General features: G+C 47.9%; 4 protein-coding genes across 10 annotated transcripts; 1 reads left to right on the top strand and 3 right to left on the bottom strand.

Moving 5' to 3' along the window:
• Positions 1 to 64035: 64035 nt before the first annotated feature.
• On the bottom strand, positions 64036 to 74543 carry CRYGS (crystallin gamma S). Of its 2 annotated transcripts, XM_038415694.2 has the most exons (3): positions 72105 to 74543; positions 68763 to 69005; positions 64036 to 64415 (listed from the first exon to the last, which is right to left on the bottom strand). In XM_038415694.2, the coding sequence occupies exons 1-3, from the start codon at positions 72123 to 72125 to the stop codon at positions 64143 to 64145; spliced, it is 537 nt and encodes a 178-aa protein (XP_038271622.1). In that variant the 5' UTR covers positions 72126 to 74543; the 3' UTR covers positions 64036 to 64142. The 2 variants fall into 2 exon arrangements, 1 of the variants encoding a protein (XP_038271622.1); XR_006274012.1 differs by lacking the exons at positions 68763 to 69005; positions 72105 to 74543 and adding an exon at positions 69620 to 71413 and having other exon boundaries at positions 64276 to 64415.
• A 1115-nt stretch (positions 74544 to 75658) lies between these two features.
• Positions 75659 to 96027, bottom strand: TBCCD1 (TBCC domain containing 1). Of its 6 annotated transcripts, none has more exons than XM_043491702.1 (8): positions 95633 to 96027; positions 94550 to 94939; positions 92223 to 92378; positions 90015 to 90381; positions 88594 to 88780; positions 87939 to 88436; positions 84164 to 84325; positions 75659 to 76280 (listed from the first exon to the last, which is right to left on the bottom strand). In XM_043491702.1, exons 1-7 carry the CDS (start codon positions 95699 to 95701, stop codon positions 84196 to 84198), a joined length of 1797 nt encoding a protein of 598 aa, XP_043347637.1. In that variant the 5' UTR covers positions 95702 to 96027; the 3' UTR covers positions 75659 to 76280; positions 84164 to 84195. The 6 variants fall into 6 exon arrangements, with proteins under 6 accessions (XP_043347637.1, XP_043347638.1, XP_043347639.1 ...); XM_043491703.1 differs by having other exon boundaries at positions 95629 to 96010; XM_043491704.1 differs by having other exon boundaries at positions 95659 to 96010.
• A 253-nt stretch (positions 96028 to 96280) lies between these two features.
• On the top strand, positions 96281 to 116264 carry DNAJB11 (DnaJ heat shock protein family (Hsp40) member B11). The gene is made up of 10 exons (XM_038415693.2): positions 96281 to 96563; positions 97526 to 97682; positions 103095 to 103192; positions 104538 to 104670; positions 106642 to 106784; positions 107353 to 107435; positions 109309 to 109366; positions 110922 to 111033; positions 111430 to 111589; positions 115889 to 116264. The coding sequence occupies exons 1-10, from the start codon at positions 96496 to 96498 to the stop codon at positions 115951 to 115953; spliced, it is 1077 nt and encodes a 358-aa protein (XP_038271621.1). The 5' UTR covers positions 96281 to 96495; the 3' UTR covers positions 115954 to 116264.
• Positions 116265 to 123343: 7079 nt separating this feature from the next.
• Positions 123344 to 128620, bottom strand: PROCR (protein C receptor). The gene is given in 6 exon segments (XM_038416779.2): positions 123344 to 124678; positions 124680 to 124729; positions 124731 to 124831; positions 125117 to 125398; positions 127467 to 127706; positions 128377 to 128620. Coding segments are annotated over 6 exon segments (801 nt in total). The 5' UTR covers positions 128432 to 128620; the 3' UTR covers positions 123344 to 124605.
• Between the last annotated feature and the right edge of the window lie 14389 nt (positions 128621 to 143009).

Genomic DNA, 143009 nt, shown 5'->3' with positions numbered 1-143009 from the left:
GCAAATCCCTCACACCGAGAAAAACTTAGCTCTGTCCCAGATGCTGGCAGCCCCAAATCACCAGGATGCCACCACTGGAGCACTTCTGCTGCATGAGACTTGGCAGAGGCAAAGGGTGATCCTGGGAATTACAGACCAGTGAGCCCTCAGTACCAGGGAAACCAGTGGAAACAACCGTTAAATACAGAATTCAAAATCACCTAGATAATCCTGACTGGGTCGAACCAGCCTGGCTCCTGCAAAGGAATATTGCATCTCGCCCAGCTACCGCATGAGCATTCATGCAGTCTTTCAATCATTCAGCCTCAGCACAAGTCTCACACCTCTGGCAGCCTCGGGGTCCTCCTATTGGCCACATCTCTCCCAGGTGATGTGTAAGCCAGGCTGAGCTATGAGAGCACAGCTGGAGAAGAGTGCATGCAGGAGCTATCGATACTCAAGGACCACTGATCATTTTACTGTCCTACTAGGCCATTGATAGAGCCATTTGGAACCAAATTGTGTGGGGCATCAACCATCCTGGAGCAACATCCTGACATCAGGCTGGGAACCTCAGAGGAAGAGAAGAGAGGTGGGAGAGAGATACCCGGTGTAACTAGACAGCCCCCTCCCCCAGAATCACTCACTGCCTGAGTTAACAAACCCGCTCTCACTCCCATGAGTAGCCACTGTAATCCCACCACTCCCCCAGGGCTGGCACGTTACACTACGGACAATGAGCAGAGCCATGGGACCCAACAAATTCCCCAGCCCTCGCTGCAGCTCTCCTCCAAGCTCACTCTCCAGGTCAAACTTTCCCCAGTAGCAGACCCAGCTCCCCCAGAGGTTCCCTCTCAATGGCCGGACTACTATTTAACCCATTCTTCCGCACTCTCTGCCCACTCAGCCACATAATATACATACCAGGCCACATCTCTGCCAGTGTGAACTGGCTCCACTCTATTCTCTGCTGGGCCAATTACACCTGCTGGGAATTTGGCCCACATGTAAGAGGGCAGAAGAGAGAGGGGTACTAACACAAACAAGTCCAGCCTCCTACCATCTGGAAACCCTGCCCTCAACACCACTCACCACCCCAAATGGACAATCCCCCAAGTTGCTCTGTAAACATCTGCCTTCCCTCTCCACTGATATTACCTTTGAAGATGCTCCCCCCTTTGAGTGCTGACCTTTGATTTCAAAAAGCATCCTCTTCATCCCTAACCCACCCCCTAACTGCCTTCATCCCCACATCCAATGCACATGTAACCCCTTGGGGTTTACAGAGCATGGCCCCTTTAAATCTTTTTCCTAGTGGGGAGGGGGAGCAGTGAGAGAAAGGAGGGAAACTTTGGGGTATGGCTCTGGAGCCCGTGGAGAGAAGGGCTTTGGGCCGGAGGCCCGGACAAAGTGAAGCAGCAGAGAACCTGCCTGAAGCCTGGCAGCCGATCGGGGACACCCCAGGACAGGAGCCAGGAGGAGCACTGTGCCAGGGAGGAATCGCCCAAGAAGGACCCAGTATCACTGCTGCCCAGAGCTGCATGGGGCTGTGAGTACTGGGGCTTGTGACTCTGCACTGGGAATAAGGAGGGAGGCTGCTAGCTAGTTAAGTGGGGAGGTGGTCGCTCTGTGTGGCTTTGCAGAGAGCGGCAGAAGTGGGCACCAGAGGGGTTTGTTGGGGAAAGTTCACTGGCGCGGAAGACGACCAGGAACGCCCAAGACTCACCATTGAATTGGAACTTTGCTCAGGACTCCTGAACTCTGTGTGCAGACGCATTGCTCAGCGCCTGCCCTTTCAGACTGTGCTACCACTGGGCCTGTGGGGCCTTCGTTTGGATGCAGCCCTGTTCTACCGCTCCCCCTATACTTCCCCTTGTTGTTTTTCTCTTCTCATCCCTTTGTAAATAAATATCGCCTACTTGCATCTCTTCGGGCACTTTGTCAAGATCTGTTTCCTTGGAGTGAGTACATCGTGCTACCATGCCCTTCACTTCGTGGTTCTAAATACGGGTGTGGACTTTCATTCTCCCCAGTATTTCAGCTGCATCCAGGCTCTCCTCAATGTCATTTGGTTCCATCTCTTCTGGGAACCCCTCCACCAGTACAGCTTTGGTTATTGGGATTCGTGCTCCTCGGCACAGGTCTTCTAGTAATCCCCTCTCCATTTTTTTTTTAAACTTAGATGAAAGTCACTCAGGAGTTTCTTTGCTCTGTGAAGGAGAGCCTAGGGTGCGCAGCTTAGCTGTGTGTGCATGTATGTACTGCAAAGTCCACATACGGGCCACCAAGTGTAACTTTAGCGCCCTCGTGGCCAAGATGGAGTCTGCTCTGCAGCAGCTCTGGCCAAGAGACTGCGCGTGCAGGAATGCAGCAGGAAAAATTCTTCCCATCCCAGGGGCACCTGTTGCAAACCCCGCAGAATGAACACACACACCCACAGGAAAAGTACAATGGATATAACAAAGGGAGATATTTATTTACAGAGGGACTGAGGGATGGCACAGAAGAGCGAGGCCAAATGACACAGGGAAGGAAAGGCAACTTCCACCCCTTGGGAAGTAGGGAGGTCAGAGGAAAAGAGATGGGGGAGGGGAGCGGGGAAGGTAGGGGATCAGGCAGTCCCACCAACCCCCAGAGTTCAAAAACCTGACATGTACACTCATTTGCCCCTCCCCCCTAGGTCAGGGAGCAGCAGACACACAGTGTGGGGGAGGGGGCATCAGTCTATTTCTCCCACTCCCTCCAGGCAGGGAGCAGTACCCAGTGGAGATGCTGGGGATCAGTCTATTGGTAACTCTTCTGCCAGGTGGAGTCGGTAGCAACAGAGGCCTGGTCCTTGGTGAGCGATGACCCAGCTTCCAGAGGTGCATTCATGGGGTTCACCTCCAAACCAGAAAGGGGGGGAGGCACTGAGCAACATCTCCACCCCTGCCTGTGGCTTGCAGCTGTTTTTCTCTGCCACTGCTAGCTACTGCCTGCCACTTCTGCAATATCACATTCTGAGGTTCCACCATTTAACCCACTTCCCAGTAATTGCACTGGGGAACCCCACTGCTAGTATAGCGTCTGCCCAGCCTTCTACTACTACACTCTTCCAACACAAGGTCTTAGCCCTAGACCACCTTACGAACAACATTAACTCTAAAAAAAAAAAAGTCACTGAGCAGAAACAAGGACTCTCAGATGATTCTAAACATCAGAAGGGGACAGCTCAAATACCAGCTAGATTACCCCCTACTCATAATTAATAAGCTTTGGCATCCCTACCCCCTGCTTTGCAAGCAAGATGCTGTTTAGGGTCCCCCCTCAGTCAGAGCATGCTAAGCACAGTTCTGCTGCCCTTTACTCATACAGTCCGGATAGCAATGTTTCATTACCCCTGCTTTCAACACTAGAGCGATTTGTAACCCAAAACCAGCCACAACTGATCATTTGGGCAAAGCAGCTCGATCTGCTGCACACCTAGGCAGAGTAGGCGTATCTATGCAAACACAGTGAGCTCCTGAAGTCTTTCCCCCCTCCCCCCACTTATCACTAGATGTCAGGGGAGGGCTCATTCAGACACCGATTACATATCTACCCCCTAAGGGCACGGAACGGCACCGAATGGAGAGGGGGCTCAGCCTATCTGCCCCCTCAGGGCAGAGAGCAGAGCACTATGGAGAGGCAGGGTCTCTGTCTAGGGTGACCAGATGTCCCGATTTTATAGGGACAGTCCTGATTTTTGGGTCTTTTTCTTATATAGGCTCCTATTACCCCCCACCGCCTGTACTGATTTTTCACACTTGCTGTCTGGTCACCCTAACTCTGTCTGTCTCCCCTGTCCCCAGGGCAGGGAGCTGTGAGGGGGATAGGTAGCTGTTGCACTGAGTGGGGGAGATGGATTCAGGGAAGGCCTATAGTGTATAAAGAGTTCCATGCTGAGGGCCCAAAACTGGGGATCCGTGAGCACAGTGGGCTGGAACACCTCTCCCTGGTCAGTCATAAGGGACAAGTCTGGATCTTGTTACTTCCCTGCAGCCCTCAATTTGTGATTGAAGGGAGTATGGCATGCTGGGAAATACAGTCCATCGTAGAAGCTATAGTTGTAGTCCTAGCTTTGCAGGTTATATATTACCAGCGCCCTTCTGGAAGAGCCAGGTATGTTTTACTCCTTAATGGTTTCTCTGTATAATGATATTAAGATCACACATCTCTGGGTGGGTTTGCCTGAGGCAGTGGGATAGGTTACCTATTCCAAGGACTTATTCACTGGTCACACTACATCAGGCTGCAACGGCTGGAGTATTTGCTGAGAGACTAACATTTGGGAATAGATGGAATTTAGTTATAACATTTAGGAATTGTGTAAATTCTTCCCTTGGACCAAACATGCACCGATCTCTTACAAGAAGTCTGTAATCCCTGATCAGTTAGTTACAAGAAGAAGCTCTCTGTAAATGCAGGAGAACTGGCATGTTATATGTTTCTTTGGACAAGACCTCTTGTTCTATTTACTATTTGTCCTGGCAAATACACCTTCAGGGTCTGATCCTCCTCCATGAAACTGAGAGCTTTGTCATTGATTTTAGCACGCATAGGATCAGTCCTTAAGAGCCAGAGCCTCAAAGGTATTTAGGCACCTACATCCTATGAAACCAATGGAATTGTGATACCTAAATCGTTTTGAGGGTCTGGGCCTAAATGCTGAAGGATAAAATTTTCAAAAGCCCCTAAGTGACTTAGATGCTTGGGTTCCAGTTATTTCAGTGTGACTTGGGTGTCTAAGTCACTTAGGGGCTTTTGGAAATGTTCCCCTAATTGTCAAACAGACACATTTGAAATATTGGGGTCCTATCTCAAGGATTCATGCGCTTGGTAGCATCTACAGTTAAACCATTTACTGGACCAGCTGTTTGATCTTAATGCTTTGGTTGTTCTGGAATCACCATATCTGTGATAACTTCTGGAGAGCACTGGTGAATCTGACAGGCCCTCTCTTACAATGTTACCAGTGAGGACAACAGCCTAGATAGCTTGCATTCTTCATGGAAAACTGAGTGGGGAACACTCTTCCCATATCCCAGTAGAATTAATATTGGCCATAATATTAAACTATCCTCCACCAATCTATAGTTATGGTCATTAGAGGGGAAAAAACTGTAAAATACAATAGATTCCCACCATATTTATTTAAGGCAAGCATAAAGGAATAACCACTGGTGGTACAGCAAAGCCCCTAATTCGTTGATACATGTGCTCTGGGACTGCCCTACTGAGAATGGTTTCAGAGAGATGTATGTGTTTTTCAATATGGATACCTAGTTAGGGCTGGCAGGGGTAAAAGTAAGCCTTTCCAAGCCTCAGAAACTGTTTCCTCTGTCTGAGTTTGGAGCCAAATGGCTTTCTTTGCCTATGTGGAAGACTTCTTCATTTCTGAAGATCTGAGGCTGGTATAACAACTGCTCAGAAATAGCAGCTCTTGAATGGCTCTTATGCAGACAACAGCAAGAACCTGTAATCGTCTGTGCCATGCAACCTTCATCTGCCCCAGGCACAGATTAACCGTCACCTTTCTTTGTTTGGAATTCACTTCCGACCCCCCAGTCCAAATGTGATCACCTTCAGGCCTTCCCCCAAGACTCATCTGTTCTGCCAGACATTTGAAAATGTGGGGTCATAAAGATGGGGAATTGCTCGGGTGGGAGGGGGTTGTTCCCTCTCCTTCCCCGCACGGCATACTCCAGCAGCCCCATGCCACCAAGCTCCATCCTTCAAGGGAAGCTGCTTTTTCTGCATTGCTGCTGTCCCTGCTCTGGCAGGGATGTGGAGAGGGGGCTGGCATGCGAAGCCAGCCCAGCCCACCCAGTTCTCTCCCTGCTACTGGAGCAGGGCTCTCCTGGTCTGCGAGTGGGGAGCACAGGAATATAGGCAGCTGCTGGCCACTCTGCAAATGCAGCAGCAGCCCCTAGTGGGCAGCAGGGAGATTGTAGTAACTCGGATCCGTTTCCAGCTGCTTATGCTTTGGCAAAGCAGCATGTGGAAATAGGGTTGCTTGCCCCCATCCCAGTGGAGTTCTTATTGGGGATTGCATTCCACTAACAGGATAAATGGAGGGTACAAATGCAAAAACATGATGCCTGGGCTTCACTGCGTGTTTTCAGTTTACTCCTGGTGGTAGCGCAAGATCGTTGCTGTTTATATTATGGGGAGCTGAGACAAAAGTTTACTCCTTATTATTCTGTACCAGTGAAATCGCTCATCTAGTGGCTGCAAGTTGAAGCTTGACAACTTCAAACTGGAAATAAGGTGCAAATTTTAAACACTGAGGATGGAACAACTTTCCCAAAAATGTGATGGATTTCCCAGTGCCTGAAGTCTTTAAATCCGGACTAGATTTTGTTACAGCTCAAGGCCACTGCACCTATATTCTCCCATCCATGGTCCAGACAGGCCACCCATTCTAGGCTCCTGGCTCTCCAGCTGTCACCTCTTTGGAGCAGAGACCTGCGTCTCCCTCCCTCCTGACCAGGGTTTTTCCGGACTGCACAGTTCCCTGCCAACACTGAGTTCCCCAGCACATCAGACTGCCTAAGTAGGCCTGCTTTGCTCCCCCCTCAGAGGTGATACCCAGCCTAATTGCCCACGCTGAGAAGTCATGGCACAACTCTTTCTAGGCAAGCCTATCGGTTCTTAAGGTGAAAGCTTTACAGAGAAAACATATTAAAAATAATAAAAGATCCTACATGCGTGCTAAGATGCTTCCCACGGATCACCTGTCCCAACCCATCTCCACAAGGACTCTGGTTGGTGTCAGTCCTTCCAACCCTTCCCAGAAAGGATTGGGCTGCCCTTGGACAGAAGGGTCTGTCTGTTTACTGGGTCAGAAAGCCAGCCCTGAGTCACTTTAAACTCAGGCTATTTATCCAAAAGTCCTTGCTGTGTTTGATGATGGCTAGAGAATCCAGCTTGAACCAGTATATCTGAGCCTTCCCAGGAGATGGTGCCTCTTTGGAGGGGATACATCTTGAATGAATTTGCACCACTGTTCTTAGCTCCAGGCCTGGGTGGGCTGTGGTCACCCTCCCCCATGGAATTACATACAATCCCTGGCCCACATCCCTGATACATACATTTAATACAGTAAGATCTTCCAAAGACATTGCAGAAAATTGCCATATTTGTCACAGATGTCTTTGTACAAGAAACGCTGCTGCGATGGAGGAGATCAGACTCGACGATCCTAGTGGTCCCGTCTGGCTTAAATCTATGAATCAGAGATTGGGAATCCATGAAAACTGGGGTTTGTCTGATACAGCCGTGCTGGAAATGATTCAGAATTCCTTTCTGAGGATAATTTTGGGAGTGTGGTGTGTAATGGCATCCTCTCTGGTTAGCTCAAAGTGTGGGCAATTAGAGGGTGAAATAGCAATTAGGGTTGTTAATTATCTGAAGACATTGAACAGCATGTCCAATGCCCACTTACTTTTTAAATGGCTGTGAAAGGCAGCTCATAGCAGGGTAAACACTATCACTGTGGATCTTAAACCTGGGCTGGACAGTTCTCAATCAGAGCCCGGATTCTTCCCTTGATCAGACATCGCTGGGGGCAGAAGCAAGCTCTGCCAGGCCTGTCTATCCTGGACTGCTCTCTGCATATCCTCCATGTTGTTACATCCAAACGTTCTTCCTCTAGGAGTACGGTTCAATGAAGAATTCTTTCAGTCAGCCCCAGTTGTGGGTTCCTCCAGCTGACCAATAGCATGCCTGCCATGGCGGATGCTCGGCTTCAGTCTCAGCCCATGTCCCAGATACTTCCATCTTCTTTTCTGGATCATGTCGAAGAGAAGGGGCTGTGGCACTCTCTGGTGAATCTCAGCACTTATTGTCTGTTCGTTCTATTTGATACCTAGCAGTTTTCAGAGGGGGTTGCTTTGGGTGGCATTGAGACGCCCATATGCACCTGTGCTGGGTTTCCAGCTTTCACATCCAGATGTGGAAGTTGACTTTGTTTGAACGTGTTGTAATGAATCATGGGATTATTAACGCATGCTTAAGATCACTTAACCTGGACCTCTGCCAGCCTCAGAATCTAGAGTGTTTCTCTCTGGTGCTTTATTTAACTGTAAAATGGGACTTAGGCCCCTATCTCACTGGTATTTCCAGCTGTAGGTTAAGGCTGGCATCAGCTAGAATGCCATGTCAGTCTCAACAGGCTGCAGTGGGCACTGGGTCAACGCTAGAGGGACTCCTTAATGGACCTGATCCTTCAAGAGGTTTAAGGGCCTGATCTGGTCTGTAGCATCCTCAACCCCCTACCTTGTGCTGTTGGGTCTGAAAGCTGCTCAGCAGGGCCATCCAGGTGGTCTCCCATGATAAATAGGAAGCCCTGCTCTTCACATGCAAGTTCAGGGGCTGGCCTTGCATCACTCACTCTTGCCCAGTGAGTTTCCAGGATTACTTACATGACCGACTGCTACCGCGGGTAGCCAGATCAGGCCCCCAGTAGACACACTGGAAAATGTTTATCAGAACTCACAGCCTCAGCCCTCGGCCTTTGCACGCAGCCAACAACCCCTACCCAGCTCTTTGGTCCAGGCAGGGATGGGGTAGCGTGTCCAATACCCCACCAGCTCTGCGATCAAGGGCTAGGGAGTGGAAGGAGCACACTATGAGCTGCAAGGGGGGAATATGGTGATATGTAACAGGTTGGCGCAACATATTCCCCTCCCCACCACTCTCCACACGCAAACAGGAGCTCCAAGAAATTGTGCCTTACAGGAGGGGATTTTATGAGGCATCGTGCCTTCCTGGGATGGTGCAGTTATGTAATTCATCAAGGGTGACCAGATAGCAAGTGTGAAAAATCGGGATGGGGATTGGGGTGGGGGGTAACAGGCGCCTATATAAGAAAAAGCCCCAAATACTGGGACTGTCCCTATCGAATCGGGACATCTGGTCACCCTAGACTCATCATACTGAGGACCAAGCCACTAGCCCTTGAGCAGCTCTTCTAATTGCAGCAGCTGATCTAGTAGCCCTCAGGAGTCCAGTGCTGCCTGGCCCTTGGCTGCACAGCTAGTGTGTGCATGCCTTCACCCCTTGGAGGTCCACTCCAATGAGCAGGCAGAGCTGCACGGGGCTGCGCTCTCCCTATCAGCAGCCCCATGGGGAGGCAAGAGTACTGGCCCCACAGCAAATCCCTTGGGGTGCTGGGGAAGCTGTGAGGGGCATTCTGGGGCTCTGCCGCTGCCCCGGGCAGTGTGAAGCTGCCCTGCCCCTTATGCTGAGTTCTGAGCCTCCCTTCTTCCTGGGACTCCCTGCTTGTATGAGGGGAGGGGAGCAGTTTGATCACAGAAATGAATCATGCACTAGGCAGAGAAGCACAGAACCTCTCAGCACAGGAATTTCCGCCCCGGCCATGTGCTTTGGATGGCAGAGGACCATTAACAGTTGAGAGAAGAACTGCGACAAGGAAACCCCTGGTGGTGTGCAGCTCTCCGCAAGAGCGAAGGTGGCTTTAGACCTTGACTTCCCATGGTCTCAGGAGACAGGCCATCCCCTCGGGACTCAAGCTGCAGGCAGCTGGTTCCAGTGAGCAATTCTCGGCCAGCAGTGTTCCGCCTCCTGACTAGGCCCAGGGAAGTGAGGCACAGGCCATCCCAGAAACAAGAAATAAAGGGCCTGATTCTGCTCTGACGCTGGTGTAAATCATCATCGTCAGCCGCCGAGACTCATTTTCTAAAACAGGGCAGGACAAACTCAGTGACCGAGGCTCTCACAGACTGGTTCTGTCATTAGGTCAGCCATTATCAGCTGCTTCCAGTGTCTCATCCTGGTTGTTAAGACAGCCAAGGAGAGTCCAGTCTCCTGTTATAACTGCTAGAAGGTAAATAACACAGGATAATAATGACCTGGTTTGAGTACAAGTGTGGATTCCCCTTATGGCCTTAGTGCTCAGCCAAGGGCTCCTACAGGAAATCCCTATTGTGTTTCTCTAAACTCACTGAAGGCTCCTGTTTTCTCTTCTACCCAATCCAAGTGTTTTCTTCCTGAGCCACTGAATCCAAACCTGCTCCATGTAACAGTGGCTTGTGTTTTTCTAGGCCAAACTAACTCCTTGATCAGAACTCAGTCAGGGGCTGAGCTGTTCTCCTGGTACCACATAGACCCATTGTAATGCATCACGTTTGCACGTCAGAAAGGGACGTTTCTTTCCTGTAACCAGATGAGCAGAGAGGTTGCCCGGCTATCTAACACCTACACATCTCTAAAGCGCCACACCAAACACTGCCAAGATTTTCAAAAGTGACTCGTGGGTCAGGGGGGAGGGGCACCATTTTTGGGTGCCCAATCAGAGACAACATAAAGGGGCCTGATTAACAGACAGCGCTGACACCCGCCCTCTGAGAATCAGGACCCGTTAGGGTGTCTCAGTTTGAGCACCCAAAAATAGAGGCACTCACCTCCAGGAACATGTGCTGTCAAAAAGACAGAGGGAAAGGATCTGGAGACAGGAAATACCAGTGTTAAGGTTGAACATGTGTACTTATCTCTGCCATGCGCCACCAGGTTCCCTCCTCCACAACCGCCAGACATCCTCCCTCAGCACCAGCTCCCACACCGACTTCCTGCCCGCAGCCTAGTGGCACTTGAGTTATTATGTGCTTACCAGACCCTGGACACCCTAGTCAGCCCTCAGCAAGGGAGAGAAGCATGCAGCTACCTGGCCCCCAGCCGATGCTCTAATTCTTCTGCATATCCAGCTACTAGAATGTAAGTACATTTTAATTCTACTTTTGTGTTGGAAGATGTTGTCAGGTATGAGCTTGAAATAGACTCTGTTATAGCCACTCCCTTACCAACGTCATATCATCTCATTTACATAGCCACTCCCATATTGGTATCAATAGATCTCATTTACATAGCCTCACCCATAGCAACATTACATCAGCTCATTTACATAAATATGCCCATCCAGCATCAGCTTATTACATGGCCACATGCACACCTTTACCCAAACTCATTTACATACCTACTCCCATGCTAACATTACACCAAGTCATTTACATAGTCACACCCATGCAGGTAACTTGACACTTGATGTACAAGGAACACTCCCACGGCAAATGAACATCTGATTAGTTGGACTATGCATAGATACTCTAGCCTTGTCTCTGCTGAGGATTTGCCCTGGGTACAGCCATCAGTTCCCAGCCGTTTTGCAGTAGTGGAGTTCACCCCTGGTTGAAATCAGGGCAGGCTGCACTGGCGTAGATTGTATTTATAGAGGTTTAGCCCGTCTACATTGGACATTTTCACCATGAAGTTACACTGATGGTCAAAATCTGGGCAAACAAGGCCATGCTGTCTCTGACTCAGTTTCCCATCTGTGAAATGGGGCTAATATACCTTTTTTCCCCTCACACAGTTGTCTCTGTGGTCTTTTCAGACTGTAAGCAATTTGGGGCAAGGACTGTCTCTTGCCATGTGTCTGTACAGTGCCTATCACAATGGGCCCTGGGCTCAGTTGGGGCCTCTAGGCGCTAGTGCAGTACATAATATACTCATAGACTCATAGATATTAAGGTCAGAAGGGACCATTATGATCATCTAGTCTGACCTCCTGCACAATGCAGGCCACCGAATCTCACTCACCCACTCCTGCAATAAACCTCTCACCTATGTCTGAGTTATTGAAGTCCTCAAATCATGAAGTAACACGGCTGCTACTCTGAAACCTACTAATCTAGAAAACCCTAAGCTAGACAGACAGATAGATACATATTCCAAGACTTTCTTCCTCTTGTTTAGTCTTGATTTCCTCACCTTTCTTTTGAATGTAAAAGCAGAAGTGGGCTTGGTGTGCTAACTTTGAGCCTCTACAGTGCATCTTATCATGTCGTGCAATGGGGCCCTAAAAATGTTAATAAAAAGTTTTAAAACACCAAATCTTAAATGAGAACCCAGGCTTGAAATATGGGCCTGTTTGTTTCCCTTTGCTGCTCTGCATGAATATCCCTGCTAATTTTTTTTAATGCTGCTGTAAAGTATAGAAGAATTGCTGATGACACATTTTCTTAACACACACATTACACCAAAAGAGATTATATTTTAGCCTCTTTTAGAGACTATAAAATCAGATTCAACCTAATGAAACAACAAATAAAAAGGGGTTTTCCTTTTCTTTTTCAATCTCTTGGTATTTTCCCTCTTGTGGTTTTATTATTTTTCCTCCCTCCGTCTCTTTCTTATATTATCTGGGGTTCCTGCTCATTTCAACTCAACAACATGTTGCTGGGACAGCTGAGTCTTCTAACCTTCTTAACTCTGCCATTGTTAATGCCTGGCGCGTATTTAGGAGGAGTGTTTTGATTGCTTTTAGAATACACCCGCCCCTTGGAAAGATATTAGAAATGGAGAAGTGGGGAGAGGAATCTTCTATTCTAGAAATATGTGCTATTCAAATCATCTTCTTATTTCCTTGAAACCCATCATTTGTATGCTATAAGTTGCCACTTTAAAAACCCAGTTGTGTGTTCTTGAAAGGACGGCTCTATGTAATGATATCATCCATATTCAGCTGGATTCACTGCAGAGGAATGCTTACGTGTATATGGGAGAAAGTGAGTTGGAGGCTCAGATTCCATTTATGACTTGCAATTTTCCCGAAAAATGTCCCTAATAAAAGAAAAACGGACTACCCTCCCCAATATCTTCTAGGGTTACAAGAACTACTGAGCTAGGTTTACCTACAGAGAGCACAAACATTCCCTATAGATTCATGCCATGCTAAGTTAAAATTGTACTCAGACAGATGTGTGAGCAATCGATGAAATCTATAAATATATTTAAAATATTACAAAATTATCTGGTTTTTGTGACATTTTACGTTTATGCTTTGGTGAAATATAGGGCCAGCTCCTCAGCTGGTATAACGCAGTGCAGCTCCATAAGAGTATAGAAATTACCATATTAGATCAGACCAAGCTCCCATTCAGCCTAGTCTCCTGTCTCTAAGAATTCCAGTCTCAGCTAATTCAGATAAAGAAGGTACAGGAATCCCAGAGGAAGGCAGCTATGGGACCACTGGGAAAAAATTTTAAGATCAATGGACCTATGCTGATTTACACCTGCTGATGTCATTCATTTCAAATATATTTCAAATTAGGGCCATCACATATATTTGATATATAACGAAAGCTGGTCAAGTTTTATCATTACAAACATTTTAAGTTCTGTCACACATATTTGCCACAACTTCACCAAAATATGTCTGTGAGAAGATCTATTGCTTTCCAGGTATGCAGCCGATGCATTTTTGGAATGCAGCCGATGAAGTGAGCTGTAGCTCATGAAAGCTTATGCTCAAATAAATTTGTTAGTCTCTAAGGTGCCACAAGTACTCCTTTTCTTTTTTGCTTTCCAGGTGGGAAGACTTGAATCCACCTCAGAAATTTGAACTATTATGTGGACATGTCGTAAGAGACATCACAGCTTTCCTACACTCTCGAGTTAATGTCAGTGAAATGTGTCAGCTTCATTACAGTTTTACTGTATTAAAAGCCTAATTGTACATGTGTTGTTCATGCAATCTCCAGTTACTTCAATGTCAACTTGATGTCTCCCTGATGTATTTATTGTACCTGGATCAATGCTCTTTCAACAACTAATTGATCTTTTATTAACATATTATAACTCACTTATTAAATCTAAATTAAAGACTTAATTGAGACACTTAATCTAGAGTGTCTCTGTATTTCATCCTCATAAGCATAATGTATCATTTAATTAATTGACAGAGCTGATAATAATAGCATGTCATCTGTCACCATGTTCACTGACCTGGGAGCTGGTTTTCAGCTTGATGGTTGATATCAATATGGGGCTCACATACGAATAAATGCTACCCTCTGTGGGTGTGTTATAATACATAACATACCATGCACATTTATTAAGTTGATTTCCCACACCCTCAGCAATAAATTAACAAGCTGTTTAAATCTCAAATGAATAACAGAGCCTATTTAACAACTTCAAAGTACAAAATAGCTGAAAAACATGCCGTGATAAAGAATCACAGAAAGAGATGCTTTCTACTAACACTGAACAAGGTACTTTATTAGAATAAGGAAACAGCTTCATCATTAAAGTAACTCTGTCTCTCCCTCTCTGTCATTGAAGAATTTTGTAGAGCCTTGCTTGGATCCACTCTTCTCTGACTTCCCATTGCTGATTTAAAGAAACAACATAGGAATCCTCATTATATGTTCCTCCTTTATTTGCCTATCAGGACCTGAGGCCAGACTTCTGTTTCTGTTGCTGTAACTGATGGCATATTCTTAACCAGCATCTAGATAAGTGAATTCATGGTACTGCAGTATGTGTGAGGGATGCCAAACTGTTGCAGGAGAGAAACAAAACAATGAAGCTAGGTCTCGGAAAGTGAAAAAGGTAGTGATAGGTAAACGTCAAAGGTTCCTGGCTTAGTGGAAGCTCACTTAGCCCCAGAAGTCAGAGTGAAAAGCTCAGAAAATCACTCACAAAATGGACAAGGTTTTCTGACTTGATCAGTTTCATAAACATTTGGAACATATTGTGATGTTGCACTCCATATGCTTTATGAAAATATGCTTGGAATGTGAATATAATGTAACTGGAATATGTTTTATGCAAAAGGTCTCTTGTAAGGTATTATTACAAAGCTTATAATCTGCTGAGTGTGGTCATCATATTTGTATGTATGTATCATTTTTGTATCTAAAACTAGAAATATTAAGTTAACTCTGAGGTCCTATTGTAATTATGCAAAGTGTGGGCCATTAATGGTGGTTTAGAATCTTGATGGCACCCGTTGACTAGGACAACTGGCTGTAGATGGTTTATTTACCTGCAAGCCTTCTTGTGGACATGGGGGCCAGCCTGTGGGTAATGAAGAATGAGGTCTTACAGTGATATGTGACCATGTCATCTGATATTGGAATCCATCTTAAACCTGATGCTTTTCCATTTAGAAGGAGGGGTGGGAACCCAGAGAGACAAAGGATCCCAGCCTTGGGGCAAAGCTATAAAAGGGGGTAGAACAGAACAAAGGGGGCTGCGATCATGAGAAATCCTCTAGTTACCATCTGAGCTGGAACTAACAAGAACTGTACCAGGAGAAAGGATTGGGCCCAGACTAGGAAGCAGTCTAATTTGTGAAAGAAGCTTATTGGAACATCTCTGAGGGTGAGATTTACCCGTATTCAGTTTCTTAATGTATTAGGCTTATACTTGCGTGTTTTGTTTTATTTTGCTTGGTAACTTACTTTGTTCTGTCTGTTATTACTTGAAACCACTGTGACAAAGTTCCTGTTCTACCTTGGTGGGTTTTGCGCTTATTGGCGGATTTGCTCGCCTTGGAGCTTCATGGCAGCCCTCAGCTTGGCTGTTTTTCTGAACCCACAGTTCAGGTCGACTCCTCCTGTGTCTGACCAGAAGTTGGGAGGATTTGGGGGGAACCCAGGCCCATCCTTTACTCTGGGTTCCAGCCCAGGGCCCTGTGGAATGCAGCTGTCTAGAGTGCCTCCTGGAACAGCTGTGTGACAGCTACAGCTCCCTGGGCTACTTCCCCATGGCCTCCTCCCAACACCTTCTTTATCCTCACCACAGGACCTTCCTCCTGGTATATGATAATGCTTGTACACCTCAGTCCTCCAATAGTCCGCGTTCTCACTCTCAGCTCCTAGTGCCTCTTGCTCCCAGCTCCTCACACGCACACCACAAACTGAAGTGAGCTCCTTTTTAAAACCCAGGTGCCCTGATTTGCCTTCCTTAATTTATTCTAGCAGCTTGTTGATTGGCTGCAGCCTGTCTTAATTGTCTCCAGAAGGTTCCTGATTGTTCTGGAACCTTCCCTGTTACCTTACCCAGGGAAAAAGGACCTACTTAGCCTGGGGCTAATATATCTGCCTTCTATTACTCTCCTATAGCCGTCTGGCCCGACCATGTCACTCCACTTAAATCCTACTTTTTATTCTTAATAAAATCACTTTTGTTTATTATTAAACCCAGAGTAAGTGATTAATACCTGGGGGAGCAATTCATGAGTTTACCCTGTATAAACTTTATACAGAGTAAAACTGATTTATCTGGGGTTTGGATCCCATTGAGAGCTGGGTGTCTGGGTGATGGAGATAGGAATACCTGCTGAGTGGTTTTCAGTTAAAGTCTGCAGCTTTGGGGGCGTGGCTCAGACCCTGGGTCTGTGTTGCAGTGGAGTAGCGTGTCTGGCTCAACAAGGCAGGGTTCTGGAGTCCCAAGCTGGCAGGGAAAATGGGCTCAGAGGTAATTTCAGCATGTCAGGTGACAGTTCCAAGGGGGTCTCTGTGACCGAACCCGTCACATATAGCATCTCTCAGCTCCAATCAGGCAGCCCTAGGGCTCCCACAGAAAGTGTGGGAGCCTATTTCCCATGGCTAATACCAGCCGCAAGGACTATAGATCAATCCTCCGGTATTGGCTCACCCAGCTGGCCTGCCATCCCATCCCCTCCCACATCCTGATCTGTGTGAGGGGCATCAATGCCTCAGGAGTATAGCCAACTCTGGGCTTTGTCAACAATCACAGTCACATCTACATCTGTTACGCCTGTAGCTTATACAGGGAAAAGTCTGTCCTGTGGCGCTGAAAAGTGGGGTTCAAACCCTGCTGCTAGCCCCTGTGGAAGTCAATAAAAAGTATACACCAAGGTATAAAGTCTACAGGGAGGACCCTGTTGGCAGTGCACTACATTGCCATCCAGTGTATTTAGAAGAGTATTTGGATGTTGTGCTAATATTTGTTGCACTGTTGCATTTTTATTATTTGTATCTGGTTAATGGGATCTGTCCTTTTAAGAACTGGGTGGGAGACTTTGGAAAGGAATTAAAATAAATTAAATTAAGGCCACTTTAAATCTGAATCAGTGTGTCCACACAGGGGTTTAGAGTAGCAGCCGTGTCAGTCTGTATCCGCAAAAAGAAAAGGAATTCTTGTGGCACCTTAGAGATTAACAAATTTATTTGAGCATAAGCTTTCGTGAGCTACAGCTCACTTCATTGGATGCATTCAATGGAAAATACAGTGGGGCGATTTATATACACAGAGAACATGAAACAATGGGTGTTGCCATACACACTGTAACGAGAGTGATCAGGTAAGGTGAGCTATTACCAGCAGGAGAGCGGGGGGGAGGAACCTTTTGTAGTGATAATCAAGGTGGGCCATTTCCAGCAGTTGACAAGAACATTTGAGGAACAATGGGGCGGGAGGAATAAACATGGGGAAATAGTTTTACTTTGTGTAATGACCCATCCACTCCCAGTCTTTATTCAAGCCTAAGTTAATTGTATCCAGTTTGCAAATTAATTCCAATTCAGCAGTCTCTCGTTGGAGTATGTTTTTGACTTTTTTTGTTGAAGAATTGCCACTTTTAGGTCTGTAATCGAGTGACCAGAGAGATTGAAGTGTTCTCCAACTGGTTTTTGAATGTTATAATTCTTGACGTCTGATTTGTGTCCATTTATTCTTTTACGTAGAGACTGGCCAATGTACATGGCAGAGGGGCATTGCTGGCACATGATGGCATATATCACATTGGTAGATGTGCAGGTGAACGAGCCTCTGATAGTGTGGCTGATGTGATTAGGCCCTATGATGGTGTCTCCTGAATAGATATGTGGACACAGTTGGCAACAGGTTTTGTTGCAAGGATAGGTCCCTGGATTAGTGCTTCTGTTGTGTGGTGTGTGGTTCCTGGTGAGTATTTGCTTCAGGTTTGGGGGCTATCTGTAAGCAAGGACTTGCCTGTCTCCCAAGATCTGTGAGAGTGATGGGTCGTCCTTCAGGATAGGTTGTAGATCTTTGATGATGCGTTGGAGAGGTTTTAGTTGGGGACTGAAGGTGATGGCTAGTGGTGTTCTGTTATTTTCTTTGTTGGGCCTGTCCTGTAGTAGGTAACTTCTGGGGACTCTTCTGGCTCTGTCAATCTGTTTCTTCACTTCAGCAGGTGGGTATTGTAGTTGTAAGAACGCTTGATAGAGATCTTGTAGGTGTTTGTCTCTGTCTGAGGGGTTGGAGCAAATAAGATTGTATCGTAGAGCATGGCTGTAGACAATGGATCATGTGGCGTGGTCTGGATGAAAGCTGGAGGCATGTAGGTAAATATAGTGGTCACTAGGTTTCCGGTATAGGGTGGTGTTTATGTGACCATCACTTATTAGCACTGTAGAGACCAGGAAGTGGATCTCTTGTTTGGACTGGTCCAGGCTGAAGTTGATGGTGGGATGGAAATTGTTGAAATCATGGTGGAATTCCTCAAGGGCTTCTTTTCCATGGGTCCAGATGATGAAGATGTCATCAATGTAGCGCAAGTAGAGTAGGGGCATCAGGGGACGAGAGCTGAGGAAGCGTTGTTCTAAGTCAGCCATAAAAATGTTGGCATACTGTGGGGCCATACGGGTACCCATAGCAGTGCCGCTGATTTGAAGGTATACATTGTACCCAAATGTGAAATAGTTATGGGTAAGGACAAAGTCACGAAGTTCAGCCACCAGGTGTGCCGTGACATTATCGGGGATACTGTTCCTGACGGCTTGTAGTCCATCTTTGTGTGGAATGTTGGTGTAGAGGGCTTCTACAGCCAAAGTGGCTAGGATGGTGTTTTCAGGAAGATCACCAACGGAATGTCGTTTCCTCAGGAAGTCAGTGGTGTCTCGAAGATAGCTGGGAGTGATGGTAGTGTTGGGCCTGAGGAGGGAGTCTGCATAGCCAGACAATCCTGCTGTCAGGGTGCCAATGCCTGAGATGATGGAGCATCCAGGTTTTCCAGATTTATGGATCTTGGGTAGCAGATAGAATACCCCAGGTCGGGGTTCGAAGGGTGTGTCTGTGTGGATTTGTTCTTGTGCTTTTTCAGGGAGTTTCTTGGGCAAATGGTGTAGTTTCTTCTGGTAACTCTCAGTGGGATCAGAGGGTAATGGCTTGTAGAAAGTGGTGTTGGAGAGCTGCCTAGCAGCCTCTTAGATTCATAGATTCATAGATACTAAGATCAGAAGGGACCAATATGATTATCCAGTCTGACCTCCTGCACAATGCAGGCCACAGAATCTCACCCACCCACTCCTACGAAAAACCTTACCTATGTCTGAGCTATTGAAGTCCTCAAATCGTGGTTTAAAGACTTCAAGGAGCAGAGAATCCTCCAGCAAGTGACCCATGCCCTATGCTACAGAGGAAGGCGAAAAGCCTCCAGGGCCTCTTCCAATCTGCCCTGGAGGAAAATTCCTTCCCGACCCCAAATATGGCGATCAGCTAAACCCTGAGCATACGGGCAAGATTCACCAGCCAGATACTACAGAAAATTCTTTCCTGGGTAACTCAGATCCCACCCATCTAATATCCCATCACAGGCCAAAAAGCCTATTTACCATGAATATTTAAAGATCAATTAATTACCAAAATCATGTTATTCCATCTTACCATCTCCTCCATAAACTTATCAAGTTTAATCTTAAAGCCACATAGATCTTTTGCCCCAACTGCTTCCCTTGGAAAGCTATTCCAAAAGTTCACTCCTCTGATGGTTAGAAACCTTCATCTAATTTCAAGTTTAAACTTCCCAATGACCAGTTTATATCCATTTGTTCTTGTGTCCACATTGGTACTGAACTTAAATAATTCCTCTTCCTCTCCGGTGTTTATCCCTCCCCTTGGAACGCTATTCCAAAAGTTCACTCCTCTGATGGTTAGAAACCTTCGTCTAATTCCAAGTCTAAACTTCCTAGTGGCCAGTTTATATCCATTTGTTCTTGTGTCCACATTGGTATTGAACTTAAATAATTCCTCTGCCTCTCATATCTCCCTTCAACCTTCTTTTAGTTAGGCTAAACAAGCCAAGCTTCTTGAGTCTCCTTTCATAAGACAAGTTTTCCATTCCTTGGATCATCCTAGTAGCCTTTCTCTGTACCTGTTCCAGTTTGAATTCATCCTTCTTAAACATGGGAGACCAGAACTGCACACAGTATTCCCGGTGAGGTCTCACCAATGCCTTGTATAACGGTACCAAAACCTCCTTATCCCTACTAGAAATACCTCGCCTGATGCATCCCAAGACCGCATTAGCTTTTTTCACAGCCATATCACATTGGCGGCTCATAGTCGTCCTATGATCAACCAATACTCCAAGGTCCTTCTCCTCCTCCGTTACTTCTAATTGATGCGTCCCCAGCTTACAACTACAATTCTTGTTATTAATCCCTAAATGCATAACCTTACACTTCTCACTATTACGTTTCATCCTATTACTATTACTCCAGTTTACAAGGTCATCCAGATCCTCCTGTATGATATCCCGGTCCTTCTCTAAATTGGCAATAACTCCCAGCTTTGTATCATCCGCAAACTTTATTAGCACACTCCCACTTTTTGTGCCAAGGCCAGTAATAAAAAGATTAAATAAGATTGGTCCCAAAACTGATCCTTGAGAAACTCCACTGGTAACCTCCCTCCAGCCTGACAGTTCACCTTTCAGTAGGATCCGCTGTAGTCTCCCTGTTAACCAATTCCTTATCCACCTTTCAATGTTCATATTGATCCCAATCTTTTCCAATTTAACTAATAATTCCCCATGTGGCATGGTATCAAACACCTTACTGAAATCTAGGTAAATTAGATCCACTGCATTTCCTTTGTCTAAAAAATCTGTTACTTTCTCAAAGAAGATCAGGTTGGTTGGGCACAATCTACCTTCTGTAAAACCATGTTGTATTTTGTCCCATTTACCATTGACTTCAATGTCCTTAACTACTTCTCCTTCAAAATTTTTTCCAAGACCTTGCATACTACAGATGTCAAACTAACAGGCCTCTAGTTACTCTTGTTCATATTCCGACCTATTCATGATGACGACAGCACCTCCTTTGTCAGCCTTTTTGATTATGATGTCAGAGTTGTTTCTGAGGCTATGGATGGCATTGTGTTCTGATTATCACTACAAAAGATTCCCTCCCTTCCCCCGCTCTCCTGCTGGTAATAGCTCACCTTACCTGATCACTCTCGTTACAGTGTGTATGGTCACACCCATTGTTTCATGTTCTCTGTGTATATAAATCTCCCCACTGTATTTTCCACTGAATGCATCCGATGAAGTGAGCTGTAGCTCACGAAAGCTTATGCTCAAATAAATTTGTTAGTCTCTAAGGTGCCACAAGTACTCCTTTTCTTTTTATAGGGGTTTAGTGGCTTCACCCCTCCCACTCTACGTCAAAATCTGAGCATCAGGCCAGCAGCCAGGGCTGTCCGCCATCCAGAGCCACAAGCAAAGGTCTAATGTGGTCAGGCAGGGCATACACCATTCCCTCAGCCCCTGCGTAGCCCCCAGCCACAGTTGAGCACTGGGGCATGCCACTGTCAACCTGGCCTCACAGCTGAGCTCAAGGCTCACCTCTGACTACACCCATAAAGCCACATGCTGCGTGGACATGGCACTAAAAGGAGACTACAACCCGGGCCCGAGGCTGCTGGGCCTGACAAAGTGAGATGGACGACCCAGAAAAATGCCCTCCTTGGAAATATGAATGGGGCCCACCCCGGTGCAAGCACCAGCAGCCAATACAAACATGCTGTACCTCAAACTGCACCCATGGCAACCTCACCATGGGACACCCCAGCCCAGCTGCCTTGCAAGGACTCTGAGGGCCAGCTATGTTCCCGCAAGCCAGACAAGCATGGCTGAAGCAGTCTGGCTACACACCAGCCAATCAGGATCTGGGGGGCCTGATCCAAGCCAGCCAGAACCCTGGAGAGAGCCTCAGGGAATGGATGGATGCATGGACCCAGGGGAAATCACAATGTTGCTACCGCCATCTCCAGAGGACACTCAAGGAGGTGTCTGCTTATTCCAGATGGAATTTGTTAGTCTCTAAGGTGCCACAAGTACTCCTTTTCTTTTTTCCAGATGGACAGGAATCTGAGAGAGGGTACAAAGTCTCAAATCCCACACAGGTGCACTAACACGCAAGAGGATTGCTCCTGAAGTGGGACAGAGCAATTGCTCCTGCCTGGCCAGCCTCTACCCTAGCTTGGGCACAGGGTTGGGCAGAAGGTGGATGAATGCATGCATCAGAGTCTGAATGCTGCTTTTGGAGCACTGTCAGCATAAGAATAAATAGTTCAGGTGCAGTAGGTTCAGGATCAGCCAGCGCTGGTCTCATCACGGATTCTGGGAAACAGAATTAAAGGTGGCTTACGGGTTTTGTCTGCTACAATGACCATGAACTGAGTGGAGAACAGTAAGAATGTGTCCATGCCAGAAGGGGAAGGAGCTTCTATTAAACCCACCATCTTTGTTCCCCTGTTCGCACATCAAGGTAACCCATTTGCAAAGGAGAGGAACCTTTCTCATTAACTTCTAAAGCACAGTGCAAAATGCTCCTTTTTGGGGGAGGGGGGTGCAATTACTCTCAGGCTCCCAAATTCCAGAATGCCACATTTGCTCTGTGTACTCCTGTACCCCCTCTGTCTGGCAGCATTACCTGATGGAGTTGTCATAGCTTGCAACCAAAACATTTCTGTTCTTTGTGCACCACCACACAAATACTGTCTCAATAATTTTCCCAACCATCCCTAACTGAGGGGTTTGCATATTTACAGCCCCCTGATTTATACCCTCAGCCTGAAAAACTAGAATCTCATTTAAATTGTCCAGGCCAGAGGACAGAGCAGAATGCAATCCAAGGAAATTATTCTTTCTCTGGATAACAAAAAATATGCAGTGCTGCCTGCCTGCTGTGGTTACAGACTGGCTTTGCTCAGTGCAGGTCTATTCCCAGGCACTGGCCCTGCCCACAGCACAACTGCCGCCGGTCACAGCTCTACACCTCTTCTCAAATTGCAAAGCTGGTTCATTTACTCCAGCTGGTGAGAAATTGTCCTTAACAACCAGTTCTGCGGTTACACGCCATCCAATCTGTCAGTGCTGCTGTAACCTACCAGCCAGCATGAGTTACAGGCTCAGCAGGTCCACATAGAATGTGACTGTTACAGCTCCCAGGTAGAATACCTGGCTTTGTAGTGACTCCTGCTCTCAGCTCTGGAGGTCCCTGTTTCAGTCCCTGCTGTTGGACAAGTCCCTTCTGTGGAATTCCCATCTTCACCGGCCAGGGCTGGTCTAGGTTTACGTGGACCTGCTGCTGCGCAGGGGGCTGGACTGGATGACCTCTTGAAGTCCCTTCCAGCCTTATGTGTCACCAATTCTATAAGATGGTGACAGTTCCACTTCCAAGCCCCATTGTTCCTTATTTTGGCTGTTTGTCACCCAGTGGAGAGGTAGCCGATGAAGATAAGAGCTGGACACCAAGGAGGGCGCCTCTGGGAGTACTCCCCAGCAGTCTGTCCCATGGGAGGGCAGGTGCAGTGGGGGGTTGTTGCTTTGGCTGCAGGGGAACAGCCTGGATGCTCTGCAGCCAGCAGGGGAGCCCCTGACACTGAAGGGTCTCCAGCAGTCTCTGCTTCTGTGACCAGCACATGGTCTGCTTCCCTCTCCCATGCCCCAGTGGGAGGGAGCCAGCCTGTTGGCTCCAGTTTCAGTCGTCCACCTTTTCTCTCCTCCTTCCACAACCTGCTGTTGTGATCCAGGTGCTTGCTCCACCCAAAGTGGCCTGACCTGGCAGCTCCTGAACCCCACTGGTCTCTGCCCATACTTCAGCATGGCATGTGGGCTGTAACATCCATCCTATGCTCACCCACCCCACAATTCACAGCCATAGGGTTCTGTCCTATGTAGCCAGGTGGTGGAGCAAGGTGAGCTATTCCCAGGGTGTTTAACCGCTCCGGGTCCCACGAGCTGGGGTAAATCTAAGCACCCTTGCTTGGCTGCTGCCCTTCTGTTTATGGTGGTGCTGTTAAAGTGGCAGGAGATTTCACTCAGTGGCTCCGTGCATGCCACTCACGGGCTAATTGAGGGTGTCAGTAAGCAGCTCCAGCAGCTCAGATGTCCACAGGGCTACTGGCAGCCTGACTCTGATCTGAAAGGATGATCAGAAGGAAAGAAAAATGCAATGTACGGGCCCGTCAGTGAACAGTGTGCTGTGTCCCCCATCTTGGTAATTGGGGGTGGTGATGCAGGGGATTGGACTGAGGTGGCATGTTTTAATGGCTTTGGGTCAAAGTCGGCCAGTCAGGTCCTGACAGACAGCTTAGTGAGGTTGGTTCCTGGAACAGATTGGGTGGCCCTTGCTACCTCCAGCTTGCCATTTGCATCACTGTTGGCCTATGCTCAGAAGACAGGCTGGGGCAGCCCCTGGCAGCAGCAATTATTCTTTGTTTCCCCAGAGCTGCCTATTACTTCTGTGCTAGCTAAAGTTCTGACCCAGGTGCCGTTCTCCCCACCCCCAGTGCCTGCATCCCCTCCCCCTCCCCCTTGCAGTCCTGCAGCAATAAAGAATTACGTTTTAAAAATGGAAAGATTTAATTTAAAAATATAAAATGGCAAAGGGAGGGTTTTTGAAATAAAAAAAAGTAAAAGTAATGGCAAAAAGATGTTTGGAACAAAATGTTCTAGAGGAAATCTGTTTCCTTGGGGTTTCTTTTCTTTAAGCTTTGCATATTACAATTTGAAATTTTTGTAAAGAGTTCCCCATTTGATATTCTCACTGGTTGCCTGAATTTAAATATCTCTCTCACCTGAGATTAATACAGGCTTCACCCTGAATTACTTTCTACCTCTGAAGTACAGCTCAACGCTCTACAAATTCACTTCTCTTTTAGAGGCATAAAAGCTTATGAAATATATAAAATATTAAAATCACATGTGTGCCCGTGTGGAGAGTGGGGAGATTGGGTTTGGGGGATTTTTCTTTGAGATGAAAACATACTTTTCCTTAAATGCAATCACACATCTGTTAGCACAGGACAAGGAGACCCATTAAAGTCCATAAGCAGATTTCAGCCTGAAAAACTAGAATCTCATTTAAATTGTCCAGGCCAGAGGACAGAGCAGAATGCAATCCAAAGAAATTATTCTTTCTCTGGATAACAGAAAATATCAAATTTCTCAGGAGCAAAACAAAGTATCCACAGTAAATTAGGTTATAAACGAAGATGAGAATGCTAGCTCCTTATTATGCTAAATCAGCATTAGCCAAATCCACCTGCTGGGGGAAAAGCACCTTGTTTTGCATCTTGAGGACCCATTAGTTAATTGCTATTTAAACCCAGCCCTTTTTATGTAAGTCCCGTTTAACCCTTTAAAAGCCATCACATTTTTTAAAAACAAGTAATTAAGTCCACAATGACTGCTCTCCTTTTGCTCATACAGAGAGTTGAAATTGAGGCAATAGGGTTTCTTGGCATTTGGTGCAGAAGAACAGGAATAGCTGACCTCTTTCAGGATGAATGGCTTCCTTTTTTGTTTATTCTTGGGTCTGCTTTTAGCTAGGAGGAGCCATATTGCCATGAGGACTACTCTGGGCTCACTGTCAATGTTTGTTTTAATTCCATCTTGCCTATAAAGAGAATTAAGCCTCCATGAAATGTAAGTTGTTTACTTTAGACTGATAGTGCGTAGAGACCCTGGGAGAAGCTCACAGTTATGGTGGCCATTGCACTAACACTTATAGCCCCACTCCCAGTCCTGCTTCACTTCCTGCTCCTTTCTTCTCTCTTGGGCCACCTAGCTTTTCTTTTTCCATTTCCCCCACTTTGATCTCTGTTTATTCCTTCTATATGCACATTCTATCACTGTTCTAAGGGCTGTAGAAAGAGTCCAGACCTCAAATAGACAAGATAAACAAAGGAAGGAAGCAACTTGCACAAAATCTCACAGCAAGCATGAAGAGCTAGGACTAGAACCAATGTCCTTTGAGTCCTGGGCCCTTTGTCACTAGATCACACCTTGTGTTCTTTGGAGTTTGCACCAGTTCTAACCAGGGTCAGATTGAAGGAATATGGGAAATGGCATCTGTGTGTGCATATTCAGGAAAACTACATGAAATCTATGATGAAGAGGATTTCTGAATACAGTAGGCCAAAATGAGACAAATGGAGGAGGGGGTGTTAGCTGCTTGGTCTTCCATAGCAAATTCCAAAAAAGATTGCCTGATTTCAAGGTAACTCTGCAAGTGGGCTCTTTTAATATCAACTTTTCCTTTATGAGAATTCTCAATGTTTTCTGGAACCAACTGCTTTTTTTTGCCTTGGTGTATAGACTACCAATGAGTTATTAGTACTAGTCTAAGAACTGAGTTTGAAGGAGCTCAGATCCTTCTTTGATCAAGCAATTACATTTGTTTCACGACTCAATGAAATTTGGTTCAAGTAGAATTTATAGAAAGGTTAGGTCATCCAATCAGGGAATAGACACAATACCATGTGAATTAGCTGACCAATCACACCACTCAAACTGAAAATTCTGAAATATCAAATACTTGAATTAATATTTGTGACAGTTTGTGAAAAACTCAAAATGCTGGCATTGGTTTGTACAAACTAGTCAAACAATTCTGAATAAAATAGTTGTAGTGGCCACAGTCATCTGAGGATGACTAAATTATGAAGGCTCCCAAATGGTGTTGCTCTTTAAGATGTATAGAGATTTGAAATTACAGTAATCCTTGGATTTTACACTCATTTTACATTTAGAATGTAAGCTCCAATTTTAGCACATTTGGGCTGACTGAATTTTCTATAAGATTCTACTGATTAAAAACGTAATAATTTTGCAAAAGAAACATTTTTGAATAACTCCCTTTTTTTAATGGATTCAGCCTGCGATTATAACCGTTCAGGGGACCTTCTAGCTATCTATCCAAAATTCCTAGAGCCAAAAATTCTCTCTCACATACATTTTCATTGCTACTTGTAAATAAGCTACTTTTGAAGAAATGAGATTTGTAATTAAGCAAAATTAATAGTGATCTTTGCATCTCATTGATCTGACCATAATCAGAGTCGGGACATTCTGAAGCATTGTAGTGTCTTAGTGACATTAATGGTAATTCAACCAACCATCTCCGTTCTTCTTCAGTTGAATGGTGTGCTGCAATTCTAAAGATTGAAATGTGTGAGTGGAGCAAAGGAGACCATCTACGGCTCAAGACTTTCTCATTGTTAGAGGACTTGTACACAAACAGAACAGTGGGATGAACAGCTTGCACGGGGGGCTGAGTCAGCAGGCTTCACCATCCTCTTGGCTTCAGCCATGTTCCAGTGATGTCCTCCTCTCAGAGACTGCAGAACGTGGAGGCTGTAGTAGTACTTCAAAGGCAGAGTCTTCCATCAACCTCACCTCTGTAAGCCCCACTGCAATGTGCCACCACGCGTACAGGGGAATTGTGAGGAGCTGGCACAGGCAGCTGGACTGTCATCCCCGGGCCCCAGGGATCCACGTCACCTTCCAGTTATCCTGTGTTCCCAGGATTCCCTTCTGCTCAGAGCGCCTACACTCTGCACTTTCCTCTGGTCCTACCAGGTCCTGCAGTCCTTCTGGGGCCATGGTACACTGCCCCCTAGCTCCTCCAGTTCCAGACCTTCATTCCAGCTCCTCTCTTCCCAGCAGACTTTTTAAATACTTCAACTATAAAAACATACTTCATTATGAAAAGAAAGTCAATACAATTTATACTGAGAATTTGGCCTAGACAAACTAAGGTCATGCTTTAGATTAAGTTCCATTTATACATAGTTTAAACAGGTTAATAGATTTTATAAGCATGTTGCAGATATGGATAGCATGTGTTATAATTATATGCACATCAGTCAAAAGGTGTTTCAGATGGTTGTAAACCCTAACTACCAACAACCTGTTGGACTCTAGGACAACCTAGAACAATTGACTAATCATTTATGAAAACATCTATTAATAAAATAACCCTTTTAAACCATTTAAAAATGGAACCTTAATATAAATTGTGACCCATTCAAAGATGAAAAGAACAGGTCTATATAGCCCATCCCCTTCCTTCAGGCACGTAACGGTCACTTTCCCACCAGCATAGCAGAAGGCTTTACTGAAGTAGGCCCAGTTCCTCAAAAGGTATTTAGGCACATTTGAGGAGCTGGGCCATTGTTCTAAGTAGTGGTGGGGAAATCAGAAATGTTGCTTTTGGGAGATGGGGGAGTTTGATATGCCTAGTTTAAAAGAATTCATATCATGTACCACTTGATCTTCCATAGGATGCTACACTATACAGTAGGTAGAACCTCCACAGTGCATACGAGTGGTTAATGAAATATGCCATTCCTCTAGAGATTAATCTATTAGGTTGAATTCATCCTTGATGTCAGTCTAATGAAATCAGTGGAGTTACATCTGGGATAATTTCTCCATTGCCTCCTAGTCTTCCAGCCTGTCCCAGCCTAGTTAGTTGGAAGTCAGGTCTAGGTTCTGGATCTCCCTGTTGCAGTGCTATTTCAGACTCACCAGCCAAGCAAAGTCATATCTCATTGTGGTTTTTATTTTTCACATGCTTTGTTGGACTCGTGGTTGGTAGAATTAACTGGATAGTCATGTCTTGTAATATTTAGTTTATGATCAATGCAGGACTTGGTCACGGTCCTTTTCTTTTTGCAATTGTATTTTATGTGCAAAATTTTGTATATATATTTTGTTTAAAAATTATCCACTGCTGGGAAAGAAGGACTTCTGTTTAGCTTCTCAATTCTGCTAGCTGCAATAAATTTCTCTGCTAGCAATGCTCGTCTGAATCGAATATAGTTTATTTCGTTTTAAGAAGTCTTTTTTTTTTCATTTCAGGAAAATGAATGTTAGCGCCAGATAAGAAACTATAGTCTACTTTCAAGAAGGTTACAAGAAAACTGCATCTTGCATTACTAATCCTTTATCTTTCATGTTAACAAAAAGATTACTGCCATATTTTTGAATGAAAGAAAATAAAATAGCAAATGCATCTAAAGAACTGTGTAACTTTCATGCAACACACAAATCAGTTGTTAAACGTGGAGAAAAAAAGGAGAGGAATGAAGGGAAAATTCATACTACATTTCCTTTGTAAAGTGAGCAAACCAACTTTCTGCAATAAAAGAAACTACTGCAGGACTAGAAGATGCCCCCTTCATAGACTAAGAACAATTATATTTTTAACTAAAAACCCAATTCTGACTGCTTGTGAGTTCAGGATAAGACCTGACAGCAATACAATTTCTTGGGGCAAGATTTTGCACAAATCTGTATGAATATTCCAGTGGGAGATGGCAGAAGAAACCAGCAGGCACAATGCTGACTACATAAAGCTAAAGCAAGTGGGCCTGATTCTCCATTGCCATTAACCTCTGGGATCATTGATTTCAGAGAGGCTATTCCTGTACTTAAGTGCTTTGCTGGATCCTGGCCAGACTGCTCAGCACCTTGAAGGAGCAATTAGAGCGAAGGTACCAACATAAAAAGGTCTGTTTCAGATAGTGGAGTGTCATGAGCATTAAAATTAGTGCAAGACAGACTGAAGGAGTGTAAAATATTACAAGACGGGCTAAGGTGGGTAGAAGACAATGGTATGATGTAAACTGTACTATTTGAGAAATATACGTGATCATGTAATTAGAGTAAACCATAATCAAGACCTTAACTTAGGCATTTCCTGACTTTTATGCACAATCTTAATAGTCTGTTAATGTAGTTTTTTAAATAATGAATATGTATCACCTCCAGGAACAAATGGGAATGCAACAGAAATTCCACCTCCGAAGGTCACGCAATTCAAATTCTTACACCATAACAACATTACCCAGGCCACATTGCACATCCTCCATATTGTGTATACCAGCACAGAGTGAATGGTGATGTGGTGTATTAACATATGAATAGGGCTAATACAGGTGTGCAACAGGGCAGAGTTACCTGATGGGTCTGAACTACTAGGTTTCTTAAAGCCACCTTTTACTCCCTGTGTTCTGAGGCAGCCAAGGACCTAGCCAGCCCCCAGCATAAGAAGAGCTAATATACTGTGTCTCCACATCCTCTCAGCTCTGGGACTGTCCTAGCAGCATGGCAGAGCTGCGAGTGCGGGGAATTACAAGGGAACGGAGGTATTTTCGTTCAAGACTTTCCTCCCCACATAACAAAAGGCGAAGATGTGGAGGCAGAGGGTCTGTTCCTGGTTCTGCCTCACTCCGGCTGTTGGACCTTGAACAAGTCATAGAATCATAGAAGATTAGGGTTGGAAGAGACCACAGAAGGTCATCTAGTCCAACCCCCTGCTCAAAGCAGGACCAACATCAACTAAATCATCCCAGCCAGGGCTTTGTCAAGCCAGGCCTTAAAAACCTCTAAGGATGGAGATTCTACCACCTCCCTAGGTAACCCATTCCAGTGCTTCACCACCCTCCTAGTGAAATAGTGTTTCCTAATATCCAACCTAGACCTCCCCAACTGCAACTTGAGACCATTGCTCCTTGTTCTGTCATCTGCCACAACTGAGAACAGCTGAGCTCCATCCTCTTTGGAACCTCCCTTCAGATAGGGGAAGGCTGCTCTCTAATCTCCCCTCACTCTTCTCTTCTGCAGACTAAACAAGCCCAGTTCCCTCAGCCTCTCCTCATAAGTCATGTGCTCTAGCCTCCTAATCATTTTTGTTGCCCTCCATTGGACTATCTCCAATTTGTCCACATCCTTTCTGTAGTGGGGGGCCCAAAACTAGACGCAATACTCCAGATGTGGCCTCACCAGTGCTGAATAGAGGGGAATAATCACTTCCTTCGATCTGCTCCTACTAATGCAGCCTAAAATGCCGTTAGCCTCTTGACAACAAGGACACACAACTGGCTCATATCCAGCTTCTCATCCACTGTAATCCCCAGGTCCTTTTCTGCAGAACTGCTGCTTAGCCAGTTGGTCCCCAGCCTGTAGCGGTACATGGGATTCTTCCTTCCTAAGTGCAGGATTCTGCAGTTGTCCATGTTGAATCTCATCAGATTTCTTTTGGCCCAATCCTCCAATTCACCTCCCAGTCACCTCACCTCTGTGCCTGCATCCCCTCCTGCCCCATATACCTATAGACTGTGAGCTCTTTACAGTAGTGTAGATTGGCCCTGGTGGCTTCTGCTGTTAATTAAACCTACTGTATTCAGGAGGGTACAATTCAAGCCTTTTCCCCCTCAGGGACTCTGTGATCTCAGCCCACATGCTCTCTTTGACTGTTTGTATTATGATTGTGACTGGGTGCCCCAGCTGAATGCAGGGCCTCACTGCACTGGGAACTGTACCAGCACCTCAAGAGACAGCTGCTTGGTGGAGGATTTGACACACAGGTAATCAAGACTGACATGATACAGGACGCTACAACTACTTTTCCAACAATGTTCGCCACATACAACTGAACACCACTAAGAACAGGTGTATGTAAGCAGAAATCACCTGCCGTGGCCCTGTCTCTACCTTAGGCTGACACTCGTGAGGTAGCTCTAACCAGAAATATATATAAGGCTACATGTCTCGCCAAGATCAGGCCCTCTCTCTCCCAAACAGTATGTGGCTCCGTGCTTCTTGAGGGCCACATTCTGTTTGGGATGCTCTCTCCCTGGGCTTAGCTCTTTACACCTCCCTAGAAACTACAGGCACGATCCGCTGCTCTGTTTTTTCCATTAGAAAATATGCCCAACAGCTCGGGCATACACCAGTTCGTTAGGAAATCCACATTTGAATTCCCTAACCATTCCATTCTTAAACCCCTTTGATCGAGAATTAGTTAATTACACTGAACCCAGTCTATTCCTCGTTATGAATTTTGCCATGTCCCCCAGATATACAATTGCAGGCTCTATGCATATTGTGTCCTTTGAAATGCATTTATGAGTCTTTGAAGCTCTCCCCCCTTAATGACGCATTGTTCGTTAATAAGTTGCCTGTAACGGTTCCCCATTAGGAACTAGCTGACCGTGCCGCTCCATGGGTTGGATAAGTAATAATAATCCAAATGTAATTGATAGTGTTATAGAATAAATGGGAATGTGGGCTGCATTAAGAGCACATTTCCCTTTGCTCCCTTTCATTCCATTATTCCCTTCCCTCCAGAGCACCCTTAATGATCCATCTGCTTCCTTGGCGCTCACCTCCGCCCCCGTGCCCAGCAGATCGTTGTCATGTGGCCTGCACTCAGCGGTTAACCAGGCCAAAGATATTTTTGTTCTTTTCCTTTTCCCCCTCAATGAGTCCCACCAGCCCCTTCATCTTCTCTGAACTGCTCCCTCCAATTTCCTGGCGTAGAGGGGCCTGAAACAGAATGCAATCCCAAAGGGTACATTGAAAGGGCCCTGTCCCATGTTGTGAGGTCTTCATACAGAGTCCAGAACTGCACTGGCCATTTTTACTGTCCCCTGCCCCATACACTATTGAACACTCATATTAATGTGATCCTTGGATGCATAAACAAGGGAATCTTGAGTAGGACTAGAGAGGTTATTTTACCTCTATGTTTGGCCCTGATGCTACAAGTGCTGGAGTCCTGTGTCCAGTTCTGGTGCCCACAGTTCAGGCAGGATGCTGATAAATGGGAGTGGGTTCAGAGGAGAGCCAGGAGAATGGCTAAAGGATGAGAATACATGCCTTCTAGTGATAAGGCTCAAAGAGCGCAATCCATTCAGCTGAATAAAGAGAAGGTCAAGGAGTGACGTTATTATAGTCTATCAGGGGAACAAATGTTTGATAATGGGCCCTTCAAGCTAGCAAAAAAGGGTGTAAGATCCAATGGCTGGAAGGTGAAGTTAGACAGATTTGACTGGAGAAAAGGTGTACATTTTTAACGGTGACAGTAATTAACCATTGGAATAATTTACCTAGGGTCACAAGGGGCGGGGGAGGAAGATTCTCTATCACTGGCAATTTGTAAATCCTGATCAGGTGTTTTTCTAAGAGAGCTGCTCTAGTTCAAAAGAGAAGAAAGGAGACTCACGAGGGGTCTCTGCTCACCCAGCATCCCTGCGGTGACGCTGGAGACAGCCTGCAGTGCTAGATTCAGGGTAAGAGCAGACAGGGGCGTCTGTTACAGACATCAGGCTGTCGGGGCACACTTACAAGGCCTAAGCCAGCTTCTGGATAGAACGATCCAGCTCATGACCAGACTGTTGATGTGCCCCTCTTAACTCTTCTAAGGCCTGCACAGCCTGTAGCAGGTCATGGTCCTTTTCCTAGTCATGCCCCTCCATGCGCTCCTCTTGTCCTCCCCTCCCCTGCAACCTCCTTGCCTCCGTCTGTCATACTCCCTCCATGCCCTCCTGCTCACTTGCACCCCATCCCACGTCCCCCTCAGGGCTTAGCCTCCACCACTCTCCAGTGGTCACCCTGCCATCACAGGATTTGCTCCTACCTGCCGGGAAGGATTTGCACTGCCTGGGAAGGGAGTGGCAATGTGCTCTCCAGGGGGATGATGGCACACAGGTAAGGTCAGCCGACAGCTCCATCCCCAGGGCAGGGACTCTGAAGATTCCGCAAGGTGGGACAGTGGCCCCAGTGTTACTGCCACTGTCCTGATGCTCTCCCTGGGCAAGGTGATTTTGGCCCTGACTCCATGGCTCGCTGAAAGACACTGTGAGGGGGCAGGATGGTGGCTGGGGGTGCGTCCTGAGAATCCATAGCTAGGAAAGGTGCAGTGAAAGACAGACAGACAGACAGAAATTAACTGCCAGCTGCAAGCACTGGGAATCCTGCACACTGGCCCCTGGCATTTGCAGTAAGCATGGCGGGGTGGGGACAGTTAAGGGGGCATTCCAGCGTACACTTTGGGGGTGCACTGCTAGCTGTGTGCTTTGCAAAATGGGCAGATTGGTGTCAGTTTGTTAGTGTGTTTTGACTTACTTCGCCATCCGGCTGCTCAGCTGCACTTTGTCCAGCCCTCCTTCAGCTTACAACGGGTGGGTCTGGACACACTACTTATCTCCACAAGTATGTTCCTAAGCTAAGGGTCACCGCACAGCATGCCCTGCCAGTACCAGTGTACACCAACCCACCCGCTACCCAGCCTCCATAGTGACCCAGCCAAACTCCCAGTTCTTGGAAATCCATCTGACTTTGAGATATGTTGTTTTTAAGCTATAGCTAGCAGAGATGAGCAAGAGAGAACTCTTAGGAAGTCTCCAACAGGAAGCAGCCAGTAATCGCTGTTTTCAGTAGAAAAGAAAGATGCAGTTTGTCTCTAGGGAAGGTGCACAGAGAAAAGGAGCATCTGGAGCTGGCTGTAGGAAAGAGTAAAGAAGAGGACAAGAGTCCAGAGATGGGGAGAGAGCAGGGTGGTAATGTCGACAGGGGTGGCTCTTACAGGGATGCCCTCTGGACCCAGATCCTCAGCTGCTGGAAATCTGGAGATCCATGGACTTCAGCAGAGATGGTCTCTGTGGTTTCAGTGCAGAAGTGCTGATCTCTGACTACTGGAACTGAGCCCAGGGCTGGAGGTAAGGGTGAGGGTCCAAGTCTGACTCTGAAGACTGGCTGTGGAGACAGTAGATGGGACTTTCCCTGATGTTAGTTGGCATTAAATGGGAGCACCTGTCCCCTGTACCCCCATGTCTTCATCCCTGCTCTTCCTCTGCAATCTGTCTACACCTCCCTCATACTCCCCATGTGCCACCCCCGAGCCTCCTCCAAACATGCCCTTCCACACTCTGGACTCCATCCTGGTCACATCCAGCTTGTCCCCCGCAGTGCTTACCCTCTGCGCCACATCCACTCCTCTCCATCCCCTCGTTGTCGTTTCTAAGGAGGTAGCAGTGTTTGATGGGAGAGCAACAGGGCAGGGGACTGTGGAATAAGGGAGCCAGCACAGGCAACAGGGCTGAGGAGTGCAAGGGTCGAGACACCACAGAGATCTGGTCTCTAGAGAACCTGCTGCACCCATGAGGCAGGATGTCAAAGGCCTAGGACGCAGGTGGACTCATTGTAGGTCCTTAAATGTCCCACTAGCCCTCTGACTCCGCCCCCCGCTCCCCTTCCTCCCATTCAACATGGAAAGTCAGATCCATCCTCAGCCGGTGTAAGTTCATGTATCTCCTTTGACTTCAGTGGGGTCAGGCTCATCTATCTCTATGTATACTTATTAGATACAACCACTTTTACACATATTCATTGGATGGATTCTACAACTTAATGGATTCTAAAACTACAGCATCAACTCAGGAAAGAGATCTGAGCATCTCAATGAAAACTTCTGTGTAATGCAACAAACAAAGAGAGGAGGCTGCATAAAGCATGGGCTAGACAATAGCCCTGACATTATAGAAATAAATGGTACTCCCTCGTCTGGAATACTGTCTTCAATTCTAGTTGCCTCCATCTCCAAATGGGTCTAGCAGAAAGAGCAGAGGTCCTGAAAAAATCCAATAAAATGATCCAAGGCATGGGAAGACCCCCTTCCAGAAGGAGAGATGAAGATTAGGACCCTTCAGTTTATAAAGGAGATGTATAAAATAAAGAATGGTTTAGAGAACATAACTGTTTACGCTTTCTCAGAAAACCAAAGGGAGACAATCAATTAAACTGAAAGGTGATGCCATTGAAACTGATAAAAGGAAATAGTTCTTCCACAATCCATAGCTAGCCAGAGAAATGTATTGCCACATGACATTACTGTGGCCAAGAGCTCGTTTGGATTTGACATTTATATAAATCACTGATCATTACATTAGATGAGATAAAACATTTATAAAGGATGTAAACCTTCATGCTTCAGGGCATAAATCAACTAACAACTGCCTGGACTTAGGAGAACCTTCCCCACTGGGTGGGTTATTCTAGCATTGTCCAGTACTGGGTTTCTTTCATCTCCTTCTGAAGTATCCGGTATTAGCCACTGTCTGAGCTATGCTACTGCACTAGAGGGACCTCAGGTCTGACCCTGTCTGCAATCCCTGTGCATTTTCTGATGGAGAGTCATACAAATTGCTGTAATGAAGAACTCTGTTAGTGAAATGATGTTCCAAAAGAAAGAATGGAAAAAAAAATTAAAAGGATATTTTGGTATAGATTCCATAGGAAATAGTGTTCTTAAAAAACAACAGACATGACAGTAATGATATAAAGTGGGTGTCCCCCCACACCAAAAAAGGGAAAAAAATATACACACATTTAATTGCATAAAAAGCTGTATTAATTTGCACTTCTGCTGCTTAGACTTGGTGAAGGATCTGTAGGAATATCTAAGGCCTTGTCTTCTCTGGGGCTTTCAGCCACTGATTCTCTGCCATTGGTGTGGCTAAACCAGTGCTACCACCTAGTGTAGACAGGAATAGGTACCAGTAGCACTTAGCCTTGCTTCACACCAAGCCATATTGCATAAGTGCTAATCACAGCTCATGTCAGATTTACTTGTCTACTCTGGGGGTGTCTCCAGGCACAGCGAGTCCAAAGGCTGGCTGCCAACGGTTGCAACCAGAGCATCTCCCCAGTGTGAAGCTGCTAGGCATGAGTCAGCTGTGGAGAACCTGGCAAGTGGAAAGGATGACACAGGCGACCGAATGCTCTGTGGAGATCTGCCATGTGAGACAGGAATTCAATTGCCAGATGTCAATACAGCATCTCACTACCACCTACCTGCCAAACTTCACTGGAAACCCGCACTAGTTGGTCCTCATGCCTACCCTGGCACTATCTCCACCAGCGCGCCCAAGCTTTGCCAATCCAGGCAAGAAGAGGGTTTTAAATCTAAGTGATTCAATATTATTCAAACTAATGTTCACACAGATTTAATTATTGCCCATAAGTTAGCTTTACTGTTCTCCTAACATATGACCAGTTCTGGCTGCATCTTTGCCAGGGAGAAGAAGGGCAGCAGTGCCACCAAGTGGAGCCCTGCTGAATAACACCATGACATACAACTACAGCCCGGCAGGATGCAACTCAGCAGCCAAAAAATGGTCCTTCTGTAGAGCTGCAACAAAACCAAAGTGCCTGGCTGGTCCTTCCTTCTGACTTTCCCTCACTGTTTCCTGGTTCACCCCTGACTGATTTATTACAGGATAGTTTCTCCAAGTTGCTCCATCACCTGTTCTTTTGGTAATTGCCTGATAACACCTCAGTTTTACTCCCTGTAAAGGATAACTCTGGAGAAATATATCTCCATCATCTTCTGGGCTGTTGAGCCATTCCATGGCCCAGAGCTCGCCATGGAAAAGCAGGCAAGCAGGGGACCTGAGGAGATGAATTTAAAAGACAAATGGTGATTCACTGATCGTGCCGTGCCGTGGAAATCTTCAAAAGCCAAAGGCCTTTTTGATTATTTTAAGCCATTTGGAATTCCATGTAAAGACAGAGTAAGAGCCTGCCTGGAATTTATTTGGATTCCTGGACTGAAATTCAAACACTGATCAATATTGAATTATGTTTGATTAAGATCCCATCAAACTCACCCCTCTCCATCTCTCCCCACTGCAGCCCTTAGCCCCTGCATGGGGCTTAATAGGCAGCTTTACAGCCATGTGGCCGCACAGGTTACAGGGAACCTGGGTGGGGACTCAGATCCGTAGCCATTGCTCACAGCCTCACACTGGGCTACAGGGAAACCCCAGAAGCTGCTAGTCTCAAAAAACCCCAAGACTCATCCAACCAATTGCAGATTAACCACAGATCACACAGAAATCTTCATCTGAGTCCTGACTGGAGGGGGCCAGGTGTCCATAAGAACCTGGACCTACAGATTCAGTGGCAGATAGAACAGCAATTGAAGAAGGAGGAGGACCAGGAGAGGCAGGAACGGCAATTGAAATAGGAGTTGGAGCCCAATCAACCTAGCTGCCCACAGAGTCTCATCTTTGAATGGAGCATACTACTGTGCTAGACTTTATGAAGTGGGATCTGAGCCAGTGTGACATAGGGCTACTCACAAACCCTAGTCGAATGTGGTGGCAAATGTGATAAAAGGTAGCAGGACATGTGAAATGCAGTCGCTAGGAGCAATTTCAACCTCTCGTGCAGGGTCTTCCTTTGCAAGCTTCGCTTTAAAAAACAGTAGTGAAAGAATGAATGGAATAGAAGAGGAGAGAGACTCTTCTTTCACTGCTGCACAAAAGGACAGCAAGCAAAGAGTAACTACCCGTGGAACAGCCCACTTTCTGCTACAGAAGGTGGAAAGGTTTGCTGTGGTGTATTGAAAACTGTGTTGTCACTTTAAACTTCAAGGAGGCTTCCTGGTTCTGTCTGCAGGCTGAGCTCTTTGTAGGCAATCGTGCAATAACTAGAGTTGCCAAATCTCCAGGATTGTCCTGGAGTCTCCAGGAATGAAAGATTAATCATTAATTAAAGATTATATCATGTAATGAAACCTCCAGGAATACATCAAGGAAAATGGGCAAGCCTTGTAATAAGGGCCTACCAGCAGTCTTCAGAGAGCCAGCCTACAGTCAGGTGGAGTGAGTGGTGCCTCTGTCTTAGGGAGCTTAGTCTGCTTTGTCTCCCTCTGTTTTGGGGATCTTGTGTGTTATCATTCTGAATTCTAGAAATGAAAGTAGCATTACAGTGCAAACTTTTAGCTAGAGTATTTATGTTTTTATCTAACTCCCGGGTGTACTCCAGGAAACACAGCATTTACCAAAGCACAAACTTAAACCCTCTTCACCCTAATGCTCCCCCTAATTTAGCTACTTCAGCAATTCTGGGCAAGCGGCGACATTCTTGAAGGGAAAGTTGGGTTTTGCCTGTTTTTCCCTGCTTGCATGAGTCACTTCTATACCCTATTCCTGTCTTAGCTCTTTCTCTGAGTCGAAACGGTTCAAGCAAGATATGTGTTTTAATACAGCTAAATATACATGTGTACATCTAGGAACAAAAGTACTTTACAGGCTGGGGGACTATCTTGGGAAGCAGTGACTGGCAAAGATTTGGAGGTTGCGATGGATTGTGACAGGGTGGCACTCACCTTAAGTGCCTCCTAACAGCTGGGTGTGGTATTCCAATCTTTTTCCTTCTCCTGGCACCTCCTGTAGGTTGCCAGCCTCACTAGGCAGGTCTTCAGTAGCTCAGCCCTCCGGACAGGTCACTCAGTCAATATGGACCCCTGCCAGAGTAGCAAAGAGATCACCAAATTGTCTGCCCTCACCAGGGTCTTCAGCCCCAGCTCTGGGTCCTTTAAATCCAGGCCTTCTCTTGGACTTCTAAAGGAGCCTTGTTGCCTTCTCAGGGCTAAGGCAAAGCTTTTGATAAAATCTCCCACACTATTCTTGCCAGCAAGTTAAAGAAGTTTGGATTGGATGAATGGACTATAAGGCATAGGCATCAACTTCCCCTCTTTCCCATGGATGCTTGACCCCCCATCTGCCCCTGGCCCCACCCCCACTCCACCCCTTCCATGAGGCCCCGCCCCTGCCCCACCTCTTCCTACTCCTTCCCCGTCTCCATTCCAACCTCTTCCCCAAAGTTCCCACCCCAACTCCGCCCCTCCCTGCCAATATTCCAACCCCTTCCCCAAATCCCTGCCCTGGCCCTGCCTCTTCCCCGCCTCCTCCCCTGAGCATGCTAATGCTGCCAAACAGCTGTTTGGTGGTGGCTGGGCGAGAAATGCTGGGAGGTAGGTGGAGGAACGGGAATGCGGTGCGCTCAGGGGAGAAGGAGATGGGGTAGGAGGGGAGGGGAGCTTGGCTGCTGGCGGGTGCAGAACACCCACTAATTTTTCCCCATGGGTGCTCCAGCCCCAGAGGACCCACAGAGTAGGTGCCTATGCTAAAAGATGGACAGAAAGCTGGCTAGGTCATTGGGCTCAACAGGTAGTGATCAACAACTCAATGTCTAGTTGGCAGCCGGTATCAAGCAGAGTGCCCCAGGGGTTGGTCCTGGGGCCAGCTTTGTTCAACATCTTCATTTATGATCTGGATGATGAGATGGATTGCACCCTCAGCAAATTTGTGGATGACATTAAGCTGTGGGGAAGAGATAAATAAGCTGGAGGGTAGGGATAGGGTCCAGAGTGATCAAGACAAATTGGAGGATTGGGCCAAAAGAAATCTGATGAGATTCAACATGGACAACTGCAGAGTCCTGCACTTAGGACAAAGAATCCCATGCACTGCTACAGGCTGGGGACCGACTGACTAAGTGGCAGTCTGCAGAAACGGACCTGGGGCTTACAATGGTTGAGAAGCTGGATAAGAGTCAACAGTGTGCCCTTGTTGCCAAGAAGGCTAACATTAGATTGGGCTGCATTAGTAGGAGCATTTTCAGCAGATTGAGGGAAGTGATTATTCCCCTCTATTCAGCCACACCTGGAGTATTCTGTCCAGTTTTGGTCCCCCCACTACAGAAAGGATATGGACAAATTGGAGAGAAACCAGGGGAGGACAACAAAAATTATTAGGGGCTGGGGCACATGACTTATGAGGAGAGGCTGAGGGAATTGGGATTATTTAGTCTGCAGAAGAGAAGAGTGAGGGGGGTTTGATAGCAGCCTTCAACTACCTGAAGGAGGGTTCCAAAGAGGAGGGAGTTAAGCTGTTCTCAGTGGTGGCAGATGACAGAACAAGAAGCAATGGTCTCAAGTTTCAGTGGGAGAGATCTAGGTTGGATATTAGGAAAAACTATTTCACTAGGAGGGTGGTGAAGCACTGAAATGGGTTATCTAGGGAGGTGGTGGAATCTCCATCCTTAGAGGTTTTTAAAGCCCAGTTTGACAAAGCCCTGGCTGGGGTGATTTAGTTTGGGTTGGTTCTGCTTTGAGCAGGGGGTTGGACTACATGACCTCCTGAGGTCTCTTCCAACCCTAATCTTCTATGATTCTATGAAGAGGCAGAGCAGGGCAGGGCCTTGGGGGAAGAGGCAGAGCAGGGGGAGCTTCCAGTGCTCCTGCTATAGTATCCGGATCTCAGAAAGTAGGAAGTTGGCAACCCTCTTTTAGCATAATGCTCTGGCTTGCTCTGTCAGAGGTATCCAGGCAACCATTGTGAATGTTTCAGTCCTGTGAAGCGGCCATAACTTTAACTGCAGTACCCCAAGGGTTCCTTAGGATCTGCCCTGGCTGTAGGAAAGAGACTCTGACTTCAGGCCATCACACTGTGAGATGTGAAGCATCTCCCTCTCTCTCTCCTTGCTAGGACTTTGTCACTTCTTAGACATAAAGCATTGGCTCAGCATTGATATGGCCCTTTTTAGCTCTTGTATACATCTAAACACATACATGGTGTAAATCTCAAGGTAATGCCGGGTACTCACAAAAGCAGCTTCCCCCAGATGCCTCAGCCCCAAACTGGTGCCTAACTGACTGGTCACCAGGGTAGCCAGTGTCCCCCCACAATAACTGCCACTCTCTGTGCCAGCTGAGTGGCCTGGTGATGCAGTGGCAGGGTGAAGTCCCTGCAGAGGTACAGAAGCATCTCCTTCCTGGCTCTGGACTGAACAATCGACGCCGAACTCTCGCCGAGCATGGTTCATCAGCGGATCTCACCATGCTTCGCAAAGGAGGGCAGCACCATTAGCCTCGGTTCACACGTGCACAGAAAGAGATGTGACTTGCCCAAGGTGACCCAGCAGCCTGGAGAATGATTCGGTCCCACCACCGTGGGATCACAGGTCTGGGCCCAATGCAGTTCTCCACCTAGTGAACCAGGTGCCGAAGTACAGCATGGATCTGGCACTCCTGGGTCTGCAAAGGCGTTTGACCATTGGAACAAGAAACCTTTTTGCTCTCAGTCTCTGGCTCCTCACTGACTATGCCAAAATACCCTCCTTTGTCCCCTGCATTAGCATCAGATGCAGCTGCTTTTCCAAAGCACCAGCAGTAACCGTGCCAACAGGGAACAAGAGTTGAACAGTCCCCCTGGCCTCCATGTTGAGCAAAGGACTGGGAATGATGCCCATCCCATCCAGAGTTTTATGGTAATTTTGACCTCTTCTCCCAAAAGCCCCCTGGGCTCCCAGAAGGCCTTTTGAAATGTCCCCAAGACATGGCTTCAGGGAGGGGTGCCACATTCCATGGGCTAGTTACTCAGAGGGTAGTGAAATGGCAGCTGTGCCGTACAGCACAAGTGTGGGCCTGGGATAAAAGTGCCTGGCTAGTAGTGACACACTGCACCTTTGGCAGTCCCACAAGGTCCACTACCAGCATCTCAGAGCCCTCATGTAGATGAGGCAGAGCATTATCGTATAGGTTATAGAGAGCTGTGCTCCTGTATGGTGTAGACAGTATTGATGGTTGGAGATTTGCGGGTAAGGCTGTTAGTTTGGGTTGGTTGGTTGTCGTTAAGTAATGCTTTATATGCCTCCTTTGGACTTTCAAAACATCAGGAATATCAAATCTAGTCTCCTTGGATTTTGCTGGAAGACTTGTTGGGGGCCTCAGATAAGATCTAGACAGGCCCGTCACTGCTGCATTGAAAGTACTGAATGTTTACCAAAGACTTTCTTTCTCCCATTTATTTATTAAGCATTGGAGTTAAATAGTGTAGCATTGGCGAATCTGAGTGGGGGAAGTGATACCACATTGTCTTCAATCCAAACAGCTTTTAATCCAATCCGCAAAGCTGCCAAGTTTTGCATCATTTCTGATACTGTCTGCTTAACAACATAGGCCACAGTTCCCCAGGGCTCTGCACTGGCTCTCACTGAAAAGGGAGTCATAGTTAAGGTCTAATTCTCCATGGGACTGGCCCAAGCTGCTGGAGAGATCATCCCCTCCCTGCCCGCCCCCCTCCCCCCACCCAGTGGCCAGGACCTTCCACACCAACTGAAGCTACACAGGAACAATTAACCTGATGACCAGTAGGGGGAGACTCTTACACATTGGAGAAAGAACTTTATCAGCCGCTTTGCATTCCCACCAAAGTGTTGGTGGATTTCATAGCAAAGCACTGAACTTCCCCTGACAAAGGCAGGGGGCAGAGAGAGAGACTCTGCCAGTTTGTCCGTCCTAATACATTTTAAATGCTCAGATCGCCTGGTGATAGACAGATAGACAGATGCAAACAGCTCAATCTGGCCATGTGCACTCATCATAACTGAGCTACGTGCTACAAGAGCAGGGATACGAAGCTTGGGTCAGCGAACTGCTTGCTGCACTTGCAGCCCTATATGCGTGGTAGATAGTCCTTGCTCCTGTGTCTTGGGGACCAATGCCAGGAAAGGTGGGTTTCAAGAAGAAGCCCGCCTGCTCACCCACCCCAGCACATTTCCACTGGGAGTCGGACATTCAAATGCCGCATTATGTGGCACCACTTAACAGCACAACACATAAAAGAAAGAGACCAAAGGGTCCATTACAGACAATGCCCCTACTTCACAACATGCATTTCCAGGTTTCAGAAGGCCAACACCTGAAAACATACCCCTGAAAAATGGGCTTTGGAGTCAATGCCATACCAAGATAGCTCTTTATTCAGTATCTGGGCTAGCAGCGAATTAGAACTCATTCACACACACAGAGGTGCATCTGCCAGGGGAGAATAATAAAGATATGTTTGTCTTCAGTGCCCTCTGCTGATAACTTGAAAAGTATGGGCTGATTATTCTAGAGCTCTTCCAGAGGACAAGCAGAGGGACTTTTTGCATGGGCTTTGGAGGACAGGATTAAAATTCAATATGATCTGGACAAACTGGAGAAATGGTCTGAAGTAAATAGGATGAAATTCCATCAGGACAAATGCAAAGTACTCCATTTAGGATGGAACAGTCAGTTGCACACACACAAAATGGGAAATGACTGCCTAGGAAGGAGTACTGAGGAAAGGGATCTGTGAGGCATAGTAGATCACAAGCGAAATATGAGTCAACAATGTAACTGTTGGGAAAAAAACAAACATCATTCTGGGATGTATTAGCCCAGTGTTGTAAGCAAGATACGAGAAGTAATTCTTCTGCTCTACTCCATGCTGATTAGGTCTCAACTGTGTCCAGTTCTGGTGCCACATTTCAGGAAAGATGTGGACAGCCCAGTAACAACCAGACTTTTAATGGCCCAATCAGGAGTGCTGACCAGAGCTACCAGGGTCCTTTTTCAACCAGGCGTTCCAGTCGAAAATCAGACACCAGCAAACCTAATGGTCGCATCAGTAATGGGGATGAGAAACAGCTTTTTTTTAACTGTGCTGTCAGTGTGCTATAGAAGAAAGTATAACCCTGAAAATTACAAATTCTCCAGGCACCTGTTAGCCCTAATTCTTAATTTCTTGAATACTTCCAGGTCTTGATCTTGTGCATGGCCCTGGCACCCTCCTTGCACTGAGGCCATGGGACAAATACTCGGATTTTCTCACCCACCCAATGGTGATCTGAGGAGCCCTGCTGGAGCTGGGGGCTCCCTTCAAACTAGAAGATGGCGGGGGGCAGGGGTATGGAATCCTGAAATTCTCAGCACTAGCAAAGCCCAGGAAATATGTGCACTACTATCCCAAATCCTTTACCACTGCCTCCCTAATCTACCTCTCTGCCTGATGTCTCCACATCTGTGCAGACTCGCATCTGGCAAGCACCTGCTTTCTAGGACATTTTCTCTGGCTTTTCAGTCACCTGCCTCACAACCTTCCAGTCTGTCCAAAATGCACCCCACAAGGCAAACTTACCTTCCTTGCCTGCTGCTCTGACCACATCACAACCTTTTCCAAGTCCCTTCACTAACTCTGCATCTGAATCTGCATTGACTAGGGGTATATCTACACAGCAGAGAAAAAAAACCCACAACAGGCCTGTGCCAACAGACTTGGGCTCGCAGGGCTTGGGCTCCAGGGCTGTTTCAGTGCTGTGTAGACTTCTGGGCTCGGGGTGGAGCCTGGGCTCTGGGACCCTAGCGGGAGCTGTGGCAAGCAACCAGGGAGCTTGCTATCTGCCTTAATCTCTTCTTAGAGTCAGTTCTCAAGGCAGTGTGTGAGTGGAGATGTCAGGGACAGGGGCTTACCTGCATGCTGCTTGTGACCACCTCTGTTCAAGGACTGGTGGGTACAGTGACAAATATACAAGTTGCACAAAGTAAATATCCAGATTCCACATCAATGATTTCTTCTCCAACAAGACACCAACCTGCAAGGCCCTGACATCTGCAACTGCCCGGTGGAGGGAGACAATAGAACAGCAAACCTAACTATGCTATCGCTAACAGCATGCACCCTGAAAGGGTAAGAAGGGAAAACAGGTTGAGAAAGGCCTCTGCTTGCTGGTGCCATGAAGGAACTGAGCGGTCCTGTCCAGCTGTCCAGGGGAAGATTGAGGACAGACCCCTAAAAGGGAGAGTTTTGTACCTCATCACCCTAAACAGCTGTAGTCTCAAGGAGCCTAACTATGCCTTAGCTGTGGAAAGATTCCCCCTCCCCGGATATTTCAGAGGAATCTAATTAATAGGGCAACCAACTCCAGGGGTCAGAGAGCTGTCCAGGGAGCACACAATCCAGCCACTCACCCCCATGAGCGTGCCCATGTTCTGGCACTGTTGGCCATGTGCTTACCTGTACCACACGGTGTTGGCCAGGCGCTCAAATCATTCTCACGAGCACTACACTACTGACCGGTGCCATCTGGTAGCTGCCCCATTGTGCAGGCAGGCAGCTAAGGACCTGATAGCCGTTTAACGATTCTAAAGGAAAAAGAAATTGTAAATGTCCCACTGGGGCCATGAAGCAATATCTAAGAGTCCAGGCAGAAACCCAGAGCTATGATGCTCTGGCTCAGAGATAACCATGCCCCTTGCTGAGCTGCCACCAGCCATGAGAAGTAACAAATTGACAACATTCATAGGAATATTCTTCATTTCCAACCGTATCACTCATACCCTCTGGCATAAAGCGTCTGCTGTCTTATTAACATCTTTTGCAGTTTTTTAGTGCTGAATCCAAGGTGAGACAGGGGTGGGGGAAGAGGAGTGAGTGGAGACTAGTTTATTTTAGGAACTGGGAGAACATAATGGCAACGATTTATTGTAGTCTCAGAAACAGGATTTCTTTGCTTCATTATTTTTATTTTACAGAGGTAATCACAAGGGCTGATCATACCATCCCATTTCCTCCTGCATGGGCTCCACATGTTACAGGAAAACCCATTCACAAGGGTTCTAACAAAAATAGGTTGTGACAATGTTTGGGATCACCTGGCATTATAATTCCAGGAGCTTTTGGCCCCGAATCCTACAAGCTGTTCTGTATAGGCAGAACCCTGTGTGGCATGGAGGCCCATGGATGTCAGTGAGGCTCTGCATGGTATAGGGTTCTGCCCACAGGAAGTAGCTTGTAGAATCAGGGTCTTACTTACCATGAGTCCAACCGCAAAGGGCTTAGAGGGAGCCATAAAAACCACTACAGCTGATGTCCAAGAGTGCTTATATGCATAACAATGTCACAGTATAAATGGGAATAGCAGGATGTACTGTGGGTTCCATGAGGAAGCTGGGACTCTCCCCAGCCCAGCTGACATTTCTAAATCTGACAGGTCACCACTGAGATTCATAGTTGTTCAGGCTAGAACTACTCCAGTGACCTAGTTTGACCTCCTGCTGACCACAAATCTGTCCCTGATCCAGGACTGAATATTGCCCATGCTGGGACTCAGATCAATGTGTGCTTTATAGAGAAATTCCAGATTTGGGAGCAAAAAGGAATTATTTTGTGAGACTACTTTGTTTAAACGGCAGCTCTTTGTGGCTGTTGAGATATTTAAAAGGTGATCCGTAGTCCCGGTAGAGGCAGATTAGCGGGCAGGGCAGATGAGGTGGCCAGAAGTCCAAATGCTCATTTATCCCATGGCACTGCAGTTTGACACATGAATGCCACCTCTGTATTTATAACCACGAGAAGGGGAGGTGCAGGACAAGTGCTTTGTCCTGAGTCTGGGACTAGCCAGGTTCTCAGTTAAGCTAATTGTGCCAAATGAGAATCCATCACACTTCTACTCCTCGCTCCCAACACCCTATACGCTGTATGTACTGTCTGTGGTGCACAAAAAAATCCACAGGGTTTTGGAGTTTTTAAAAGCATTATTAAGACTATTTTTTGTATCTCACCACCTGTATAGTCAGGCTCCCTTCGTTACAATGAGTCCAACTGCACAGGGCTAAGACGGAGCTATAACAATATCTGAGAGTGATGTAAAATAGCTTTTCTCTGTTCTGAAAATGTCACAATTCTAAGGGCTGCTGTCTCTGACCTTTCAGAGCTAGAAGTAACACTATGTTTTCCAGGGGGAGATGGGAATCTGCTCTTTATGGCAGTATAAATTTCACACACACACACACATTACATTGTCCTAAGATTTAGGACAGGCAATAGTCAGTCCTGGAGCAGTGACAGGTTTCAAGGCTGGGATCTGACAATGAGGACTAGAAACGGGACCTGGGAAAGCAGGAGCCCCCGGCATCCCTTTTAATGGTAAAAACATGTTTGTAACCCTGCTTGATTAAAAGACATCACAGTGTTCTTAGGACCATAGGAGTTGCCATAATGGACCGGACCTGAGGTTTATCTAACCCAGTTTCTCATCTCTGAGAATGGCCAGGACCAGATGCGTCCAAGGAAGGTGTAGGAACCCTGCGATGGCACAAATGGGACAGTATTCCTCCCACATTAGGTCCCATCCTGATCTCGAATAGCCAGAGAAATTGACTTAAGCCGTGAAGCCGAGGGTTAGGCAGCTTGTGTACACAACAGCTATGTCAGGCTATTTGCAATGTAATTATAGTTGCTCCTTTTGGAGAACAGAGCAATTGGGTATTAAGGTAATCTGACCTTACAGATGGAGAAATGAGAAGTACCGGTATGCTATTCCATGTGAAGGTCATAATGGCCCATTATGACTATCCAGCCTGACTTCCTGCATAGCACACAGCAGAGAACTTCATCCAGAGGTGGCTGCAATGACAGGAATTATTCTTCTCTGCCATGTAAATGAAGCAGTTTTAGAAAGAGGGCCAGTCTCAATTTAAGAATCCCCATCACATCAAATGTACTGTAAAATGCCTGGCCTGGACAGAATGGCAGGATAATGGGGCAGGGCGGAATGGTTTTACTGACACTTATTTCACAAGATTTGATTGCATGACTTTTGTCACTCATACATAGGTAATGCAATTAATCCTGATCATGACATGAAAACCTTCCCCGCTGCCAAGGGTAAGGCATATTACTGGCAGACAGATGTGTACTTGACAAGTCTGTTATTGTTCTCCTAAATATTAGAGGGCCAGGTTCAGGTTGTGCTTTGGTATGTGCTGCTGAGAAACCGAAAGTGTGCATTGTGCTGAATTGTCCAGTGGACTGACTACCTTTGCTTTCACAAAGGTTAGGCAGCTATCAAAATAACCAATTTAGTCACTGACCAGGGCACACCTACACTGCAATGTAAACCCAGTTTTTGAACACAGGTTCAAGCCTAATCTACCTTCCATCTACACACAAATCACTCTAACCCAGGGCTTGGACCCAGGGTCCCAGGACTCCACAAGGGTCCAAGTCTGAGTCAAGCCAGGACCTAGGGTTCAAGCCCTATTGCTTTGCAGTGTAGACGCAACCCCACTGGACTCATACTCTGGGAGTCCACCAAAAGTATCCCACAATCCCGCAGGCCGACTTTCTTTCTCCGCTGGACAGTTCAGTTTGGTGGTTAGTTAAGCTTTCCCACACTGCATCATGAACAAAGGGCTAAAATAGCCACTTTTTGGGAGGGTGGTAGGAAGTCTGGGATATGTGTAGTTGGACTCCCACATAATGCAGTGTAGATGCTGGAGCCCCAGGTTGGGACCCAGGGCTCAACAAATCAGAGCGATGGAAACAAAGTCTACTCTCACTTCTCAAAGTTCTCTGCCCTCCAAGGGGATATTGAGTGACAACTCACGCAGCTAATGGCACGCAAGATCAAACCATCGGAACAAGTTTCACTGGATGATCAGTGATCCCGAAGACAAGATGTTGTATCCTAGCAACTCCTGAGATCAACTTAACCCTTTATGGATGTGATGGTGTAGCTGGAGATCATCAACATCCTAGTGTGAATTTTAGCTGTAGTAATGTGCACACTGCACACACACACGCGCACTGCATGGAGACTCCATGAAATGTCTTGGTTTGTTCTGGTATCTGGCTATTGCACATATGTATAGCCCTGGGGGGGGCGGAGGGGGGCATTCCAAGGGGAAAAGATTTGATGCCTGTAGCTGACATATACATGACCTAAGCCAATGAGAATTATCATTTAAGAACACACAGGAATAATAACAATTTAAACCAAACAGAGGCAGCAAAGATGTGTTATGATTTCTGCCAGGCTATCAGAATGTCTTGCATGCCCAGTGGATTAAGGATGATGGAAGAGAGAAATGCCTCACGCCAATTAATTCCGGAAGTGTAATTAACATGTGGGCCAGTTCTGGATGATCCCAAGCTAATGAACCATGGCACCACTTTAAATTTCTGCAATGCCCCACCATCTTATTATTAAAGCCAAGAGTGGGTGCTGTCAAAAATATCCCTTAAAGGGAAAAAAGGGAAAAAGAGAGAGAAACGGGGAAGGAGTCATCTCAATGAAATATGCTAGATTAGAGTTTGCAGGATAAAGATAGTAGGAGAGGGGGGAGGGTATGAAATGTGAAATGTGTGTGTGTGTGTATGCACACACACACACATATATATATATATATATATATATATATATATATATATATATATATATATATTCTCTTTTGAAATGACCTCCTTATGCCCCATCCATCAGCCTGGGGTTGGCTTATTCTAACTAGCAGATTCCTTTCTTCTGTATAACAGGCCCGTCAGACACAATCTGCATGCCAATTATTGGAACAGACCCCCTGATACTGAAAAATGGAAATTAGCTGTCAAGTGAAGGCATCAGCAGCCCGGGTTTGGATTGCCTGCTCACTTTCTTTCCCTCGGTCTGTGGCTCATATACATATGCACTCCGTTCTGTGGGCAGCCTTGACAAGGGAGCCCCCAGTGGAAAAAGTAATCTAAAATAAAATAATAACCAAAAAAAATGTGAGCACGTTTTATTGTTCTTGGTATGAGTTGCCAACATTTGGGGCACAATGCAAAATTCACCAGAGGGCAAGAGCCATTCAGGAGAGGGGAAAAAAAGGCATTCTGACAATTGCATTTTGGTGGTGGGTAGACCAAGTGCTCCAATAAAAGAAAATGTTAACGTAAGGGCAAATGGATCAAGCAAGCAAATGGTTTGCACACTGGAATCAGACTCACCACATTCCCACTCAGCCATGCGAGAATATCAGATCGTTTGGCGTGCGTGGCAGGGAGCAGCTCTTGGGTGTTACAGGGGTGGCTTGTCGGCTGCCGCGAGCTTGTTGGAACAGATTGCCACAGACCTGGCTGCTCTGCCCTGATCAGCAGAACCATGGAGTGGCTCAAGCTGACTTGTTTGCAGTGTAGAGCAACGCCCTTGGAACGTTCTCTCTCTTGAGCGTGGGGTTCCATCTAGGGGCATTTAACATCCACATCTCTGCTCCCAGCCTCTGGGAAGGGCTCCCAAACATGGAGAAAAGATGAGACATCCCACTAGATTTGTATCAAGCCCTTCCCCCTCCCCCACCTCCAGTTGCAGCAATCCTCCAGCACAAGAAGGCTGCCAACAGCTACCGCGTTGATTCCTACCTTGGCCAGAAGGGGGTGCTCCTTCACATGATGGGGCATCCATCCCCCACTGGCAGAGAAGAGGTTAATAGAGCCCTAGGGAGGCTGTGCAGAAAGCAGCCAATAGGAGAGGGGCTGTGAGGATCAACCAATCAGGACCCAGCAGGCCCATATAGAAAGAGCTGCAGGGCCAGACTCAGTCAGTCACTGCCTGGAGCTCAAGAAGTGAGGACTGTGTCTCTAGCGGGTTAAGAGACCTGTGGCAGCTTGGACAGAGCTACTGCAAGTAGAGACCAGGGGAGCAAGAGGAGTTCCTGGCTGGCTGCTGGGAATGGGTAGTTACAGCCCTAAGGAAGGGTGAAGAAGGTGCTGGAGCCATGGGGAAATGGCCCAGGGAGACATAGCAATGGTCAGATGAATTTTAGGTGTAGCAGGAGGCTGCTATCCACAGGATCCCTGGGCTGGGACCTGGAGTAGTGGATAGGCCTGGATCCTCTCACAGTCACCACTGGGCAAGTAGCAGGATAATTGACTACAGTCACCACTGGGGAAGTGGCAGGACTAGGAGCTAAACTCCCCTGGAAGGGGGGATATGGACAGTTACATGGTTCCTGAGGCTGTGAGAGGGGCTGCAGGTGGATGGCAGAGATGCAGTGATGGTGTGCAAGTTGCAGATGGGGGATGTTATTGTCTACCTAATCCCCAGAATGAGCAGGAAGAGGTGCCAGTCTGGCAGTGAGAGTGCCTGACCACCAAGCTACAGGCTCCGCTGAGGGGAAGGACACCCTCAATCTCTCCTGTTGGTGCTCATCCACTTTGCAAAGATAACTACATATTGGAGCAAGGAGTTGACCCCAGTTCTCTCCCATCCCAGCTGAGTGCCCTAAAAGTTGCTCTCTCTCATGGGCCCAGTCTCCCTCTGGCCCAATATATAGCAGTTGTGCAGGATGTGCGCTGGGTGAGGGGAGTGGTCATCCTGAGCTTACAAGAAACTGACTTTGGCTGGCTAACAAAGTTTGGGCTCAGTGAAGGAAAAGGGCTTTGACTTGGGATCAAGGAGCTGGTTCTTGCTCCCCCAGGTGAAAATCCTGTACTATGCATGATATGAAGATTTCTATGGCGAAGTTCGACTTGATGCGAGTGGCCATCATACAGGCCTAGTGGGGCTGGCAGGACGGAGCAGACCTGGCTGTTGCAATACTAAGCCAGCTTTCCAGCGCTTTGGACTGCTGAAATCCCAGCCAGCTGCACCTCGGAGTAGGCCCTGGAGCAGCCATTCTGTCAGGACCAAGGCAGACCAGAGATGCCCCTTGCCCACCTGGGGAAACTAACTGGGTCAGAGGTTAGGGATTTTGATTGGGCGAGGGGGAGTTTGTGGTGAGATAGCATTCTGGATAGTTAGCATTTGAAACAGGTGACAATGACCAAACCCCTCCTGGAATAGGGTGACCAGATGTCCTGTTTTTATAGGGACAGTCCTGGTTTTGGGGACTCTCTTATATAGGCACCTATTAGCCCCTGTCCCATTTTTTCCACAGTTTTTTTTAACTTCAAGATCTCTCTCTCAAGCTTTATTAAATTGTGACACTTAGGTTGCTCAATTTCATACCTATATATAAAGGGTTTCCCCCACATTTCTTTGGAGTGTTCACCTTCTTCCCCTAAACATAAAGAATATTCCTGTGTGCCATGTGCCCAAAGGACTTTGATGCTTGCAAGGTGTGGGGGGAAGGAACCGCCGGCAGAGGTGACCAGGAAAGTTGTATTTTTATTCCCCAAAGCCAGTGAGATAGCATGAGATTCGGGCTGTCAAGTGATTTTAAAAAAATGAATCGTGATTAATCACACTGTTAAACAATAGAATACCATTTAGTTTTGGATGTTTTCTACATTTCAAATATATTGATTTCAATTACAACACAGAATACAAAGTGTACAGTGCTCACTTTATATTTTTTTATTACAAGTATATGCACTGTAAAAAAATAGTATTTTTCAATTCACCTCATACACGTATTGGAGTGCAATCTCTTTATCATGACAATTCTTCATTTTTAAGTTCAACTATGTACAAAAAAAAACTGAATTCAAAAACAAAACAATGTTAAACTTTAGAGCCTACAAGTCCACTCAGTCCTACTTCTTGTTTACCCAATTGCTCAGACAAACAAGTTTGGTTATCTCCTGCAAATTGTAATGCTGCCCGCTTCTTGTTTACAATATCACAAGATATTTATGTGCCAGATGCACTAAAGATTCATGTATCCCTGCATGCTTCAACCACCACTCGAGAGGATGTGCGTCCATGCTGATGATAACGGGTTCTGCTCGATAATCATCCAAAATAGTATGGATCGATGCATGTTCATTTTCATCATCTGAGTCAGTCAGATGCCACAAGCAGAAGGTTGATTTTTCTTTTTTGGTGGTTCGGTAGTTTCCACATCACAGTGTTGCTCTTCTAAGACTTCTGAAAGCATGCTCCACACCTTGTCCCTCTTAGATTTTGGACAGCACTTCAGACTCTTAAACTTTGGCTTGAGTGCTGTAGCTATCTCACATTGGTACCTTCTTTGCATTTTGTCAAATCTGCAGTGAAAGTGTTCTTAAAACAAACGTGCTGGGTCATCATCCGAGACTGCTATAACACGAAATATATGGCAGAATGCACGTAAAACAGAGCAGGGGACATACAGTTCTCCCTCAAGGAGTTTAGTCACAAATTTGCTTAATGCATTATTTAACTAGCATCATCAGCATGGAAATATGTCCTCTGGAATGGTGGCCGAAGCATGAAGGGGCATACAAATGTTTAGCATATTTGGCATGTAAAGACCTCACAATGCTAGCTACAAAAGTGCCGTGCAAATGCCTGCTCTCATTTTCAGGTGACATTGTAAACAAGAAGCGGGCAGCATTATCTCCAGTAACTGTAAACAAATTTGTTTGTCTTAGCGATTGGTTGAACAAGAAGTAGGACTGAGTGGACTTGTAGGCTTTAAAGTTTTACACTATTTTGTTTTTGAGTGCAGTTATGTAACAAAACAAAATCTACATTGTAAGTTGCGCTTTCACGATAAAGAGATTGCACTACAGTACTTGTTCGAGGTGAACTGAAAAATGCTATTTCTTTTGTTTGCCATTTTTACAGTGCAAATATTTAATCAAAAATAATCAAGAGAAAAGCTCAGACTTGCAGATGGAAGCAGGACTGAGGAATTCCGAGGGGAAACTGGGTGAGGAAAGTGGTCAGTGGAAGCATGTGACTAAAAGAATCAGGCAGAGGAAAAGACAGGCTAGTGAAGGAGAAATAGAGCTCAAGAACAGGTTTGCAGAGTTGGAAAATGAAGAAGGGGCTCAGCAGGTAGTCACTGAAGGTGGAAGGGCAAGAAAGAAGAGAAGAGCAGCTAGTCTTACAGGGAAAGGGGAAGAGTCAATGGAGACTACACCAAATATGAGTCCCAGGAGGATAGAGGATGGGTTCAAGAGGATTACAAGGGAGAATAGGAATGGAAAGAACTTGCAGCCAGAGGGAACGGGGATAGACTGGAGAATAGCACCGTCACCAGGAAAAGGCAGGTCTATGTGACCAGGGACTCTTTACTGAGAAGAAGAGACAGTAACCAGAGCAGATCCAGAGAATAGAAGGGTGTGCTGTCTTCCAGGAGCTGTCTTCCAAGATAAGGGATGTAGACTTGAGATTGAAAAGGATCCTAAAGGGAGCAGGAAAGAATCCCCTAATTATCCTTCATGTGGGAACAAATGATACGGCTAGATTCTCGCTGGAAAGTATTAAGGGAGACTATGCTAGGCTGGGGAAGACGCTTAAGGAAATCGAGGCTCAGGTGATCTTTAGTGGGATTCTGCCTCTTCCTAGAGAAGGGCAACAAAGGTGTGACAAGATTATGACTGTCAACAGATGGCTTAGGCAGTGGTGCTATAAGGAGGGCTTTGGGATGTATGGCCACTGGAAGGCATTCATGGACAGAGGACAGTTCTCTCGGGATGGACTTCATCTGACTAAGGAAGGAAATAGACTTCTAGGATGGAAGCTTGCACAACTGATAAAGAGAGCTTTAAACTAGGAATCTGGGAGAGATGGTTGAGAGATGTCCAGGTAATCTCCACGCCAGATTTTAGCATTGAGAGGGAAGAAAACGAAGTAAGAAAGGATACAGCCATGGGTAGGAGAATGTATATAAGGAGCAAGAGCAGTGTGGATACCAATCTAATAGGTTATACTGGCTGTAGAATGACCGTGCCTAATAGGGTACAGAATGTGAGTGAGGCCAAACCGCAAAAATTAAGATGTTTGTACACCAATGCGAGGAGCCTAAGTAACAAAATGGAGGAACTAGAGCTACTGATGTAGGAAGTGAAACCAGATATTATAGGGATAACAGAAACATGGTGGAATAGTTGTCATGACTGGACTACAGGTATTGAAGGGAATGTGCTGTTTAGGAAAGACTGAAATAAAGGTAAAGGTGGTGAAGTAGCATTGTATATCAATGATGAGGTAGAATGTAAATAAATAAGAAGCGATGGAATGGATAAGACAGAGTCCGTCTGGGCAAAAATTACATTGGGGAATAAAACTATTAGAGCCTCCCCTGGGATAGTGCTTGGGGTGTGCTATAGACTTCCAGGATCTAATTTGGATATGGATAGAGCCCTTTTTAATGTTTTTAATGAAATAAATACTAATGGAAACTGCGTGATCATGGGAGACTTTAACTTCCCAGATATAGACTGGAGGACCAGTGCTAGTAATAATAATAGGGTTCAGATTTTCCTAGATGCGATAGCTGATGGATTCCTTCATCAAGTAGTTGCTGAACTGACTAGAGGGGATGCCATTTTAGATTTAATTTTGGTGAGTAGCGAGGACCTCATAGAAGAAATGGTTGTAGGGGACAATCTTGGCTCAAGTGATCATGAGCTAATTCAGTTCAAACTAAATGGAAGGATTAACAAAAATAAATCTGCAACTAAGGTTTTTGATTTCAAATGGGCTGACTTTCAAAATTAAGGAAATTAGTTAGGGAAGTGGATTGGACTGAAGAACTTATGGATCTAAAGGCAGAGGAGGCTTGGGATTACTTTAAAACAAAGCTGCAGAAGCTATCGGAAGCCTGCATCCCAAGAAAGGGGAAAAAATTCATAGGCAGGAGTTATAGACCAAGCTGGATGAGCAAGCATCTCAGAGAGGTAATTAAGAAAAAGCAGAAAGCACACAGGGAGTGGAAGATGGGAGGGATCAGCAAGGAAAGCTACCTTATTGAGGTCAGAACATGTAGGGATAAAATGAGACAGGCTAAAAGTCAAGTAGAGTTGGACCTTGCAAAGGGAATTAAAACCAATAGTAAAAGGTTCTATCGCCATATAAATAAGAAGAAAACTAAGAAAGAAGAAGTGGGACCGCTAAACACTGAGGATGGAGTGGAGGTTAAAGATAATCTAGGCATGGCCCAATATCTAAACAAATGCTTTGCCTCAGTCTTTAATAAGGCTAAAGAGGATCTTAGGGATAATGGTAGCATGACAAATGGGAAAGAGGATATGGAGGTAGACATTACCATATCTGAGGTAGAAGCGAAACTCAAACAGCTTAATGGGACTAAATCGGGGGGCCCAGATAATCTTCATCCAAGATTATTAAAGGAATTGGCACACGAAATTGCAAGCCCATTAGCAAGAATTTTTAATGAATCTGTAAACTCAGGGGTTGTACCGTATGATTGGAGAATTGCTAACATAGTTTCTATTTTTAAGAAAGGAAAAAAAAGTGATCTGGGTAACTACAGGCCAGTTAGTTTGACATCTGTAGTATGCAAGGTCTTGGAAAAAATTTTGAAGGAGAAAGTAGTTAAGGACATTGAAGTCAATGGTAAATGGGACAAAATACAACATGGTTTTACAAAAGGTAGATCATGCCAAACCAACCTGATCTCCTTCTTTGAGAAAGTAACAGATTTTTTAGACAAAGGAAACGCAGTGGATCTAATTTACCTAGATTTCAGTAAGGCGTTTGATACCGTGTCACATGGGGAATTATTAGTTATATTGGAAAAGAAGGGGATCAATATGAACATTGAAAGGTGGATAAGGAATTGGTTAACAGGGAGACTACAGCGGATCCTACTGAAAGGTGAACTGTCAGGCTGGAGGGAGGTTACCAGTGGAGTTCCTCAGGGATCAGTTTTGGGACCAATCTTATTTAATCTTTTTATTACTGACCTCAGCACAAAAAGCGAGAATGTGCTAAGAAGTCTGCAGATGATACAAAGCTGGGAGGTATTGCCAATTTAGAGAAGGACCGGGATATCATACAGGAAGATCTGGATGACCTTGTAAACTGGAGTAATAGTAATAGAATGAAATTTAATAATGAGAAATGTAAGGTTATGCATTTAGAGATTAATAAAAAGAATTCTAGTTATAAACTGGGGACGCATCAATTAGAAGTAATGGAGAACGAGAAGGACCTTGAAGTATTGGTTGATCACAGTATGATTATGAGCCGCCAATGTGATATGGCCATGAAAAAAGCTAATGCAGTCTTGGGATGCATCAGGCGAGGTATTTCCAGTAGAGATAAGGAGGTTTTAGTACTGTTATACAAGGCACTGGTGAGACCTCACCTAGAATACTGTGTGCAGTTCTGGTCTCCCATATTTAAGAAGGATGAATTCAAACTGGAACAGGTACAGAGAAGGGCTACTAGGATGATCCGAGGAATGGAAAACTTGTCTTATGAAAGGAGACTCAAGGAGCTTGGCTTGTTTAGCCTAACTAAAAGAAGGTTGAGGGGAGATATGATTGCTCTCTATAAATATCAGAGGGATAAACACCGGAGAGGGAGAGGAATTATTTAAACTCAATACCAATGTGGACACAAGAACAAATGGATATAAACTGGTCATTGGGAAGTTTAGGCTTGAAATTAGATGAAGGTTTCTAACCATCAGAGGAGTGAACTTTTGGAATAGCCTTCCAAGGGAAGCAGTGGGGGCAAAAGATCTATCTGGCTTTAAGATTAAAACTCGATAAGTTTATGGAGAAGATGGTATGATGGGATAACAAGATTTTGGTAATTAATTGATCTTTAAATATTCATAGTAAATAGGCCAAACGCCTGTGATGGGATGTTAGATGGGGTGGAATCTGAGTTTCTACAGAAAATTTTTTCCTGGGTATCTGGCTGGTGAATCTTGCCCATATGCTCAGGGTTAACTGATCGCCATATTTGGGGTCGGGAAGGAACTTTCCTCCAGGGCAGATTGGAAGAGGCCCTGGAGGTTTTTCGCCTTCCTCTGTAGCATGGGGCACGGATCACTTGCTGGAGGATTTTCTGCTCCTTTAAGTCTTTAAACCACGATTTGAGGACTTCAATAGCTCAGACATAAGTGAGAGGTTTTTCACAGGAATGGGTGGGTGAGATTCTGTGGCCTGCATTGTGCAGGAGGTCGGACTAGATGATCATAATGGTCCCTTCTGATCTTAGTATCTATGAATTTATGAATATAAAGTGAGCAGTCTACTTTGTATACTGTGTTGTAATTGAAATCAATATACTTAAATGCAGAAAAACATCCAAAAATATTTAATAAATTTCTATTGGTATTCTATTGTTTAACAGTGCTATTAAAACTGTGATTAACCGTGATTACTATTTTTAAATCGCAATTATTATTTTTTTTAATTAATTGCATGAGTTAACTGCAATTAATTGACAGCCCTATGCGAGATGTTTTATTTATTTTTCAGGAAGGACCCCTACACATTTCAAACCAGCCCTTATGACTGGCCTTAGTACCTGGCAGAAGGGTTACACTCAAATCCACCCAGCCACCTACCTCAGCTCTCCTGGTTCCCAGTTCTCTATCTATGAAATGGGCTTAAGCGTGCTACTTTCCACTTGTTCATTTGTACATGCTCCAATGCTCTACGGAGGCGAGAATGGCTGGCAGGCCTCTTTTCAGACACAGAGTGCCCGAGGTCCAGGAAGAATAAGCCACTTGCACAGAACTAAGTGTGCCACTCCCATGTGTAGGGCTGCCAACCCCCAGGATTGTCCTGGCGTCTCCAGGAATTAAGATGAGGTCATGTGATGAAGCTTCCAGGAATATGTCCAAACAAAACTGGCAACTCTATCGATGTGCCCTGCACAGCATTCAGCACCGTCACTATGAACACTGGTCAGAGATGCTTTAAAAAAAAAAAAAAAAAAAAACTACACCAAATAAGGGCCAGATCTGAGAGCTGAATGCAGGTCTGTGGGTTAAACAGCCAGTGCTTAACCTACTAGACAACACTGCCTCTCAGCCACTTCATTGAACTTTTCATTTAGTTGCTTCATATGAAAAATATGCCTAATAATGCTCTGTTATTGATTATGGTCATTGGATTAGGCCTGCTGTTTGAAACAGGGAGGAGGATTGCCAATTTTTTTCCCCCTTTTCAATTTTGAAATGGGAAATCAAAATTTTGACCAGCTCAACAACTGGTGGAAATACGAAAGGAGAGGGGGAAATCTGTGCAAACTTTGCCAAGTATTTTCTCTTTTTTTTTTTTTTCCAATTTCAAAATTTCAGTGCAGATTTCTGATTCCAAAATCTTTTGCCCAGCTCTATTTGAATTGTGCCCCCCAAGCATGGTAGGTGATTGACAAATCTAAAAAGACAGGTCTTTCCCTCAGTAATCTCACACTCTCATTAAGACAAAGGGGGAAAAGGAGAGGACACACCACTTTTAAAAATATATATTTCTGTTGATTTGCAAACTCAAAAGGTCTTTGCCTGCGGTGCACACTTTAGTCTCCTGAGGACTGAAATGCTTTAGTCAAAGTAGGTGTGGGTGACCATCCCTCCCTGTCAATCTCCAAGGGAGGCTATGCCTCCTCGCTGTCACACACTCAGAACAGTAACCTGTAAAAGGGGGAAAGTAGCTGTCTCTAGAACTCAGGCTCTTTCGGCAGGGCCAAGCATTAATGTGCCATCAGGGCCCAGGCGCTCAGGAAGGGCAGAGCCGTGAATGGTCTAGCATCCTAGCTCTGGTAGAAGGTAGACTAATACATGCCTCCTGGCCTATGGTGAGGAAGCTGCCACCTCAGGGGTGGGGTGGTAGAGGTTAGGGGGACCCAGGCCCACCTGACTCCACCAGATCCCAGCCCAAGGCAGGGAATTCCACCACTGGGTCAGCAGGGAATCCAGCCACAACATACTGACCTGCATTCAGGCAGCAACACAGCCAGACTAGAGTCAGCCATCCCTGACCTACTTCCTCCCCTCCCCTCGGGGTGTACCTGAGTCCCAGGGTCATTCTCCATCTCCCTGGGGTACACCGCCAGTGGCAATCCCAGCAGCTCCTCAGCATCAGGCATGGCTGGTAGCTCTGGTGAGTCCTCAGAACAGCAGAGGTCTTCTGCAGGCTCCTGCTCTAGCAGCAGGTTGGAAGCATCTGTCTCCCTCAGCAGCTCCACCTCAACTGAGCTGCAGGGCCCACCTTTCGTATTTCCTGTTCCTGTCCTGCCCTTCTGCTTTCAGCAGGGTGGACAAAGCCTTCCAGTTTCCACCCACCAGGGGGCATCCAGCTGTTCCTACCTGTCAATCTCCAAGGGAGGCCACACTCCTTGTTACAGTCACACTCAATCATTGGGCTCAACCCAGAGGTGTTTGCGGTGGAATGCAATGGCCTCTGATGTGCAGGAGTTCAGACTAGATGATCTAATCATCCCTAAAATATCCTCAAATCTGCCTCAGTGGTCACTGTTGTGCAAGGGTGAGGAACATCAGGTTGTGGGAACACACTGTGGGGGGGAGCCCCGATAAAGGTATTGAAAGGTGCCATCTGTGTGCACAGGAAGCTAGCCACACTGTGATGTGTGTTTCAGAGTAGCAGCCGTGTTAGTCTGTAGTCTGTTTTTTTCCACCAAATGCATCCGATGAAGTGAGCTGTAGCTCACGAAAGCTTATGCTCTAATAAATTTGTTAGTCTCTAAGGTGCCACAAGTACTCCTTTTCTTTTTGTGATGTGTGTGTTAAGGAGACGGCGTGTGTACAGGCCAGACCCTGCTGAATGCATGGGAAGGGGATCGCACTGTGTGCATGGCAGGGCATCCTGTATCTAGAGGGTGAAAAGAGAAAAGGAGTACTTGTGGCACCTTAGAGACTAACAAATTTATTAGAGCATAAGCTTTCGTGAGCTACAGCTCACTTCATCGGATGCATTCGATGAAGTGAGCTGTAGCTCACGAAAGCTTATGCTCTAATAAATTTGTTAGTCTCTAAGGTGCCACAAGTACTCCTTTTCTTTTTGCGAATACAGACTAACACGGCTACTACTCTGAAACTAGAGGGTGAGTGTGCATGCAGGGGGCAGCACAGTGCTCCACTGCAGGGCCACGCTGCCTGTCTGGACCCGCAAGCCCCGCTTGTCCTGGGGTGTTAGTGAAGAGGAAGGTGTGCTCCACACAATGGTCCCTCTCTCTGCACAAGGCAGTGCTCTACCACCATCTGCAAAGAGCCGTAAGAATGGCTGGGCAGAGAAGCCAAGGGTCCGGGGCTGCTCTAGCTGTGTTTCTTGCCCTGTGAGAGAGATTGCCGGCCCCAAGGGAAGTATGCGCACTGCCTATGCCATGGCAGTGACCCATTGAGGCCGGAGGGCAGGCAGTAGTGACAGAGGAGGGTGAAAGCAGAGTACAGGACAGGGGAGAGAATGAAAGGAGAGAGAAGAGGGAGGGGTGATGGGGAAGAGTGGACTGAAGGGCCGATGGCGTGGAAGGAGGAGACTACACAGGGAGAAGGGGACAGAAATGGAGAGAGGAGGAGAATTGAGAGTGAAGAGGAACACACTGGAAAAGCTGAATGCAAAGGAGGAAAGCAGCAAAGGACCATGCCAGAGGGACGGGCAATGTGCCACGCTTCCCTGGGAGCGACCCGCAGAAATTGTCCATACAGCTGGCAAGGATCAGCCCACAGAGCTCAGCAGCCACTGGGCCCTCTCTGCGTCCAGCACTCTGGGTTAAGACTAAGGGCAGTGGATTGCGCGGCTTGGGCCTCGCTGGGCGGGACATGTGAGCCGGAGGAAGCCCTGTGCACTTGACGGGGAGGAGGGGTTTCTTCGGCTCCCTTGCTGTCCAGGTGGGGGAAGAGGCTGTTGCTGCTTTGGGCTGATTGCTTTTCCAGCTGCAGAAGCTTCTCCTCACAGCCACCTCTCTAAACACATTGTGCCCATGGCCAGGACTGTGCCACAGGTCCCCTTCCCCAGTTGAACTTGCTCACCAGGCCCTTCCCTTACAGCAGCCCAGAAAGCAATCAGATGCTACTGCCTGCCAATAACCAGGGCATGCAGGCCCAACCCCTGCCTCCCTCTCTGTGCTGTAGCAGACCCCCTCTCCTCTGGAGCAGGACTCTTCCCCACGTGCCCCACCCCCAATTACTAATGTACTCACAGGGGGCCGTATCCTTGCAGTGCCTGACAAGCATCACTTAACCTGCCTCACTGCCACGTAATAACCTCATCTATCATCCTGGATGAGACTGCAGGGCCATTGCTGGGAGGGGCTCTCTTTAAGCAGCAAATGTCATTATCCAAAGTCCCCGGTCCCCTTGCTTGATATGCAAAAAACTCGCTGGCTCCCCAGAGTCCCGTGCAGAGAAAATGCCCTGCAAAATGGACATTTGTCATGTTCTGCATGCCAATGCATCGCCCAGGAAATGTGAATGATTATACCAGTGGTGGTGGACCCAGCAGAGCCAGCCTGACACCTCGTGGCACAGCAAGGAAACACACCTCTTCAGGAGAGAGGCCCAGACCAGGAACCAGGGCAGCTCTACCCTCTGGCTGGGGAAAACCTGCTGCATCTGAGAATGGTCCCTTGGGGGTTAGGGGGTTTATTTACCTTCCAAGGAACAGTTCACTCTTTCCCCCGTGGAGGCATTCACCAGGATCGGCCTTACCTGCATGGCTGCTCTAGGCCAAGAATATTTCTGTGCCACCCCAAAGGGTGGAAGGACAAAATGCTGACAAGCAAACGCAAGTGGCTCCGGCCACACAGGCTGCAATGTAAGTACATGGCCCCAGGCTTACAGAGACAGACAGCATGCACTCTGCTTTAATGACACGAGCAGGCCCATTTGGTCCAGGGCACCCCTGGAGATCAGAGGTAGGCACTCCAGCAGTCGGCAGAGGCAGGGCCTTCACAGTACGCTTACTGGGGACGAGACTCTCTCAGTGTGCATATGTTCAGCACCCAGCACGATGGGGCCCTGATTTTGTTTAGGGCGTCTCTACACCATTGGAACACGAACCGTTAACCATGAGCCATACGAATAATTTCCCACCACAGGCTCTGCATGGTCAGGCCCCTGTTTCCACCTGAGCTATATCCTTTTCTGCTGTCCCCCCATTTCTTCCTTCCTTCCTCTTCCCATGTCGTTCGTTTCTCTCGCCCGTTTGCTTTCTCACCTTCATCTCCCTTTTCTTCCTCTTTCCCCAACCCCACCTCTGTTTGGCTCTCCCTGGAGCCTGTCTCTCAGCTGAGTCTCCCTTCCTCCCGCCACGCAGGCACAAGCTGTCTTGGTCACAAAGAGGCTGAGCTACCAAAACTCCCTGGCTACCCTCTCAGAAAATGGGTCGGCAGCTCTCTATCCCTTATTGGGATCCTTCCCCTCTTGCTCTCGCTTTCTTGGGTTCGCCTCGACTTCCTCCACATGTCTGTCTCCTGTGGGCAGCTCTCTGCTTTAGCATGGCTGGTGTTGTGATTAGGGCCCAATCCTGCTGGTGGGACAGGTGCCCAGCGCTGGAGGAGGCTGGCACGACAGGCACAAGGTCCCACATGCTATCACCTTCAGTAGGTGGCCAGTCACCATTCATTCATGCAGCTTGTGCCTGCCCCCCAGTTCCATATCCCTGCGGCCAGCTGCTCCTGCCACTCACATTCCAATCCTCAGGCTGCATGTGCCTGCCTCCAGGTGAGGGACCAACTGTAGCCGCAGCCACTGGAGCGAGTGACAGGGGCCCTCTTTGGAAGCAGGGCAGGTGACTGAGGCCAGGAACTGAATACACAGGCCCCCAAAGGCCACCCCAAGTTCCATGGCCATGGAGAATCAGGCCTGGGGCACTGGGGGCCAGGGCTCCCAGCAGGACTAGCCAGGCAGAGGCTGGCACAGGGCAGGGAAGAGAGCACTGGTGCCATGGGGAGAGGAGGAGCTGGCACAGAGTGTAGGGTTGCCAACTTTCTAACTGCAGAAAACTGAACACCCTTGCCCTGCCCCGAAACCCCTGCCCTGCTCCTTCTCTGAGGCCCCACCCTCCAGCCCCCCTCCCTCCGTCGCTTGCTCTCCCCCATCCTCAATCACTTTCACTGCACTGGGCGAGGAAATTGGGGTGTAGGCTCTGGGGTGGGGCCAAGGATGAGAGATTTGGGATGCAGGAGAGGGCTGGCACCGGTCAGGGAGGGGAGAATGGTAGCAAAGGTCTAGCCTGTAGCATGAGTGAGGTCACATGCTAAGCAGGTTGCAGCCAACCAGGGCCTGACCACCAGAGCTACACTGATTGGAAATAAGCAGGACAGGGAGCATTGTATCAGCCACTAGCTTTATTCACAGACTCCACTCAGTTTCCCTGGCAAAGCAGGGATGTTGGCCCCTGCCGGGGAGCTGCCCCAGCTCTCACTCTACAATGCAGCGGAAGGACTGAACAGTGGGGGACACAGCCTCCCAATCAACGGGCTTGCGGTACTCCCCCTTCTCCAACAGGTATTGCCTGCCCCGGAAGTTGGGGTGCTCATAGAATATCCAAGCCCCCTCCAGCACTTTGCAGGCGTGGATTTCCCGGATGTGGAACTCATCCATGACTGAAGGGCAGTCCTCTGTGGATTCGTACATCTGGCCACCAAAGTCCCCCTTCTCAAAGATCTGAATACAGTGCTGGCCTCCACTGGACTGCAACAGGAGACAGAGAGTCACACGTTGCTGGGCACAGCAGCACAGTTCAAACTCATTCTCCTCTCGCTATACGCAGGGAGCATAGAAACTGCCAGGCTGAATTGGACCAGAGTCCAGCATCCTGCCTCTGGCAATTGCCAGATGCTCCAGAGAAGGGTAAAGGACTCCACAACAGGCGGATGTAGGGTAATCTATCTCCCAAGGTTTTGTCCTAATCCCTGGTAGCTAGGGATTGATTTACACAGTGGAGCAGGAAGTTCTGTTTCCCTCCCAGAACTCCGAGTAGCATCAGCTGTTATACCACAACCCCCCTTGCTCATTGAGCTCCTATGCAAGCCCCTTCTTCATGTCACAGCGGCTTTGGATGGAGGCTGCATGATGCTGCTGGCCATGGAGACCCTAGGTTTGCATGGGACTGTACTGTTTATGAGCATCAAAGGTGGACAATTAAAGGGGCCTCATTATTCTTGAGAGGCAAGAAACCTCCCTTCTCCCCCCTCCCCCCAACTTTGCGGAATGCACTGATGGGAACGTAGTGACTGGGGGGGGGGGCAGAGGTAGCTCCCAGGCGTATAAAAGGACAGGCCTGACCAAAATAATCAACTGGCTTTCCAGTTCACCTGAGTTAGTTTATTGCTCCTCAAGTTGCCCTTGGACTCCCCCAACCCATCTGGATTTTATTGCTGTGCCAGTACCAGCTCCTCCACTGCCCCGAGGTGTTATCACTTAAGCATGGCCCTGCAGGCTCAGAGGGTCTGATTCTCCCCTGCTTTACATGTCATGTAGTCGCTGGCCCATCTGCAGACAGTGCCAGATGCTGCCATCCTGCTACGCCAGTGTTAGGATCCCTGGGTGGAGAAGACGGGATGAGGGGCTGGGCAGGGCAGACCCAGGCTCAAGAGGGCAGAGCCATGGCACTGCTGGAGATGGAAAAGATATGCACTTTGGCTGGCACCGGCTGCACTTCAGTGTTTTAAACTGATTCCCTCTGTGGGGGAGGTTGACTGATTTAACCCTTCGGGTGCTGCAGGTTTCAGAACTGGAGCTGCAGTGTGGCCCAGGGCCGTAAGGAGTCAATGAGATGTTGACAGCCTGTACTCGCATTTCACACGTACAAGGCATTATACTTGCTGAGATTTCAAGCACCGAATAGCTTTAAGCGCTACAAGAGTGTTAATCTCCAGCTTTCTGTGCAGCCTGGCCCACCTCATCCCTCCCTCCCTGGTCTGTTACCAGCACCAACCTGAATGCCACCATTTCCCATAGGGGTGATGAATTGCCTCTCCTCAGGGCAGCCTATTCCTCTTGCCCTCCCCCCTGGAAAGGAATGTTTCACTGCTGCCTTGGATGTGCTGGAGTCCCATGCCCATGTGGGGAAGTTTCCCATAGCTAACATTCATCTAATGACCCCCTAGCTGAGTGCCCCCATCAGCTGGCTCTTTCAAGCACAGATCACAATTGAAGGCAGTCACATACCACTACGAGGCCTTGGCATTGATGAAAGCAGCACGGGAGGCCAAAGACTCTAAACCAGGTTGCAGCCAACTGGGTTAATAGTCAGAATTACAAGTTAAATACTTCCACCCAGTGTTTAATTATAGAATATCAGCAGGGCTCCACCATTGTTAAAGCAAGCGGGAAGGGGCAGCTCTTTGAGATCAGTGGTAGGGGAGGTGGTGTCCTCGGGGGCCCACCCAGTTGTTCTAGAGCCTCCTATGAGGAGGTATGCTCTGGCTAGAGGATGCTGGAGCAGCTGCTCATGCCCCAGTCTTGCCTCTAGAAGATGGAGGCGTGCAGTATTTAATGGGTTGGATTTCCCTCCTCTGGCAGGGGCAATGCTCTTGGCACTAGCTGGCTGGACATTGGTTTATCATCTCTTAGTTTACAGTTATTGGTTGCTACAGGGCATCACCGTTAAGCACACTGATTGCCTCCAGCATTACGCTGAGACATGGCCCCCGCACCTCCTCCGTGACCTGTGCTTTTAGGGATGTCTGTTATTCCATACTTAATAGTTCATAGGGCAGCTGAACTACAGAGCTACAAAGCAGCATTTGATCAGATAAAAACATTTCCAACCAACACATGCAGGACGATGCAAAGGGGTGCTCTATACCATCAGTTAAACACTGCTGAGCTGCATCCCTTTCAAAATCAGCTTTGGCCTGTACTTTTGATGCACCTGGCTTTTATTCCCTGCCAGTGGAGAGGGTCACATGAACGCCAGCAGCAGATGAAAGCTTCCCTGCTCTTCACAGCCTAGTCATGGCAACGGGTTCCTCATGTCTGCAGGCAGAGCACAAGGGGCAAAGCCTTCCTTTAAAAGAAGGGCAAAAAAGCCAGCCAAGCTCCGTGCTCTCCTTTGATAGCCATGGGAGCTCCCAGCATAGACTGAGGAACGGGGATGCCCTGGGAAAACTGCCTGCACTTCACTCAGGGTCCCATTTGCCTGTTCTCAGGGGTACACACCTTGGTTACCCTGTCACACCCTGCCAGCCTCAGTGCCAGGCTGCCCCACATTCCCTCCCTCTAAACTTCTGGAAGGGAACCAGCCTTCCTGTTCACCTTGTATCAGCTGTTTCTTTCGCACCATTGGGCGTTCTCTGCCCCTTGCTGACTCAGCAGGTTGGCCACAAGGTGAGCTGGTGCCAGCACAAGCTGCAGGGTAGAGCTCACTTCCACTCCTGTGTAAGAGCGGGTAAACATGGATTCCTCAGTGAAGCAGGGGCACAGCCAGTATTTCCAAAGGCCAGGTCCTGTGCTCTGCGAATGCTAGCAGGAGCTACTTAAATGCTTGGATGGAGTGATTTGCAACCATGGCAGAATGAGAAATCTTAGATCCAATGTTCCTGCATTTGGGTCAAGTGCCTGAGGCGAGACTGTGTTTAAAATCCCCCTTTTGCACTCTCTAGTCTTGGGCAGTTGAGGGACTGCTCCCCATACTCTGCTAAAAGTTCCTGAGAAGCAAGAACAGCCCTCGGTGAGCTGGGGCTGTCTTTAGGAGCCATTTCCACCCACTTCATTGCTCCTTTCTGCCTCCAGCATGTAGCGAAGGGGACTCTGCCTTATACTAAAAGTCTTGTATCAAAATGCAATTGGCTTTATTTAACATCCTCTCTGTCCTTCCCAGCCCCTGCTGCAGACAGCGAGCTCCATCTACGCAGGCCGCACACACGTCATGAAGCAGCTGGAAGTTTGACTGAGTGAAAGGGATGGAGCCTGTGTCCAGTTGAGTCAATGGGGAAAGCAGGCAGCACGCTGTCTCGTATCTCCCAACATACTTTGAATCCCTAGGAAGAGGGGGCAAGTGGTTTTGTTTTCAATTAACTTTAACTAGGCAGATGGGGTGTGGGATTTGTGCACAGGCAGGCACCTGCAAGCCCTCACCAGCAGAATGCTCCTCGGGAAATCATTCCCTTCCCTACACCCCACCTGTGGGGGTGGGGGACTGAGCTGCTGCCTGCCAGCCAACTCCTTTCTCTAGTGCCAGTCGCACTGAAACTGAACAACCAGGAGATCAGTTCTAGCAGGGAGCGGAGTGGGAAACAAGCTACAGAGGTTCAGACAAACGCAGGCTGGCACAGGCCATACAGCGGAGATTCTCTAAAGCAACTGACTGGGGAGCACAAATCCCAAGGATGGAAATTCCCAGGGGGCTTGTGCCCCTAACTGACATAGGTGCTTAGGAAAATGTCACCCTATGTACACACCAGCTGCTGCAAGCTACATCTGCGTCTGCAGGGAAAAGGAGCAAGGAGAGTAGAGGAGTAAACCTCAGGAAAGCAGGGTACAGAGTAACCACCTCCCCTATATAAATTCCAAACCCCCAGCTGCCTAGAAGCAAACTGCAGCAATGTTATTTCCAAACAAAATTACACTGACACCCCAATTGTTAGAGGTATCCACTGAAACTTACCTACAACCTGCCCAAAGCAAACTGCTTTTCTCACTGAAATCAGTGGGGGAGTTTCTCTTTATCTCAAATTTCTCTGTCCCACTTCACAGGGCCATGGGGAAGCTCAAGAGCATCTCTCTGTTATGGATTAGACTGAGCTGCTGCAGCAGCGTTTCGAAAGAACTTCAGCTACGTACTACATGAAAACACTGCAGCTTTCCTGGGAAGGTTTTCTTATTCTCCCAGCCTTCCCAGGGTTATGGTTTGTTCACTTGCCCCCAAGACTGCAACCTTCTGATGATGCAGAAATTGTCCCATGTGACCTGGTGGGATTCTGTTACCTCGTTCTCAAGTATATCTAGGAATATCCCACCCGTGTGTTACGGAGGCACACAGCAACACATGTGCTTTGGGGGAGACTGGGGAGAGGAAGGGAAGGTCAGACTTACTAAGTGAATGGCTTTGCATGAGCTGAGGCGGTCATTAAGGCCCATCCAGCGCTGGTACTCGGGGTACTCGCCGTGGGTCAGAACGTACATGTTCCCTGCAAAGTTAGGCCGCTCGTAGACAACCCAGGCACCCCCCTCCACTCGGATGGAGTTGCAGCGGCTTAGGTAGGTGTGAAAATCAGGACAGTCACTATCACACTCATAGCGATGGCCCTGGAAATGCTTTTCTTCGTAGAAAGTGATCTGAAACACAAGCAAAGCAGAGAGAGGGGAGGTTCCTTCTCCCAAAAGATGGTGATGGCTCAGTCAATGGCTCTTGGGCAAAAGCAGCGGAGAGTCAGGCTGAGGCGGTGAGAACTGCAAGTGCTGTCACTGAAGCAAGCATGTGTTAGTTGAAACTGCACCATTTGAACAAGGCTGACTCCTTAGCTACTGCCTTTAACATAAAGGCGCATCATCAACCATGAGCAGTTAAAGGGGACTGCCCTAGGAAGAAATGACAAAGCTTAATATTATTAGAATGGTTTGAATGACATTCAAAGAAAAATGCAATAAAAAAAATTGGGGTGGGGGGAGAGAGAAGAATTGCTTTGGTTTAAATTGCTTGCAGTGGGCCCGATCCTGTGACGCCTCATGCCCACCAATAGTCCCTAGAAGAGCAAGTAGCCCGAGGGAAGGCCAGCTTTTGTAACAAGAACTGCAGGGTTGGCACCGCTGTTTGCAACCCGAACACCACAGTCCTGTTCTAAATTTGAAGAATGAAACAGTCTTTTTTCACTGGCCATGCTAAAGGAAATGCAAAAAGTAAACAAACCATCGAGAGGGAAAAAGCTAGAGGAAGGGAAGGTCAGACTTACTAAGTGAATGGCTTTGCATGAGCCATTTGTTTCACATCTCTTGTCATTTTAATTATTTCAGGGATGGTTAGTAACAGAGGTAAAGACATTTAGGCTCCAGTCCTCCAAATACTGTGTGAGAGGGCTACTTGTGTGCTTTAAAGCTAAGCACATGCATTGCACGATCAGGCCTTATCTATTAACTGCATGATTTTCCCTTTCATAGTTCTGAGTCTCTATGTATAACACACAGCAGCCTGTTTCCACATCCTATGCTATAGTGCCATAACATGGCCATTTTTTTTTGCCACTGAAACAAAGTTTCAAAAGTGTAAGATACATTTGACTTCCCTAATCCATTTGACTTCCCAAATCGAAGTTTTGTAGTCAGAACAATTCACTGCTCCTGTTTGCAGGCTGCTTTCCAACCCCCTTCAAACATCATCACAAAGAGAACTGAGAACCCCTGAAGTTTATGTCCACAGAGCAAAGAATGGACTAACAATAAAGATCAGTATGTTTAGCCTTAGTGAGAAGAGCTCATAGGAATGTGTAAGGAACATGCTCCTCCCCACCAGCCCTCCACTAAGCTCCTTCACTACAGGTGGGCACAGATGCTTAGTTCAAGTGAGATGTCTCAGCTCTAACCAGCAGGGAAGTGGCACAGCAGGGAATTGAACTCAGGTCTCCCGAGTCCTAGGCAAGTACCCTAATCACTGGGCCATCCTACCTCTCAGAGGACACTGGAGTCTCCTGCTCCCCATAGTTTAAGTTACATTAGCAAAGCAAAGAGTGAACCTTTGTCCTTGATCTTTAGTAAGTTACTGTCCACCAGCAGGCTCAGCCCCAACACCACCAGCTGTCAGACAAAGCACCTTTCCCCCTGCTTAGAAGAGCTTAGGTTCCAAAGGTGAAGTACATTCTACATGAGCAAATCCTTGTGCCCACCTGATACTGGGGCAGGTCTCTGCCTGCCTGCAGTGCCCCATTCCCATCCTGCGATGGGACTCAGAGACAGGAGCGGATGACAAGAATATTATTGCACAGCATGCCTGTGCAGTGTCATTGTGCCCATTTTACATACGGGCACACCGAGCAATGAAGGGTCACTCCAGTGTCCCCCCCAGTGGGAGCAAGAAGTTCAGAATTTGGCTGTATGTGCCCAGGGTCACTCAGCAAGGCAGCACCCAACTGGGAACCAGCACCCAGGCTCTCAGTCTCATGCACTTTGATCCCTAGGCAAAACGTAGGGTTGTGAGCTACATCCCAGTCTGGTTTAAACCTGCTAGGAGTCCGAAGTGTAGGGCCTGCTCCCACACCCACTGGAGTCAGTGGGAAAACTGCTCTCAACATCCCTGGGTACAGCACTGTAGTCTGAGGATATGTCTACCCAGCATTTTGGAGCATCAGACTTGCTGGGCTCACACTAGTGCTCTAGAAATAATGGTGTAGACAGCACTTTGAAGCCGCAGCTCGGTTAGGGAAGGGTGTGGGTTTCTGAGCCCTAGTGGCACCTTCAAAGTGCTGTCTGCACAGGTATTTTTAGAGTGCTGGCACAAGCCCTGCTAGCCCAAGTCTGTCACCCTGGGCTGGGAGGCTCACTCTAAAATGCTGGGGTAAACATACCCTGAAGAAGTCAAGTGTCTGGGCAGTGCCCTCTTTGGCAGTATTACATATTTCACACAACTGGTCTCCCCGCACCTGTGATCAGAGAGTCAGGCATCTGCATCCCAGCAGTCATGCTGTACTTTCTTCTCGACAGCCTGACTATGGAGCATACACCGGAGCTGGCTGCTAGCTTTGGAACTCAGATGCTTTGAACGGTTTCAGAGTAGCAGCTGTGTTAGTCTGTATTCGCAAAAAGAAAAGGAGACTAACTAATTTATTTGAGCATAAGCTTTCGTGAGCTACAGCTCACTTCCGATGCATCCGATGAAGTGAGCTGTAGCTCACGAAAGTTTATGCTCAAATAAATTAGTCTCTAAGGTGCCACAAGTACTCCTTTTCTAGATGCTTTGAAGACACTCAGCGCACCTTCCCACAAGCTTGCCACTCTCTTCACAGCACAGCAGCCCTCCCCAGTAAGACACCGAGGAGAGCATGAGGCACATTTGAATGTCTCCCCAACACACAGCATTCGCCTCCCACCTCCACTCTCCTGATGTACTGTAGTAGAAAGAGAAATATCCAGTGTGAAGAAAAAGAGAGGAAAGACCATCTTTGTCACTCAAAATACAGCCCTGTATTTTAAATAGTCATTTTCTCTCTCTCAGCGAGCTTTCGGTTTGAAAAGCTCCAGTCCCCAGTGGAAACGCCACATACATTTTTGAATCACTTGGTTTTTATTCACTGATCTTCCTTCAGAGAATTAACAGACTCTTCTACCACTGAGCTAAATTCTGCTCTCTTACCCTAAGCTCCTGCTACATTTCTGCCATGTTTGTAAATAAGAGAAACTTCCTAAATTGCATCTTGTCCCCTCGGAAAGATACACAAACAAACTTACCCTGGTTCCTGTTTTGGACATTTTCCTTTCTAGGCACTACACCGCAGTTGCTGCAGGAATTCTAGAAGCAACTGCAAAGGGCCAGAATCTGGGAGGCCCTTTTTATAAGGCTCCTTTTGTACCAGACATTCGCTCTGTCATGAGAATGGGATCCAAGAATTGAGTCAGAGCTAGGGATTGTTTCTAGAAAAGCAAACAGGATTAGGGAATAAAAGGAGGCTTCAATGTACCCTTTATTTTTTTTTGTTATTGCATCATCAGAGCTCAATGGTCTGCTGAGACAGAACACCAAAACAGTCCAACTGAGAAGCTTAGGGGGATTATACAGTTTGGCTGCTCTCTCTGCTTTGAATATTCCAAAAAAAGATCATCACTGACTAGAATCCAAGGTTCTTAGGTCCTACGCCCCTCTGTAAAAAGGAACCAAGCCTTGTGAGAGGACATTTTCTAACTGTTGCAACATGCAGGGGGGAGACCATAAACACATGCTCAACTGAAAGGTGGGAAGAGAGCTGGAGAAAATGGCCTCTGCTTAGAGGACACTATCTGAAAGCAAGTAACAGGAATGTCTGTGCAGCAGTGATAACACTGAACTGGGCAGTGTGGCCTAGTGGATAGAGCATTGGACTGGGACTCAGTAGACCTGCATTCTATACCTGGCTCTGCCAGCAGTCTGCTGGGTGACCTTGGGCCAGTCACATCTCTCTGTGCCTCAGTTTCTCCAACTATAAAATGGGGAAAGAAATATTGACCTGTGTAGAGTGCTTTGAGATCTAGGGATCTCTAGATAGGACCTAGGCCTTTTTTCTATAGCACCCTCCATCTCAAACTGCTGTTAAGAATATTAACAGACATACCCGAAGGAGAGATTTTTATCCCCATTTTACAATGAGGAACGTGAAGCACAGAGGGATTAAGTGAGGTGTCCACAGTCCTACAGGAAGTCCATGTCAGAGTCAGGCACAGAACTAAGATCACCTGTGATTTAACCACAAGACCATCCTTCTTAGGGACACCCTTACACTGACGCAATACACTGGGCTAGGTAAATACTTACCACAATCAGAGCGGGGCACAAAGCATGGAACACAGGGGTGTAGATGTCTGTGCCCCCAGAAGTCACTCTATTATAATTATAAACACCCCTCCAGCTATTGCCAGCACCACTCCAAAGGCTTAGAGAGACAAAGACAGCAGATGAATTGGCAAGCAGCGCCTGAACCACTCAGCTGTTATTTCAAATCTGTCAGAACGGATCCATTTCATCCCAATGATTCCACATGCTGCCGTCTACACCAGCACATCTTTAAACCCTGCCAACTCCAGAGGCACTCCGGGCCAATAGGTTGAACTAGATATCTGCCCAATGGCATTCCATTCTCGTTCCTGCCTAATCCTGTAAGTATCGGGGTCTGTGGCTTACACACACTGATTTTCTGCTAGCATGTGAGGCCACTCACCACCATTAATCCAAGAACTGTTTATGAAGATTCCAGCATCCAGCCTAGGACCCAGCTCCCACTGAAGGGTGCTACAATGGCTCGGTATATTAATCCCAGAACTGGATTCCCTTTTGCTATCCCACATCCCCCATTTAAATGTTGGGTAGATGCACATCAGAGCCAACACTTCCATTTCTTCCCTGGGCCTAGGACAGTCTTCCACTTGGGGAGGGGGTGGGGGGAGGTCAAGGGATGGGGGAAAAGGAGTTTGCTTGAGTAAGTTGTCCTGTGGGGGGCAAAATTGTGACATTACAAAGCTATGAGGGTCTGTTGCCAAATTAGATTTTAATCATCTTCCTGCAAACGTGCAAGACAGAATCATCACCACCACTTTGGATTGGGTAGTAACCTGAGAGTGTAGCTGGGTTTGTCCCACACCTCTAAGAGCCATGTCCAAGTCTTACCTTCACTTGTTATTCAGGCAAAACAAATGCCCACTGATGGCTAGGAGAGTTTTGGCTGAACACCAGAAGGCTAGATCACCAGCTGCTGTCAATCAGATGTCACTCCTACACTGAAGTCAATGGAGCTATACCAATTTGCACCAGCTGAACATGTGGCCCCACTGTGTCTTCTCAGACCATACCTCAACCTCCTTCTCCCTCCCACTTAGCATTTCCAGGGGGCTCCTGGAGCCAGTGACTCATGCATGCATAGTTCCAGATGTCATCGAGGCTAGTGTATCAGATCCTGTTATTTTCCTTGTGCTCCACACATTTGGTTTCTCTGTTTCACATTTGCCAGTTGGGTGGTTCAGATAAATCTCACTATGTTGCATGCAATCAATCATGCAGCAGCTTACCTCATTTGCCTCACTAATTGTGAGCTGGTCACTCAGACGTACCCCACAAGCCCCTGGGTCAGCTGACTCGAACCTGAGGGGCATTGACTGAGGGGCTAAAAATTGCAGCATAGACGTTCAAGAGCAGGCTGGAGCCCAGGCTCTGGGGCCCTCCACCCTTGCAGGGTCCCAGAGCTCAGGCTTCAGCCCAAACCCAAATGCCAAGCTGACTCAGGCCAGCCATGGGTTAGTTTTTATCCCCATGTGGACATACACTTGGAGACTGGTTGTCTTGAGAGCAGGAAATGAGAGTGAGACCCACTCCTGCTGATTTTCAACTGTGGGAAGCTGAAATATTGATGACAGGAAATGCTGCTCAGATCAAACTACTGTCGTGTCAGGGATGCCACGGCTGATACTATACTCACTGACCTCCAGGACTGAGAAGTCTCACCCACTGTTGCTAAGGGAATTAATGTCCCCCCCCACATGAAATATGACCACGTTTATATGTCATTAGAGCACCACAGGAGCTAGAACCATAGGTGGCTGATGAAAATATTCTTTGTGGTGGGAAGAAATGAGTTAAACAGTCAGATGCTGCTCTCCAGTGCATGTGTGCAGGTTGCTCTCTCCATCCCTGCCTGTGTGCAGGGGAGGACTGGGGAGCAATAGGAGAGTGAGCCCCCCCACACACGCACAGGGCTGAGCCAAGCTCTCCACTCTGGCCTGTTGACTCTCAGGATTCAGATTTGCTGTGGCAGGCTCTTCTAAATGGGAGGGGGATGAGTGGGGGGGCTGTAACAGGAGGAGGTTTTGTGAGGCTTGAGTTTATCTGGGGTAGGAGGACAACATTGGGTGGGGAGTTATTTGGGAGTTGGATGGCTGTGTCTGGCTCCTTTCTCTGCAGCCCCTTCCCTCTTGCTCACTCCCTCCCTGCCTGGCACCAACTCCAGAGCCAGTTCTGCACCCAGGCAACAGCAGAGAGGGCTTTTCCCCCCACCACACCAGCACTGGGCATGGCTGCACTCAGGAGGGACTCTGCACCTCGCGGGGGCCCGGCCCACCGCTCTTGCTGCTGCCTCTAGCGACTCTCCCTGCTTGTCCTGTTACTTGGCAGCCAGGCAGCTCTGTGCCAAGTCAGCTTGGAACTGCCAGAGGCAGAGCTTCACCCACTGAGCTGGGCTAGAGTTGCTCAGATCTTGGGGGGCTGAGCCCCCTCAATCCTTGGCCACCTCATTACTGAGAAATCTTTTCCTAGGAAACATGCCTGACTTGACTTAAAATTCCATTTATTGACATTTCACAGAAGCAAGGAGGAGGCAAAGAAAAAGATCTAGCAATTTCATGAAACTTCCTCCTTTAAGTGCGAACGCCATCTCCACATAGAAAAATACCTCGAGTTCATTTTACACATTGGAGAGAGGGGAAAAAAATAAATCAAACATTTGCTTTTCATTTATGAAAGGGAGTAACAAGCTCTTCCCCAGACAGGTGCACAAAACAGCCTCATGTCCCTATGGCCAGTGTCACACCAGGGTGAGTGCCTTCGCAAGATACGTACATGCCCAGAATTTTAACTAGGCACCCACCCTGCCTAAGAGGCCCACAGCAAACCGCAGGCTTGTCTTTGCATCACCTTTTCTTACCACACAATCCTTCGTCTGGTTTCCTCCTGAAGCCAGCTGGAGTTGATGTACCCCAGTCCTGGAAAGGAGCAAGGTGATGTGTTGAACAGGACCAAAAAAAAAAAAAAAAAGTGTCCAGCTCCTGCTGATGCGGAGGTCCAGATATCCGAACTAATTTGCAACACCATAGGAATGTCTAACCAGCATGGCCCCAAAGTATTCACTGGAAACCACCGTCAGCTTGTCACCTTCCATCTTCACAACTCTGTAACAAAAACATGAGTTCACTCCAACCATGCAATCACCAACAATTCAGTGACTTCCCCTCCCCAGGCCAACAGCTTGCTGGAGAAAAACCCAGAGCATGATCAGTTTCATTTAGCAAACTATTCCTCACCCTTTGAAATGCGTGGTGATTGTACCCATACCATGAGCAAGTGTCTGGCTCCTTGTGCACCACCACTAAGAAATTCAAGAGATTATAAGGGAAAGAATTCTTTGAAGCATCATGGAAGTGGCCGCTAAGGGCTTGTCTACAGAGGGATTAATCCACAGAATTAATGCGCAACATGCAAGCTGCACTAATAGTGTGCACATGGGCTGGCTGTGCCTTCTTTCAGTTTGCATCTGTGTGTCCACACAGCAGGGGCTTGCTGTGCACTAAGCACTTGGCATTCTCAGAGGGTATCCCACGGTCCTTTGCTTCAACACTAAGCAGTGTGCATGCTGGGGATGTTCTCGCTGCATGCAGTAAGATGCATGGAAGGTGGCAGTGGAATTCCAGGACTTGGAGTAAAATCAAAAACATCCCATGCTTCAGCTCTCTCCAACCCATCATTCCTCTCTTTCTGGAGAGGTGAGTGCCATTTGCAAATTGCTGTCAGCCAGCATGGACCCAGCAATGCTCCATACCACTATGCTGGCAACTGCATACAGGTAGCGTCTGTTTGGAATGTAGTTCAGCTCTCAAAGCTGAGCGACTTGGCTTTGTCTTTGGACTTCACCCACTGCACTACTGAGTGGATGTGGCGGCTCCAGCAGCAGCTCCTTTGGCAGCAGGTTGGGCAGTGGTGGAGGAACAAGGACAAAGACAAGGATGACACAGAGCAACTGCTACTACTGGAGCTGTTCCTGGAGCAGGGTCGCACTGTGCAACACCTTTTCAGGGCTTGGGAAACCAGTGGGGATTGGTAGGAAAGGATCGTTCCATAAACCTGGGACGACCAGCAATGATGAGAGAACTTCAGGATGGCGAGGACTATCTTTTTTGATATCTGCACTGAGCTAGCCCCAGAGCAGCAATGGCAGCATACCAACATGTGGTGCCCAAACCCATAGACATGCTGGTTGCCAATGCCATATGCAAGCTGGCCACCTCCAAATGCTACTGGTCCATAACCAGCCAATTCGAAGTATTCAGGAGAAAGTTGATGGCTTTTCAAGTGTGGGGTTCCCAAATAGCATTGGGGCAACTGATGGGATCTACATGCCAACTGCTTGTCCCCCGCACCATGGCTCAGAGTGTATAACCAGAGGGATATTTCTTTATGGTGTCCAAGGGCTGGTTGATCACTGTGGCAGGTTCACAAACATAGGGTGGTCTGGAGAGTCTCACAATGCTAGGCTCTTTCAACACTCAGCGCTAATTATCTGAATGAATAAAGGAGAATTTGCCCCCCGCATCGTTCTGGATATTAATGGTGTGGGAATTGCTCCAGTTATCGTGGGAGACTCTGCTGCTGCTGACCTGGTTCATGATCCTATCACCTCAGTAGCTGCAGAAAATGGAAACAGTGGAAACAGCTCCGTGCCAAGCCAGCTTGGAACTGCCAGAGGCAGAGCTTCACCCACTGATGCATTTGGCCATCTGCAAGGAAGGTGGCACTGTTTGTGGAATAGGATAGAAGCTGGAGAGGAAAAAAAACCCATGCTGCATGTTATATTTTGCACAATATTTGAGATAGTAAGTGAGAAAACCTTTCCAATGGGTGGGAGGCTGAGGTGTAGACACTTGCTCAGGGGTTTGAGCAGCCAGCAAAATGTCTACTGGAAAATGGAAACAGTCAGTGCAGGCTATGGCTCCTGGAGTTTCAGGCCTGAAAATGTGCAGCTATACATCTAGCTGTTATCCCAACAGGGAATGGATTGTGAACTGTGCAGTCTCTTTGATAGGTGGTAGATGTGGCAATCCTTATTTTATCTTGTCTGTGCCTTTACTCTTTTGTAAAAACCTCTGACTTAGTCAAAATGAATGGACTGCCTGTATAAAGTGCATCGCTGACTCTTTCTGAATGGATTTTTAAACCAGCAGAAATGAAGCTTTAATTAAACAATGAAACAAAGCTTTAAAGTGACAGTGCAGTGGACGGCAGACTACAACAAGGGGTGAGTACATGCCTCGCTGTTGCCTCTTGTTCTTGGGGTGTCTGGTGTTGAGTGGCAGGGCTCGAAGTTATCAGGGGCGCTGGATAGCTCAAAAGAGCTACGTTCCCAGGTGCAATTGCTCTCGCTACCCCAAGCTTGGGTCAGGGAGGAGAGGTAACGTGATCGGTGCATCCACCGACCGCTCCAGTACAGTAGCGTACCAGTGTTGTCGAGGCCACGCTGGAGCTATCAGAATTACCTTTGCCTCCTCCCTGCAGACCTTGAGCAGGACCTTGAGCATGAGAGGGAATGGGGGAAAAGGCATAGAGCAGGCAACCTCTCCAGGATAGCAAGAATGTGTCCGTGAGGGAGCCTGGGCTGTGACCCTGGAAGGAGCAGAACAGTGGGCATTTCCTGTTGTGTTGGGTGGCAAACAGGTTGACCTGGGGAAACCCCCACCTTTGGAAAATGAGGTGTATGACATCCAGCCAGATGGACCACTCGGGTGTGCAGAAGGACCTGCTGAGGCAGTCCGCCAGTGTGTTCTGAATTCCTAGGAGAAAGTATGCTTCCAGGTGAATGGAGTGGGCTATGCAGAACTCCCACAGCTGGAGGGCCTCCTGGCATCGGGGAGAGGAACGGGCTTCCCCTTGCTTGTTGATGTAAAACATGGTGGTAACGGCTACGCACTGGCCTTGTACTCAGGCCTGAAAGGCCTGGCAGGCTAGGCACACCACCCTCAGCTCCTTGATGTTGCTATGTAGGGAGAGCTCGTCCTGGGACCACAGGCCCTGCGTCTGGAGGTCTCCCAGATGCGCCCCCATCCCAGAGCCGACGTGTCTGTGATGAGGGACAAGGAAGGTTGAGGGCCGTGGAAGGGGATTCCTTCGCACATTGCCCAAGGGTGGAGCCACCAATGGAGGGATGTAAGGACCTGCCCTGGCACCGTGACCACTGAATTCAAGCTGTTGCGCCCCAGGCAGTAGGCCGAAGCAAGCCATGCCTGCAAAAGTCTGAGCCATAGCCTGACGTGCTGGGTCACGTAAGTGCAGGCAGCCATGTGGCCAAGACGACTCAGGCAACCCTTTGCTGGTGTGGTTGGGAATTGCTGGAGGTTTTGAATTATGTCTGTGATGGCTCAGAATCGGGACTCCAGTAGACAGGCCTGTGCCCGATACGAGTATAACACTGCCCCAATGAATTCTATTCTTTGGGTCGATTCCAAGGTTGACTTCCCCAAGTTGAGGAGGAGATCCAGTCAATCAAATGTGCATCTGACCAAACGGATTTGGGATTACACCTATCCCTTGGTGCGGCCCCGAGCAACCAGTCATCGAGGTAGGGGTATACCTGCACCTGCTGTCGATGGAGGAAAGCAGCCACAACCAGCATACACTTGGTGAACACTTGGGAGGCTGTTGAGAGGCCTAATGGTAGGGCAGCGAATTGGTAATGTTTGCGGTTGACCACAAAGAGTAGGAAGTGCCCATGTGCGGGACGAATTGCTATATGGAAATACGTGTTCTTCATGTCGAGGGCTGGAGAGTAGTGCTGCGACCTGGAGCGGTGCCACAACCTGGAGCTGTGTGGGGTCGCTGAGCAGCATTGGGACCGGAACCTGTTGCATGATGGGGATCGACGCGTGCATCAGCGTCACGAGCGGGAGCGCTGGTGCAACCTAGAGTGGCGCCGAAACTTTATCAGCAGTGCCAACGGCTGGAGCATCATTGGTTTGCCTCGAGACGGTGCCATATGATGTGGTACCGGAAGCTTGGAGCAAAGAGTGGATGACCTGGGCGCTGTCATGGTAATGAGGTCCCTTGCAGCCTCAAAGGAGTCTGGGGTGTATGGCCAGCTCCACTTCCTCGATGACCTGAGCTGGGGAGTCCAACGGCACCAGACTTGACGGTCCCCCTTGTGGGGCCGAAGTAGACGGTGCTGTCTCTGCAACTTTGGCATTGGGTGCTCCTAACGAGGACGTGCCCCATTGGCCGGCTCCAGAGAGGTGGACCTCTGGGATGGAGAGTCGCTCCTCCCTTGCTTCTGGTGTCGCTTCTGCGCCAGAGAGCGGAAGCGATGCTGGGTCCTGCCAGTTTTGGTGCCGGGGAGTGGCGGTGCCGCAGGTCTCTGCCAGAGTCCATCCGTGGTGCTTCCACCACTGCCGCCAGGCACTACGCACCATATGAACTCAGCGCCAGGTCCTGCCACACCGGCAGAGGCTGAGGTCTAAAGTGCCGCCTCCATAAGGCAAAAGTCTCGCTCCTTTTTGGTTCTGGGGCGAAACCCCTTACAAATCCTGCACCAATTGGCTTGGTGAGCCTCCCCCAGACACTTTAAACAAGTGTCGCGGGGGTCGCCCATTGGCATGGGCTTGCTGCAGGACTTGAACCCCTGGGACTTGGGCATGGCAGCCCTCCCAAGAAAAAGCGGTCGGGACAGAGGATAAACCCCGCAGCCCAACTTCTAATACTAACAAACAATTAAACTAACTAATATGTATAGAGAACAAACAAACAAAGCTAGGGAAATGTGGTAGAACTTGCCAGGCAAGATGCCACAGTTCCAAAGACCACCACTGGCGGTAAGAAGGAACAGAGGAGGTGCCAGGTCGGCAGGGTCATATACTGAGCGCCATGAAGGGACTGCTCCAGGGGGCTCCATAGCCAACCTGATCGGTGCTGGTAAGGGAAAAGCTTTCCGACGACTGCACACACCTAACTGGAATCAATATGAACAATCACTCAAAGAATAACATGGCTGGGTCCTGGCTGAGGGCACTGGATTGTCTGTGTGCCCACTCACAGCATGCACTGCAGCAGAGCATTCTGAGCTTGTACAACCTCCCCGAGTTGCCTCTGCATTTCTTTCTTCCTCCACAGTGCCTTTTGCCATGGCAACGCTCTCCCTAGCCACTGTGACACTGTTTCCAGCTACTTCAACCCTCTTGTTCGATAGCTCCCGGTCTTCTTCCCTCTCCGACATCAAATACAACCACCAGCTCTTCACCGGTTTCTTTTTATTTGTGAGGAGGGGGTCTACAATGAAAGCTGGATATTTCATCCCAAGTTCTCTGTTTCTTCCCCACCAGCCATGAATAAAGGCCCCGTCTTTGAAGGTCTGGCCACTGCAGGTGCCATTGCTGAGGGAGTAGTGAAAAAAACCTAGCCAAGCAGATGTTAGTGGTATTCTGGACAGGCTAGGATAGCCTTTTTAATACGTCTCTCTCATTCCCACCCCACCACCCCCGAGATTCTTCCAGCCTTGGTGGGTCCTCAGCCAGCAGGCCGTGTGTGCATAGGAGGGCTAGACTGGCTTGAGTTGCAGCTGTGCCTCGGAGGCTGAGGGTAGGAATTGGGAATTATGTTCCCACTCTGGTTTTGGGTGGAGTTGTCTCTATGGTGTCCAAGGAGTTAGTGGGGAGCATATGGAACAAATGGGATAGTAATCCGTGGCCTGACTCTAAGTGATGTTACACTGAGGCAGGTGACTAGGCGACAGAGAACAGCCTTATTCACAATGGCAAAGGCAGACTAGTGACATATACTGTGAAGTTCTTCACCAAGCTGGTCCCCTAGAAGTGTGGCCAGAGTGGAGGGCATGGCACGGAAATGACTGTGAACCTATCCCGGATAAAGTGCAGATGGGGAGTGGAAATCAAGCAATTTCTCTGGTTCTACTTTATCTCCCCTGCAGACATGCTGAAAGTGCAGAGAAAAACATCAAGTTCTGCACTGACTGTCCGAAGCACGAACTGCTCCAATCCTTTCTCTACATAAGCCTGGGGAAAGACATTAAAAGCTGTATGCTATCCGTAAGGTTGACCTCTTTCCATGTACGAATATGTGTTTATACCTCAGCAGGGAGCTGTAGGCTTAGTGCTTTACAGGCATGCAATTCCCATGTCATCTGAGAATACTAACCAAACCCCTTTGCCCAGAGCCACTGTCCCAAACGGTTCAAAGTTGTACAACTGAGTGTTTTCATTATTCCAATATGCGGCCGGAGGGGAGCGAGGGAGTGAGAGATGGAGTAAAGAGTGCAGCTGTGCCATGCTGCCAGCCACTATTTTGAGCAGATGGACAGGAGTTTTTGGGGGAAGGGGGGAACTTGTAATTGCCAGACAGAAGAAAGAGAAAAAGAGAAAGAGGAAAAAAAGAAAAAGGTAAACGGATATATGTCCTCTGTGGCATGTACTTGTAAAGAGTTGATGGTCGAGGTTTTCACCTGAGACAGAAGCCAATTGCTCGGCTGGAATAGACACCATTTTGAAAATGTGGGATAAGAAAGGGAGGCATGCGCTGGAGATTTGGAAAGGCTCCCAGCTCCCACCCACCAAAAAAGACTGTGGCCATGGGACACTTGGATCAGAAGCTAGCACAGTGGTGTCATATAACAATAATACATTGTAAAGATAAATCCTATGGAGGGCACGTAATCTGCCTCTCAGTCTCAACCTGGTTTCTGGCTCGCCCACATAGCCAGAATTAGGGTCCTGATTCCTGACGAGATCCTGACTTTCTGGGGAGAGCCCCTCACTGCCCTCCTCATGTTCCTCCTCTGATGACTTTTCCACTTGTCTGCAGCCTACAGGGAGAGCATCAGGGTCCACAAGTTCCTTGGGCTTGGTAACGATGTAATTGATCAAAAGCCCATCCAGCTCCTCAAGAAATAGGCAGGATACAATTCCAATGCTGGATCTTTTCCTGGCACCCCTGGCTTTAATGTAAATCTTCCTGAGCTGTTTGCTCTTTATCCCACACTGGTCAGCATCCTGGTTATGGCCCCTCATGGACCTCTACTTAGCAATGTCCACAAAGAGATCCTTCATCTGGTGGCTGGCCACAAGAACTTGGGGCACTGATCCCCAGGTGGCGATGAGATCTGGGCATAGCAAGGCTCCAAGTGGGTGCTCAAGGCATGTTGTAAAGGCGGCTAGAGTGTGAAGGAATGCCGATATATTTGAATCCAGAAACAAATGGGAAAACTCTGTTCCCATGACAATTTTTAAACAGGGGAAGGAACATCCAGTGAACTTCACCCCAGAGCAGTGGAGGGCACACAGGTAAACAGACAGATCAATAGGGGACACACACAGCAATGTGTGATACCAATTGAATAACTGCCAAAGTAGCGCATGGCAGGACTGCGTGCATACAACCAACTGCACTAACTCAATTGAACATAATGCACTTTGAAAGAGGATTCCAGAGTTTGTCGTATAACTGCGCTCTAATGAATTGCATTTTCACACAAGTCTGACTTGAACTATTGTGGATGAAACCCCCATGTAAACAAGCCCTCAGGGACCTGGTGAGCAGCTGGAGATGAGGGCAAGTAAGGGCATCAGAACAATTAGGCTGTTCTAACTGATTTGGTTTCAGACTATACCTGAAGCACACATCTTGTCTATGCAGACACATGCAGGCTGGTCTGTCAGAGACAGATACTATACACAGACCAGAGGCATAAGTGAAGCACTTCAACCTCATTTCAAGATTATTTCATCAGAAACTGAAATCAGAGATCCATAAAGAGCTCTTCAGCCAGAAAGGCCATAGGGACGGAAGGAAGAATTGGAGTAAACAAGGGAACAGACAGAAGCTCAGTGGAGGTTTTGGTTCCAAACTGAAAAACAAAGCCAGATCTGAGGCTGCTGGGAGGAGGCCATGGACACAATTTCACACTCATTGTTCCCATCTGGATACCATGTGCACACAAATGTATGTAAAGTAGTATGATAATTTCTCTAACATGTAGCAGGAGAGAAACTGTCCCAGTACTCACCCTTCCTTTCCTTCCGTTAAAAGAAGAGCATCCTATCCTGCTGCTTGCTTGGAGCCTGCTGCAGGAGGCACAAGGCTGTCCAGCTGCTGACGATGTCCTGTGTGAATTAGCCATTCATAGAATTTGTTCTCCACCAGCACCTGGAACTGCTTCCTCTGATCCCTGAAAACCACCAGAACATCAGCAACGTAGCAAGTGAAATACAGTCTTGTAAGCATTCACACCACACTTCCAAACAACCCTCCTTGGCTACTCAAATGAGTAGCCTTTCCCATCCTCCCATCCCATCCTTTTCCCCATAAAAAATAAGCAACAGATCTACACTTACCACGCCTAACAAAGCCATTGGATTTATTTCCCACACTAACCACCTGGGGAAGACTGAATTCACCTAATAAAAACTATTAGTTAGAATACCCCTGAAAGAGAGACTGCTGGCGTTGAAATAAGACACGCAGACTTCCCCACACTGCTGTTACTGTACCTTTGACCTGTAGGACTTCTGCCCTAGGATTCTCAGAGCACAAACAGGAAATTATACCTAAGGCCATGAGACTGTCACAAAGGTTAGGGATTCGTTGATTTTATGTGACCTCTGTGATTTCAGGCCCAGGTGGCGGAGCTCCGGTTTCCGTGATTTATTGTTCATTGCCCACATCCTGTGACTTTTACTAAAATACCTACATCACATAAAACTTAAGTCTATACATGTCTGCCATTTTAACCCAGGCAAAATGTAAATAGTAATCTCCAGAGGAGAGAGTTACACATTAACCCCTATGCTACTTACCCAACCCCTCACGTCAATGGTATTAAATCACTTACGTCTGAAGTTCTGCCTTTACTCAGCAAGACACACACACACACACACACACACACACAGAGGCACTGGAGGAGTCAGGATTCAAGAATAGACAGAAGTAATGTAGTGCAATATAAACTCTGAACCAAAGACTGTCAAGATACCAACGCTATTCTCCAATCTATGCAAGTCTTGAAATCTGCACTGAGTGCAAAGAGCAGCTTGATCAAATGTAGTATTCATGACAAGGGACTCTTCATGCACTAAACAAAAGAAGGTGGTCTAGAAGGACTTGACAAATCACAGACCAATGATACTACTCAGTTTCTTTGGAACCCTGGCTTCATCTAACTAAATTGAGGATTGAAACCATCCAAAATTAAACAATTCAGAGAAGCTATGAATTCTCTCCATGACTGACTGGCTTACTGACTCCAAATCTAGAAGCCACAGGCTGAGCCCAGAACAGGGAAACAAAAACCAGCTGAAACACAAGCTATTGTTGCTTCCTTCTCTTCTAGCCTTTAAAATTGAAGATCCAGAGTTCTACTCGCACTGTGGGTTTTTGAAGGAGGTAATAAGAACATAAGAACGGCCATACTAGGTCAGACCAAAGATCCACCTAGCCCAGTATCCTGTCTTCTGACAGTGGCCTATGCCAGGTGCCCCAGAGGAAATGAACAGAACAGGTAATCATCAAGTGATCCATCCCCTGTTGCTCATTCCCAGCTTCTGGCAAACAGAAGCTAGGGACACTTCAGAGTATGGTTTTGCATCCCTGCCCATCCTGGCTAATAGCCATTGCTGGACCTATCCCCTTGAACTTATCTAGTTCTTTTTTAAACCCTTTTATAGTCTTGGCCTTCACAACATCCTCTGGCAAAGAGTTCCACAGATAGACTGCATGTTCTGTGAAGAAATACTTCCTTTTGTTTGTTTAAACCTGCTGCCTACTAATTTCATTTGGTGGCCCCTAGTTTTTGGTATTATGAGGAGTAAATAACACTTCCTTATTTACTTTCTCCACACCAGTTATGATTTTATAGACTTGTATCATAACCTCCCTTAGTCATCTCTTTTCCAAGCTGAAAAGTCCTAGTCTCATAATTAATCTCTCCTCACATGGAAGCTGTTCTATACCTTTAATCATTTTTGTTGTCCTTTTCTGAACCTTTTCCAAGTCCAATACATCTTTTTTGAGATGGGGCAACCACATCTGCATGCAGCATTCAAGATGTGAGCATACCATAGATTTATATAGAGGCAATATGATATTTTTGTCTTATTATCCATCCCTTTCTTAATGATTCTCAACATTCTGTTTGCTTTTTTGACTGCCGCTGCACATTGAGTGGATGTTTTCAGAGAACTATCCAAAATTACTCCAAGATCTCTTTCTTGCATGGAAACAGCTAATTTAGACCTCATTTTTATATGCATAGTTGAGATTATGTTTTCCAATGTGCTTTACTTTGCATTTATCAACATTGGGAGACAGTTTGTTTGCATCAAAATGATACCAAGAGTAAAATCCTGAAGACAGAACCAGCTAAATTCAGAACTGTCATTATCTGGAGTCCTGCACTCCTATCCAGCCAGTTTGGCATCAAAAGAACATGTTTTAACTTATTCAAAACTTCTTAACAGCCTAGGTGCTGAAAAAGCAGTAAATTGCTAAAAGGGTAGATTACTATGCAAGCAAAAGCATAGTACTTTACTACAAAAGCAAAGTAAGCTAATTAGTAGGCTAGAGACTTGAGTGTGTTAATATGTTTTACCTACAGAACTACAGGCTTCTCATTTTGTGTTTGAGGAGTTAACACACACAGTACACACGTTCTTTCATTTCATAAGATCTTTGCACAATTTTTCCTGTATTTTGTGAGCTTGTAACTCCCACACACACACCAGTTTTCCTTCAAACAGAATAAGGTGGCTAGAGTTTTCAATACTAAAGCAGGATACCAAATGCTGCTAGCTCCTCATGCCCCCAGTGCACTCATAAATAACACACAGACTAGATCAGCGATCACCACCCGATCGATCGCAATTGACTAGTCAATCCTGAAGACTCTCCCAGTAGATCACAATGGCTAAAAGTCTAGTGGTGTATTGGGGCTGCCGCTGAGGCAGGCTCCCTGCCTGCCCCGGCCCCACGCCACTCTCGGAAGAGGCCAGCACACCCAGGAGTCTCCGTACGAGCTGCTCCCACAAGCACTGTCCCCACAGCTCCCATTGTCCAGTAATGGGGCACTGTAGCCAATGGGATCTGTGGAGGACGTGCCGGCAGAGAGGGGCAGCGTGCAGAGCTACATGACCCTCCCTTCCCCCACACCGCGGGCCACAGGGGCGCGTTGGCCCCTTCTGGGAGAGGCATGGGACCGTGGCAGGCAGGGAGCCTGCCTTAGCCCACTGGACCGCAGACCAGGAGCTGCCCAAGGTGAGTGCCATCCGGCGGGAGCCCACATCCCAACCCGCCTCCCAGAGCCAGCACCCCACACCCACTCCTGCCCCCCAACACTCTGCCCCAGGCTGGAGCCCCCTCCTGCACCCAAACTCCCTCCCATAGCTTGAACCCCTCATCCCCTCCTGCACTCCAACCCCCTGCCCCAGGCTCAGCCTGGAGCTCCCTCCAATACTGCAAACCCCTCAGCTCCAGCCCGCACCCCCTCTCAAACCCCAACCACCCAGCCTGGTGAAAGTGAGTGAGGGTGGGGGAGAGCGAGCAACAGGTGGAGTGAGCAGGACAAGGCTTCAGGAAAGGGGTAGGGACAATCCTGGGTTGCCCTTACATTCAAAAAGCCATCTTGGGTATAAAAAGGTTGGAGACCACTGGACTAGATAAACAGACCTCATGCAAGGGCATTTTTGTTCAGTGATGTCAAGTCAAAGAGATTTGTACTTGTATGGACAAGTTGAGTTTCAGAGCATTAAATATACATTCCTCCCCCCCGGAGGAAGCCAATTACTCACTTGGTCAGCCCTGCCTCCTTCACAGTTTTTTGCCAAACCTGTATCTTCTGCTCTCGTTGACTCAGTGCCTTCTGGTATGCATGTGGCAGCCCCCCAGGCGTTTCTGTCGTGTCTCCTTCCATCTCAAAAGGAATAACAAATGTATAAAACTCATTGGGGGGTAAGAGTCGGAAGACACTGGCATCACTGTTCTCCTTGCACACCAGCATTGGACTGTCCCAGTAGTTAGGCACTGTAGCCAGGCCCATCCGGGCCATGTGGTCCTCAAGCATTGGGTAATGGGTGTGATAAGGGGCAAAAGTTACTGCTTGGTTACCCAAGAGAATGAGAGGGTGCGTAGGCGTGAGAATGTTGAAGGTGCAGCCTGTCGTAGAAGAGATAGACAGACGGTGGCAGATGCCAATGACTTTGACATTATCACAGCTGTGGAGGTGAATGGCTGTCTGCACAGGGCCCAGGACAAAAGTGCTATTCCTGCACTTCTCAATGGTCACAGATCTGAAAGAGAGAAAGATCACAGTAAGCCAGGATCGCCAAGAACAGGACAAGGCCACACACTGTTCAAGTGGGGTTGCCATGTCTAATGGGAACCAGGAAATACCTATACGACCCACCCAAAGAGGTTTCACTGCATTCCAGGAGAACGTAAACTCACCGTAAAGGGGAGAGCAGATATATGAAGGACTCATTGCAGCGATGGATCTTCACATGAGCACCCACCAGGGTATCCGAGCTCTTTGCCAGTGTCTGTTTGTAGACCTGGCTCATCACCACCATGCGGTGAACCTCAGGGACCATATGGGCATTGCACGCAATCTTTGCTCTCTTGGTTGTTCCTTCAACTGCAAAGCAAAAATTACACACATTAGCACAAAAAAAGTCTGAACATATTTCCTAAGCATGCGGACCATGACATCACATTTCACCAGGCAGCCACAGAGTAAATATCCCATCAAAAAAACAAAGTCACCCTGATGCTTGGGATTTAGATCCCAACTCTCTTTGTAAAATTCCTCCTGAACATAAGGGCTCTTTCTGCCAAACTGAGATTTACAGCAGTCTGCAGATTTTCACCACTGTACTGATGAAATAGGAGCATGTCTGTTCCAATGTATTCTTACCAAGTTGTGTGCTCCCTGTAGGTATACAGTCCTCAGGGCACTTGTTACCACAGGATGTTCTTCCATTCTTACTGATGGAATGGATTAAGACTAGTTTTCTCTCCCTCTGAAAACCTATAATTGCATGTTAAATGAGATCAGGAGTCTTCATTCTGACTCCCACAGACAGAAGATCATAGATAGTTTAGGTACATCAACATGTGCTGCGGTCACACCTCCCAGCTGCAGTGCAAATACTTCCACAGACTGCCCTCAGCGACCTTGGGCAAGTCACTTAATCTACACTGTGCCTCAATTCCCATCTGTCAAATGGGAGTAATAATACTGACCCACCTCAGAGGGGTGTTTAAAGGTAAATCCATTAATGTTTGTGAGACACTCAAATACAACAGTGACTGAAGCCATGGAAGTACTTGAACAGCTAGAGAGCCACCCCATTCATCTGTTAATCCCCACGTAGGAACAGAAGAGTAGTAACACTAGTCAGGTCTGAATTACATTGACAGAGCTATATGGAGCAGCCGATACAGCAATTCCACCTAACCCTGGGTTTAGCCTGTGCAATCAATCATTTGCTTTCTTGGGCATTAACATTCACTATGCAGCAGAATGCACCTTCCAAACAAATGAGTCTAAGAATAAGAAAGCCTGCTAGCAACAGCCAATATACACCACACAGAATCTGGATATCAACTTGAAGTGGGGAAGGGGGACACATGCAAGCCAGAGAACATGGAGGCAGTAATGAGTGTTAAATAGGAGAGTTTGGAAACAGGAGGATAAGGCATTTTGCATGACCAGCTCTTTCAGCTGTGAACTCCCCCTTCTCTCCTGTAAACAAGAGGACAGGCAAGAGAGCACCAATGCCCACAAACCAGACTCCTGATCAACCAGAACAGAGGAGAGTGGAAAGTTGATCCTAAAACTAAAGAGCAAAGCCAAGGCTTTCAAATACCTTGCTGCGCCCATGCAAGTTTCTTCCCAGACTTGAGGCAGGCAGACGTCCCAAACGGGCTCCCAGTCAGGCAGGCCCTCAGCCAGGCCTCTAGCTTGGGGAAAGAGAAGGCTTTGGAAATCTTCGAGTAGCCGTTCTTCGCATGCAAGGGCTGCCAGAGAGCAAGCTCATGAAGAGGATGGACAGTCCTGGTTTTGTTCACAGTCCCCTCAATGAGAAAGCTGAGAGCTTGAACAGCTTCAGGGGAGACCAGGCTACTGTGAGTGGAATGGGAAGAGGCCGTGAGCTGGTCGGGGTCCAGTAGCAGTTCCAGCAGATCCAACAGGTGGTTCTGCACAAACGCCTGGTGGGTGTAATCATTCCAGTTCTTAGAAATCAAAACAAAAACAAACAGAGGAGCTCTTACCAGGCTGAGACACTTTCCTAATGCAATATCCATTGCATCCTGCTCAGATCCCACCCACAGCAACTCTAAAAGGAGAAAGCAGTAGAAGCAGAATACAGACTCCTTCCCTCAAACCATTGATTCTGCAGGCCTTCTCTTACCCCCACAACAGACTCCCCCAGCAAATAAACAACATTGGATCCATTACCCATCTTCAGAGTGGAAGAGGTTCAGTAGTTCTACTTGCCTTGGCCATGACCAACCTGTCACTGTATTAGTTAGAGTAAGAGAAGGAAATGGATTCCCACTCCACTCTTCATGAAAAGGTTCAGCACATAGGTGCTTGGAAACGAGGGCTGGAATGAACTGTAACAAACACCTGACAGTCTAAGCCTCCATGAAGGCAATTATGGTTCCTTTTGAACCTGAATACTCAGAATAGATGCAATCAAGTATTAACTCAGGAGTTGTTGTGGGAAAAAACTCAGATAGCCCATTATGAGGAAAAATCCCATTAAACATTCATCTCAAAGGATCATTATAGTTCAAGTGCTGATGGTCTTCATAGCAAGGGAAGACCAGAATATGAGACAGCCAATGATGAAAACTATAACAGACATCAGCTTATGCTGGACGGGCCTCAATAGACCACACCAAAGAGGTACAGCCACCTGGAGTGCCCATTCCAGATACCTAGAAAGTTAGAAGAAAAGGAGTACTTGTGGCACCTTAGAGACTAACAAATTTATTAGAGCATAAGCTTTCGTGAGCTACAGCTCACTTCATCGGATGCATTTGGTGGAAAAAAACTTGGGATAATCCCAAGGAACATAATCTCCCACCCTGTGGGGGAATGAAGCTTCTGAAATAGATATGGCAGATCCATTATCTACTCATGAAGTTTCACAGATGGGCCAGTCTAGTTTTGAACTTGAACTGCAGTTAACAAAAATCACCCTCTATAGAATGATGCTGAATGCCCTGAACAGTATGTGTAAAGAGGAGCATTCAGCACAAAGCCCTGGATAAGCACTTCCCCCTCTTGTCTATTATAAGTCTTTGTGTTTCAAGTCCACTAACCCCTATTTTTAGTTTCAGATGCTCTTGAGTTGCAGTTCAACAGTTCTTGTTCCATATGACACTACAACATGCATGCTATTGATGTCACACCCCTGACAAAATCCTGCTGACCCTGGCAACTGGCCTTTTTTCAAGGTGTGGGTCAGCTCAGTGTCTCTATTGTGCTGCTGTCAGTTTGTAATTCACTTTCGAATATGGTAGTACAGCAGGACTGGCTTACCTGGCTAACTTCAGATACTTCTGAATGTGAGATACAAGACTTAGTCAAATATAATCAAATGTAGGTGGTTACTAATCTATTTCTCTGACTCTCAGCTTTGTGTAATTTATTCAGAAATTGCTCTAAGAATGGTTACCCTAGAAACCTGAACATGTAATTATGGAGGAGCAGCCTCTGAAATAAATGAACATTTTCTGCTTTGTTACACTCCTCTAATTTAAAGGGCAAAGATTTTGGGGGGAAATTTAAAAAAAAACCTATCACAGATTGAGACTGGATGTGAAAGTTCAGTCTGCTGCAAGTTTTTATGGGCAAGTTAGATTTTTCAAAATTAATGTTACAGTGATCATCTAATTCATTATTTAGCTCAATTGATTAAGTGCATCCCAGGTGCATTCATAAGCCTTGGGCAGGAGTTCACTCCCCCCACAAAGCAGATCTGCTCCCCACCCCACTTTAAGGTGAAGGTTTTGCAGCCCCTCCCTCACAATAACCTCTGTGGGGACAGGGTTAGAAACAATACCTTATTTTGACAGGTGGATTTTCCAGTCAGGTTGGCAGACTGAGATTTGTCCCTGGGACTTGGCCACTCTTCTCCAATCAGAGATGTCCGCAAGGAAACCTTATTTAGCTGCTGAATGTACAAGAACAGCAGGAACTGCAGAGTGTCTACTGACAGCTGGCCGAGAGGGGAACACAATATTAACACATACCAGAACATAACCAATGCATGCAATAATTCAACCAAAGAGCCTATTCTTTTAGAAGGTAGACAACAAGGTATCTACAATATCATAACTGATTGTGGCTCCCCTACACAAATAGGTATGTGGTGTTACTATCAGCTATTAACAATCCTCAAGAAAGCTGTAGTTTACAGACACACACAGAAATTAGGTTTATGGGCTTGACAAGTGCTTGCTTGGTTTCTACACAGTTTCCATTTCCTTGTTTTTAACTATACACCCCTCCTTAACCACATTACACCGGCAACAAGCTCAGCCTCTCTCACTGTCTACATCACAATATTTGCCACTGCACATGCCATTGGTAACCTTGGGAAGACCCTCATTCTCAAACCTTTTTTCCACTTGCCCATAATTTCCTAAAAACGCTTCTCCTTGGGCTCAATATGCATAGTTTGGGACACCATCAAACAAAAGCACTAGGCCCTCCAATGAAAAATGGCCATTATCAAGTGTCAAATTTAAAAAAACCCTACAATTAAGTGTAATCTTTAATGAGTGTTAGAATGGTTTTCAAATGGATATAGTTTTCACCCTCTAGCTCAAATGGCTGATCTGTGTTCAAATCGTGCCCCTAAATGCTGTACATTTCAAACATCAGTGTCCAAAAACGTGGTTATAACAAACCTGTTTTGCAATCTTGACTACAGCAAGTGCTACCAAAGGCCCACTAGATAATAGCACATAGACTTTGTGGATGAACACAAGACCCAAAGGGCCAGTGCAAATAACTAATGGACAGCTACCCATGGGCTAGGGAGCTTGCTGTTTAAGCTCAATTGATTTCAGGACTATCACATGGATCTTTTATACGTGCACTCCTTAGCATGCCCCTTTGCACCACGCACAAGTTGGTCAGGGAACAGCATTACAATTTCAGAAGACCACTGGCTTTTCCAGTACAGACCAGAAGAAGTGAGGTCAGGATCCTCCCACAAGAATGAGCCTTGATCCAGACCCTTCCACCAGGGCCACAATCAATAAATGCTGAAAGTGTTTAAAGTTTACCAAAAAGCGTGGAAAGAGTTAACAGTGACATGCAAAGGAAAAATATTGGACTTGTGCCTGGGGGATGGGAGGAGAGAGGGGACGGGACCTTTTTTAAAAAAGAAAAAAACAGCCCAAATTTTTTGTATCCAAAGGAGGACAAAAGCTTTCTTCTGCTTTCCACCATGCCCCATTATAAATTCAGGTCCTGTCTAGTCTTACAATGACTAGAGAATAAGCAAAATTACATTGCAAGAGGCAAGAAAGAGAGGAGTGGATTTTTAATCAGACTGTTTAAATCTCGTTTCTGGTAAGACCAACTAACACGTTAAAGGATGACTTTTCTGAATGATCCCACCCTTTGTGGGGGAACATACATTTTGAGGCCTTTCTTTTTTTCCCCCTTCTCCCTACAAGTCAGCCAGCAAAAAACAGGGGAAAAATAGCTGATAATCCTGATAAAGTGAAACAGAGAAAAAAATGTAGATGTTCAAATCTATTTTATAGATCACAAACCAGCAAAAAAGGACTAGTCTAATTTAAATTGTTTGCAGGTCGCCTTTACAGAAGTCTCCTTTGTGCACATCTTCCTATGTTGTGTAGAAAAATAGCAGGGTGTTAGGAACAAACCAGACTTGGGATTTCTCTGCTTTTGAGGGTTTAAGCAAGACCCTGTTACTGTTTATGTCAAATGTTTTACTCTAAAAAAGTGTCTATTGGTTATATCAACCATATGCAATCTTGCTGAACAGCATTTGTTCTGTAATGCTACCTTGTCTTTTAAAGTGGAAAAGTAGCAATGTGGCTCTGAAGGGCAGATCTGATTACTGGTTACCCCAGTCAAACAGAAAACAACTAACAACTTGAATGGTAGCGTGATCTGCATTCACAGGCACAGTTAGCAGAATGATTAGGGCTTCACTGCCATGAAGAGTGTGAGAAAAAGGCTGCTGAAAATGTGATTGTACAACACCTCAGATCAAAAGGCTTGATGTGATCCCAAATGTCTGTGCATGAGTAGCTAAAGGACCTAATCATACAACCTTGACTGGCACAGCCCACGCTCCAATGCCTAAAACCGTTCACCAGAGAAAGATTATGACATTATATTTCATGCCTTATTCCTCTGCTTCTCTAATTCCTCTTCTGACGTGCAGCTGGACACCACCTCTGCCCATTCCAGATGTTCCTCTGGAGTCCGTTCCATTAGACTGTCAAATATCTCAAAGTAGAGCCAGGCCAAATCCTTGGCTAACTGCAACTTCCCACAGGCAATGTGCCGCCACATAGGCCAGAAAAGGCGTGGGTAACAGCCCTCACTGGCCCGCATCCGGACATACGTGGACATCTTCCGGAGATAGTGCATGCTGAACTTGGATGGAGGGGGGATCTGCAAAGCCCCCACTATGAAGGGTTCTGTTTTCACCCAGAGGTGCACCATAGACTGATCCATTTTAACCAGCTCTGGGAACTCCACATCTAGGGTTGAAGTGCCTTCCCTGCAGATCTGACAAACAAAACAAAACACCAGACATTGATCCGAAAACACTCGGCTTCATTTGCGCCAAGGCCGGAGTGAGTTCTTTGGGGCAAGGGGCAGCATTTTGTCCCTAGTTTGGACAGCACCTAGCGCAGGGGGCCTGGGCCAGGCTTGGGAGTCACAGGCCCAACCGGACCACAAACGACCAACAGCGGAACCATGCTTGGAAAGCCTCTGCTGCAAGGGGCAACCCGACATAACACGTGTTTTATAACCCACTCCTACAGACCCAGGAGCTCCGGCCTGCTGGGGACAGCCATGAGCGCTACAAAGGAAGGCCAGGCCGCCCGCGGCGCCCAGAGGCGGGTCTGAGGCGAGAATGATTCCCCGCCCCCCCCCCCCGGAAGCCGGCCCAGGTGAGAAGCCTCCCCACACCCCGGGGGCAGGGAGCACGGGCGCGGCCGGCCTGTGAGCCCCAGGAGGGGGCTGCATCGGGGGCGGCAGCTGGCCGGGCGAGCTCCAGGGGGGCCTGCCCCAAGGCCGACACCAACCCCGACCGCCGCGCCCCGAGCCTGCGTTCACCTGCGCGGGCCCCGCCTGCCCCTAAGCAGGGCCAGGGGGCTCCGCTCCCGCCCCAGCCGTACGTCACAACCACGCATGCGCACTGAGCCGCCGCGGGTGGCCGACCAGCGAGACTTTGCCTAGGCAAACCCCACCAACACCATCGAGCCATTGGCTAGACGTGCCCCGCCCAGGCCCCTGCCGGATCACCCGCAGGACAGGCTCCATCCCATAGACCCCTAATCCGCACGTGCCTTCTATTCTTCCTCATGGGCTGGCCGCTGCTGCAGGCAAAGTAACGGCGCAGAGCCCCAGTACGATAAACGTCCGACCGAGCTGCAGCCGGCCTGGCCTCTCGCGCTGCTCCGCCCCCTGATTTACATATGGCCGTTATCAGTGATTGGTATGACCCTGGTACCAGAGCACTGCGGGGGGGGGGGAGGGAAGGAGAGGGCAGGGACACAGGGTCCCCAGGACATAGCCTGCAGCACAGACTAGTCTTTTGTTGGAACTTGAGCGCCTGCGCTAGCCTTCACAACAGCGAGCTTCTGATTGGTGCGTTTGAGGAGCGTGGAGGCGGGAGTATTGTTCGCTCCGTGATTGGCCGGGAGGCCCAGGCAGCCTGTGATTGGCTATTCCCCGACCAGCACTCTCTCAGCAGTCACTTTTAGTTGGTTTCTGATAGTGATGTCACTGTCCTTCCTGCCTTTCTGACTGGACACTGGGGTAGGTGACGCAAATAGCCGCGATTGGTCAGGAGGCTCACGGCTGATGTAGAGTGATGTTATTGGCCACTACGGCCGGGCGATTGGTGAAGTGTGCGGCTGTGATTGGTGAGGTGTGACTGGGGCCGCGTGCTGTGCCACAGTCTGATTGGACCGCTCTCGTCGCCGGGTTCTGTTTCATATCTATGGTTACCGGCGACTGAGTCTTCGCCGCTGCAGGACCCGACTGAAGACCCCCCCTCCCCCTCTCCCCCAGCCGCGTGCAGCCTCGGCGGGGAGCGAGGCCTCGCCGTCGTCATGGCCCCCCGCTGCCTCGGCCTTCTCTGCCTGCTGCTGCTCTACCTCCTCGGGGAGGCCAGCGCCGGGTGAGTGCGGCCGCGGGCGGGCGGGGACTCCGGGGGAGCGGGGCCTGTGGGGGCCTAGGTCCGCTCCTCGTAAGAGGGCGCGATCCCTCAGGCCGCCTCCGAGCCCCGCCTCCGGCCCTTCAGGCACCGACTAGCCCCCACCCTTCGCGGGCCTCCCCGGTCTCCGCCCACACCATCCTCCTCCTTCTCCTCCCACTGTCGCCCCGCCCACCCCAAACAGCGACCAACCTCCGCCCATCTCCCCCCCCCCCACAGCCCCTGACTATCCCGGGCCCCCATTCCTTACACCTGGCCTCTGCCCATCCCCCCCAACACCGCCCCGACTGTCCTGGCCTCCGGCCCCTTTCCAGCCTCCACACCTGGCCCCTCTCCAGCCCCCAACTATTCTGGCCCCACTGCTCCCACACCTGGTTCCCTGTCCATCCCCTTCACACATCCCCTGACAATCCCAGCCCCCCCGCTCCCACACCTGGCCCCTGCCCAGCCCCTCCAGGGTCCCCAACAGTCCTGACCCCTCACCTGGCCCCTGCCCATTTCTCATACACAGCCCCTGACTATCCTGGTCCTCCCCTCTTCCAAAGTTGGCCCCTGCCCATCCCACACACACAGCCCCTGAAAATCCCAGCACCCCATCCATCCCCCACACGCAGCCTCGGACTATCCCGTTACACACGCACACCTATGGTGACAGTCAGTATCACCACCACCCCCCACACACACACGCACTGTCTTTAGCCAGTCACTGAATGTCTCTGTGCTTCAGTTCCTCCTCTGTAAAAGGGTGCTAATAGCACTGATTGAAATTCCCAGGTTTACCAGGAGGATGCATTCATTATTGGTTGAATTGTTTGGATGCGACAGTGGTGGTGGTGTCATATGAGTGCTAGATGTGCTGCACATGTGGAATAGTTCTATGTGGCAGAGGCCACAACTAGATGCTTATTTTGTTCTGTATTTCTCAGGAGGGATTTCTATAAGATTCTGGGAGTGTCCCGCAGTGCATCAGTAAAAGACATTAAAAAGGCCTATCGGAAACTGGCTTTGCAGCTTCATCCGGACCGAAACCCTGATGATCCACGAGCACAAGAAAAGTTCCAGGATCTGGGTGCTGCCTATGAGGTCAGTGAGTTAATCAGATATCTGCTCCCAGTACTAACACAAACATGGTTTTCCTGTATTGTTGGCATCTCTGCCCATCTCATCATTTGCTGGAGGGTGAAACAAGTGCTGTTTCCCAGTGACGTCCTTGGAGCTGGCATTCATAGAATATCAGGGTTGGAAGGGACCTCAGGAGTCCAATCCTCTGGTCAAAGCAGGGCCAATCCCCAGTTTTTGCCCCAGATCCCTAAATGGTCCCCTCAAGGATTGAACTCACAACCCTGGGTTTAGTAGGCCAATGCTCAAACCACTGAGCTATCCCTCCCTCAGATCAGGAGGAGTCAGCAATGATTACATTGCAGTATTGGTAACTAATTGCTGCAACAAAAGAGAAAAGACAGGTTTATTGACCAGAAACGGCAGTGGAGGTGATAGTGACAAATCATAAAGAGCCTGGTGTGTTAACCTGTTTGCTGTCACTCTGAGATTTCTAGCGGTGGTCAGAGGCCAACTTTTGGATTCTAATTTTCAGAGTTAAATTATCCTCTCTTGCATGTTGAGGGAGAGAGGGAATGTTTCCTTTGATGGAGTTTGCAAATTCCCATATAGGGATCTGGACATCTTGTTTCGTTTTGCAGGAGATATTGCAGTAGTTGACTTTCTGGGACCAAAGGCAGCTTGATTGCTGTGGAGGCTCAGGATGTGCGAGGACAGAGGTGGCTAAATTTTCTTCTCTAGAAAACAGTAGCTTATTCTTTCAGAGCACCAAAACTCTGGCGTAAAGTTAATTCTCTCACTGAGGAAGGGAAACTAGTGCATGATTAATAAAATGGACATCTCGATCCATTCTTTTGGAATCTTCAGACAGGATATGCTATTCTGGGATTTCATAGTTGTACCTGAAATAGATCATTTAAAAGTATTTGTAGTTCCTCTGCCCTATTCCATCCCTAGCGTTTGTCTCTAGGCTAGTAGGATACAGGTTTGAAATCTGATTCCTGGTTGTCCTTAAGTTTGGAGCTGAAGCATGCTTCTAAGTCTTCAAACCTGCCAATGTGTAATGGAAATTTTTAGAATATGTGACAAATGATCAAACTCTGTGATACCTGGCTTTGATCATCTGTTGCTTATGGCACAATTAATGTTTTTAGTCTTAAACTGGTTTGTGAGTTAATTGATTTAAGAAGTCTAAAGAGAACATTAAGAGATTATTTGATTGTGGTGTATATAAGTACCTAGTTGGAGAGAAGATGTTTCTCTAATCTGGGAGACAAAGGTATTGACAAAATCCCCTGGCTGAAATTTAAAATTAGATTAACTCGGGTTAGACATAGAATCAAACTAATAGTGAAGGCAAGATGTTTCAATGGTTAATTATCAACAAATGTGGTGCTTTTTCACTTAAAGCCTTTATATTGACTGAATGTCCTTCTTAAAATATGTTCCACTTCAGCCACAAGATATGAGCTTGATTCAGGCTTAATTACTGGCTGAAATTCTGTGGCCTGTGCTACGCAGGAGGTCAGACTAGATGATTGTAATAGTCCCTTCTGGCATTCACATCTATTAAACCCATTTTGCAATCTGTATTTAATTCACGGAGTGAGAGAACACCCTTAAAAACTATTGTCTGTCACTTATAGTGCAACAACACGGGTATTCCTCTTTTTGGCTGTTTGTGGCCCGGGAAAAGGGATTGAAGTCAGGGGCCCCTGCCCAGTCCACTGAAGAATTTAGTGAGAGGCTAGCTGCCTGGGCTTTTTGTGGAATGCCAGGCAGAAGGACAGGTGAGCCCTGCTATCCCAAATGCACTTTATGCAACCCTCATATTCGTACTACCCCCCATGTTTAATATTAGACACATCTCAAATTATGGCAGGCTGGACCCTCATATCTTAGGTGACTAACCAGCTGCTGCCCTTCCTCTTCCTCCTGTGCTCTTGTGGTTGGGGCTGTTTCTCTATCCCTTTCCATTCAAGCCTCAAGGGAGCAGAGAGAGGTCCCTGAGGAGAAACTGACAGTAATTTTCAGGTAGAGCAGCTGTCCTGGGCCAGCACATTATTTAGGTGTAAGAATCTATTTATTTGGCGTATGTATGTCTGTAAAACTTCTGGAGTAGATACTGTGCTGGAGAACAGATACGGATCACACTTATGCTTCTGCAGTGGTTTAATGGTGGCCCTAATGCTGTGCAACTGACTTAAGATCCGCAACTGTAGCCATTGCACATCTGGTGCTTTCCTCACTGTAGAAGCACTGTTGCACAGGTACATAGTTGTGAGTGCATGAAAGGAAAAGATCTAACTTTCAGTTAGATAATACAGGGAAGTTTTCTACTGGTCTTGCTGAGTTTGAACCTCTTTTTAAAGCAAACTATTTGCTCACTTTGAAAGGAAATTCTTAAATTATCCTGGGAAGTGGGTTTTTTCTGTGTCTCTTGCAAACAGGAAATCGTGAAATTCAACACTTCTTCAATGTGAAAAATATTTACCTATTTTCTTTCAAACTCAAAGTTCCAGATCTCTGAAGAATTATGCACATGCTTAGCTTTACATTCATGACTAGTCCCATTTAAAATCAATGGGGCTACGAGCATGTGTAAGTCTTTGCAGGATGTGGGTCCTGACACTTTTGACGCCATTTCGTACAGTTAATTTTACTGTTTTCCCTGTATAATCAGATTTCCATCTTTCTGTGGGTCTCTGACACAAAAATAGCTTTAGAAAAATGGGGAAAGTATGATTGTAAATTCACAAAAATCAGCAGGGAGACTCAGGAGCACGTGTAGTCTTTGAAACATTAAACTCATTAATTTCTTTTTTAAGTTGATGTGGACAGCTTGAGATCTAATCTCTTTAAGGCATCATGGTGACACAAGTAAATCCCATTAAGGAAACATAAAAATTCAGGTTCCATCACCAATATTGACTCTTACATGTCCATTGTGTTCTTAAATATTTTGCAGAACTAAAATTAGAAAATATGATATATGCCATGCAGCAGATTTAATGTTGCTGTTGGGCTCTTTAGTTCTTGAACTTTCTGACTGTGCAATCTTAGTATTGCATCAATGCAGTGTTTCTTGTGTGTGTTTACAAAAGGTGATGTGGGGATGTCTGAGTGGCTTACAGAATTTACAAACTCGCTCACATCAGACCTTGTTGTAAGTGCCTTCAACCAAGCAGTGTATACTTGTTAGCTGTGCATGTATGCACAGCCCATCTTCCCTCGTTGTACATGTAGAATAAGGACCATCTGAAAATCTCCTGTTTAATTAAAACAAAATCACACAAAGCAGTAGCCCTCATTGAAAAGTATGGCCTTGCCATGTTTCATGTACCAGCCATTTTTACTATAGCGATGTCTTAAAAAAATAAAATTGTAGGAAAGGTGTGGTTCTTGCCTCCTCCCCCTAATGTAAAACCGTTTAACCAGTAGTATTCCAACTTTACAAAGCACTTCAGCTCTGGGCAGACCAAGTATGGAACACTCCATTCTGGAAGGTTTCTATTTTGGAAAGTATCAGAGGGGTAGCCATGTTAGTCTGTATCCACAAAAACGATCCCTCACTCTCACATACCTTGGGAGGGAAGCCAGTCCTCACTTACAGACATCCCCCCAACCTAAAGCAAATACTCACCAGCAACTACGCACCACAGAAACACTAACCCAGGAACCAATCCCTGTAACAAACCCCGTTGCCTACTCTATCCCCATATCTACTCTAGCGACACCATCAGAGAACCCAACCACATCAGCCACACCATTGGGCTCATTCACCTGCTTATCTACTAATGTGATATATGCCATCATGTACCAGCAATGCCCCTCGGCCATGTACATTGGCCAAACTGGACAGTCTCTATGTAAAAGAATAAATGGACACAAATCAGACATCAGGAATGGTAACATACAAAAGCCAGTAGGAGAACACTTCAGTCTCCCTGGATATTCAATAACAGATTTAAAAGTAGCCATCCTTCAACAAAAAAACTTCAAAAACAGACTTCAAAGAGAAACTGCAGAGCTACAATTCATTTGCAAACTTAACACCATTAATTTGGGCTTGAATAGGGAGTGGCAGTGGCTGGCTCACTACAAAAACAATTTTCCCTCTTTTGGTATTGACACCTCTTCATCAGTTATTAGGAGTGGACCACATCCACCCTGACTGAATTGGCCTTGTCAACAATGGTTCTCCACTTGTAAAGTAACTCCCTTCTTTTCATGTGCCAGTATATTTATGCCTGGATCTGTAATTTTCATTCCATGCATCTGAAGAATTGGGATTTTTTACCCACAAAAGCTTATGCCCAAATAAATCTTTGTCTTTAAGGTGCCACCAGACTCCTCGTTATTTTGGAAAGTTATGAACGTGCCCCAACAGGTGTAGTAAATATTTATTTGTTTAACAGCCCAGCTATAGCTATTGCTGCTGGTAATTTTTCTATTACCAAGATAAATTAGCAAACAAAAGCTATATTTAGTGGCAGTTAAGGTTGCATCAGGATGTATGCTACCGCCTTGAAACCTGAAAAGCATGGAAATATGAAGTTAAGAGGAAATACTTGTGCCTTCCGTTTCACCTTAATATTGATTATAACACTGTCAATAACACACTCACTCCATAAGGCTTTTGCTTCTATCTCCAACAGATACCCAAAAGCTGTATGTATCCCAGCTTCATCAAACTCCCACTCTGATGCAAAACTTTTAACAGCCACCTCATATGTTTTTCGATCAACAGATCAGTACATCTGATTGTCACACATTCCATGCATTTAGAAAGTTATTTCACCTTAATGCAGCTGAGGTCACTGCTCTCATGTTCTCTCTTGCTCTCTTCCCTCCCCTCCCTCACCCCATGTTGTCCCGGAAGCGAGTGCCAATGTTCGTGCCGTGCCAGATTTATCATCATATTGGGTGGCTTCACATCAGTGCTCAGACTTGAGATTTTGTCTAAAGATTATAAAATGTTCTCTAGACAAATGCTCCTTCTGTATCACTGAAATTGGAACAAGGAGCAGGAGGAGCAGCAGCAATGTGGTTTACAAAGAAGGGTGACACACTTCTGTGAAAGACTGCCAAAAGGGCTGTACTTTTGGACTCTTACTGTTCTACCAATTCGTTTTCCATTGGACCACCATGAAAAATTGAAATAGTTTTGAATTATATTGTGTCTTGGCTTTTGCTATTTCAATTAGATGAATGCAAAATAAAGGTTTATAGCTCTTACTATACCAAAAACTTCTGACTTAATGGTAATTATGGAGTCATGACTAGCACCACCATAATACAATCTGTCTCGGTGCCTCCATTGTCTTTTGTTCCACATTTAGGAATAACGGCAGGGTTCATTTCAAAAGCCTTGTCTAAATAACCTAGTTCACTTACGCACTAATGTTTATTGTCCCACATCCTCTGCCCTTCCAGGTGCTCTCAGACGAGGAGAAGAGAAAGCAGTACGACACATATGGCGAGGAGGGACTGAAGGATGGTCACCAGGGTTCCCATGGAGACATCTTCTCACAGTAAGCTTTCATCCTGGCAAACTGCTCTGCAGGCAGGGAAGACTAATTTTGTCCATAATATAAGGACACCATTACTACTTCACAGACTCTAGCACTGACCAGATGCTTTGTTATTAGTAGCCTGGATCTTCTCATTTTTCCCTGGTCAAAAGATAAATGAATCAACACTGACAGCTAATGACAGATGGGTAATCTGAGAGGTGTATTCAACACTGATATCCTAGCTGCTGCTTTCACACACATGCCACCCCTCCTTTCACTGCGTAATGAGCATGAAGACCATGTTTGTTCTCTCTCCCCCACAAAACAGCATTACTCACTTGGCAGATTTGCGAGTGTGAGTGATGTATAATAGATTGTAATTGTATTAAATATGCAGAATCTTTCTTGCATCCTCTGGCAGTTAATTACACTGCCACAGTGTGGGAGGTTGGTGGGGGGTTGGTTGTTTTTAAGGAAAACTGTATAGCGTCTTTTCCTGATTTAAATACAGCAAAATCTGACCTCTTCATTCACTCGCATTTCAAACAGCACCTCTTGCTTCAGGGTAAACCTGTGGATTATTCATTTCTGATAGAGAGATCTTTGCTATAGTTGTCCTTTAGGGTTCCAGTATCTGCTGGTGTGGTCTGTTTGAAGGATGAGAGCAGCCCCTATTGACTAGTTTGACTGAATAAAAGGAAAGGCCATACTTGGTTTCTGTCTCTTCCTCCACTAAACACTCTGTCTGCTAGGGCTGGATTCCCCTAAAGGTAGTTAATGCACTCTTGAAGACCCTTCAGTGTCCACCCTCAAATATTGTCCTTGTCTGAACTTTGGTACTGCATAGAAGGATGTCCCAGTGGTTAGGGCTCTAGCCTAAGATTTCAGAGACCTGGGTTCAATTTCCTACGTCTCACAAAGGAAGCCTGTGGTGGATGCAAATCACTTAGCCTCTCAGTGCTTCGGTCCCCATCTGTATATGAGGTTAATAGCACTTCCTGCTTTACAGGAGATAAATATGTTAGACTGTGAAGCACTCCAATACTAGGGTTATTGGGGCCATATAAGTACCTTAGATGTGGTGCCAAAAATTTATTCCCAGCTGTGATGACTTTAAGGCAATCTCTTCTGAAATAACTGACTTCTGTTTGTTTTTGAAAGCACGCGACTTGTGTTTGAAGGAATATCAACCAATGTTCAATTTGCTTAACAGTGCATCTTATATGGTGGTGAGAAAAGTCTTCAAGGGGGCCTATTGCTGCATTCGATCTCTGTGTTCTAACAGAGATCCTGTTTATGAAGCCACATAGCTGGAGTGAACTTAAACTTCTTCCTGAATTAATGAATGTCCATTACTCTGTAGCTTCTTTGGGGACTTTGGTTTCATGTTTGGAGGAAGTCCTCGTCAGCAAGACAGGAATATTCCACGAGGAAGTGACATCATTGTGGACCTGGAAGTTACACTGGAGGAAGTATATTCAGGAAACTTTGTGGAAGTAAGTGTAACAATCTATTTCTAGGGCCTCCCCATTGAACCCTTGAGCTTGCTGGTGACTGCTGGCCTAACTGTTGGTGGGAATAATGCATTCTTAGAAATAAATGGAAATGGGTTACTTCCTAACAGCGTGTCTGAGGAGTGGTGAGGTACAAAACAGACATGGGTGAGAGGCAATGCTGGGATTTCTTATGCTCTGCATCCTCCTGTTGCTGCCAAGTAACCTGGTACTGTTCTTGGAACCAAAAGCAAATTGTGGAGAAAGGGATGTCCCAGGTAGGTCACTTTGAAACCCAATGGAAAGCTGCAGCAAAGAGATGAAACATTGAAATAAGCTTACATCTTGTTTGTCTCTTGAAGTTGGGTCCTCTCATATCAAATCCTGCCTCTTTTAGCAAAGTAGTTGCCACCATATTAATCTAACTTAATTTTTACATGGCCAAGCATCTCTGTCGCAACAGACATCTAACATTCTGTGTTTAGCAAATATATGATGCTTTCATTTAAATTTGTTAGTCTCTAAGGTGCCACAAGTACTCCTATTCTTTCATTTAACTAATTATGTCTCTGATGCTGGCAATCCCCAGTACTGAATTAAATGCAAAAAAGCTGTATTAATCAAGTATTATAGTTGAGGGTTCAAGTGTGTAAATCACGCAACTCAAAATTATGGTTCCCAAGGTAATTAACCATTAACTTAAGGGGTTTGTGTGTCTACTCTGCAGTCAGGTGTGATTGCATCACATGTTGCAACAAGCTAGCCGTTAAAGTATGCCTTGGGTGGACATGGCTATCTTCACTGCTAATGTTACTCAAGCTACCTTTTGATCTACCTAGATTACACGTGCTGTGATCACACCTCCTAGCTGCAGTGTAGATATACCCAGCAAAAAGAAAAGGAGTACTTGTGGCACCTTAGAGACTAACAAATTTATTTGAGCATAAGCTTTCTTGAACTACAGCTCACTTCATCGGATGCATCCGATGAAGTGAGCTGTAGCTCATGAAAGCTTATGCTCAAATAAATTTTAGTCTCTAAGGTGCCACAAGTACTCCTTTTCTTTTTGCGAATACAGACTAACACGGCTGCTACTCTGAAACCTGATATACCCAGCGTGTGTAAACAGCAATATACAATATTGAATATGAACTGTATACCTTAATATATAAAGTATGACCAAATGATGGTAGATTTAGGAACTATAACTTAATTTCCTGAATCTCAACATTGATTAACACAGTTTTCACGTTTCATTTCCTTGAGTTCTTCAGTGTAAAAAATTATTTGTTTTCCCATCCAAATAATATGGAAATGGACACACATGCACATCAGAAGTACTTGCATCTGGACATAGAAATCCTGTTAGACCTCAAACCCAGTAAAAAAAACAGGTATAAAGGCATGTTTTGAAATAAAGCCAGGAGCTTAGCACTGTGGCATACTGTTAAAAAGAAGAATCGTCATGTACTGCACTTGCACAGCTTGCAGTCTTCAGGTGTTGTCTTCAGTGACAAGTGCCTCAGCCAGATTTAAATCAAGCTTGTTCTCAGAGATGTGAATATGGAAGAAGAAAAAAAAATTCTAAAAATATCTTTACAGAAAAAACTCTTTCCTAGTCACTGTAAAATGAATGGAATTTTAGCCAGCTTCCCAAAATAATTCATCGAAGGCATCAGATGTTTCAGCCTAGTGTTACCTTTTTTATTTAGAAAGGTGGATAAGCATTGGGAAGCAGGCTTAAAAGGAACATGACTATAACAGTGACACAGTGGGTTCTCAGGTAGTGAACTGAAGATTGTATTGAGGAAGGCATTTCCAAGATCAAAGGCAATTATTGTTTTGGGTACAGCACAGATATCATGGGGCTTGTTGTCTAGAATGTTGCTTGAAGGAACTCTGCTGTTTGCAAAGCCTCGAGGTCATTGTAAGTGTGACTGGTTGATATGAAACTGCTGTATGTGTTTCTTGCAGGTTGTTAGGAACAAGCCAGTGGCCAGGCAGGCTCCTGGCAAACGGAAATGCAACTGCCGGCAGGAAATGAGGACCACCCAGCTAGGCCCTGGGCGTTTCCAGATGACTCAAGAAGTTGTCTGTGATGAGTGTCCCAATGTCAAGTGAGTGTTGTGTTTCTGGCCTCTACTGTGATATGGATAGCTAATCACAACTGGCCACTAGATGGGGGAAGGACATGCATGTGTGACCAGTATGACCCATGTGGCGGGGTGGCTTATGGGAAACAGCAGCTGGTTTCATCGTATACTTTGCAGTTGTGACAGGATTGAGAAACTGGATTAGGTAAAAGGTTTTTTTAATTTGCGTTTTTAGCTCCACTCTCCTTGACTTTACACTCATCTAAAGAGGCCATTCTGCACTGCTGTGAAAGGGGCTGAAGTTGGACAGGAGTATAGTTCCCTATTCGGATATGTGGAGGTGGGGACTGCTGAAGTAGTAGTGTTCATGGGATGGTTTCAGTAGCTTAGCTCTTTGCTGTCTATGATGGTTGACCAGTGGAGACAGAGTAAGAGACACCTTTTGCCTTCCACTCTGGGTAGTGTGTAGTAAATGATGGAAGCAGCAGGTCACTGTGGGAGTAGCCTGTGCTAGTCCATAAAATGAGTAAAACCTGTCTTCTTGCTGAGCACAGCATCCACTCTTCTGTTTTGTTTCTCTTTATCTCCCCAGGCTTGTGAATGAAGAGCGAACACTAGAGGTAGAGATAGAGCCAGGCGTGAGGGATGGCATGGAGTACCCCTTCATCGGTGAAGGTATGGCACTAGCTGCCGCCATAAAGATCAGCTTTGGTAACACTAGGATGATTATGATGAGGGCAGCATTCAGGAATCTCAGCGCTTGCTGTGGGGTATTGTTTTGAACTTGCCCCTTTTTAAGCAGTTGGTTTATCCTATGCATTCTCTCAATCTAGAGACTGCACCCTGCAGTCAATTTTAGTAATGCTCTGCTTAAAGAGTTCAGCCCCCTTGCTTTTATAGTAGACATCTGGAAACAGGAAGGGAAAGCATTCCTATCAGAAAGAGGACCTGTGGCATATGACTTCCATAACAGTCAGCTCTATTTGAAGTGTGTATGCAAGTCCCCTGGCCCAAGCATGCGGAGTCTTTCGCCATTATCGCTTGTTTAGATCTGACAGAGTCAAAGCAGGAAGCCAAAAGGGAAAACAGAGCAGAATGCTAAATCCTACATCACTGCACCCTATGTCTGAGCTCGCCCTTGACGTTCCAAGGGGGCTGAAAGGTACATGCTTCAGAAATAGACCCAGTTTCTGCCTAGAACCTGCTTTGTCAGCAAGTCTCCATTATGCAAAAATTCTTCTTCTAGCCATTTAACAGAATTAACTAATATCATGACTTCATGTCCCAATCAACCTTTGGTTGCCTTTAGTCATCAATGTGAGCTGTAGTGCTACACAGTATCTCAACTATAGCTGTATAGGTTTTGGATAATCCACATTGTCACAGTTCATGGCAGCGGCTCTTGTGCTCCTTCACTTTGGTCCCTCAACAGCACCCATTTAGAGGTTTCCAGCTTCTCAAAAGTCATCTCTAGGGGAGAGGCCCACATCTCACTCTGTCCTGACTGAGGGATCTTCAAGGCTGCGCAGTTCCCGGTCTACACAGTGATGTCCACAGCAAGGCAGACTGCCCAAAAGACCAGCATCTGCGCTTTGCTTTCTCTCCAGAGGTTATTCCTAGTCTATTCCCCACGGTTATAAGTTGCCACACAGCTCTTTCTAAGCAAGCATATTTATTGTTAAGGTGAAAGTATTACAGAGAAAACATATAAAAACAATAAAGGAACCTACCCAGATGCTAAAAAGCTTACCAGGAGTCTGGCTTTGGTAGGTGTTAGTCCTTCAATACCCACAGCTAGGTTTTCTCTGTGGTTACAAGTTCATAACTCTCAGATTCAGAACTAGAACCCAGGCTGAGCAGTTCAGCTGGTTTTGTTCAGTTCAGGCCTTTGATCTCATCTCTGGGAACAGGTAATCGGCAGACAATGACCTGCTTCTCAGGGCGTAGCTTCAGAAGGCTGGGTTTTCACATAGCCAGAGGGGAAGAATTTGCATCAACCTCTCCCTAGGTATTCCCCAGGAAATCTGCTTAACATTAATTGTCCCTCCAAATCCATTCATCTAGCATATTTTTAATATAGTCCTTTGAACTTTAAAGTCTCACATCTGTCTGCTCTCTTCCCCCATCCCCTCCATCCAGAGAGGTTACATATAATTGCAATGGACAACCACAATAATACATAATTCCATTAACACAATGGACCTCAAAGATACTTAAACTTTATTCAGTAAAGTATCCCAAGGATGTGGCAGGACATTGCCATATCTGTCACCCACACAGTCTGTAGGTGAGTCTTCTGCACTATTTTCATGCTCCAATGTTCATTGAGACATAACTCCAAAAGCCTGGTGTCTTCCATCTAAGAAGTTGCATGTAGGTAGGGAGTCTTTCATAAAAATGGTGTGGGTTTTTAAAGCTTAGAAGAAGAATACGAGACCAAGCCATCTAGTGAGCCGAGTCTCTCTGATGTCAGAGAAGCTGGCTAATTGCTGGTGAAGCCCCAGTTGATGACTTAGTGTAACACACCATTTCTAACTTACTTCCACAGGTGAACCGCATGTAGATGGGGAGCCGGGTGACTTACGCTTCCGAATAAAAGTTCTCAAGTAAGTAACCTGCCTGGCTAATCCACTTCTCTCCTGGCTACGAGACAGAAAACTTACCAGTGTCTTTAGTATCAGTTTTTCAGTTCAAATGGCACCTCTGTTACCCAGCAGTAGCTTCAGTGAGGCGAGAAAGCCAATACTCTGATGGTTTTAATGGAGGGCTGGAGGCAGGACTCTGCAGAGAGTGACATATGTTAAGTGTGTTAGAATACTTTGAGATTATTGCCAGCTGTTCAGAGGATTTTTGCTTTGTTTGGCCCAAAATCTAAGATTAGATGGTAGCTGCTGGATGAATCACAAGGTATTTTGACACTCCTCTCCACCTCTTGCCCTGTGAATGGAACACGTCGCTAGAACAGGAAAAAGGAAGCTGCTGAATGAGTCAAGTGGGACTGCTTGACAAAGCTCTCGTGTCCCAGGTCCCTCTTTGTGCAAACGGTCAAAGGGTACAGGCGTGCATAAGGGTTACAGGGATCCTCTCATCTGTGATCTACATACTAGTTCACTAGAGAATGTAATAGAAGGTCTCTAAAGAAAGCCTGTGTCACACTGGTCATTATAACCATTGTGAGATGTATGTATGGAAAATATGTGAGAAGTGAGGTGATGTGATGGTGTGCAGTGCAGTCCAGACCAGTGAGGAGTTGTCACCACTTGCCCTGCAACCCTGGCTGCCTTACAATGCTTTACCACTGTAGCTTCCAGCCTGGGATGCTCACAAGCAGCTACCTGCATGCAGGTCGCATCCTGAGTTTCTATGTGCTGGACAGCCCTGGGTCAGCAGCTCTGACCCCAGCAGCCTGTCTACAGCACCACTGTGACTTCCATCACCTTGGTTACACTTGCTTTCTCTGTTGTATGTTACACAGAGCTGTGTTCTAAGGTGCAACGCAGAACTGTTCCTTTGGGACCAGCAGGCCTAGTAAATCTGTGAGTGTCCAATGGATATGGGGCTGGAAACTGCAGGGGGACACTTGGAGGATGCGGGGGCTGGAGTGTGCCTATCACACTTCTCCACTCCTTTCAGTTCACAAGGCAAGATTCTTAGTAATGCACATTCCCTAGCACAGGAAAAGGAAGCTGAATCAGACTTATGAATGTCTTCTCCATTCTTCTGAGATTTATGTGAACTCTTCAAGCCTTTTCATAAATGGAGGGAAGCAAGTAACCTAAAGGTCCTGAATAATTGATTTTTCAGTTCTGTGCCTGAATGGAAATATTAAAAAAAAAAAAAAAAAAAAAATCAGTTCCTTTTGAACGGATTCTGAATTTTTCTCGCCAAAATGAAAAATTGAAAAGCTTTGTTCAGGTTGAAATGAAACATTTCAAATGTCAAATTGAAACAACATCTTTCACATTTTTATTCTCAGTTCTTTTTCAGCCAAAAACGTTGTTGAATTCAACCTGAACTTGTTCATTGTTTTAATGCCATGAAAAATGCATATTTCTGTGACTTTACTATTTCCCAAAACAATTTCATTCAGCTGTAGTCCTGACTTTTGCAGAAGAGGTGAGGTGAGATGTCAACGTTCAAGTTCCTATGCTCTGTTCACAGGCACCCTGTCTTTGAAAGAAGAGGGGATGATTTGTATACAAACGTCACTATCTCGCTGGTTGAGGCACTGATAGGCTTTGAAATGGATATTGCCCATTTAGATGGGCACAAGGTGAGGCAAGAGTTTACTTTCATGTTCTCTACAAGCAAAATTATTTCAGTAATGAATTCCCTGTTCCCCAGAGGGACTTGTCCACCTCTGGTTGCAGCTGTTGACCATAGACAATCTTGTCTCATCCAGAGATTTTAAAAGACCCATTTTGACTATCTGGAGTCTGCTCCAGAAGCTACAAGTAAGGGCACAGTCATTGGTTAGCCTCCAGACTAGAGAGTACGTGCTGGCATATGTTGTCCTAAGCTCTGTGTCAGTGCTCTTACATGTCCTGGTACTGAATATTACTGGCTTTGTGGCATATTCAGTATTGAGCATGCCTTTCTAATATTGCCATAAAAGAAATTTAGGATAACCAGATACTTACACTGTTCTCAAATTTCCCTTGCTTTGTAGGTTCATGTTGCCCGGGATAAAATCACAAAACCTGGGGCCAAACTGTGGAAAAAAGGAGAAGGTCTTCCAAACTTTGATAACAACAACATCAAAGGCTCACTAATAATTACTTTTGATGTGGACTTCCCCAAAGAGCAGCTGACAGATGAACAGCGGGAAGGTTTGTGCTTTAAAAACCTACCACATCATCTCAGAATTTTCTGAACAATGATAGAGTTTTGTCATGCGATTTAAGATAACCGCCTTTAGGGATCAGGAAGGAATTCTCACCCCCGACCCCGGCATACAGCATAATACAGGGGTGGCCAACCTGTGACTCCAGAGCCAGATGCGGCTCTTCAGAGTTAATATGCAGCTCCTTGTATAGGCACCAACTCCGGGGCTGGAGCTACAGGCGCAAACTTTCCAATGGGCCAGGGGATGTTCACTGCTCAACTCCCTGGCTTTGCCCCCACTTCCACCCCCTCCCCTGAGCTGCCATGCCCTTGCTCCTCCCCCTACCCCCAGAGTCTCCTGCATGCCACGAAACAGCTGATCAGGAGGTGCGGGAAGGGATGGGGAGGTGCTGATTGGCAGGGCTGCCAGTGTGTGGGAGGCACTGGGATGGGGGGAGCTGATGTGGGGGATGCTGAAGTATTGCTGTGGCTCTTTGGCAATGTACATTGGTAAATTCTGGCTCCTTCTCAGGCTCAGGTTGGCCACCCCTGGCACAATATAATTGGCTAGGTGCACTGTGGGCAATTTCTTCTTTCCTCTGAAGCATCTGGTTTCAGTTGCTGTACTTGGATGCCTACCAGATTAGATTAGATGGACCACTGATCTGATATTTGTATAGCATTGACAAATCTGGAGCTGCTTCACAGCTCCCATCCAAGGGACAGATTGCACCCTTGCTGGAGATGGGTTAGAACTGGACCTAGCCCTGCATGGCTTCACCCTTGTTAGAATGGTATCTTAGACTTAACAGAACAGTTTCCCAGCATCTCCCTCCACTTCTCTTTGGTGTTGGGTATTGCTCTGATGTTAAGGTGGAAGCTTCTCTGCTGCATCAGGAAATAGATGCTTTTTCCCCACCTCTTTTTACCCTAAGCATATAGGCCAAGTCTACGCAGGAATGCTGAGGAAAATCAGCTAATGCTATGAAATCGACGTGCATAAATTACAACCTGTTAACCCCCACCCCTCTGATGCTCTCACACAGGAGTAAAGTGGACTTAGTTTGCTGCAAGTTAATCCTCTTTAGAGGGTGAATGTCTGAGCTAAATTGAGGGTGAAGATTGGCAGGCCAGGTAGCTCTCATAAAGATGGGGGCAGGACAGAGAAGGATCATCTTTAGCCCCCACTTCTTCACAGCTTCTGAAACAGTTCTAGAAGAAAGAAAAGGAGTATTAGTGGCACCGTAGAGACTAACAAATTTATCTGAGCATAAGCTTAGACTAACATGGCTGCTACTGTGAAACCTGTCATACTGCTAGAAGAAACTTCTTCTCCGCCCACCCCATCCCCGCACCTGCAGTAGGCGTTGCTCCTGTACTCCAGGCAGTAGCAGACAGGAGTTCCTCTTCCACATATCCCTCTAGTGGGCATGATGGAAACCACGTTCTGCCACTAATAGGGGAAGGAATTGGATCCTGGCACAGTTAAGTATGGATGCTCCAGGAGAGACACACTCTTCTCCCACTTCCAAAACAGCTTAGAGCGAAGCATCTGGACTACCTTTGGGTTTGCTCAGGGCCACCACATGCATTTTTCTGAAGATACTGACTGCCAGGAGTCTCCCTCCTGGGCATCTGCCTCCTAGTGCGAGAATGGCAGAACTGCATCTCCCAGAGTTTGTAGAGTGGAAGCCAGCCCCTTAGTGGTGTTGTGTGCCACCATCAGAGTGTAGAAATGCTGCCTTGAGAATATTCCAGTCACTTCCTTCTTGACTAGTCAGTGAGGGAGCTCCTGACAGCTGCAGCACCAGCATCCTTTCAGTCCTTTCCCTGCTCCTGTTGATTCTGTGGCTGATTTTAAAAGTGTGAGGTCTCTGCCTCATGCTCTCCATCACTTTTTTGGATGGGTGCTGCAGCTTTGGCTCTCTTCCCAGGTGTTTTTCTGTTTTCCCCAGGAGCCTTGTCTCCAGTGCATTATTGCTTGCTCTCATCTGTGCTGGGCTTTCAGAGCCTCTCTTTCTCTTTGGCATATATGTCAGAGGAGGAAGAAAGGCTGCTCTGCCAGCATAGCAGAGCAATGTCCCTGACCAGGATTGGGTCACAATGCGCAGGGACATGAAGAATGCTTGCAAATGTCACTCTGCCCCTAAAAAGCATGGGGATGGGAATTCCATTCAACCTCTCCTGGAGAGAGAGATTCTGTCGGTTTGGCACAAGGCTGATACAAAATGTCCTGCAGAATAAATCCTGAGTCAATGAAGTCTGTGTGCTGAGACTTGGTACTAGTGCACACTCTGCTGCCTGCCACGATGTCTTGTTGGGGAGTTCCCATCTAGAATTCATGGCACATCTCCCCCAAAGCAAAGAGCTCCTCCAAGTGTCAGCCTCCATCTTGCATATAGCTCTTGAAGGCAGTGGCATTGCATTCCAGCCCATCTAAGGAGGTGGAGCCTTCACTAAAGAAACAAAGGCAGGAGGGGCCATTAGGTCTCCATCAAGAGCCCTGGATTTCCCTCTCCTGTATTAGTGCACTGGAAGCAGGGGGAGTGATGGTGCTTTTTGGTTACCAGCTGTGCTTGGCAACCTTGCCTGGACGCTGTCCTATGCAAGGCTGCCACAGAGCACTCAGTGGCACTCCTCCTGTCCTTCAGGGAGGGTGGGTGACTGTGCAGGCTGGATTTCTCTGTTCATAAGAACTCTAGGATACTTCCCTAGAGTTCTCTAGTATACTTTGTTGCAGGGAACAGCACTACCAATGTTGTGTCTTTTGGACTGGCGTCAGTGCTGCATGGTTGAGCAAGATATGTGGAGGTAGCTGTAGCGTAACTGCACTGGCTGGGGCTTCATGTGTTCTCAGATGACTGACGATGAACACCACTCTGGAGGATGTCAGAAGATCAACCCAAGTCTCCCCTGGGCTACTGGAGTCATTAGGGGATCGACGACATAAATTGACTGTCTGTCTGAATGGCCAGCTGTGCTGCCTAAATATTCAAGAAATACTTAGTCCTGTTCTTTTCTGTTTATCTAGCAAGGGGAAAAATTCCTTCCTTTTCTCGTTCTTGGCCACTGGCCCTTCTGTTTGTAATGTTAAGTGCACCTTCTTTTGAGGCGTCTCATGAGCTTCTTTTGCTCCAGCAGTGAGAATCCTGCCAGAGGGCATCTCCTAAAGATGGAAAAACTATCTCCTTATTCTGGGGGCCCTTTGACCAGATTCTTTGCCACCTGCCGGCCAGAGATTACTTCCTAGAGGGTTCCTATGCTTACACCTGAGCTCTATACTTGTATTGCTTCTCTTTGAATTGGCTTTATTACTCTTTTGGAGCTTTAACTCCTGTGCAGCTGAAGGAGCAGGCTGGAATGTTCAGAGTGGAGCAAGCAACGTGCAGCACTCCACAGGGTTAAAAGTCTAAGTGAAGTAGGATTTCTGCTGCTTTCATGCCAGGAAGCTGAGACCCAGGAGAGCGAGCGTCAGACCAGCGGAACTGTACACACTTTTTCCTATCTCCCCCGCTCCCACCCATGTCTTGCAGCCTAAGCCACTAGGTGGAGGAGATGCACGTCTGTCTGTCTTTCCCTTAATACAGTGACCCACGTAGGTGGGATATTGTGTTTGTGAGTGATAACCAGTGCATCTGACACCCCATGCCAGCCAATAGGATCCCAGCCCTCACTTTCAGACAAGACGTGGATATAGACAGGACATCAAAATACAACTTCAAAATAATCCATTGAAATAGTCTTAAACATGACTTTACTAAGTGTGGTATCCATATTAATATGTAAAGAAAACAGTCTAGCATTTCACTGGGTAAGTGGATTGTTCTAGCAACACAGGAGGCCGGAGAATGTATCCTGGGCTCGACTTTTCTCCCATGCCACTGGGATCTTGGAGTGGTGTGTTAGTATGTGTGTGAGAATCTTGAGCATTTCCTCCATCTCATCCGGCCTCTCTTGTCTCCATCCCACCCCCTTCTGCTGCCTTGCTTAGTTTGTAGTAGAGGTGACTGTCTCAGTGGGTCCCAGCCCTTTTGTGTTTCAGCCTATCCTGTGTTGTGGGAGGACGTGTAAGAAGGCTTTAATTTAACAGAATTATCCACTTAGTGCCACCTCTCCTTGTGAGAATGGACTTGCACTGCTCTTCTGTTTAACTGTCTAGTGAGATAGTTGGACTGCCAGATGTTTGTATTCCATTGCTCAGATGTGCCAGCTGGGATGCCCAAGTGGCTTCTGTGTCAAGTCAGATATGTAAATATTGTGGGAGTCTTTCATGCTGTGTGGTAACTGTTCCTTTTCTATGGCAGGTCTCAAACAGCTGTTGAAACAAGGATCTGTGCAGAAGGTGTACAATGGACTGCAGGGATACTAACACAACAAATTGGACTTGATTGCAAATGAAAAGTGAAATCAGTGATATTTATCTGCAGTCTTCTGCCCATTGTAGAACGAAAAGGAGGGAAGGTGGAGCAATGGTTCAAGCAGATTTTTGCAAATGGTGAAGGTTGTCAGATGGCTTGAGGAAAATATTTCCTTTTTCAGGGCATAACTGGTGCTGCCTATAGAGTTCCCGGTATTGGAGCAGTGAGCAAAGCCCCTAAACAAAGAAAATGGGGGCAGGGGTTGTTAAACTCGGTGCAAATTGGAAATTCTGGTTTTTAAATATATTTTGATGTTACCTTTCTTGACCTTCTCAATGTATTTTCCTCGTTTCTCTTTGTCTCTCACGTTGATCTTCCCCTAACATTTCCCCTCATACTCAGCCATCTCAGTCCCTCCCCACAGAGCCTAAAGGGCTGTATTCTTTCAGAACACACAACTCCACTGAAAGAGGTCAGTTTCTATTAGAAGTGAACTGAGTGAGGGCCTTGGGAGCGGCTATAGAGGCATTGGATGGAGTTCTGGAGGCAGTGGTGAAGATGGCCTCTTCAGTCCTCTTCTGACTCTCTTAATGCCAAAAATAGTCTCTTGCCCGCAAAATTCACACGAAGTTTCAAGCCAGAACTGAGTTTGGTCTTTGAAAATATCAGCAATCGCCTTGCCCTTTCTTTGCTTTATAGAGCTCTAAATAAATAACCAGTCTCTTCCTGTGCCCAGACTAGAACTCTGTGTTAGGAATTCTTCCGACTCCCCCATCTCCTTGCGCGCACACAAGCTTGGTTGGAATAGTTTGGTATCCCCTGCACTTAGTCCTCCAAGAGAACGGGTGCAACAGGGAGCACTGTAATAAAACTACTCAAAGTTTAATGGCAATTGACTGGCTTTGCATCTAAGTAGAACTGGCTCTATTTTAGCTGCAGGCACTTGGCCTGTGAAGAAGGCTCTGTCCTAATGAAAATAGGTGTCTGACCTCCAAGCTGTGCTACGTCTGAACGATAATAAATGCAACAGCTCTGCAGCCTCTTAGCTGGAGAGGAGGGCTGTGCTGCTGGGCTGGGAGAGGTTTCTCAGGCCCTTTCTGGTGTCCTTTGTGAGGGAGAGCAGGCTCTGCTTACTTAGTTTGGTGTGCCATCGTGTGTTCCAGCACGCTGGGAAGCCATAGCTGAAAAAGCCTTGAAGCACATACAGATGGAGAAACTGGCTGTGTGGCACTTCATTCCATGCGGGTAAAGGGTGAGAAATGGCAACCAGCTAATCCCACCTGTGGGCAAGTGCCACCTCCTTTCCTCTGCTCTGTTGGGGGCTAGTGCTGACCCTTACTCTGGGAGCATGGCAGAGACCGAGCAGCAGAGCAGAACGTACATGCTCCCTTCTGCAGTGCTGCTTTCCTCTCTCCTGAAAAGCCAACACCCTCCACCCCTCTCTGAACTGTAGCCCTGTACAAGAGACTTTGGGGCCTTTTTACTAGAGGCAGAAGAGCTGGGAGGATTCAAGTTTCGTTTTAAATATATCCTGAGTAGCACAAACATAAAGCGCTTGGGAAGAGCTCAGTACCTCTTTCCCCTGGCCTACTGCTCCCCAGTCCCCTGTGGTGTTAGACAATGGCAGAGTGAAATGCTGTTTCTCCAATCTGCTGCTCTGGGATCTGTTGCAACTAGGTTTTTCCTCACCATCTTCCAGTCATAGAGGCGCCTCTGTTTTTGCTCTCTCTAGTGCAGCATTTCTCAAATGCAGCCACGAGAAGCTTTTTGTTTGCCACAACAGCCTCCTGGGCGGTCATGGGGGGGAAACGGGGACAAAGTATCTGCCTCTCCTCCTCCCTCCCTGTTGCTCCTGGATGCGCTGCCCTGCAGTGACTCTAGAGACAGGTGTAGCACAAAGTTGCAGGAGCAAGGTGAGCTCTCAATCTACCTTAGGGTGACGAGACATCCCGATTTTATTGGGAAAGTCCCGATTTTAGGGGACTTGTCCTGCGTCCCGACCTTACATCGCTCTTTGTCCTGATATCGGGACTGTTCGGACCACAACTGCGGCACTGCTGCTCACTGCTTCCTGGGGCAGCTCCCGGCGCCCGCCCGCCGGCAGGAGTGCCGCATGCTGCAGGGCCAGGGCTTGCACGCACCGGGAGCAGGCAGAGAGCCTCTGAACCCCCGCACCCAACCTGACCCTAGGAGCCAGAGGGACCTGCCTGCCAGATGCTTCCCGGGACGGGAGCCGCCCCAGGTAAGCACTCCCCACCTTGCCCCCTGGCAGGTCCCTCTGGCTCTTAGGGTGGAGGGGGCTTGCATTTTCCCGGCCAATGGGAGCCACAGAGCTCATGGTTGTGGCGGGCGCAGCATGCGGAGAGTCTGGAGATTCCCCTCGCTGCTCTGACCCTAGGAGCCAGAGATCTCCCAGGAGGGCTGGTGAGTGCGGCCAGGGAAGGAGGCAGGGTGTGATGGTGAGTGTCTGGGAGGTATGTGGAGGCAGTTGGGCAGTGTGTTTTGGGGTGCTAGACAGTGGGGGCCTGTTGGAAGGTGTTGGGAAGTAAGGGAGATGTGTGTGTCAGGGCAGTGGGGGTCTGTGTGGGGAATTGTTTAGTTATGGTGGGGCTATGGGGAAGGGCACTGGGAGGGAGGGGAAATCTGTGTGTATTGGGAAACTAGCGAGTGGGGGGTTCTGTGTGGGGTGCTGGGCAGCTATGGTGGGGCTGTGGGCAGGGGGGTGCTAGGCGGGGTGTGTGTGTGTGTGTGTGTGTGTGTGTGCGCGCGCGCGCACACAGCACTGTGCATTTGTGGTGGAAGGGTTGAAGGGGGGACCCTGGGCATAGTGGATCCAGAGGGTGCTGGACAGGGGAGCTGTGTGGTGCAGCATGGGCCCACCCCCAACAGGAAGGCTGGCTCCGGTCGGGGCTGCGCACCTGTGTCTGTCTCTTCCCGCCCCCCTTCCCCCCCTCCCTGGCGTTGCTCGCCTGATCTGGTCACCCTAATCTACCTTGGAGGTGGGGGGCTTGGCCTTCAGCCCTGGGGCGGTTGGGTGGCAAGCTTCACCAGCGGGACTTTGGGAGCCAGGTTGTGGGACTTTGGGAACCCTCTGGCCCCTTGGTCTGTCCACTGGTCCCAGGCTCCTGCCGCTATGTGACGGGAGCCAGCCCTGGGTACTGACCCGCACTGCTGGCTGTGCAGCAGCGGGCTCCCAACACCTGGCTTCGGCTACACAGCCCCTTGCTCTGACCACACAGTAACATGCGCTGACGCCCAGCTCTGGCCGTGCAGGCTCTCCACCCAACCCCACATCGCCCTGGGCCCCACTGCCTCCTCCCCTTCCTCCTTCTCCCTCTCTCCCCTTTCAGGGCTTAATTTGTCCTGGGGCTTGCTGAGAAAAGTGATATTAACATACATACAAGTATCACTTTTTTCAGCAGACTTACAAGCTGGCTAGGAAGCTGTAATAAGTGATATTTGTATGTTTGTTAGTATCACTTATCACAGCCTCCCAGCTAGCTACTAAGTGTGCTGTGAAAAGTGATATTAATGAACATACATCTATCACTTTTCACAGTATTATTTTTTATTGAGTCTTGGGGGAAAAAAATCTACATAAATAATTACAATGATGTGGATGTGTATATAAGAGCATATTTATTTGGTTTTCCTAAAGTTAATTAAGTATTTTAGGAAAAAGTGTCAGTGCGGCCACCAGCAAGAGTTGGTGGCCACATTCTGAGGTCTAGTGCACAATATAGTGACAGACGGTGGAGCTATGCAAGACCTGTCAACCTCACTAATTCCTCTCTGCGACCCCTCCACTGGAAGCGGCAAATCATATTAAAATATATATATTTTATATATATATATTATATATTAAAAAAAAAATCCACCTCAGACAATGGGCTCGCAACATGGTCTGAGTTAATCTTCCCACAAATTTAAGTCCCCCTCTTTCATCTATCCTGGTGCCCCTCCTTCCACTGGACTCAGGCAGTGCAAACCTCATTTCGCCAGAAATGGTTATCCCTCTTCCTGGAGGATGGCGAGGGTTGTTTGTTCAAGACAGACAGGTTTTGCCCAGAGTCGGGGACAGTATGCAAGACCCATTTCTGATGGAGATTTCACCTCAGGATTTTTCACTGTCCTACAGGGAAGCCTGTTTCCCTGTGCAATTTATCTCTGCCACCCAGGGGTGAAAGTAAGTCGGGTGACTTACCAGTACGCTGGGGCCACTTCTGGCCCCCAGAAGGGGCGGGGCCTAGGGCAGAAGGGGTGGGATTGGGGGGGTCAGAGCCAGCCCCAGCCCACCCTGAAATGTAAGTGCTCCCCAACCCCCCACCTGGGCAGCAGCAGCCCGGGGCTCCCCTCTTCTACTGCCCTGGCCCTTTAAATAGCTCCCGGAGTCTTGGGGTAGCAGGACCTCCAGCTGCCTCTGCAGCTCCAGTCCTTTAAATAGCTGCTGGAGCCCTGCCGCTTCCACAGCTAGAATCAGGGGAGCCGTAGGCTGTTTTAAATAACCCCTGGAGCCCTGGGGAAGCAGCGCGGCTCCAGCAGCTGTTTAAAGGACCGAGGCAGCTGGAGCCCTGGCCCTTTAAATAGCCCCTGGAGCCCCCCACCCTACCCTAGGGCTCTGGGGACCGTTTAAAGGGCCTGGGGCTCCCCTGCTTCTACTGCCCCAGCCCTTTAAATAGCCCCTGGAGCCCTGCAGCCGCTACCCCAGGGCTCCAGCAGCGGGGCTCTGGAGGCAATTTAAAGAGCCTGGGGCTCCAGCCACTGCTAGGAGCCCCAGGCCCTTTAAATTGCCCCCTGGGGAAGCCGGCCTGCCCCAGTACGGTGCACCAGCTCTTGCCGGTATGCTGTACCGGGGCGTACCAGCTTACTTTCACCTCTGCTGCCACCAGTGCTACCCACCCAATGCAACATTGTGTTCCAGGGTACTCAATACTGTATTGCTGAAATGTTTTGCCTATGACATACTGTGATGCACCCATGACATTCCATGCTGCTGGGAGGAATATGTTGGGGAAAAGGAGGATTGTTGCAAAGGGGAAAGATAGTTCAGTAGGTGGATGATATCTTGGTAGTAAGTGGAACAGAAAAAGAGAATGAAGGGTTAGTGTACCAGTTACTGGGTTGCTGCCAAGCACGCACCTTGAAACGTAACCCTTCTAAATCCCAGATCAAATAGAGAAGTGCAGTACCTGAGAATTAGACTCTGCACACACGGGGAAGATCAGTAGATAAGGACAGTGTGAAGTGTAACCTTCTGATGCCAGTGGATACTAAATCCTTGCAGGCTTTTTTGGGGCTCACTAACTTTTTCTGAGAATTTATGGTGGGATATGCAGAAAAGGCAGTACCCTTGTATGAGGTGCTTAAAAGGCTGCAATGGATCTGGACAGAAGAAGCAACTAGTGCATGGGAAAGCTTGAAAAGGGGGTTAATAGAAGCATCTGCTTTGGCTGCCCCCAACAAAGATCGGTTGCGTACTATAACAGAGCACTAACAGTTCCAGAAAGCAAACTGGGAATCTGTGAGCAAACTGCTTTTGCTGCTTACTGGACCCTACAGAAAGCCCAGGGAATTATCGGAGCAAGTAAAGTAATTGTTAAAAGCCATCATGCTCTGGAAAAACTACTAAGTCAGGAAAATTTATCCAAATTTATCCTAAGTCAGGAAAATTTATCCATGTGAGAGTGGATAAGGCTATATAATGGGTCTTTGCTCTCATGACAGAAAATGTCCACTTGCTCACCCTGAAAGAACCTGATCTGTATGGAGTCTGACCCTAACTGGTCAGAAACACGTATGTGAGCCCCAGGAGGAATCTAAAGTGTAACCTGTCTTTACGACAACTCCGGTTGAACAGGTAATCAGGAAAGCAATCTGGTTTGTGGATGGTAGCTTATATTATAAAGAAGGAAAGTGAATTACAGGATTCAGTGACAGGACATAGGCAAATCCTTTCAATACAAGCTAGAGACGGGAGGAACACAGTCTGCAGATGTGTCAGCAGTTGTAGAAGTGTCGGAGAGAATGAAAAACAAACTGAAATAATTATTGGAACTGATTTGGATTATGTTTATAAAGATAAAACCATTTATCTTCCATGGTGGAAAACTATGACTTTTACAGGAACCGATGCATCTGAAATTAAACACAAGATACTTTGGCACCGAATCGAAGAATTGGCAGCCAATATTAATTTCAGACTGTTAAAATAAAATCACACAAAGGAAAAGGTCCATTACAATGGGGAAATGAACAGGCAGATAAGCTTGCAAAGGAAGTGGCAATCACCGGTACAATATTGGAAGCTGTGCTCATGGCAGTAACCACCCGGGCACAAGCAAAACCAGAACAAAAAAATGATGAAAACAACCAGGAAGGATTGCTATTATTACAGGACCTTCAGGCAAAAGTTGTGTAGAATGCCCATCAAAGTGGCAGGGCATTCCATTGAAAAAAGAACGAAGCCTAATTATGGCAAAACCAGACAATGAATGGGTTTTAGCAGTCTTAGCAAATGCAACACCTCCCTTTGGGGTGGATACATGGTTCTGTTGTGGGGGGACACCCAAATTAGAAGAGGCATTGGAAAAACTTAAAAAGATAGGCTGGTGGCCTGGAATGAAAGAGGATTTGGATGTGCGTATTGATAGTTGTTTAACATATGCAAAACAAGACCCTGCTAGAAGGAAAAGGTATGAAGAATTAATGCATCAGGCTTTAAAGGGTCCCTTACAGCACTTGCAGATGGATTTTGTGGGACTCTTGCCCACCACCCCTAGGAAGAATAGATTTATGTTTGTAATTGTGATAGCTTCAGCAAATGGGTGGAAAGAGAGTAGTCTGGCAGCTGCAAAAGTGTTAATAATATAAATCTTTCCTAAATGGGGTTTATCACACACTATTGACTCTGATAATGGACCAGCTTTCATCGGACAAGTGTACCAAATTGGGTACATGGGCCAGTATTCCCCTAGCGTTACACATCCCCTTCCATCCTCAAGCTAGAGGGCAGGTGGAAAGAATTAACAAGTCCCATAAAATTGAATTATCCAAACTGCAATGAATTGGGAACAAACTGAGACATGGTGCTCCTATTGTATTTTAAATCTTGGCCGGCACATTTATTTTTCCCAAAGGAGTCACTCCTCTCTCCTTTAGAATCACAGTTAAAGTAATTGCAGTGTAACAAACATACAACCCCTGTGTTGCCAAGTTTTATGGTTTTATCGGTAGCCTCACAAGACCTGGTGTTTTTCCTAACCACCCTTTTCACTCCTGGAATCCGGAGATTGTGGGAGAGCCCAGTTTTCATTTGAAAAACGGAAGTTTCAAGATCACATGGTTGCAGGGACCTACTTGAAAACATGACGCCGCATGCACCCCTTAGAGAAACGAGACGAGTCAAACGAACCCAGCATTTATTAGAGTTTTATATCCCGTGCCTTTTTTGCAGCCTGACTCATGCTTTTTAGGGTTGCCAATTTTGGTTAGATGTATTCTTGGAGATTTCTTCACATGACATAATCTTTAATTAGATTAATTTTTCACTCCTGGAGAGTCCAGGCCAATCCTGAAGGGTTGGCAACACTGTTTTTTGACCCCTGGGGGTATGGAATCCTGCATGTCTTCATCCAGCTGGTTCACTGAGCTGCATGGCCTCAACGTGGTTCCTCCAAACGATTGAATCCTCTCTTTGTACTGCAGAGCCCCTCTTTGGTTGGCAAGAGGGCAGGTGGATCCTGAGCTGATTCAGGGCCACCCCCAGGCAGTGCCAAGAAATTGTTGGCTGTTCACACAGTCCACTCTGGATGCACAACACTGGATTTAGGCTAATAGAGCACAGACTGAACCATCCCTGACCCGGCTGATTGTAAACGGTGCCAGGCACCCAGATGGCTACGCCCAGTGCCACTGGTTACAACCACCCATGCCCTCACCCAGTCAAAGGAGAAGCACTGGGAACGTCTGTGAGGCCTTGCCTATGAGTTGGGCATGGCTCTCTTCCACCACCAAAGAGGAGGAGCTGGCTGGTGGTCCAGCTGTCCCCTCCTCGCCCAGCGCTCGTGCCTGAGCTTGCCCCTCCTGTCGGGGTGATGCCAGGTTTTCCCCTGGGAGTGTGTTGGCTTCCTCTCTGGCATGGTCACACTTGCTTCTTCGCAGTTCAGCCTCAGCTGGCCTGGGTGCTGACATGCCCCCACGCCACACCACGCCACCCTCCCAGTTTCTCGCCCAGAATGGGCAGCCCCGTCCCACACAGAAATCTGTGTCAATGTAACAGCCCTCACCCCGGACCATGCAAAGGTCCTGGCCGTGTCTCCAACCACATCACCCACCCCAGCAGGGCTGAGGCCCTTGCTGGGAGTATTCCAAACCAGGGCTGGGCAAAGCCCCCCAAGGATGGACAAAGGGCCCAATCCTGCCGTGGCTCCAGGAGGGCTACGTGGTGTCTGAGTCACTGCTTGGGACCGTGGGCTCCCTGTAGGGAGCGGCGAGGAATGGGAGAGGGCAGCCAGATGGCTACTGGCAGGGGGCCGGGGGTGGCTACAAGAACAGGGTGCAGTGGGAGCAGTGGATGGGTGCTGCCCCATATCTGGTCCGGTGCCAGCCAGGCGCATAGCTGGGGAGCTGGTACTTTAGGGGCGGTGATCCACACGCAGAGCTGATCAGCAGTGGGGACTGAGCAGCGTTCCCCTCCCCTCGCTGGGGGCAGCAGTTGCCGAGTCCCCCCCATGCTGCACTGTGAGGGCTGGGTGGGGGGTGGCCTCCTCTGGTGCCGCTATCTCCGCCCTCCCGTGCAGAGGAAGACTCCTACGGCCAAGGCTGCCAGGGCAAAGGCTCCCAAGGTGATGCCCAGCGCCAGAGGGGCGTGCGAGCGCCTCTGCTGTCCTTCTGCAAGACACAAGAGGAATGGGCTCAGAGCTGGGCTTCGCTTTCAGGGGCTTCGCGCAGTGGGGGCCGGGCCTTGTGCGAGGGACTGATCCAGGTTCCATTCCCATGTTTCCTCTACTTCCCCTGGGCTGGAGGCCCGAAGGGAGCCACTGCCAGTGTCATAGGGGGTTCGTATTCCTGCTGGTGGGCAGACGGCATGGGTTGGCGCAGGGATTGCTTGGCTGCAATGCCCTCCCTATGCAGCACCCCGGGAAACCATGCCCGGCAGTCCCACCCCCCACATACCGGTCATGGCATCATCCATCTTGCTGTGCTGCCTCAGGAACTCCACACACGTCGTTTCCAGGAAGGACTGCAGCTCAGAGGTGGTCTGTGGGTACCGGCTCACCTGGGCATAGGCAAATCTGGCCAGCTTGTCCTCCTCCTTGTGCCCCAATAGCACCCAGCTGGCATTGGCTGCCCAGAAGCTCAGGAAGTCATCTCCATTGAGTGCCACCTCATAGAAGCTGTGGGAGGCGCCATCAGGGGAGAGCTGGCAGCCCAGCTTGCAGCGCAAGTGCAGCGGGTCTGTGAGGAGGCAGAGCCAGAGGGGTCAGGCTGGCATGACCCAGATGCAGGGGTCAGGAGGACACATGGAAGGAAGGGACATGGTGGAGCACCCCAACACCTCCTTGTTTTGCCAGAGCAACCCTCGGGCAGATTGGGGGCATTCAGCAGCAGCCTCCCCACTGCTATCTGCTCCCTGGGTTCAGCCCCATCTCCCTGTCCCCTCACTTCTTTCCCCCGATCCCACCCCCACTCCCTTTGCACTCCCCAGATCTGTCCCCCACTTGCTTTCCTTTAACATTTTTCTCTCCCTTGGCCTGATCCCTCTACCCTCCTCCTTCCCTTCCCATCGCCCGCTCCCACTCTCTCTGCTTCCCCATCTCCAGCATGCTACCCACCCCACCCGGTGCCACGTGCTGCTAGGTAATTGATGTGTCTCTGTTCCCCTTTCGTGGTATGCTCAGAGTTCCCGGGAAAGCTGGGTGGCAGCTGCCATTTTGTTCGCCGGGTGGGCGCAGCCTGGAGCCAGGAGACACGCACACAGTGCTCGCTCACAGAGACGTGACTCTGGCCCACCTGGCTGTTTCCTTTTGGTCAAGATCGAAGTCACTGCTGTTGATAGGCTATGGCAGCTCTTGGGGTCGAGCAGGGAATGGGGCCAAACTGAAAAATGTGACAAAAAATCTGGTTGGATCTGAACCAAAACCAATTTGCTCCTGGAATCAAACAACGCAGGGGAAAAGGTTGTTTCAAAGGGATCGAGTTGGCTCAAAACCCATTTTCCCCCTAAATGTTTTGTTTTGAGCAGGCTGGTTCAAGTGTTTCTCACCCTTGTTTTGGGGTTGTTTTTTTTGAACGGGCCACATTTAAACTCGAAACGGCACTGGGAGTGGAAAAGTGGTGATGTAACATTTCAGTCTGAATGAAACACAACGTTTCAAGCTGAAATTATCTGAGGTTTTTGATAGCTCAGTGGCTTGAGCATTGGCCTGCTAAACCCAGGGTTGTGAGTTCAATCCTTGAGGGGGCCATTTAGGGATCTGGGACAAAAATTGGGGATTGTGCCTGCTTTGAGCAGGGGGTTGGACTAGATGATCTCCTGAGGTCCCTTCCAACCCTGATATTCTATGATTATGATTCTAGGGGCGGCTCTAGGCACCAGCAAAACAAGCAGGTGCTTGGGGCAGCACATTTCTAGGGGCGGCATTCCAGCGCCGGCCAGGCCACTCCTAGAAATGTGCCCCCAGCTCACCTCCACTCCACCTCCGCCTGCTCCCCTGAGCGCGCCGCCACCACTGCTCCTCCCCCCTCCCTCCCAGGCTTGCCGCACGCCAAACAGCTGTTTGGGCTGTTTGGCACGGCAAGGGAGGGAGGGAGGGAGGAGAAGCCGCACGGCAGCGGTGATGGAGCGGAGGCGAGCTGGGGCGGGGAGCGGTTCCTCTACCCTCCCCTCCCCCGTTACTTCCCGCGCTCCCCTCTGCTGCGCCTGCTCCCCTGAACGCGCTGCCTCTCCCTCACCTGAGAGGGAGGCGGGAGAAGCGGAGCGGTGGCGTGTTCGGGGAGCAGGCGGAGGGGAGCTGTTGCAGGAGTGGGGAGCCACAGGAAGCAATGGAGGGGGAATGTGGCACGCCCGGGGGAGGAGGCAGGCCGGGATTTGGGGAAGGGGTGGAGCTGGGGGCAGGGGGGCACAAAAAAAGCAGGGGCGGCCAAAATTTTTTTTGCTTGGGGCAGCAAAAATCCTGGAGCCAGCCCTGGGTTTTGGACACAAAAATGCATTTTTCAACCAACAACAATTATTTGAAAAACATTCACCTGGGAATCCTGGGAAAGAATAACACCTGTGCTCCCAGTGTACCTCCCTGCCCCCACGATACACACAGTGCGGGGGGGGCGGGAGACACAACAGTGCAGCACCCTGCCTGGCTGACCCATCTATGGGTGATAAACACCATGCATGCTCCCCGTGCCGTCTGGCTGATGCAAACTCTGTTTCGTCCATTTTGCTGCCCCCCCCCCCCGGGCCATATCACCAGCTCCAGGTGTCAGAGGGGCCCATGCCTCCCAGTGCCACTCCCGCTCCGGTACTTACACTGCACCTCCCTCTCCTTGGTGATCACCTGCACGAAGGCATGGAAGGCGTGTAAATAAGTCTGCAAGCTGCTCTCCCTCTCCTGCCACCGTGGCGGGGGCTCCAGCGGGAGCAGCTGGCTGGCATTGAAGCCCTGCAGGCTGTGGGTCAGTACCCCGTTCAGAGTGGCATTCCCCCAAAATTCAACGGCGCTGCTGTTTGGGAGGTGGGTGAGCTGAATCATGGTGAAGGTGTGCAGGACTGGGAGGAACAGACACCCAGAGAATCAGAGAGCCAGAAGGCGCTGGGCCACGCACATCCCCCCCAACAGCTGACTTTGGCCTTCCTGCCATACAAAGTCCTCCCTCCCAGGGGGCCAGGGGCATTCCTCCATCACTGCAACAAGCCCCCAGCCTCTCCTGCTGGCACACTGGCCAGCTGCTCGGGCTCACCCGCACTCAGCCATGCATGGGAAAAGAAACCCGCACGGAATTCCTGCAGGAGGGCTCAGCAGATGCTGGGATTTCCCTGCCTTGTTTCACTCATTGTGGGGCCTCCCTGCCCACCTCCCCCCTCAGGGGATCCTGTTCCCTCCCCTGGCCCAGCACTGCCATTCTCTCAGTCATGCTAGCACCGCCGTATCTCATTGCGGGAGCCATTTCAGACTGGCTGGCACCAGCCTTTCCTGTGGTGCTTTGAGTGCAGAAAAAGCATTTAAGCTGGGACATGACCTGCTACTTCCTCGTGTCACAGGGGCTGGAGGGGGATGGAGGCTGTTACAGTATCTGCAGGGGAACCCTGGCCTGAGACCCCCATCCCATCCCTTGGCCACATCGCTCAGCTAGGCTGATCAGAGCGAGGGGTTGTCTCCATGGCCAAGCCCTCAGAGCCGCATGGGGCCCTGCCTAGGGGTGCTGGGGACCCCTCTTACCTGCCCCATCTCCCTGGTGGCAGAGAGCACTGACAAGAAGCAGAAGTAGCAGCATTCCCGCAGGCTGGCTGGGCGGCCCAGTCACTATTCGGTTTTCGTCTGGTGCCCTTGGTGGAGGAGGTGGGAGGTCCCAGAGCCTGGAAGAGCAATGGCAGGGACCCCGTGCCCCATGCCTCTGTACCGAGCTCTGCAGGGGATGTGAATGCAGGGGCAGTGCTGTGAAGCAATCAGGGCCGTGGGAGGGAGCTGGGGCTGGCAGGGATGAAGAGGGCGGGAATGTTAGTCCAGCTCTGTTATTGCAACTCTGTTCCATTTCCGCAGCTGCTGACACCCCTTCTCTGCCAGCCCAGGGCCTGGCTCCCCTCTGCTGTCCCCACAGTGCAGCTGGGCTGGGCCCTGGAGTTCCCTATGGCTGATGGCAGGAGGGGAGAAAGTATTCCAGGGCCCTGAGCTCTGGAGACCCCCCGAACATATGTAATGTGTGAAATGGGACCCCAGCAAACATCATGTACCAAGGCCCGCACCCAGCACTTCCTCCCCAGGGGGGAGTGTTTGTTAACCCCAGCTGCCAGGCCGAGCTCTGATGGGCTGAACAGTGGGCTGGGAGTCAGGACTCCTGGATTCCACTGCCAGGCTCACATGAGGAGTGTTGGAGTGATGGACAGAGGCAGGAATCCTGGGTTCTGCTCCAAGCTGTGGCGGGGAGTGTGGACTAATGGGTTAGAGCAGGGGGACTGGCAGGCAGGACTCCTGTGTTCTATGTCCACCACTGCTGCTGACTCCATGTGTGATCTTGGGCAAGCCACTCACCTCTGTGCCTCAGTTCTCCCCTTTGTAGAATGGCTATGGACCCTCCAAGGGGATGTGAGGCACAGGGGTGGACGCGCAGGCTGGCTATGAACTGCACAGTGATCCCTGGATGGCCTTCTCCAGAGAGGACAGAGAAGCCTGCTCCATGCTTGAATCCTGGCCATGCTCTGGCTCTGTGCGGAGCACCATGGAGCTGGCTGGCTCAGGAGTCACCCCCTGGAGCAGCCCAGCCCCTCCCTGCCTGTGTCAGGCAATGGCTGGCCCTCAGCGCAGCTGCTCAGCTCCCTGCAGGCCCCCATCTCCTCTCTGGCCTTGGCTGGGCGTTACACTACTCCCACCCCCGTCTGGCACCGAAGGGACAACATGGCCCCCCCTGCGGGGGCAGGGCACACAGATATGGTCCTGTTCCCAAGGGGCGAGGCTGGGGCTGCTGACCCCCGCCCTGGGCACGTACGGTTAGCCACACACGGGGGGTGACCAGACAAACCAAGGCACAGCAAGCTGGGTCATTTATGCTGAGCCCTGGGAGTGGACACCGGCTCCCCCTGGCCTGCCTGGCCTGGGACAATCGGGATCTTCCCCACATGATCACTCTGTCCCCCCAACACAGGGGGAGCTGAGGCTGCAGTGCAGGATGCTGTGGAAATTGCTCTCAGCTGTTGGCCACAGGCCTTTAACCCCTACTGCTTCACAGCCCAGGCCCGCTCCTCTCCGAGGGGCCCTGTCACTCCCAGTGGGCTTCAAGAAGGGGAGCGATCTGTGAGGACTGGGCTCTGCCCTGGGCTCGCCTCTCTCCCTGGTGACCCTGCTGCTGGCTGGCCCATTGCCCTCTGTTGTGCCATGGGCAGCACCTGCTCAGAGCTCTGCCGAGATGTGTCATTGCAGCTGGGCCTGCAGCATGACTGGTTTTCTGGCCTCGCTCTCCCTGGCTCCCGCTCAGCTGCGACCTCCATGGGGATCCCCCCGCCTGCCCCATCACTCCAGCAGTCCCTTCCTTGCCTGGGGCTAGGCCTCCCAGCACTGGCAGGTCAGAGGGAGCCAGCCTCAGTTTTCAGTTACAAAAGCTAAGTTTCTAGCCTTCATAGTTGGGAGAAGAGCCTGAGCATGTGACCCACGCGCCCCTCGACACTCAGCAGACAGAAGGTGAAGGGAAAGGACACAAGGTTTATTATTTTGAAGTCAGTCTCATGATTTTTGAAGCCTGACTCATGCTTTGGGAATGTCTGGGATTAGCAATAGAGCTGTCTCCACTGCTGGGGAATAGGGGAGTCTGGGGCAGGTTCTACTACCTCTGGGAGGGGGCTTCAAACTCTCTGAGCTCCCAGGGGACACAGACCCTGCAAATAATGACTCCAGCCAGCTGAGGGGCCACATTTCAACCCTCTGAGTGGCTGCTTTCCCCACTTCCCCCCTGCAACCTGGAAGGGGGAGGAGACCCTGCCACAGACCCACCCAGCCCCCCGGCCTGCAAGGTGGGGGGGTGAAGAATGCCAGGAGTGGCAGGAGGGGTAGAGGTGATGCCGGGGGGGTGCAGAATTGATGGGGAGCTTGGGGCAGGACAGATATGGGAGCAGAACTGGTGGGGAGCTGGGTGGCAGAACGGATGTGGGGTAGAACTGATGGAGCTGGGGGGCAGGACGGATGTGGGAGCAGAACTGATTGGGAACTGGGGGCAGGACAGATGTGGGTATAGAACTGACAAGGAGCTAGGGGCAGGACAGATGTGGGTGTAGTACTGACAGGGAGCTGGAGGTAGGACAGATGTGGGTGCAGAATTGATGGGGAGTTGGGGGCAGAATAGATTTGGGTGCAAAACTGCTGGGGTGGGGGGCAGAACAGATGTGGGTGCAGAACTGACAGGCAGCTGCGGGCAGGACAGATGTGGGTGTAGAACTGACAGGGACCTTGGGATGGGGGCAGAACAGCTGTGCTGTCTCTTTCATATCTCAAGTATCAGAGGGGTAGCCGTGTTAGTCTGGATCTGTAAAAGCGGCAAAGAGTCCTGTGGCACCTTATAGACTAACAGATGGAGCATAAGCTTACATGGGTGAATACCCACTTTGTCAGATGCATCTGACGAAGGGGGTATTCTCCCACGTAAGCTTATGCTCCAATACGTCTGTTAGTCTATAAGGTGCCACAGGACTCTTTGCCTCTTTCATATCTGTAGAAAATGGCAGTCGCCTCCACGTTTTTCAGACCAGGTCCAGCCCCACGTAGCAGTGCTGAGGCCCAACAGGAAGAGCTGTATGAAGGAATCCTGGCAAAACAAAGCAACCAGAGGGAACCCCTAACAGACAGACATGTAGGTGCAGTATGACCAACCCCAAACATTCAAAAACCAGGAGACCCCAGGCTGTTCCAGCCACTAAAGCAGAGGTGTGCAAACTATGGGCCGTGGGCCACATCCAGGCCATCAGACCTTTTAATCCAGCCCTGGAGCTCCCACCAGAGAGCGGGGTGGGGGCTTTCCACGTGGCTCCCGGAAGCACTGGCCCCCACTCAGGCTCCTACACGTAGGGGCAGCCAGGAGGCTCCTCACACTTCCCCAGCCCCAAATGCCACCCCCACAGCTCCCATTGGCCGGGAACCATGGCCAATGGGAGCTGCAGAGGTGGTGCTTGTGGACGGGGCAGCACGCAAAGCCGCCTGGTGGCGCCTCCACATAGGAGCCACAGCAGGGACATGCCCCTGCTTCCGGGAGCTGTTTGAGGTAAGTGCCACCCGGAGCCTGTACCCCTGAGTCCCGCACCATGCCCCAACCCCCTTCCCCAGCTCGGAGCAGCCTCCTGCACCCTAAACCCCTCATTCCCAGTCCCAGCACAGAGCCTGCACCCCCAGCCAGAGCCCTCAACCCCTCCTGAACCCCAGTCCCCTGCCCCATCCCTGATCCCCCTCCCACCCTCCGAACCCCTCGGTCCCAGTCCAGAGCACTTTCTTGCACCCCAAATCCCTCATCCCCAGCCCACACCCCAGAGCCCACATCCCCTCACACACACCCCAACCCCTTACCCCGGCCCGGAGCCTCCTCCCACATCCTGAACTCGCTCCAGAACCTGCACCCCCAGCCAGAGCCCTCAGCCCCCGCACTCCAACCCCCAATTTTGTGAGCATTCATGGCCCACCATACAATTTCCATACCCAGATGTGGCCCTCGGGCCAAAAGATTTGCCCACCCCTGCATTAAAGGGTGAACATGCTGCCTTCTCAGCTGGGGCTGAGTGGTGGCCCTGCAGTAGCTGGGGAGATAGGTCGGCAGGGCAGGGCTGCTGGAGAAGCTGCAGAGCCAGGGAGAGCAGGGGCCTTCAGCAATGGGCCGGCAGGGAGGATCACACAGGGTGAGTTTGGGAAGCAGAGAGGTATTGTGGGAAGCAGGGTGGGATTGGGATTGGCTGCTTCCAGGTGTTCACAAAGGGCCCCTGGATCAGAGCCCAGAGGAGGGGGCAGGCCTGGGGTCCCTTTCCAGCCCCAGCCCAGGGGGTAGGAGAGCCTGCAGAGCAAAGGGGTCCGAACCCCAAGAGGTCAGTGACTGCTGACCCTGTCCTAGGGTTACTAGACCACTGGACTTTTTACTGCCCCGAGGGGGAAAGACTATTAGCGATCTGGCTGGAGTCATAGTGAGGAGCTGCCAGACATGAGACAAACGGTGATTGGCTGAGCAAAGGGAAAACTGAGGCAGACTCAGCACTACACCTGCTTGACTGCAGGATAGAGGCAGGTGAAAGCAGATGTATCCCCCCTCCCATTCAGCTCTCCAGCCTCCTGTTTGAAGGCAGGAGTTGGAACATGCCCATCCTCAGGCTGGACACCTTCAGCTGCCGTTTCATCTGCCACGATGAGGGGGTTGCCTCATTTGAGGGTGCCTGGGCCAGCATCCAAGGTTGGTGCAAAGCCCCCATTCCACCCATTGCAGATGTTTGGCTATTGGATAAGGTCCAGCCAATGCCAAGGCACTCCTTGGCTCGCCCCATCAGACATGATGTAACCATGCCTTAGTGGATCATAACCGAGAATGCCAAATTCGGGACAAACTGCTGAGAAATAGGGCAAGCACAACCCAAAATTGGTGGTTATTCTTTTATAAGATATACCAAACCAGCCACAAAAATAAACTCGTTTCACCACACTGGCTAACAAAAAAACATAAAGACAGTTTCCTTAGGCATTCCAGTTTTTATATCACCACCAAAAACACTGGATTCAGAGATGAGTGGTTCTTTACAACCTGTCTCATCAAATAATAGGTTTTTCTGATCCCAAAGGACCATCCACACACCCAGATCAATATATAACTTAGATTTTACCCAATACTCATGCTGATGCCAAAGAAAGAAAGATGAGAGTTAAAATTGGTTAAAAGAATCAATTACATCCAGTAATGGCAAAGTTCTTGGTTCAGGCTTGTAGCAGTGATGGTATAAACTGCTGGCTTAAGTCAAGTCTCTGGAGTACATCCACAGCTTATATGGGTCATTCAGTCCTTTGTTCAGAGCTTCAGTTTGTAGCAAAGTTCTTTCAAAGGTAAGAAGCAGGATTGAAGACAAAATGGAGAAGATGCAGCTGTCTTTAATAGTCTCTTGCCATGCGGCCCGTGTGTCCTTTGTTTTAAACACAAGCTGCCCAGCACATGGCTTGGAAGCCTTAGAGTTCTCTCCATAGGCAGGTCCCTGCATGCCTTGCTGAGTCACAAGGTGTATCTGCCTTCTCTCAATGGGTCAGTTGTATGGCTGATGGTCCCTAATGGGCCATCAAGCAGGCTAGGCAATGCTGATGCCACATTGTCTGGGGGTGTCACTCAGAAGCATAGCATAAGTTTGAAATACAGACATACATACATATCTCTAACTCATAATACAAAGGTAATACAAACATATAAATGAGATGATCATATCTGGAAAATTATAACATTTTTGCAGATATCTTACATGGCATATCTGGCTGTGACCAGTGTCCCAGTGTGGGATAGCTATGGTTACTCAATTACTGTGAACTGCAAAAAATGGGCAAGACAATCCCCAAAAAGTTGCTGGAGATTCCAATACTTATAACTTCACATACAAAAATGATACATGCATACAGATAGCATAATCATAACCAGCAAAATATAACCTTTTCATAGACACCTCACTTGACAACCTTTGTACAATATTTGCTGCAAATATATAACAGTGGTTGCAACAATGATCTATATGGTCATATTTTAATCAGCTAACATCACACACGGTGACGGGATGCAGCTGAAGACAGCTCTGCCCCTTGCCCCTGGAGGTGGTGTTGAAAGCCGCATGTCCTGAGCTACTCCATACTAGTCCCCTGGACCTCCTCCTGCCCCCAGCTATCGGATGCAGGCAATTGCTCTGCTGCAGATAAAGGCTTGAGAAACAAGTCCATAAAGAAGGGGAGCTGGGTGGCATTGTGTCCAGTGCCCTTCATGCTGGGCATGTGCTGTGGGAGCGATCTCCATCTGCTGCCCTCTTGGGCCATGGCAGAGTGTCATTTTCAACATCAAACAACCCATCAGCCCTTAACGCTCCCACCTCAGACTTTAATCCAGGTCTGCAAGAGCACGTATGTTGCTGCTCCCTGGCAACCTGCCCCCTTGGGTCTGCCATCTCGGCAGCCAGCACCATCCTGGGCATCGGACCCACTCCAGCCCATGTGAATCCTTGTTAATAACTGCTTATGCCCTGGCTTCCCACTGGGCTTCGACCAAAGGGGGCTCCCTGCAGGGGTGGGTGCTTCTCCCCCACTCCCGCACACACACACACACACACACAGAGCATGGGACAATCTATACAGCTGCCTCCCCCACTCTCCCAATGGCAGCTGAAGCCCCTTGAAAGAGATGTCTCCTGTGGCGAGGCACCATGGGCCTTTTGCCACAAGTTCTTTCTGTTGGTCTCATGCTGCATCTTTAATAATCATCTTTGGCCTCGTGATTAGGTAAAATAATAATCCCCAGCCTCAAATAATGAACTTCCAGGCCTGCTTCTACTGCATGGAGGTTCCGTCAGGCCTCCTGGCTGCTGATGCTGCTAGTCGCAGATGTGGTCTTTCACCCCACTTTAGAAACAGGAATGGCTCTGGGATGGAGCATCTGGCAAAGCAAGCCCTGTGCCCTCCATCCATCCCTGCCTCCGGGCCCAAGGTTGTGACTGCTGGTGACAGATTGCACAGCTCAGCTGCGTATTGCATGGCCGTTTGGTGTACTGCCCCGCTTAAAGGGAGGCTCAGCTGGTCATTGGCCCAGAAGCCTGTTACCTGCAGCATGTCATGGGACCCTCATGGTCTGTAACAAACAAAGCACAAATTAAACTGCAGACCTAGGACTGACACTGCCCTGCCTTCCCAGACCCAGCCAAGCCATTTGTGGACCTCACACTGCTCTGCACGAACTGTGGCTAGTTTCATCTGGGTGTTTGGATCTGACGCTACCTGAGTTTCACCTGGCTTTGGATTCAGTCACGGAAGCTCTGCACAGCTCCAAGTGAAATTGCTACGGGCATCTAGCTGTGCAGCAGTGTGTAATTAACTCCCATGGAATTGGGGCAGGGCACTGAAGCTAATGCACCTGCTCCAGATGCGCTCCACACCTCAGGCATCCAGACCAACTGCCATCCCGGCATGCTTTGGTAAAAGGATGGAAAAACTGCGAGAGTAGCAACACATGTAATGAGAAATTAATGGAGCAAGGTGGGTTCAGACGAGATAGGAGCACGACTGACCACATTGTGCAGATAGCGACAGGAGCACAGAAAGCTGGAAAAGCAAAGAATACCTAATAGTAACCTTCCTGCACTTTGAAAAAACCTACGCTATGTTTTGGAGAGAGGAACTTTATATAAAGTGGCATCCGTGGTGTAGGAGACAGAGGAAATTAAAGACTTAGAGCTGGCTTATGTTTGACTAAGGAAATCTCTGTGTTGTAAGGCAGGGCCCCGACTAGCAAGTAGAAGGAAGGCCTAGACAATAATGAGTTATGCACCAGAAGAAAGGAAGCAGGGAGGATGTCTGGTTCAAAGGAGAATGAATGAAAAAGGAGATGGCTTCTAAAAAGAAGGTCTCTGACCAATAGCGGTGGCTGCAGACGGTTTTAAAAAAGACAAAAAGACTCTTTCTTAAAAAGTGCCAATAGGGCCCTTCCCACCTCACATAGCAGCATTCTCTCCAAAATCAGGGCCTGCGTGACCCCAGGGGTTAGAGAAAAGCTGTTGGTCAGCTGGAAAAGACAGGGAGGAAAGGCCTTCTTGGGCAGAGAGAAGGCTGTAAATCTGCTCTGGGTTAAGACTGGAAATAAGGGTGAAGTGTCTCAAGTTGTTTTTTAGCTGAAGTCAGTAATTGGCAACGACTTCACTTGTTTGGCAGGAGCAGTGGAAGTGCCCTAAAAGTGGGGGAGACACTAGTGCTGGAACCATGGTCCCGCCTCCCCGCACTAGCCCTTCCCCCCCATTGTTCACCTTGCCAGCTGCCCTGGCCATCCTGTCCAATTCCTTATCAGGGCGGTAGGCACCATACAATGGCAAGTCTGACTGCAGAAATGATACGCGTAATGAAATGTTACTGCTAACAACCGAATTGGCCCAGCTGGCTGGCATGTGACTATAGTAATAACACGGATCCCAGAGCATGTACAGATAGCTGGCAACAAATTGGCAGACTAAGAGGCAAAAAATGCCATTAAGAATATACAGTACAAGTTGACCTAGAGATCCCCTTAAGCAAACTGGAATTGACTTAATCAAAAATGAGCTAAGGAAGATATGGGAAGAATGTGGGCACATGAAATGAAGGGGAAAAAATTCTGTAAAGTACGCCCAAGGGTTGAAAATAGTGATATGATCCAAGGCCTAGAGAGGAAGAGGGAAGTGACTCTGTTCAGAATTTTAACAGTTCATTATGAATTTAATAATAATCTATTGCTAATAAACAAAGGTAAGGATTGGCTATGCAAAACATATATGGTCCAGAAAACAATAGATCATCTCTTGTGGAATTGTAAAGCCTGTCCTAGTGAAAGGAGATATTTATATAGAAAACACAGAAGCCTTGGAGTAACAAAATTTTCTTTGCAGCACCGGTCCAGAATACATTAAAACCTGCCAAGAGTGACCACTCATCAGAGTTAGCAAAAGTGGTCACTTGTAAGAGATGGTCTCTCTTCAAACGTTTGCAGACTTCAGAGCTGGGCAGCCAGAGAGTGGAGTCTACTAGCCAGGTGCCCAGTTCTGAAGGCAGCACCGTGGCCAGCTGCAGTAGAGAAGCAAGGGTGGAAATACCATACCATGACACCCTTACTTCTGCACTGCTGATGGCAGCAGCACTGTCTTTAGAGCTAGGCACCCAGCAAGCAGCCGCTGTTTTCCAAGCATCCATCTCTGAAGGCAGAGCAGAGAGCAGCAGCTGCTGGCCAGGCACCCGGCTCTGAAGGGAGTAAGAAAATGTGGTCAATGGTCGCAGATGAGAGGCGGTTGCTCTTCAGAGTTTAATCACAGTCAAATGATGGGGAAAAAGTTCCATGGCCTCTGCAAGTAGTCACTCCTGACAGGTGGTCTCTCTTCAGAGGCGGTCGCTAAGGCAGGTTTTACTGTACAAGTAAAAATGGGCCCCAATTTAAAAAGCTATTCTGCAGTTCTTTAAGAATACTGGGAAGGGTGACAGACCGTAAGTCATAACTACAGAGTCCAGTGAATGGTGGCCAGAGATTCAGAAAGTGAGTAACAGCACCACAAATCCAAATAGAAGATGTTGATGATGAAGAAGGGAGCTGCAAGGAGAGAGGTAGCAAGGAGTGGAGGCTGAGTGGGAGCAGAAAGTCTCCTGCATAGGGAGGAGGAAGCCTGCAAGACAGGATTAGAGCAAATTCCTGTGGCCGACCCTGACACAAGGCCAGGAACCAGACTTAGTCAGGGGAGGAGCCCTGGCAGATGTTGTTTGTCACAAAAATCCCAGAAAGAAGCTGGGGAGAGGCCTGAAGAAAGGTTAATGGTGGGAGGGTATCCAGGAAGCAGCTGCAAAGTGTCTTATGGAACAGACCTTGGCTGCTTGTCCTAGGGTCCCTGGACTGGAATCTGGTGTAGTGGGAGGGCCTGGGTTCCCCTACCAGCAACTGAGAAGGTGGGATGAAGCCTCATGATATAAGGGGATCTGGATATTTGAAAGCCCTGCCACAAGAGGGTGCAAAAAACACAGGGCCCAGAGTTAGGGCTGAAGACCTATTGTTTGTTGGACTTTCTGTTCCCCTGGAAGGGGAGGCACTAAAACGTGACTTGGCTACAGGGCTGAGTTGTGAGAAGAGGTGAACCTACATGGGGCCGGAGCTACCAGCAAGGGGCACTAGAAAAGAAATAGCTGCTATGCCACACACAGCCATTGTGGGATGCACCAGTCAACTCTCCTCCAGAGATGGTATACTCGGGGCCCAGTCTGAGAGTGGGAGAATTGCAAAATTCCACTCAGACAGATAAGGGCACAGGACCAGACACCTGAAGAGGTGAACACAGAGGCTAGGAAGGGGACAGAGGTGCAAGCCAGCCCCATGAGTGTGACCCTTAGCTTGGACAATTCACCTAGCAGAGATCCAGTGCCCCAGTGTGATGGTTGGGTCACAGAAACTCCCTTGGGACTGCCACCTGATGTGCTGAGACTACCTCTGAGCCCCATTTTCCCTAGAAGCTTGGGACTTCAGTACCCTGCCTTGTTGAGCCAGACACACTAGCCTGCTGCAAACACAGACCCAGGTCTGAACCACGTCCTCCAAAAGCTGCAGGCTTAACTGAAAACAGCTTAAGAAGTGCTCCTGTCTCCAGCACCCAGAATCCCAGTTCCCAATGGGGTCCAAACCCCAAATAAATCCATTTTACTCTGTATAAAGCTTATACAGGGTAAACTCATAAATTGTCCACCCTCTATAACACTGATAGAGAGAGATGCACAGCTGTTTGCTCTCCCAGGAATTAATTGCTTACTCTGGGTTAATTAATTAACAAAAATGATTTTATTAAATATAAAAAGTAGGATTTAAGTGGTTCCAAGTAATAACAGACAGAACAAAGTAAATTACCAAGCAAAATGAAACAAAACCACACAGGTCTAAGCCTAATACATTTAAGAAACTGAATACAGGTAAATCTCACGCTCAGGGATGTTCCAATAAGCTTCTTTCATAGACTAGACTCCTTTCTAGTCTGGGCCCAATCCTTTCCCCGGTGCAGTCCTTGTTCCAGCTCAGATGGTAGCTAGGGGATTTCTCATGACTGTAGCCCCCTTTGTTCTGTTCTACCCCCTTTCATAGCTTTGGGACAAGGTGGGAACCTTTTGTCTCTCTGGGTCCCCACCCTTCCTTCTAAATGGAAAAGCACCAGGTTTAAGTTGGATTTCAGTACCAGGTGATATGGTCGCATGTCCTGTGGACCCCAAGCCTTCATTCTTCCCAGCCTGACTCACAGGAAGGCATGCAAGTAAACCATCTACAATCAATTGTCCTAGTTGATGGCAGCCATCAAGATTCTAAACCACCATTAATGGCCCACACTTTACATAACTACAATAGGATCTCATATTATATTTCATATTCCTAGTTTCAGATACAAGAATGATACATTCATACAAATAGGATGGGTTTCAGAGTAGCAGCCATGTTAGTCTGTATTCGCAAAAAGAAAAGGAGTACTTGTGGCACCTTAGAGACTAACAAATTTATTTGAGCATAAGCTTTCGTGAGCTACAGCTCACTTCATCGGATGCATTTGGTGGAAAATACAGTGGGGAGATTTATATACACACACACAGAGAACACGAAACAATAGGTTTTATCATACACACTGTAAGGAGAGTGATCACTTAAGATGAGCCATCACCAGCAGCGGGGGGGGGGGGGAAAGGAGGAAAACCTTTCATGGTGACAAGCAAGGTAGGCCATTTCCAGCAGTTAACAAGAACATCTGAGGAACAGTGGGGGATGAGGTGGGAAATAGTTTTACTATTTCCCCATGTTATTTCTCCCCTCCCACCCCACCCCCCACTGTTCCTCAGAACAGTACTCCTTTTCTTTTTACAAATAGGATGAACACACTCAGTAGATTATAAGCTTTGTAATGATACCTTACAAGAGACCTTTCGCATGAAGCATATTCCAGTTACCTTATATTCACACGCATTAGCATATTTTCATAACATCCTATGGAGTGCAATGTCACACCCAGAACAAAGATTAGTTGCTTAAAATAATTTTGAAAGTGATTAAGATTTTGAATACTGTACTGATGTCAGAATTTGCTTGTGACGCTGGCAGACCAAGGGCCAGTTCATGCTAAGGCTCTTAGGCCTCACTGAGCACTGACAAATGCATAGCTGGAGACCAGTCTGGTTCACCTGTGTGTTAGAGTTGTTAACTAGATGTTAAGTTGATAAGAACACGTTTAGTGTTTAGATCTTATGAATAGCTTTTGTGCAACATCAAAGGACAAAGACTTTGTCAATTGACCGCCCCATTCACATGAAGAGGAGATGGGCTCTGACACTTGTCTGTCAATTTGAACTCTGGGGGAAGGGAATAAAAATGCCTGATCAGAATAAACTTTATTGCCGTGCTGCTTGAACTCTGAGGGGCAAAGGTTTCTAAGCATAAGCAAGGAGTTCTGAGCTGTTTACCTTGGGTTAGCCCTAATGGACATATAAAGCATGTGTATTATAGCAGCTGCTATTATCTTTCAGAACCTGAGACTGTATCTTTTTTGTGTGTGGATCTTCACCTTCTTTAACCTTGTAAATAACTCAATTCTTTTCCAAGTTAATTAATCTTTAGTTAGTTTATTATAGGATTGGCTACAAGTGTTTAGTTTGGTAAGAGATCTTGGGTGCAAGTTACCTGCTGGGGTAAGCGACTTGCCCTTTCAGACTGGGAGTAACTTGAATATTGTTTTGATTCTTGGTGTAAGAGACCATGTATCACAAAAGGTAGGCTTGCCTGGAGGGCAAGATAAATTGGAGTGTCCAAGGGGACTGTCTGTGACTCCGTGTTAAGGCTGTTATAGTGCTTGAGTTCACACTTGTTACTGGGTTGGTGAAATCTAATTCTAGAACACACCACCAGTTTGGGGTTCATGCCCTGCTTTCTGACAATCTCCCCTGGGAGTGGCACTCAGGGTCTTGAGATGCTCCAGATAGTGGGATAGTGCTCAACAGCTGTTTTAAAACAGATCATCGACTGAGTGCAAAGATGGAATTCACATTTAAACTGACCCCTTGTCACATCCCAATGGCCCCCTCCCTCAGGGGGTCCCCTGGGAGAGGCAGATCAGCATTGTATATTGCTAACGCTGTTGCAAGCTTCGCAAGGCATTTTAGAAAGGGTCAAAGGTGTGAGTGTGGAGTGGAAGATTCCTTTGCAGGCTGTGAGAGGCCAAAGGGGGAGGGAGGAAGACAGCAGAGAACGGGTTAACTCAATACTTCAGCTAGCTCAGTCTGAAGATAAGACACTGGCCCCAGTCCAAGGTCACGGAGCCCGACAAGAAGTCTGCAACTATAGTCATATCTTAGCTAACCCCAGCCAGCCATAAGAAAAGGAGAACTAAGCTGAACAGGACTGCAGAAATTGCAAAAAATGAACAAGACGGCAAAGGCCAGCAGAAGGGGGGGAAAACAAAGTTTTCCATCCCTGGAGCCGATGTGTTTTGGGAAAGCTGAGGAGGCCACAGAGACCTGGTTTGGATTGGTACAAAGAGCACGGGGAACAGAGGTTGCTGAATGAAATACCCCCAAAAGAACCCAAAGAAGGACTTAAAAATCCTTCTGAGAGCCGAGGCAAATCAAAGATCAACAGCGGACCGTGGACGACCTGTGCGCACAGGACAGAACTCCCGTCCACCCTTCCCCCTCTTCTTCTTACATTACACCCAGGCCTGGCCAGCCTTGGGTAGTGCATCTGTGAGTATGAAAGTGTGTTAGGGCTTGGGACACTAAAGCTTTCTTCCTTCCTTCCTCTGAGTGATGGGAGAACCGCCCCCGCCCCCAGCACTCTCCGCTGTTATTTTATTATTTTATCAATAAAGCTTTAAGACTTAGACATTTGGTGTGTTTTGTCATCTCCTCCCCTCTGAGGCCTCAGCCTGATCACCTGATGCCTCAGGCAGATTGGTGACAGAAATCTGTCACACCCTTGCAGGGGCCTGTCAATGGAAAGAGGAGAATTTTCCCCAAACACTGACATTCATCAGATGGATTATTGGTAAACTAGGATGCTTTAAGAAAAGTGTGTTCAGCACCATCAGGGAGTTCTGCTAATGCTCCTTTGCCGGATCAGAGAGAGGGATGCATCAGTTTCAGGGCGTGCCTGCACTCCTTGTCCCAAGTCCCCTGCTGGGAAGGAAGGGGATGGATATTTAGGGCATGGAGGGTGGCAGCAGAGTGGTGGGACAGCAGAAAAGGGAGGAAGGGGGACAGCAGGGAGAAAAGGCGTATGGGCCAGGGCAGTGAAGAAAGGGTGATGCGTTAGCAATGGAGTGGGGAGATTTCACTCCTTCTACAGACCTTAAAAGTTTTATTGGCCTTCCTGTAAGCCTTTGGAAGCTCACTGGGACTCCCACAACAAGCCTTGGGTGCTTCTGGGGGCCCCCTGCCCGCTCTTCACACCAGTGTCACAGCAGGGTCCTTCTCAACCCCTCGCCGCTAGAAGCTGATCCCCATGAGTCTAGACAGTCCTATTGTGCTTTGGTGCATGGCTGATGATCCAATGAGCTCATACAGGAGGAACAAGTCTCCACAGGCTGGTGGGGTAGAGGGATTGACCTGGTCCTGAAAAGCATCTGCCAGCTCTGTGCAGCAAA

Source organism: Dermochelys coriacea, chromosome 9, assembly GCF_009764565.3.
Source record: "Dermochelys coriacea isolate rDerCor1 chromosome 9, rDerCor1.pri.v4, whole genome shotgun sequence".
NCBI classification, from domain to species: Eukaryota; Metazoa; Chordata; order Testudines; family Dermochelyidae; genus Dermochelys; species Dermochelys coriacea.
This window is presented reverse-complemented; position numbering and strand designations above follow the sequence as displayed.

Excerpts from the sequence above, each read along its gene's own strand:
- CRYGS (XM_038415694.2), bottom strand. The coding sequence starts at position 72,125 with ATGTCCAAAACAGGAACCAGG. Across the intron at positions 69,006-72,104 it reads TGTCCAAAACAGGAACCAGG|ATCACTTTCTACGAAGAAAA; the intron begins GTAAGTTTGTTT and ends CTTGTGTTTCAG. Across the intron at positions 64,416-68,762 it reads CATGCAAAGCCATTCACTTA|TCCAGTGGAGGCCAGCACTG; the intron begins GTAAGTCTGACC and ends CTCCTGTTGCAG.
- DNAJB11 (XM_038415693.2), top strand. The coding sequence starts at position 96,496 with ATGGCCCCCCGCTGCCTCGGCCTTCTCTGCCTGCTGCTGCTCTACCTC. Across the intron at positions 104,671-106,641 it reads ATTCAGGAAACTTTGTGGAA|GTTGTTAGGAACAAGCCAGT; the intron begins GTAAGTGTAACA and ends TGTTTCTTGCAG. Across the intron at positions 111,590-115,888 it reads GACAGATGAACAGCGGGAAG|GTCTCAAACAGCTGTTGAAA; the intron begins GTTTGTGCTTTA and ends TTTCTATGGCAG.
- TBCCD1 (XM_043491702.1), bottom strand. The coding sequence starts at position 95,701 with ATGGAGCCTGTCCTGCGGGTGATCCGGCAGGGGCCTGGGCGGGGCACG. Across the intron at positions 94,940-95,632 it reads CTAGCCAATGGCTCGATGGT|ATCTGCAGGGAAGGCACTTC; the intron begins GTTGGTGGGGTT and ends TTTGTTTGTCAG. Across the intron at positions 92,379-94,549 it reads TAGAGAAGCAGAGGAATAAG|CTGTCAGTAGACACTCTGCA; the intron begins GCATGAAATATA and ends CCTCTCGGCCAG.